This window comes from Zea mays, chromosome 5 (genome assembly GCF_902167145.1).
Source record: "Zea mays cultivar B73 chromosome 5, Zm-B73-REFERENCE-NAM-5.0, whole genome shotgun sequence".
NCBI classification, from domain to species: domain Eukaryota; kingdom Viridiplantae; phylum Streptophyta; class Magnoliopsida; order Poales; family Poaceae; genus Zea; species Zea mays.
Genome location: NC_050100.1, coordinates 82,824,956 through 82,969,134, shown reverse-complemented (window position 1 = coordinate 82,969,134; position 144,179 = coordinate 82,824,956). Strand labels below are relative to the sequence as shown.

Below are 144,179 nucleotides of genomic sequence, written 5' to 3'. Positions count from 1 at the left end.
CCTGCCAACTAGGTGGAACGGACGACGACAACCTCATCATCCGCAACCTTCCCCTGTTCCTCTCCGACACTGCTCACGCCTGGTTGGAGCACCTGCCTCCGGGGCAGATCTCCAACTGGGACGACTTGGTCCAAGCCTTCGCCGGCAATTTCCAGGGCACGTACGTGCGCCCCGGGAATTCCTGGGACCTCCGGAGCTGCCGGCAACAGCCGGGAGAGTCTCTCCGGGACTACATCCGGCGATTCTCGAAGCAGCGCACCGAGCTGCCCAACATCACCGACTCGGATGTCATCGGCGCGTTCCTTGCCGACACCACCTGCCGCGACCTGGTGAGTAAGTTGGGTCGCAAGACCCCCACCAGGGCGAGCGAGCTGATGGACATCGCCACCAAGTTCGCCTCTGGCCAGGAGGCGGTCGTGGCTATCTTCCGAAAGGACAAGCAGCCCCAGGGCCGCCCATCGGAAGAGGCTCCCGAGGCGTCTACTCCGCGCGGCGCCAAGAAGAAAGGCAAGAAGAAGTCGCAATCGAAACGCGACGCCGCCGACGCGGACCTTGTCGCCGCCGCCGAGTACAAGAACCCTCGGAAGCCCCCCGGAGGTGCTAACCTCTTCGACAAGATGCTCAAGGAGCCGTGCCCCTATCATCAGGGGCCCGTCAAGCACACCCTCGAGGAGTGCGTCATGCTTCGGCGCCACTTCCACAGGGCCGGGCCACCCGCGGAGGGTGGCAGGGCCCGCGACGACGACAAGAACGAAGATCACCAAGCAAGAGAGTTCCCCGAGGTCCGCGATTGCTTCATGATCTATGGTGGGGATACGGCGAATGCCTCGGCTCGGCATCGCAAGCAGGAGCGCCGGGAGGTCTGCTCGGTGAAGGTGGCGGCGCCAGTCTACCTAGACTGGTCCGACAAGCCCATCACCTTCGACCAAGCTGACCACCCCGACCACGTGCCGAGCCCGGGAAAGTACCCGCTCGTCGTCGACCCCGTCATCGGCGACGTCAGGCTCACCAAGGTCCTGATGGATGGGGGCAGCTGCCTCAACATCATCTACGCCGAGACCCTCAGGCTCCTGCGCGTCGATCTATCCTCCGTCCGGGCAGGCGCTGTGCCATTCCACGGGATCATCCCTGGGAAGCGCGCCTAGCCCCTCGGACGACTCGACCTCCCCGTCTGCTTCGGAACGCCCTCCAACTTCCGAAGGGAGACCTTGACGTTCGAGGTGGTCGGGTTCCGAGGGACCTACCACGCGGTACTGGGGAGGCCATGCTACGCGAAGTTCATGGCCGTCCCCAACTACACCTACCTGAAGCTCAAGATGTCGGGCCCCAACAGGGTCATCACCGTCGGCCCCACGTACAAACATGCGTTCGAATGCGACATGGAGTGCGTGGAGTACGCCGAGGCCCTCGCCGAGTCCGAGGCCCTCATCGCCGACCTGGAGAACCTCTCCAAAGATGTGCCAGACGTGAAGCGTCATGCCGGCAACTTCGTGCCAGCGGAGACGGTTAAGGCCGTCCCACTCGACCCCAGTGGCGACACCTCCAAGCAGATCCAGATTGGTTCCGGGCTCGACCCCAAATAGGAAGCAGTGCTCGTCGACTTTCTCCGCGCAAACGCCGACGTCTTTGCGTGGAGTCCCTCGGACATGCTCGGCATACCAAGGGATGTCGCCGAGCACTCGCTGGATATTCGGGCCGGAGCCCGACCCGTCAGGCAGCCTCTGCGCCGATTCGACGAGGAGAAGCGCAGAGTGATAGGCGAGGAGATCCACAAGCTAATGGCAGCAGGGTTCATCAAAGAGGTATTCCATCCCGAATGGCTTGCCAACCCTGTGCTTCTGAGGAAGAAAGGGGGGAAATGGCGGATGTGTGTTCGGTTTGAGGAATGCGGGCGCGACGTACCAGCGGTGCATGAACCATGTGTTCAGCGAACACATCGGTCGCACAGTCGAGGCCTACGTCGATGACATCGTAGTCAAGACAAGGAAGGCTTCCGACCTCCTCTCCGACCTTGAAGTGACATTCCGATGTCTCAAGGCGAAAGGAGTCAAGCTCAATCCCGAGAAGTGTGTCTTCGGGGTGCCCCGGGGCATGCTCCTGGGGTTCATCGTCTCCGAGCGAGGCATCGAAGCCAACCCAGAGAAGATCGCAGCCATCACCAGCATGGGGCCCATCAAGGACTTAAAAGGCGTACAGAGGGTCATGGGATGTCTTGCGGCCCTGAGCCGCTTCATTTCACGCCTCGGCGAAAGAGGTCTGCCTCTGTACCGCCTCTTAAGGAAGGCCGAGAGTTTCGCTTGGACCCCTGAGGCCGAGGAAGCTCTCGGGAACCTGAAGGCGCTCCTTACAAAGGCGCCTATCTTGGTACCCCCAGCTGATGGAGAAGCCCTCTTGGTCTACGTCGCCGCGACCACTTAGGTGGTTAGCGCCGCGATTGTGGTCGAGAGGCAAGAAGAAGGGCAGGCATTACCCGTTCAGAGGCCAGTCTACTTCGTCAGCGAGGTATTGTCCGAGACCAAGATCCGCTACCCACAAGTCCAGAAGCTGCTGTATGCAGTAATCCTGACGAGGCGAAAGTTGCGACATTACTTCGAGTCTCATCCGGTAACTGTGGTGTCATCCTTCCCCCTGGGGGAGATCATCCAGTGCCGAGAGGCCTCGGGCAGGATCGCAAAGTGGGCGGTGGAAATCATGGGCGAAACGATCTCGTTCGCCCCTCGGAAGGCCATCAAGTCCCAGGTGTTGGCGGACTTCGTAGCCGAATGGGTCGACACCCAGCTGCCGACGGCTCCGATCCAACCGGAGCTCTGGACCATGTTTTTCGACGGGTCGCTGATGAAGACGGGAGCCGGCGCGGGCCTGCTCTTCATCTCGCCCCTCGGGAAGCACCTACGCTACGCGCTACGCCTCCATTTCCCGGCGTCCAACAATGTGGCCGAGTACGAAGCTCTGGTCAACGGGTTGCGGATCGCCATCGAGCTAGGGGTCAGACGCCTCGACGCCCGCGGTGACTCGCAGCTCGTCATCGACCAAGTCATGAAGAACTCCCACTGCCGCGACCCGAAGATGGAGGCCTACTGCGATGAGGTTCGGCGCCTGGAAGACAAGTTCTACGGGCTCGAGCTCAACCACATCGCTCGGCGCTACAACGAGACTGCGGATGAGCTGGCTAAAATAGCCTCAGGGCGAACAACGGTTCCCCCGGACGTCTTCTCTCAGGATCTGCATCAACCCTCCGTCAAGATCGACAACGCGCCCGAGCCCGAGGCACCCTCGGCACAGCCCGAGGCACCCTCGGCTCAGCCCGAGGCGTCCTCGGTTCAGCCCGAGGTACCCTCGGCCCCCGAGGGCGAGGCACTGGCTGTCAAGGAGGAGCAGAGCGGGGCCACGCCTGATCGAAATTGGCAGACCCCGTACCTGCAGTATCTCCGCCGAGGAGAGCTACCCCTCGACCAAGCCGAGGCTCGGCGGGTAGCGCGACGCGCCAAGTCGTTCGTCTTGCTGGGCGATGAGGAGGAGCTCTACTACCGCAGCCCCTCGGGCATCGTCCAGCGAAGCATCTCCATCGCCGAAGGTCAGGAACTCCTGCAAGAAATACACTCGGGGGCTTGCGGCCATCATGCAGCGCCTCGAGCCCTTGTCGGGAATGCTTTCCGGCAAGGCTTCTACTGGCCAACGGCGGTGGCTGACGCCACTAGAATTGTCCGCACCTGCGAAGGGTGCCAATTCTATGTGAAGCAGACCCACCTGCCCGCTCAGGCTCTGCAGACGATACCCATCACCTGGCCCTTTGCTGTATGGGGTCTGGACCTCGTCGGTCCCTTGCAGAAGGCGCCCGGGGGCTACACGCACCTGCTGGTCGCCATCGACAAATTCTCCAAGTGGATCGAGGTCCGACCCCTGAACAGCATCAGGTCCGAGCAGGCGGTGGCGTTCTTCACCAACATCATCCATCGCTTCGGGGTCCCAAACTCCATCATCACTGACAACGGTACCCAGTTCACCGGCAAAAAATTCTTGGATTTTTGCGAGGATCACCACATCTGGGTGGACTGGGCCGCCGTGGCTCATCCCATGTCGAATGGGCAAGTAGAGCGTGCCAACGGCATGATTCTACAAGGGCTCAAGCCCAGGATTTACAACGACCTCAACAAGTTCGGCAAGCGGTGGATGAAGGAACTCCCCTCGGTGATCTGGAGCCTGAGGACAACGCCAAGCCGAGCCACGGGTTTCACGCCGTTCTTCCTGGTCTACGGGACCGAGGCCATCTTGCCCACTGACCTGGAATACGGCTCCCCGAGGACGAGGGCCTACAACGATCAAAGCAACCAAGCTAGCCGAGAAGACTCACTGGACCAGCTGGAAGAGGCTCGGGACAAGGCCTTACTACACTCGGCGCGGTACCAGCAGTCCCTGCGACGCTACCACGCCCGAGGGGTCCAGCCCCGAGACCTCCAGGTGGGCGACCTGGTGCTTCGGCTGTGGCAAGACGCCCGAGGGAGGCACAAGCTCACGCCCCCCTGGGAGGGGCCATTCGTCATCACCAAAGTTCTGAAGCCCGGAACATACAAGCTGGCCAACAATCAAGGCGAGATCTACGGCAATGCTTGGAACATCAAACAGCTACGTCGCTTCTACCCTTAAGATGTTTTCAAGTTGTTCATATACCTCGCGCCCACGCAAAAGTTTAGTCATCAAGGAAGGGTCGGCCTCGCCTCGGCAAAGCCCGACCCTCCCTCGGAGGCTAAAAGGGGGGAGACCCCCTCTGCGTCGAAATTTTCCTCGAAAAAAGATCTCCTTTTAGCAGAATTTCTTTCGTGCTTCTTGACTACTTCGAAAAGCGGATCCTGGAAACGACGGAGTACACGTAAGCAGCCAAGGTTGACCGAGCCGAGGGACTCCTACGCCTCCGGGATACGGATACCTCACTCATCACCTTCTGCGATAAGTAACTCGCGTTCGGATAAAGTGATTCCGCGGACCGAACAAGTCTTTACGTTCGGAAGCTCTTCTACCGAAGCGGATCCTTCGAGCCTTCTCGACTGAGTCGGAGACAGGGCCTCATGGACGGGTGAAAGTACGCGTAAGCGGCAAGGCCGACCGAGCCGAGGGACTCCCACGCCTCCGGGATACGGATACCTCACTCATCACCTTCCGCGAGAAGCAACTCTCGCCCACACAAACATCCCTGTTACCGACAAAAAGTCCAGATGCTCGAAATAAGAGGAAAGGAGACGCAGCTTTACAACACAGAGAGGGTGTGTTTTCTAGCCTCAGCGGCCGCAGAAGGCACACGCTACAAGGTGATCTGATCCTGCAGGCTCGGGTCTTCACGCTGGAAGGGGGCTAGCACCCTCGGCATCGACGACACCTTCAGCGAGATCCGACCAAGCCTCGGACGGCGACGCGGTCCAGAGACTCCTCCAGGAATCTGGCCCGAGCAGGCGGCTCGGTCGGTTACCCCTGGGGCCTCGGCCAACCATCTTCCATGGGCGCCAGCCCGACTCGAGGCCTCGGCTGATCGACTCTGGCGTCGGCCCCGCTGACGGACAACCCGGCTAGGCTCCGGCCAACCAGGTTCCCATTTTCGAGCCAACTCCGCCTCTGTTCGTACTGATATCGCTACCCCTGGCCTCGGCTCATCGAAGAGCGGCCAAGGGGTCTCCTTAACTAAGCTAGAGGAGCCTCAGACAACAAGGCCGATCGAGCCGAGTGACTCCTACGCCTCCGGGATACGGATACCTCACTCGTCACCTTGACACGGGGCGACTCATGCTTGGTGAAGCGGTTCAGATAATCAACAGGCGAGACTTAGTGCTCGAAAATGAGGAAAAAACACGGCTCCGTGCCGAAACTACATACATGTTCAGGCCTCGACAGCCACAATGAACAAAAACACACTGGCATTCAAGGTGCCATCACAAACGAAACTCCGGTTCCCCCTCCGCAGGTACGAACAACCCCACTCCATGGGGGAAGGCCTGCGGAGCAACGGAAGACCGACGAACGGCGCGCCGTCACCTGCCCCAGCAGCGGCGACGACGACAACTTCTGCTCCGGGGGGTCGAACAGCAGCAGCACTGACCTCAGGGCGGATGCTGCTGCCAGGAGGCCCCCGCCCATGCCAAAACTTGTGAGGCAAGGACGGACAGAAGGCCGCAAGGTTGAAGGTCGGTCCGTGGCCGGCCTTGGCCATCTCGCCGGCAGAAGAACCTCTTCAAGCTGCCGTGGCGAACGCCGGCGCCGCGAGCGGCTCCGAAGCCACTCGCGTCCGAGAGCCAGGCACGGTGCAGCTGCCAGCGCCACGGACGACGACCGCCCTTCCCTCCGATCACTGAGTGAAGGAGCGGGCCGCCGCCCACGCAGGGGCCAACCTCAACTCGGCACAGTCCCCTCCCCAGCCCTGGTGATGAAAATCCTTGAGGCTGAGGGAGGGGCAGAGGCCGCAGCCCGGCTCGCTTTTCCCCACCATCAAGCTGGAGGTCACCATCTTGGGTGACCACCGGCGGGGGGATACGACCGGGCTGCATGATGAAAATCCTTGAAGCCGAACGATGGCTGAAAGGTACCAACTCCCGCGGAGTTGCGTTCCTCCAACGATGAGGCGGAAAGACGGCGGGTACCCCCCATCCGGGGGCTTGGAAGATGGAAAGACACGACGCATAAGGGAGGAAGAAGACATAGTTGCCTTCCGAAAGGGGTCGCCCTCCTTTTAAAGGCAACTCTCCCTACGTGCGCCCCCAAACGCCACGGGCTGAGTCTTCTCCAACACGCTCCAAGGCCCTCCCCTGCGGCGCGGGGGCTGGGTCCCGCATGTCATGCAAACCGGCTCAGAGCAGAAGAAGCCAAAGCACCGCGCGTGGTGCACACAACCGCCCAGCGGTTACAAGCGACCCCCCACTTTTGCCCAGACCAACGGGCGGAAGGAGTGGGCAGCCATGCAGGCGGCATGCAACCGCGCCAAGTGGACACGCTTCTCCGACTCCCAGCGCGCCAGCACGGAGGCCCAGGCCCACACGTCGCGCAACCGGCGCGCCGGATGCTGCATGCAGGCAACTGCACCGCCACTTGCGCCACCGTCGCGCCTCTTCGGTTGCGGAACCAATGCCGCGACTCGAGGCGACCCAGCGCACGACCCAGCGGCGCCAGCCTGGCGCGACGGCCAATACGGCCGAAAGTGGGCCGGCAGTAATGACGGTGGTAGGCGGGCGGGAGCAGTGGTCACGTCGTCAGCCAGGCTCACGTCCCATCCAGGGGCAGCAAGAGAGCCTCCTCTCACGGCGTGAAGACGTCGCACCCGTGATCCGTCCCTCGAACGGCTCGCGCACGCGCAATGGCCGCCCCGCCAACCACTCGCCCCGTCGCATTAACTCCGCGGCGGGACAGGCGGCGCCTCTGGCAGGAGAAGCGGGCGACGCTCCGCCTTCGCCGTAATAACCGCGCCAAAAAAGGTACGCCACGTCGTTCGATTTCGTATCCTTTTCCTTTTTTCCTCTTTCTCTATCTCTTGCAACAGGGACCGGGAAAGGGGGATACCCCGAAAAGGATCCTTCCCTGTGAAGGAACCGGGCTCCGAGCCCCCCCCCCTACTGATCAGAGGTTCGAAGGCTGGCCCTCCGAGGGGTTCAACAGTCGCCTCAGATCGCGTGGGCCCTACACCCACTACTGGTCAGAGGTTCGAAGGCCGGCCCCCCGAAGGGCTGCACGTCCGCCTCAGGCTACTCGGGCTCCGCGCCCATTACTGATCAGGGGTTCGAAGGCTGGCCCCCGAAGGGTTCACAGTCGCCTCAGACGTCGAGCGAGGGATGACCAGGGGTACGTTCGATACATAACCAAGGCTCAGGCTGCGCTCCCGAGGTACCCTAGGACATTTCCGAGACCAGCGGGAGCGATCTTGTAACGGAATCCCATCGGAGGGAGGCATCGAGCCCTCGGACCCCGTCGCCAGGGGACCGGGTCCGGCAGATCACCCGCAGGTACTTTTGGGCGTGCCTCTGGGCCCCTAGCCGACCCCCAACGAACGGGGCACGGACGTCCACTCGGATTACCCGCTTGCAGCTCACCGGAGACACCATGTTCGGTGCCCATCGAGGGTAACATGGCGCTCTCCCCCCCTCCTCCTTGCGGAAAGGCGACGTAGGGGCGTATGTAAAAAAGCCGAGTCTGTCCCTGATCGCCCTCTCGCCCTGTGCGGAGGCTCGGGGGCTGCTCTCGCGAACCCTGTGTGGAGGCTCGGGGGCTACTGTCGGGGACCATAATTAGGGGTACCCTCAAGACGCCTAATTCTCAGCTGGTAACCCCCATCAGCATAAAGCTGCAAAGGCCTGATGGGTGCGATTAAGTCAGGGATCAGTCCATACGAGTGACTCGATCACGCCTCGCCCGAGCCTAGCCTCGGACAAGGGCAGCCGACCCCGAGGGATTTCCGTCTCGCCCGAGGCCCCCCTTTTTTACGGCGGACACATCTCCGGCTCGCCCGAGGCCTTGCCTTCGCTAAGAAGCAACCCTGACTAAATCGCCGCACCGACTGACCGAGTCGCAGGAGCATTTAACGCAAAGGTGGCCTGACACCTTTATCCTGACGCGCGCCCCCCGGCAGAGCCGAGGTGACCGCCGTCACTTCACTGCTCCACTGATCGGTCTGACAGAAGGACAGCGCCGCCTGCGCCACTCCGACTGCAGCGCCACTCGACAGAGCGAGTCTTACAGGCAGTCAGGTCTTGCCAAAGGCGCCATAGGAAACTCCGCTCCGCCCAACCCAGGGCTCGGACTCGGGCTAAGACCCGGAAGACGGCGAACTCCGCTCCGCCCGACCCAGGGCTCGGACTCGGGCTAAGACCCGGAAGACGGCGAACTCCGCTCCGCCCGACCCAGGGCTCGGACTCGGGCTAAGACCCGGAAGACGGCGAACTCCGCTCCGCCCGACCCAGGGCTCGGACTCGGGCTAAGACCCGGAAGACGGCGAACTCCGCACCGCCCGACCCAGGGCTCGGACTCGGGCTAAGCCCCGGAAGACGGCAAACTCCGCTCCGCCCGACCCCAGGGCTCGGACTCCGCCCTGGCCTCTGCCGAACGACCTCCGCCTCGCCCGACCCAGGGGCTCGGGCTCGACCTCGGCGACGGAAGACAGACTCGACCCCAGCTTCGGAGGAGCCCCCACGTCGCCCGGCCTCGGGCGCGGGCCCGCCACGTCAACAGGGAGCGCCATCATCACCCTACCCCGAGCCAACTCGGGCCGCAGAGAACAAGACCAGCGTCCCATCTGGCCAGCTCCGCCAGATAGGCAATGATGGCGCCCCACGTGCCCTGTGACGACGGCGGCTCTCAGCTCCCTTACGGAAGCAGGGGGACGTCAGCAAAGACTCGACCGCTCCGACAGCTGTCCCTCCGCCAAGCTCCGTTGCTCCTCCGATAGCCACGACATCACACCAGCAGGGTGCCAAGATCTCTCCGGCTGCCACATTGGCATGTACTTAGGGCGCTAGCTCTCCCTCCGCTAGACACGTAGCACTCTGCTACACCCCCCATTGTACACCTGGATCCTCTCCTTACGACTATAAAAGGAAGGACCAGGGCCTTCTTAGAGAAGGTTGGCCGCGCGGGACGAGGACGGGACAGGCGCTCTCTTGGGGCCGCTCGCTTCCCTCACCCGCGTGGACGCTTGTAACCCCCTACTGCAAGCGCACCCGACCTGGGCGCGGGACGAACACGAAGGCCACGGGATTTCCACCTCTCTCACGCCCGTCTCCGGCCACCTCGCTCTCCCCCCTTCGCACTCGCCCACGCGCTCGACCCATCTGGGCTGGGGCACGCGGAACACTCACTCGTCGGCTCAGGGACCCCCCGGTCTCGAAACGCCGACATGAGACTTCCTAGAATGAATTCTCCTAATTTTGCTCTCGGGATAACCGGCAGGGTATAAAATGTAACCCTCGTTATCCTGAGGCATGGGAGCCTTGCCCTTAACAAAATTAGACAACCTTTTAGGAGGGGCATTAAGTTTGACATTATCCCCCCTTTGGAAGCCAATGCCATCCTTGATGCCAGGGCGTCTCCCACTATAGAGCATACTACGAGCAAACTTAAATTTTTCATTTTCAAGTTCATGCTCGGCAATTTTAGCATCTAATTTTGCTATATGATCATTTTGTTGTTTAATCATGGAAAGGTGATCATGTATAGCATTAACATCAACATCTCTACATCTAGTGCAAATAGTGACATGCTCAGGGGTAGATGTAGAGGGTTTGCAAGAATTAAGTTCAACAATCTTAGCACGTATTATATCATTTTTATCTCTAAGATCGGAAATTGTAACATTGCAAACATCAAAATCTTTAGCCTTAGCAATCAATTTTTCATTTTCATTTCTAAGGCTAGCAAGAGAGACATTCAATTCTTCAATCTTATCAAGTAAGTTAACATTATCATTTCTAAGATCGGGAATTGAAATATCACAAGCATTTGAATCAACCTTGCAATTAAACTAGCATTTTCATTTCTAAGGTTGTTGATAACATCATGGCATGTGCTTAGCTCACTAGATAGTTTTTCACATTTTTCTACTTCTAGAGCGTAAGCATTTTTAACCTTAATATGCTTCTTGTTTTCTTTAATAAGGAAGTCCTCTTGGGAGTCCAAGAGATCATCCTTCTCATGAATAGCGCTAATTAATTCATTTAATTTTTCTTTTTGTTGCATGTTTAGGTTGGCAAAAAGGGTACGCAAATTATCCTCCTCATCACTAGCATTATCATCACTAGAGGACTCATATTTAGTGGAGGATTTGGATTTAACCTTCTTCTTTTTGCCGTCCTTTGCCATGAGGCACTTGTGGCCGATGTTGGGGAAGAGAAGTCCCTTGGTGACGACGATGTTTGCGGCGTCCTCGTCGGAGGAGTCGGTGGAGCTCTCGTCGGTGGAGCTCTCGTTGGAGTCCCACTCCCGGCAAACATGGGCATCGCCGCCCTTCTTCTTGTAGTACTTCTTCTTCTCCTTTCTTCTCCCCTTCTTGTCGTCGCCCCTGTCACTGTCACTAGAGATAGGACATTTTGCTATAAAGTGATCGGGCTTACCACACTTGTAGCAAACTTTCTTGGAGCGGGATTTGTAGTCCTTCCCCCTCCTTTGCTTGAGGATTTGGCGGAAGCCCTTGATGACGAGCGCCATCTCCTCATTGTCGAGCTTTGAGGCGTCGATTGGTTGTCTACTTGATGTAGACTCCTCCTTCTTCTCCTCCGTCGCTTTGAATGCGACCGGTTGTGCTTCGGACGTGGAGGGGCCGTCAAGCTCGTTGATCTTCCTTGAGCCTTTGATCATGAATTCAAAGCTCACAAAATTCCCGATTACTTCCTCGGGAGTCATTAGAGTATATCTAGGATTGCCACGAATTAATTGTACTTGAGTAGGGTTAAGGAAAACAAGTGATCTTAGAATAACCTTAACCATTTCGTGGTCATCCCATTTTTTGCTCCCGAGGTTGCGCACTTGATTCACCAAGGTTTTGAGCCGGTTGTACATGTCTTATGGCTCCTCGCCTTGGCGAAGATGGAAGCGACCGAGCTCCCCCTCGATCGTCTCCCACTTGGTGATCTTGGTTAGCTCATCTCCTTCGTGCACGGTCTTGAGCACGTCCCAAACTTCCTTGGCGCTCTTTAATCCTTGCACCTTGTTATACTCCTCTCGACTTAGAGAGGCGAGGAGTATAGTTGTGGCTTGGGAGTTGAAGTGCTCGATTTGGGCCACTTCGTCCTCATCATAATCTTCATCCCCTACGGATGGTACCTGTGCTCCAAACTCAACAACATTCCATATACTTTTGTGGAGTGAGGTTAGGTGAAATTTCATCAAATCACTCCACCTAGCATAATCTTCACCGTCAAAGGTTGGCGGTTTGCCTAATGGAACGGAAAGTAATGGAGTATGTTTAGGAATGCGAGGGTAGCGTAGGGGGATCTTACTAAACTTCTTGCGCTCATGGCGCTTAGAAGTAATGGAAGGCGCATCGGAGCCGGAGGTGGAAGGTGATGAAGTGTCGGTCTCGTAGTAGACCACCTTCCTCATCTTCTTTTTCTTGTCGCCACTCTCATGCGACTTGTGGGAAGAGGATTTCTTCTCCTTCCACTTCCCCTTGTTGCGGGACTCTTCCGATGAAGCTTTCCCGTGGCTTGTAGTGGGCTTGTCGCCGGTCTCCATTTCCTTCTTGGCGTGATCTCCCGACATCACTTCGAGCGGTTAGGCTCTAATGAAGCACCGAGCTCTGATACCAATTGAAAGTCGCCTAGAGGGGGGTGAATAGGGCGAATCTGAAATTTACAAACTTAATCACAACTACAAGCCGGGTTAGCGTTAGAAATATAAAACGAGTCCGAGAGAGGGTGCAAAACAAATCGCAAGCGAATAAAGAGTGTGACACAAGGATTTGTTTTACCGAGGTTCGGTTCTCTCAAACCTACTCCCCGTTGAGGTGGTCACAAAGACCGGGTCTCTTTCAACCCTTTCCCTCTCTCAAACGGTCCCTCGGACCGAGTGAGCTTCTCTTCTCAAATCAATTGGGAACCAAACTTCCCGCAAGGACCACCACACAATTGGTATCTCTTGCCTTGTTTACAATTGAGATGATCGCAAGAACGAATGAGAAAAAGAAGCAATCCAAGCGCAAGAGCTCAAAAGAACACAACAAATCTCTCTCACTAATCACTAAAGCCTTGTGTGGAGTTGGGAGATGATTTGATCACTTGGGTGTGTCTAGAATTGAATGCTAGAGCTCTTGTAAGTAGTTGGAAGGTGGAAAACTTGGATGTCTTGAATGTGGGGTGGTTGGGGGTATTTATAACCCCAACCACCAAACTAGCCGTTTGGTAGAGGCTGCTGTCGCATGGCGCACCGGACAGTCCGGTGCGCCACCGGATACTGTCCGGTGCGCCAGCCACGTCACCAGGCCGTTGGGTTCCGACCGTTGGAGCTCTGTCTTGAGGGCCCGCCTAGCTGTCCGGTGGTGCACCGGACAAGTCCTGTAGACTGTCCGGTGTGCCACCCGCGCGTGCTCTGCTCCTCTGCGCGCGCTGGCGCGCATTTAATGCGTTGCAGTCGACCGTTGGCGCGAAGTAGCCGTTGCTCCGCTGGCTCACCGGACAGTCCGGTGTGCACCGGACATGTCCGGTGAATTATAGCAGAGCAGAAATCCGAAGCTGGCGAGTTCAGAGTCGCTCTCCTCTAGGGCACCAGACACTGTTCGGTGGTGCACCGGACAGTCCGGTGAATTATAGCGAAGCGCCTCTGAAAATTCCCGAAGGTGAAGAGTTCAGCTTGGAGTCCCCTGGTGCACCGGACACTGTCCGGTGGCACACCGGATACTCCGGTGCGCCAGACCAGGGCACACTTCGGTTGTCCCTTGCTCTCTTTGTTGAACCCTTTTCTTGGTCTTTTTATTGGCTTAGTGTGAACCTTTGGCACCTGTATAACTTATAGACTAGAGCAAACTAGTTAGTCCAATTATTTGTGTTGGGCAATTCAACCACCAAAATTATTTAGGAAATAGGTGTAAGCCTAATTCCCTTTCAGAGGCGTCGATGGGGAGCCTACTTGACGTAGACTCTTCTTTCTTCTCCTCCGTCGCTTTGAATGCGACGGGTTGCACCTCGGGTGTGGAGGTGGCGCCTCGCTCGATGATTTGTTTGGAGCCTTTGATCATCAATTCAAAGCTCACAAACTTTCCTATAACCTCCTCGGGAGACATTAGCTTGTATCTAGGATCACCACGAATTAATTGTACTTGTGTAGGATTAAGAAAAACAAGTGATCTTAGAATAACCTTGACCATTTCATGGTCATCCCATTTTGTGCTCCCGAGGTTGCACACTTGGTTGACCAAGATCTTGAGCCAGTTGTACATAGCTTGTGGCTCCTCTCCTTGGTTGAGCATGAACCGACCGAACTCCCCCTCGATCGTTTCCCTCTTGGTGATCTTGGTCACCTCGTCTCCTTCGTGCGCGGTCTTTAGTACGTCCCAAATCTCTTTGGCACTCTTCAAGCCTTGCACCTTATTATACTCCTCTCGACTTAGAGAGGTGAGGAATATAGTAGTTGCTTGGGAATTGAAGTGCCGGATTTGGGCGACTTCATCCGCATCATAATCTTCATCCCCTACGGATGGTACCTGTGCTCCAAATTCAACAATGTCTCATATGCTTGTGTGGAGTGAGGTTAGGTGATACCTCATCATATCACTCCACCTACTATAATCTTCACCATTAAAGACTGGTGGTTTGCCTAATGGGACAGAAAGTAAAGGAGTATGTTTAGAAATGCGAGGGTAGCGTAGGGGGATCTTACTAAACTTCTTGCGCTCATGGCACTTAGAAGTGACGGACGGCGCGTCGGAGCCGGAGGTGGATGGTGACAAAGAGTCGGCCTCGTAGTAGACCACTTTCTTCATCTTCTTTTTCATCTCGCCGCTCCGATGCGACTTGTTGTGTGAAGGGGATCCCTTCATCTTGTTACCGGACTCCCCCGATAGAGCTTTCCCGTGGCTTGTGGCGGGCTTCTCGCCGGTCACCATCTCCTTCTTGGCGTGATCTCCCGACATCACTTCGAGAGGTTAGGCTCTAATGAAGTACCGGGCTTTGATACCAATTGAAATTCGCCTAGAGGGGGGTGAATAGGCAAATCTGAAATTTATAAACTTTAAGCACAATCTACAAGCCGGGTTAGTGTTAGGAATAAAAACGAGTCCAAAAGAGAGGGCGAAAACAAATCACAAGCAAATAAAGCGGATGACACGGTGATTTGTTTTACCGAGGTCCAGTTCTTGCAAACCTACTCCCCGTTGAGGTGGTCACAAAGACCGGGTCTCTTTCAACCCTTTCCCTCTCTCAAACGGTCACCTAGACCGAGTGAGCTTTCTCCTTAATCAAATGGGTCACTTAGACCCCACAAGGACCACCACAAAATTGGTGTATCTTGCTTTGATTACAAGTCTCTTGAAGAATAAGAATGAGGAAGAAGAAAGCACGATTGCAAACACCAAGCGACAAGAGCGACAAATAACACACGGATCACTCTCTCTCTCAAGTCAATAATCACTAATGATCACTTGTCTCAATTGTGTAACTTGGAGAGATTGGAGGCTTTGATTGTGTCTTTGAATGGAGTGCTAGCTCTTGTATTGAATGTAGAGGATTGGAATGCTTGGGTGTCTTTAATGGAGGTGGTTGGGGTTGTATTTATAGCCACCAACCACTTACTAGTCGTTGCTCCAATTTTGCCTACCGCGGATGGTCCGCGCTCCTGGTCGGGACGGTTCGCGCCTGCATATCAACGACTGAAATCCCAACGGTCAGCAGTAACGGCTATATCAACGGCTATAATGCATTTAATGCGTCGTCAGATGTCAGATAAAGGCAGTCGCGGACAGTTCGGTCGTGCACCCCGGACGGTCCGCGAGGACGCTAAAATTCATTTTACCGAACCCGTCACCTTCGGGTTTTTCGGTTCTTCACCGACCGGACGGTCCGCGCTTGAGGCCGAATGGTCCGCGCTCGGTCTCGAACGATGCTTGATTCTCCATGGGACGGTCCGCAGTGTAGAGTTGTGTTTTTGCAGTGGTTCTGTCCGAGGCTCACCCTGGTGTCGCGGACGGTCCGCCGCAAGGGCCTGGACGGTTCGCGCTTAGGTGATTTTCCAAAAAGCTTCTCCTGTCCGGAATATTCTAAGGTATTCAGGACAGTCAACTTTTAGAATAGTTGTAGATGAATTTATGTACCTGTGGATTGATCAACTAGGCAAACTGGTTAGTCCACAAGGTTTGTGATGGTCGTCAAACATCAAAAATCAATTATAGGAAATGCTGGGACTATTTCCCTTTCAATAATCTCGTTGAGCATAGCCATTCGGTATCACTTTTTGAGGGATCACCAACAAAGGGGGGATATCGAGATTGCTTATGTTAGCACCAAAGAACAATTATCCGATATCTTTACCAAACCACTAGATGAGAAAACCTTTACCAAACTTAGAAATGAGCTAAACATTCTTGATTCTAGGAACTTTGATTGATACTTTGCACACATAGCTCATTTATATACCTTTGATCATATCTCTTTCATGTGCTATGACTAATGTGGTTTTCAAGTGTATTTTATGCTAAGTCATAGATTGAAAGGGAAATGGAGTCTTCGGCGAAAACAAGGCTTCCACTCCACTCTACCGGTATTATTTACCCTTCGCCGTCACTCCGCATCGCTCTCCACTTTGGTATAATCCTTCACTCATATATTGTTTGCCAAATGGGGAGAGAATTTAATGAGGGCTCTAAAGACTCCGTTTTTGGCGATTAATGCCAAAGGGGGAGAGTATTAACCCAAAGCAAAAGGACCACACCACTATGCCAATTTCAAAAAAATCGAAACAAAGTTGTTTTCAATTGGTATCTTTGAAATTAGTATTCCTCTAAGAAATTCTATCTTATTTGATATCTATATTCTAAGGAGGAGTTTTTCAAAATTAGTATCTAAAATATTTGATCCTCTTTCAAATGGTAAAAACCCTCTTGAACACTAAGAGGAGAATTTTGTTAAGGGGGAGTTTTGTTTAGTCAAAGGAAAAGCAAATAGGGGGAGAAAATTTCAAATCTTGAAAATGTTTCTTTAAGGTCTTATTCATATACCCTTCACTATTTGTAAAAGGATTTTGAAAAGAATTTTCCAAAGAATTTATAAAAACAAAACTATTGGTGCAAGCGTGGTCTAAAATGTTAAAAGGAAGAAAGCAATCCATGCATATCTTATGAAAGTTTAAATTGGTTTAATTCCAAGCAACCTTTGCACTTGTCTTATGCAAACTAGTTCAATTCTGCACTTATATATTTGGTTTTGGTTTGTGTTGGCATCAATCACCAAAAAGGGGGAGATTGAAAGGGAAATAGGGTCAAACATTTTCCTAAATAATTTTGGTGGTTGAATTGCCCAACACAAATAATTGTACTAACTAGTTTGTTCTAGATTATAAGTTCTACAGGTGCCAAAGGTTCAACACAAACCAATAAAAAGTCTAAGATAGGGTTCAAAAAGAAAGGAGCAAAACCAACCGAAGGCTGCCCTGGTCTGGCACACCGGACTGTCCGGTGTGCCACCGGACAATGTCCGGTGCACCAGGGAGATCAACTCTGAACTGCTCAGCTTCGGGTTTCTGGAAATGCCACTCCGCTATAATTCACCAGACTATTCGGTGTGCCACCGGACTGTCCAGTGTGCCATGCGGAGCAACGGCTACTGCGCCAACGGTCGTCTGCAAAAGTGAACAGTGAACGCTACAGTGCGCGGACAGTTCGCGCAGAGTCTAAGTGACCCGTTGATTAAGGAGAAAAGCTCATTCGGTCTAGATGACCGTTTGAGAGAGGGAAAGGGTTGAAAGAGACCCGGTCTTTGTGACCACCTCAACGGGGAGTAGGTTTGCAAGAACCGAACCTCGGTAAAACAAATCACCGTGTCACACTCTTCATTTGCTTGTGATTTGTTTTCGCCCTCTCTTTTGGACTCGACTTTGTTTCTAACGCTAACCCCGGCTTGTAGTTGTGCTTAAAGTTTATAAAATCCAGATTTGCCTATTCATCCCCCTCTAGGCGACTTTCACCTATAGATCGGGAAAGATATCAGAGGGTAGTTGGTCGTTTGATATATCTTTGTCATACAAGACCGGACATTGCTTATGCAGTAAGTGTGGTGAGTAGGTATATCCATGATCCTAGAACTGGGCATATGAAGATAGTTTATCAAATCCTGAGATACCTGAAGGGAACCCTGGCAAGGGACTGTGGTTTAGACCAAATCAACATATGAATTTGGAGGGGTATTGTGATGCGGACTGGGCCAGCAGTAGGGATGATCGGAGATCCACTTCTGGATATTGTGTATTTGTGGGAGGTAATCTGGTTTCATGGAGAAGCAAGAAGCAAGCTGTGGTATCTCGGTCCACTGCAGAGGCTGAACGTAGAGCAATGGCTCTAGTAGTGTGTGAAATGATATGGTTGAAGGGTCTCTTGAAGGAGCTTCAAGTGTTGAAGAATGAGACAATGTTGCTCCATTGTGACAATGTGGCAGCAATCAACATAGCAAACAATCCAGTTCAGTTTGATCGCATGAAGCATGTGGAGATTGATAAGTTTTTTATCAAAGAGAAGATTGGTAGTGGGGCTTTGAAGTTAAAGTATGTCAAATCTCGTAATCAAGTAGCGGATAGTCTCACAAAAGGTTTAGGTCCTAAGAATAATGAGTTGGCATGTAACAAGATGAGAATGTTAAATATATTTAGCCCATTTTGAGGAGTGTTGGTGCAATTATAAATAAGTGTAAGGGTCTATATGTAAAGTGATGAAATATAATGGAAGTGAGGAGGTGCGGTGTGAGGGTAACACACCAAAAACCACAAAAACATGCCGTATTTTTTTCCCTGAGATATTTACTGAGTGTAGCCGACATATATTTGCACCAGGTCGTTGTCATCCACTGTCCACCAGAAACACACAGGCGCCGGTACAGTGGAAAGTTTCAATTGTCAAACGCGTACCACTGCCACAAACTATTTGAAGTGCCTCTCAATTCCATCCAACACCTAAAACTAGTCTATTCCTAACTAATGAAGCTGTTTAGTTGGCTTCTTTACAGCGCTCCTGCTGCTGAATTCTACTGTTACGTAAGGATATTTGTTTCTGTTACGTAACAATTTTATATGCGTGAATGAGAGAGCAGAAAGGTAAGGAGTCGACTTTCATACACAGGCTCTAAGACAACAGAGAAAACAAAAAAAAAACAAAAGATGTTAATCTAAGAGTTAAATTTTAAAGATTACTATGTTGTATAAGTGTTGTTATTGTTAACTCTAAATGACATAATAAGAATACAGAGTACATGGTGGCTCTATTATTACCTACCGCCTATGCACTTCCTATCACAGGCTGGAAGCTTTGCTGCTGGTTACGGATCTTCAATTATGTCCCGGTTGGTGAAACTTATCATGTAGATATGCAGAAAGCTACGGATCAGTTGCCTAGTATATTAGTATAGGAGGTAGGGGGGTCGAGCCCCGCTCGCCCCACCGACTGGCTTCGTCCCTAATCAGTTGTGCAGAAAAACCTAAGTAAAGACTGCTCACCACCTTTATTTGTGCAGAAGTTACAGATCAAATTGACCATACAGGTTTACAGAAAAGGAGAGGGGAAAAAAAGGAAAAGGTATGCAGATAAAACAAAAACAACAAAAGAATGTTATCTTCAGTATGGAAGACAAGTGAATACAAAAGAAAACCAATACGACCCCCAAATTGCCACCAACTCCGTGGAGAGGATCCGGTTTTGCAAACACAGCAATTCAAGCTTCCTCAAAATTTACATCATATACAACTGCCAATCACATGGCCCGCTATGCAAAAGAATGTATGATGGTCCAAATATACCAAACTGAGCTCTTATTATCTATTCTGATTCTGAACACGGCTCAGGAAGTTTGTAAGATTGCTTTGCCTCTGGCTTCTGGCTCTGGGAGCCACAGCTGTCTGGCAAGAAGAGGTACCGGAACTTGGAGTCGAAGGCGAGAACGGTGAAGCTTCGAGCTCCGAGTAGCCGCTGCTTCCACTGCGAGGAAGAGTCCCGGATGACCGTGGCTTGATCAGGTGCAAGGTGGTGGCAGATCCAGTCTGCGAGCAGAGAGTCCTCGACAGCTCCCTTGGCGTAGCTCTGCACTAGCTTCGGGATCAGCAGCTTCCCTTTGCCATTTGTACCGACAGTCGCCTGAATATAGTCTCTCAGAGATTCCTGGAGCTCCTGCCTAACATTTGCAGCGGAGAATATGCGTACCTGTGCGACAACAGGGTGACCCAGCAATAGCTTAGGTTTTAGCAATCTTATAACCGTCCAGCTCAAGCAACGGTAAATCAGACAAATAGAACTGAAGGATGACAGGCCTTAACAAGACTAAGATTAGGTAGGACAAGAATAGCAGAATGGGTGACAGCATGGCTCTAGTTTCTCCAGCAACTTATTAAGTGACGAATTTGCTGAAGCACATGCACAGCTTGACAGGGCTAAGATTAGCCGGCGTACTACTTACAGCAGGAGAAGAGAACATTCCACAGCTAAGTCCGAACAAAAGAAGGGGTTCGAATTCATCGATTGAGTACTTCTTGTGATCCTCAGTAATCTTGAACTTATTCAGAGTCAACATCAAAGACTGAAAGAAAGCAAAGGCAAAATAAGAGACAAGACAATAAATTATAAAACCCGAAGGTGAAGACTAGGACGGAGAAACAAGTTATACAAGTTGGGGCCGATGAACTGGAGTCTTCATCTTTAGAATCACAAACTCTATTTCTGCTGCGCTGAAGGACTGGCCGCCAACTGTGTAACAAGCCTGCACATTTCACAAAATTAACGGTCTGATGTGCGATCTTAGACTAACAGCAGAAGATGTGCTGCTCAAACCTTTTGCATCAGAGAAAAAAGCTTGATGTCATTTCGAGGTACTCCGTATGCCAAATACGCCTGATAGATTCCGATAAAAAAATGCAACGGTAAACAATTGGTGAGCGCATGACACTTGATGAAAGAAATTGAGGGCAGATGCGATGAATTGAAGTGAGCTCCTGTTTCCAATTATAGACAGAAATTTAATCATTGTCCTTGTCTGCGATGCCAGCATCTTAAGTAACCAGGTCATACTTACATGCATTATCAAAGCATTGTATAAGTTAATCCAAAAGGCTAGCCGCTGATCGCGATCCATACAGCTAGGATTAACCTTTGACAATTGTTCCACTAGAAATCTGCGAAACATTGAACAAAAAAATGTGTGCTCAAATATCAGTATATCACCTACATTCAAAATAACGAGCGAACACAGTACACATTGTCTAGAATGTAGGGCAGCAGCATCCACACCGAACAAATTTCAAAAAAGTGGAGTAAGAATATATTTGTTGTGAGATGTAGGGGATTTACTAATTCTTAAGTTCTTATTTGAGTAGGGAGGATTTGGATCAAAATCTCTCAATTCCAAGAGTGGCTCCTCATCCAAACACCGTCTAAGATATGTTAACTTTTATCGGCAGTTTTTAAGATCCAGGGTTAAAGAAATGTAACATAAACCACAAGGTGTGCCAAAATGGAGATAGAAAAGCTGTTCCCCAATGCATTCACATCCTAGCAAATTTCATGCTGACAGGAATTCTTTAACGGCTCAAAATGAGAGAAAAATATACGCAAACCAATTTTGAAACTGATTGCTTTACTGCAAGCGAACAAGAATAGAGCATCCATTTGTTCCCCCAATCCAAATCCCTAGACTGGTTCGATTGTCTGCATATTCTTTTAGAACATTAACAAGGCTGAACAAAATTTAAAAGTATACATCATATGCTAAAATTTTTGTATATATGCACTAAGGTTTGTACAGTTTGTAGACATGTGATATATCTATGAGGACTCATAGGTTTAGCCAAGGCTGTAGCAGCAAACCTGAACTTCTTTAAAGCTTCAGATGCATATTCTAGTTGATCCTTTCCAACAGACATCCAAGATACTTCAGCTGCTGAACGATAGTTTCCGATATCTCTTCGGGTTTCCTTTCCATTAACTTTATACGGATCAAAGTTCCTGACTTCCTTCATCGTCTCGTCATTGTGATTAGAATCAACTGAAGGACTCCGTAGCATTGAGGGCATTATGGATGAATCTGAGAAAGATGCTAACGTGGAGCCTGATAGACGCTCCACGGAGGAAGATGAACAATCAGAAGATGTCTTCGGCGATATCTTCAAGGATTCAGACAAGCGTAGGAAAATGTTTCTCATGCAGCGAACCATCTCCTCAGAGAGCTCATTTGGGTTGCTCCAAAGATTCCCTCCTTTTATGCTAGTTATCTTTAGAATAGACTGTTCAAAGGATAACGTGTCAGGCTGCTCATTTTCATTGCCTTCATTTTCCATGGAGCCAGATTCTTGCATCTGCTGAAAGATAAATAAATTCTTGATACTCTAATATGTTCCAAAGTTGGTTCTTAAAACTATAGAGGTAAGGTAAGCATGAAAGGGACCTCTTCATCTCGATGCTTTTCAAGAAGTCTATTCAAAGAAGAATCTCGGTGCTTTTCTAGCAGCCTGTTTAAAGAAACTATCTGTTGACCCTCAGGATCTTCTCCCATATCCTGGTCATCTTCAAGCTCGGGGAATAAGTCCTGTCTCATTGATCTCATTGATTCAGATCCCCCAAACTTCAAATCTCTCAACGATGATATGTGCTAAGATTGGTAATCAAGAAACTGTCAGTGAATCCCAAATCAGAAAGAAGTTGCTGAAATGTTTGCTCAGAGGGTACTTACCTCTTCCCACGTACACGTGCAAGTTGACAATGACTGGTGCTCATCGGAGGATGTAGATGGCAAGCATCCCTGATTATTTTCAGCAAGTAACCTTTCGTTCCTTTCGTGACAAAGCTGGTAGTACAGATCATTTAGCTTCTTTTCAAGGTTTGAAACGGTAATCTCCAAGGAGGCGATGTTAATCAGTAGCTCCTGTGCCTGCAGAACGAAAGGTTGAAAGAGCGTGGTCACTGGATGCCTTAGCCGTCTAGAACATGATATCGAATAAGCACAAAGAAACATGTGAAATTTAATCATCAGAGTTATCAAGCCCACACCTTGTGTGGAAGCTTCATAGAAGACTTCAGTATAGGCGCAACATTTTGTGTAACAGCATCCGCCAACGCCACGTGCAGATCAACCTCTTCTTCAAGCTGCCTCTGCAATTTCTTGACCTGCACGATTTTGACAGGGTTATTGAATCGCATCAGGTGACACAATTACAGCATAGCGAGAAACAAATCACAGGGCTTAAGAGGATCATCCACCTCCTGTTCGAGCTGCGACCTGTACTGCCGCATCCTGTGTCTATCATCTCTCTTCCCACCACCGTTGCTCTTACCTATCCCATCCTACAAACGAGTAAACAAAAAAAAACAATTGCTGCGACATTAATTCGCTGGAAAGAAACCAAATCGAAGAACCAATAAGCAACAAGATTGTTGGTTGACTAAACAGACTGTGGTACTCAATGGGAAGTAGGGACCAGGGAGGTTAGGGACAGTTCATCCAGGTCCCCCACATGAAGTGCGCAGCGCAGGGGAGCACGCGGTGTAGCTGAGGCCGACAGTGCCCTCCGCACCACGGCACAGCACCAGCGAAAGGACACCAACTTTGCTACGCTTGCCGTTAAAATCTCGCTTTTGTCCACCGAAAAAAATAATTTTTTAACTTTCTCTGAACAATGTTGTACCGAATCCAGACAGAAAAAATTGTGGATTTTGTGCAGGGTGAACGCTGCGCTAATTGGACGAATGAAAGTCAACCGAGAGCTTACCCCGGACCAGGAGCAACTGGCCTCCACCGCCGGCGCCGGAGCGTTGCCGTCCCCGGTGGCCAGATGTGCTGAGCGCTGCAGCGAGCGCGCCGAGCCTGCCGGTCTCCGCCCGCCGCCGGCAGCCACCTTCTGGATCAAGCCGCCCCTGGAACTGGAACCCAAGCAGAAACATGGCATTCGCACAGTCCGTGAAAGATTCAGCGAGAGTAACGAGACAAAGAAAACGCATCAGACGAAGGGGCCGGGAATCCCACTCACACCAGGGCAGCCGCCACGTCGTCGGCGGCGGCGGGCGAGACGGCGTCCTCGGCGCGCACACACGTCATGGGGGCCAAGGCGGCGCCGATCAGGCGAGGCCCTCTCGGTGGAAGCGGAGAAGAATGCGGGCAATGCGCCTCCTCCTCGATCGGCAGCTGTAGGAAATCGCGGGGCGGGATAAAATTGACGGCTCAACGGGTCAGGGAGGTGACTGTGCCTGCTCCCTGCCGCGGCCGTTGAGTTTGGAAAGGGAACCGATGGAAATGAAAACGGGCGTGTGGGCGCGCGACGGCTTTATGCTCACGGCGTGCGTGCGGGTTGGGGAGTAGTCGCTGCCAGGGAGGGAGGGAGAGACAGGAGGGGAGGTTGGAGGAGGAAGAGTAGTGGGGGGCGAGTCTTGCTGGTGACGGGGCTGACGGCTGCTCTTGACAAGAACAGTAAACAAACAAGAATGCGACTGCAAGCAAGTGGTTGGTTACCACGTAGGAGGATCTCGGCTAAATAAATATCGTTATTATCCGGCAAGAATCATTATGCAACCATTATCAAGTTAGGTCATATTTGAATGCACTACACATAATAATAGTTAGCTAGCTAAAAATTAGTAGTATAATTAGCTGACTAACAAATAATTAGCTAACTAGGGGAAATATCTTATGCAATCATTTATATTGGTGCAAACGTGCAATCAAACGATTTGGTGCATCTAATCTAGATCTAATGATGACTGTTATTTTACATTTAACCCCTTCCACCTGAAACATAGTACCTATTTTACTTTTAACCCCTTTCATATGAAATCGTTGGATCTAGATTGAATGCTCTGGATGGTTTGGTTGCACGCTTGCACCAAATGAGTGATTGCACAGGATATGTCCTCAGCTAACTATTAGCTATTTTTAGTTGGGTTGAACCAGCTAATAACTAATATGGATAATTGAGAGTGTAGCTAATTGTTAGCTGGGTTGAACCAGCTACTAGCTAATTTTTAGCTGGTGTGTTTGAGTGTCTATAGCTAAAAATAGCTAACAGATAAACTATTAGCTAGATTGTTTGAATGTTTTGGCTAAATTTAGCAGTTGAATGTATTAGAGCTAGCATTTAGCTACTAAAATTAGCTGAAGACATCCAAATAGTCTAGCTAATAGTTTAGATATTAACTAATAGTTGGATAGCTATTTGTTAGCTAGTTAATTCTACTAGTATTTTTAGCTAACTAACTATTAGCTCTAATATATTCAAACACCCAATAAGTCATATATATAAATATATATATGCGCCAGTGTGGACCAGAAGAGAAACTAGCTGAGCCGATATTCTGCTGAGAAGATCTTGGTACAGGGGTTGGCTGAGCAATGAGCTGGACCAGAAGGAAAACCGGCTGAGTCGGTCCAGAAACCGGTAGAGCTGATATTCTATAGAGAAGATCTCGGTCCAGGGGGCAACTGAGTAGGGGGTCGGACCAGGAGGAAAACGACTAAGCCGGTATTCTTTGTGTATATATATATATAAATATAAATGAAGGATGAAGGTATATATATAGGAAGGTATATTGGAAGTCCTGGGCTTCCAAATGGTAGAGGAAGCCCTGGCCGATCACTCCTGCGACCTGGTTGGACCGCAATGGCGCGCCCACCTACATCCCATGTATGTGTGCACCAGGTCAAACCTCTCCCCCGCGCGTCAGTCAAACCCCGGTCCAACATCCTACCCCCGTGTGGGACGCTGAAAGTTGCCTAGAGGGGGGTGAATAGGAGCGAAAATTTTTTCAATAAAAACTAGAAACGAACTGGGTAAAACCGGTTCAGCCGGTTTGCACAAGCTCAACTAAAAAATGAGATATAAACTGAATTGATCTCGAAATTCACCCAGTTAACTTTGGAAATGAGATGTTCTAGTTGATCCACAGGGTTCAAAGTAGTAAATCTGAGAAGGGCACTTCTCAAAATCCACACACCAAAAAGATATAAACAATTCTTCCGCGGAATTGTGAGAGAACGAAGAACACGAACAAACACAATGAGCAAGAACACGAGAGACACAAGATTTATCACGAGGTTCGGTCACACCACCAAGGTGCCCTACTTCCTCGTTGAGGCGCCCACCAAGAGCCGGGTCTCTTTCAACCCTAATCCTCCCTTTGCCGACCACAAAGGTCAAGCCCACACACTAATCTTTGCTCAAACGAGCGGGTAATACAAACTTTCTTGTGGTCTTCCACAAGATTTGGAGAGTCACAAGAGACATCTAGTCGTCTAGGAGCTAGAAGATCCAAGAGTAATGAATCCACAAAGAACTCGATGTAGTACCAAAGCTCGAATTAAAAAGAACAAGGGTTTGGAGATGAAGCACAAAAATCGTAGCTCTTCAATCTCACTCAAAGATTTCTCTCCAAAGATTTGAAATGAGAGAGGCAATAGGTGTGTGAGAGAGAGTGGGATGTGTTTCTCAGGTTAGAAATGGAGGTCCAGTCGTGCTCTTGTATGGGGGAGAGAGGTAGGAGTGAGTATATATAGGTGGGGCTCCAAAACTAGTCGTTTTTTACTTTTCTGCACAAAAATCGGCTGAGCCGGTTTCCACCAGACTGAATTCTGGTTCAGTCACCGGTTGAGCCCGTGGGTGAACCGGAGTCAAAACCGGCTGAGCTGGTCCAAAACCGGTTGAGCTGGTTTTTGAATACCAGCCTAAAACCAGTTGAGCCGATATTTGAATACCAGCTGAACCAGCCTAAAAACCAGCTGAACCAGTATTTTCCAGAGAGCAATTTTGGCCAAGATAAACTTAAAAAGGTTGTACTACATACTTTCACTATGGATTAACAAGGGGAAAATATAAGTTTTGGATCAAGGATTTTGAGCTCTAGTACCAACACCAACCTTTTTTGATCCCCCTTGATAGTACGACGATTCCTATACTCAAGTTAAATAAAATATAATTAAGTAAACTCCTTGAGTCATTGGTGTCTCATATGTGATTTCTCCATAGTGTTGCTTCATAAGGATCACAAACATCTTTGTCTCACCTTTTGAAGCAAACACAAATCGAGCATGTGACTTGTACCATTTCACCATATTTGAGTTCAAATCATGGCTTCAAGTCACCTTACTGATGCATCAACATATTATAACTCTTCATAGCTGATTAGTTCATCGACTTAGTGCAAGTACTCTCTTCTTCACCTTAGCCATGGTACCTCGGTCCACAAGCCGTCACTTGGCCTTCACCTTTGCTTAGTTCCTCGAAGCCCTTTCCTTGCTATCTTCACCCTATCAAGCCATTATTGAGTCACATCATACTGAGCATCCATTGAGAGAATCATTTCTTCGATATTGTGAACCTTGCTTGAATGTCATCTAGATATAAATGCTAAGATCAATCAAGCTCTAGTTTGATTCTCATAGAAGCATATATGGACTAATAGTAATATGGTCAAGCCAATTCATGATTCCTCATATCTCATTCACTTTGGCTTGACCAATCCTCTTAATCACTTCAACCTCTATTTTGATCATATTTATGCATAGTGATTTCTCAGGTCTTGTCGATATATTCAAACCAATATAGAGACCATATTATATCCATTTGCATTGTCTCACTAGTTATTTAACCTTGTGTTGAACCTTTGTTCACTGATCATTATACACTATTCAAGTATGTTCATCATACTGAATTTTCTGTTCAACACTTAGCAAACTTGTTAGACCTTTAAATGTGTTATTATCCAAATCACCAAAACTCACAAAAGGGATGAATGCACTTTCAATCTCCCCCTTTTTGGTGATTGATGACAACACATTTAAAGCTTACATAAGATTTGATAAATAAGATTTTGAATCATATGATATAGTTTCCTCCCCCTAAATATGTGCATTTCAGAAAATACCAATTTTGGCCTCAAATGCCAAAAGCAAATATTTGAGTCAAAGTATGGAGACAACTTATATCATACTATCCATGGGGTGCACTGTGTCATAAAATAAGCGTGATGCTCATGACATATTATGCACTCATCGATTTCCTTCATCTTATGTTTTACTTATGATTCTCCCCCTTTTGTCAAGTATTTCTCCCTCTTTTCAAAAGTCTTCTTACACTTAGTTACATAAGACTAAAGGTAAGCTTTAATGCACAATTTCTCCCCCTTTGTCATACATCTCCAAAAAGGATACAAAGAATATAAAGGGTAGAAATTATGATTAAGCAAGATTTGAACACACTATCATGAAAAGGGTCCTTAGATGACACAAAAGTAACGTAGAAGTGACATGAAGTGATGTACCTTTGCGTTTAACTTTTCAAGGGGTTTCCAGACTTGTGTTGGATTTAGAATTCATTTGCAAGCTCTTGTTGGCATAGTTGTGACATAGGTCCAAGATATCAAATGAATATTGTCATACTAACTGAAAGCTGAATCTTGATACCTGGAGTCTAGATGTCACCTGACATTTTTTATCATAATAAGAGGCAACATGAAAATTGCACAAGTATGGATTATACAACTAGTGATCATGTACGAAAAGTACCAATTGAAAAACACCAATTGGTACAATTTGATAGATAAACAGATCACTAATTGCATATTACACTAAGTTCTCCTCAAGATTTATTGCACACATATATATGAATTCAATTGATACTAGTTGAGAGTACTTATTTGTAATTTAAAGTACCATTGGCATAAAATGAGTATCAATTGAACATAATCATGCAACATAAGAAATTTGTGCGCTATTTAATCAATTAAGTTCTATACAGGAGAATTTATAAGCTATGCTACTTCAGATATTTGCAATCCAAAAGGATGTGATACATATTTACTAATTTTAGATGATGTTGGAGTAGCATATACAAGAGAAACTCATTCTCTTATGAAATGTATAAAAGATACATTTATAGGAGCAAATAATCTTTGATACCCATCAAAATTTGCAGTGGAAGCGATTGTCTTTGCCCGAAAATTCCTTTCTAATTTGAGACTACACACATAATAGACTTGAAAATGAAGTTAGTCTCAAAGATTCAAATTATAGACTATTCTCCCCCTAAATGTGTGCATACAAGTGATGAATACTTGTTTAACTTATGCACTTGGACTTGTGAGGTCAGGGGATTAAGTTCTACAATTTGAACATTGGTACAAATAAAGTATGAAAATGTGAAATTGTACCAATTGAAGGAATTACTCATAATCAAAAGGTATACTAATAGACATGATATGCAATATTTTAAGCCCAGATTCTTGAGAAATTAGCATGTTAGACTCATACTGCACAAAGATGACTTAAGACTAACTTATGACATCACCACAAGAGGTATTAATCAAATATCTAGAGATTCTTTAATCATCACCACAAGTGCAACCTTATGGTGTGACTTAAGATATTGCATATACATGCACACACTAGCATGTAAGAGCCTAGATACACAAATGTAATACAATAGTTCATGGAGTGACACACCTTTGTTCTACGCCACATGATGTCCATTATAATCATGAATTTCTATCTTAGCTTTTGATAGGCTTGACATTTCAAAGAGAAACTTATCATCTTCAAACGATCAAAACAAACTCATTTTCTTGTTAGGTTCAAGAGAAACTCATTTTCATTTCTATGGAACCATTCATCCTCATTTTATGTTCTCCAAGGTGTGAGACTACACAATGTTGGGGACTTGTTCTCAAATGCTATGAGTTAAGAACAAGGCAACACAAAATGTTAATGGTTAAAGACCTTCGTCCTTCGAAACATTATCTCCCTTAGGATATAATGATCGATCTTCAGACGAAGGTTATGAAAGGCATACCTTCATCATCTCAGTATATAATAATGAAAGTAGAAGCATATGAAACATGGAAAATAACATGAACAATCATATTGAATCATCAGATTATTTATATTCTTATTATTTCATTATTGTAGCATCCCAAAAATTCAAATCTTGAAATTTTCTCGAACTTGATCTAAATTCAAAATGAATTTCAAATTTCATTTCAAAATGTTTGTTTGCAAGTTGATATCAGCAAATAAAATATAGTGGTCTATATTCTCTCCAAAATCCTCCTCAAAATATCCTACAAATATTTCCCTAGTGACCCCCTCAAGTTCTTTCCAGAAATACTGCCCAGATATTTCCCCAGTGACCCCCCTCAAATTCTTTCCAGAAATATTGCCCAAATATTCCACCAATATATCTCCAAGTATTTTCTTCTTGAGAAATACCTTCAGAATCATTTTTCAAGTCCCTACAAATATTTTCTTCATAACTTTCCTCATGCTCATACGTATATGTATGCCTCCGGTGTCATACGTGAGCTCTACAAGCTAATCTCACTTACACAAGACAAATACATGCTAATCTCCCACTAATCCTCTCATCCCTCCCCCTAATCCCCCACCATGGCTATAAATAGAGGGGCAAGGGCCTCCTCTCATCCCACCCCAAGCCATTTCATGGCAACTCTCTTCCCCCCCCCCACACCCACTCCATGTTCCACACAAGCACACACTAGCACAAGGATCGTTCGGTCGTTCTTCGATCGTTCGTCCCCCTGTTCTTAGTTTGTTCGTTCGTTCGTCCGATCGTTCGATCGTTCATCCGTTCGTTCGTCCAAATAATCTTTTTCCGGTCGTTATGCTGCCGAAATTCCGATCGTTCGTTCGTTCGATCATTCGATCGTTCATCGTTCGTTCATAGTTCCTATTCATCGTTCATCGTTCGTTCATAGTCCCTATTCATCGTTCTTCCAGATAATCTTTGTACTACCGTTATACTACCGAAATTCCGATTGTTCGTTCGTCCGATCAATCGATCGTTCGTCCGTTCGTTCATGGTTCCTATTCATCGTTCATCGTTCGTTCATCATCACTATTCATCTTTCATCGTTCGTTCATACGACTATTCACCATCACTATTCAACATTACTATTCATCGATGATATCTATAATACCTTTTCTTTGTCACTATTCACCTTTACTATTCATCGATCATCCGATCGCCCCAAATTTCAACTACTCATCCGTCATGCTGTCCAGTCCACCTAAGACCAGCTAGACCAATATTTCAGTCATACGAACTCCGGTGACTGTGATTTTCCTTCCAGTGGGAACTTCCCATCTGGTCACCCATCCGAGGTTTCTCCAAGTTGTACACGCTTAACTTTGAGATTCCTTCGAACCAGGCTCCCAAACTCAGATTCCAATAATTCTCGTTTCTAAATTCTTATCAAACTATTCCCTATCCAACCATGTCATCCATTAAGCATGGTTCATATTCCAGAAAACTCCCAAAATACTCTTGTCCCACATTCTGCCTATAACTCTCCTGTTCATACTAAGTCAGGCGATTCATTCGTCACTATTCTCACCAACAGTGAACTTCACTGTGCTACACCACATACACCCAACTATAAATACACCCAGCTACCCTCTCCCTCTCCACACACACTCAACACCCTCAGCCAAGGGAAACACCCCACCCACTCAGTTACTCCGCTCTGCCGGCTACACGCATAGTGTCGCTTCGCCTCCAGTCCACCCTCATGGTAAGCACCTCCGCTCCACCACCAGTAATATCACAACACCACATGACACAGATTCTACTCAAGACTCTACCCATCCATATATCGCTATTCTGACCACTATACTAAATATTTGTTGGTATACTTGCTTGTTTGTATGTTTGCTTATTCATGTTGCATAGTTATCAGAGCGTTCGTGCCGTCTCGTGGAGGCCAGACCTGCAAGTCTACGCTAGGCAGTGGAGCCAGAAGCCAGTTCCGCGAGCTCTCCTTCCCCCTTCACCGGATAAGCACGGCAAGCTCACTGGATCCCTTTGATGCATAAATTACCTATGATTTTTCAACCACAACCCTCAGCCTGTTATTTTATGCATGATATGATTTTGAGACAAGTTATTATGGCCACCCAACCGCTTGCCGCAATCAATCCTTGATATATTTGTTCCAAATTATTTGAGAAAAGGTGTGAGTTTTCAAAAGAAAATGCTTTTCAAAAGAAAATGCTTTTCAAAATGTGTATGATGAAGGGTTTTCACCCTTATCACCTTTGAGTAGGGATGATTAGGGACTCCCTGGTTTAGGGGAGGGCCTAAGGTGATGGCTCAGCTGGTTTAGGCGTGAGCAGAAGGATTGTCCCCTCTTATAAGGACTGTTTGTCATCTTTCACTACCTGTACTCATGATAAGTACAACCACTCGAGACTGTGTCGGCAGTCACTCAATTTGAACTCGTACGGTCCAACCCAAGGGTTATGAAGGCTGGGGAGCACCAGGAGGATAAGGAGGGGGAATGTTTTGTCTGGTTTGGACATGGCAGTGGCCTGACTCCTTCGGGTATAACCGTTAAGGTTAGGACGTGTGAGGAAGGAAAGGGATTCGGATTCGGATCTCATTGATCATGAGATCGCAGAGCCGGACTAGTGGGTAAAGTGTACACCTCTGCACAGAGTTTGAAAACCTATTCGAATAGTCTGTGTCCACAGGAATGGACGAGTCTGGTGTGGTATGGCAATTAGTGTTTTGTTTTCAAAAAAAGAGGTGCTTTTGAGAAAAGTGGTTTTTAAAAGGTTCGACGGTTGAGCCGTGAGCTATGGTGGACGAGAAGTCCAGTAGCTGTTTTTGAAAATGTAAACCAGTGGGAAACTGCTAAGATACCTGGATGGTTTAGTCCAGGAGATTTTGTTCTAATATTGAAAAACTTCCTGCTCCTTTTAGAGAGGATGCGCTTTGCAAAAAATACAAAATGTTTTTCAAAACAACCCTGCATAAAATATTGTTGTTTCTGCAAAATATCCTGAGCTCCACATATTCCATGCATTATATCTGATTTCCCCATTCCGCGGGTGAAGGTGGGCTGCTGAGTACGTTTGTACTCACCCTTGTTTATTTGTTGTTTTTCAGAAAAAGGAGATCGGGTAAGAGTTACGACTGTTCCCAACCTTGCCTGTGGCTGTTGGACCGCTGATTTGCTTCGCTGCGTATATCGGGCTGCTTCAGCCCCACTCTGATGATATGTCCTGAGTTGTGGACCAACTCTTAAAGTTGTTCGCCACCTTTGTAGGTTTGTCTCGTTTAAGCAGATTTGGTATCATCTGATGTATAAATGTGTTTACTAGCCTCCTGGGACTAGTAATTGTATCACATTTGAGTCCCAGAGGATTGGGGACGCTTCAATCATGGACAAACATTAATGATAGTAAATTACATTTGTACCTTCGGCTTGACAGAAAGTATAAGCCCAAGAGTGACGTGCGAGTGAATACAAGTCAGTGTGAACAGTACGATGTTACTGTTCATCTATTTATAGGCACAGGACGCAGCCTGGATGAAATTACATTCATGTCCTTGACATTTCCTGTTGACCATAAGGCAAGATGTCGAGGACTAAGCAGTCTTTTCCCCATTAAGTCAGTTTCTCCTTTCACCATCATCAACGTGCTGAGCGCTGAGCCAAAGCTCCTTCAGCCACATCTTTGGAGCTAGCTTGTCCTTCGTTCAGACTGCACCTTCATACCACGCACACCTTCATCTCAAAGCCGAAGCCTCCTGTAACAGTCTATGTTATACTGAAAACATGTTAGTTAAGTTTTTGAGGACCTTCGGAAGAGGAAGGCCCCCAACAGTAGCCCTCGCGGTATTAATTTGTTTTTGCATTTAACAAATTCAGACTGCAACGTGAACGAATGCCTTAAGCCGAAGGTCCGAAAAAACACCTTCCCTTTGCTAGAATAGTGAAAGTCAATGACAAACGGGGCCCGCCAAGTTGCAAAGCGCTAGGAGTATAAATAGGAACCCACAACGACAACATTTGATACACCATTCCTGTTGTTTGCGCTATTTTCTCAAATTTTTAACTCTTGCTTATCAGCCCTTGCCTGATTTTCGAACTTCGGTTTAAAGACGTGCTTGCGCCATGTCTGAGAAGAAGATGACTGAGGAGAAGAAGATAACTGAGAAGAAAAAGATAACTGAGGAGAAGAAGCTGTATGAAGAGAAGAAAATTGTGGATCCTTTTATTGCTGTTTTTATGAATCTATGGCAAAGACGAATACAGAGAAAATTACCAAGGAGATAATGGAGGATTTATCTGAAGATTCTGATGACAGTGATGATTATGATGTGGAAAGTGGAGATGAAGATTCTAAGGACCGGCCCTGGCGGCCAAGTCATACCATCTTCGGAAAATCGACCATAAAACAAAGTCATATTGACACCATGAGAGGAAGATACTTTCGCGACATGTCTATTGTGAGGGTTGGAGGAGATAGCACCGCCCCTGCTCCTGAGGAAAATGAAGTTGTTGTTTACCGAAGTTTTTTGAAGGTAGGCCTTCGGTTCCCGTTGAGCAAATTTGTGGTTGAAGTGCTGAAGATATTCCAGATCTTTCTTCATCAGCTTACCCCCGAAGCTATAATTAGGATGGGCTTGTTTGTTTGGGCTGTAAGAAGCCAAGTGCTGGAACCGAGCGCGAAGTGTTTTTGCAGTATGCATGAACTTTTGTACGAGACGAAGGCCACCGACAAAGAACAGTAGCACAACAACTTCGGTTGTTACGAATTCATTGCCTGCTCTAATGCAAGCTATCCGGTGTCAACATACCGGAAAAGATGGCCCGGGGCCTGGATGGAGGAATGGTTTTATGTTAAAATGATCTGATTAAAAGGGAGGACAACAATGAAATTATCCAGTGCCCCATCTGGTCTCGCTTCGGCCTCCGAAGGCCGAAGGTGGCTATTGAAAGTGACATTGAAGCATGCCAGAAGGCCTTTAGCAATGTTTGTGCTTTCATTGGCACAAGATATATAATCCAAGAGCACATAGCCTATAGGGTGTGGCCACTTGTGGATAGCTGGGAAATGCCGAAGGAGACTACTGCTGAATCCAATGAAGGTGGCCTAGTTCGATTGAAATATACCTTCAGATACAGAGAGAAGTTTGACAAACCAAATGATGACTGGTTGAAATGCATTGAAGCTACCAGCGACGAGCTCCTTGGGACATATTCCAAGGCCGAAGATGATGCCTTGTCCGCAGCCTTCGGGGTCGGGGCAAGAAAAGATTAAACAAGGTTTTTGATGCAATTGGCTTCATATATCCTGATTACTGCTACCCCTTGAGGAAAGGAAAAAAGAGGAAAACTGCCGCTTCGGCCGCCACCGCTGTGCCGAAGGGCAAGAAAATGAAGGTTCTGACGCACCGGCCTCGATATATTGAAACGACCGTAGTGCCTGAATTTGGTGAGGGGACCTCCTCCACTGCCGAAGCAGAACAAGCCGCTTCTGCCACTCGGAGCGCTGAAGGGTCTATTGTAGTGCCGAAGGTGCCTATAGTCAAGCCAACCGAAGCCAAATATGATGCGGCCAAAGAGCCAAAATTGGAAAAAACAGTGATAGTGCCAGAAATTCTGAGCCCACCAGCAGAGGCACAATTGCCAAAAGTGCCAAAGGCTCCTACAGCAACTCCCAAGAGGAGGATGGCCAGCGTGCTAGATGCTGTCATGGAGACCACAAAAGCCTTGTCCCCTGCTCCTTCTAAGAAAGTTGCCGAAGCTATCAAAGTCCAGGCCGAAGCTGGGCCTTTAGTGCCCATTGAGACGAAGGCTGCCGCGTCTGAGGATAAAGCTGAGCAACAAACTCCAGATACTGGCATGGTAGCGGGGCAAGGTATGATAGAAAAAGCTAAATCTCCTGCCCCCGAAGCTCCGGCCGAAGATGTTGATTACATTATTCGACATGCTTCGAGGAAAAAATATCCAAAGAAGAAATTTTAGAAGCCAGACACTACACTCAGAAACTAAAATATCCGAAGGGGGCCTTAGTGTTCAATGGCACTGACGGAGATGATTTCCTACACAGTCTCCCGGACAACAAAGAAATATCTGTTTGCCGGGAGATAGCCAAAAGTATGGGATTTCCGAAGCTTAAGGAAAGCCTTTCGGCCATGTCGAAGAATGATCTTGCTGATAGCCTTGCATACAACAGTATAAAGGCACATAAACTATTAACTTTAAAGTTGGAAATGAAGTATTTCATTGTCATGCTTAACTCTTTCTTTTTCTTGCAAGGCTTAATTCTTAGCAATGCCTTGAGGGCACAAAAGAACGCCAAAGACGAAAGCTGCACAATAGCTCTCAGCAACCTTCGCTCAGAGGTAATTGAGCTGAGAAATGAAGGTTTGGAGAAAGATAAGATTTTAATTTCATTGGTGAGCAAGGTGGAGGCGGATGAGGTGAAATACAATGCCCAGGCCGAAGCTCATAAAGCTGAGGTTGAAGACCTTCGGAGACAACTTGCCGAAGCCAAAGAAAATTGTGAGGTCACAAAGGCCAGCGAAGAAATCAGCGAATGGTGGAAGGCCAGGCTAGAGAAAAATATTGAGGAGCTTTTCGAATCCAAGGAAAGATGTTTTGAAAAATCCTTGGATTGCGTGAAGAAACTAAAAACTAGCTTTTCCAAAGTGGGTGCGTATTCCTCTGAAGAAAATTTTATCCGAGGCGACCCCGAGGGCGTTATTGAGTGGATAAGCGAGGAAGACGAAGCTTTTGAGGAAATTTTGAACGATCACGGAGATATCTGCGCTTTCTCCGGCGCTCGGGGGATTGTGGCTATTCTGGAGAAGGCTGGATGCGATCACATCAAAACTACAACCCAAGCCGAAGCTGCCTTCTCCATAGACGATACAAAAGATCTTTCAGCCGAAGCAACTTTGATGGGCGAAAATTTTTATTATGATGTCTGGGTGAATGGTGGCCCAGAATTGGCCAACAAAATTATAAAAAAGAATGAAAAAGACACCCATGACGCCTGAGAAGAAGCTAGGCGAACTGAAGAGGCTGTTGAACGAGAAAGGTGTATAGGTATTGTTTTTTGAATTTTAACTTCGGTACTTACTTTGTGGATTCGAACTAAAAATTTACCTACTACAGCTGAGCTATCACCGCTGCCAGAGCCGTACAATCCTTTGGCTGATCCGAAGATGAAGGAAGCACTGGATGTCATAAGCATTGCAAACTCTATTATCGACGAAGTTGTCGACAAGTTATTAAACGAAGCCGCAGAAAAGATCCTTAGAGAAGAGTAGACTTTGTTGTAATAATACTTTGTAACTTTATTGTAAGAATACTTTGTAACATTTGATGTATGGAACAATTGATGGGACATGTAAATTACTGTAATATATTTCTTTATGATGCGTGAAATTTGCACACATACCGTTTTTGAGTCTTTAAGCTCTGCATCCCCTTAGGAACGACTTTTGAGATTCTTCACCTTCTATTTCGGTGGCATTTAAGCTCTGCATCCCCTTAGGAATGACTTTTGAGCTTCTTCACCTTATATTTCGATGGTATTTGGCTCTGCATTCCCTTAGGAACGACTTTTGAGTAGAAAACTTACGCTGTGCTCCCTTAGGAACGACTTTTTTGCAGCTTCGGATCATAATTTTTGGCTCTGCATTCATTTAGGAATGACTTTTGAGCAGAAAACTTACGCTGCGCTCCCTTAGGAACGACTTTTTTGCAGCTTCGGATCATAATTTTTGGCTTTGCATTCCTTTAGGAACGACTTTTGAGCTTCGGAACTTTACTCCGCTTTCTTAGACACGTCTTTCGAGCTTCATAAATCCATGAGGAAGATATTTTTCACTCTGGTGCAGGCACAATTATTACAAGAAATTGAAATTAAGTTCTTCATTACTTGTTTCTCTCATAAAAAATAAAATGGCATAAAAGATAAAAGTACACCAAAAGTAGGATATTCCTCAGTATATATGCTTCGATTATGGTACAATGCTATTGACTGTACGAGCTTCGGACTCCTCTCTGAAGTCGCGCTGCTGTTGGGCGTGCTGGTGCCCTTCTGTGTAACGCCTTGAATTTGGGGGTAGAATTTTTTCCTTCTTTTCACTCATCAAATTCAGGCGTTACTCTCTTTTCTCTTCCCGTTTCGCTCCTTCATCCCAATTTCAAAGCAGTATAGCGACTAGTGTTCATATCATGTGTAAACAAAATCTAAGTTGACTTGGGTGTTGCATCATGCTGAATCATATTTTTCTTTTGTCTGATGTCGTGTTTAGTCCCGTGTGTGGCTTAGTTTCATTTCAGATTTTGCTTCGCGAATTGAATTCCGATCTGTGGTTGTGCGTGTCGTGGGTTTTGACCCGCGGTGCAGTCCAGCCTAGCTCGGCCCGCGCGCCCCTGGCGCCCGTGCCCTCCCCATGCGTGCCCCCCTCCCCTGGTCTTTTCCCCTCATTCAATTCTCCCGCACAGCAACCTCCTCTCCCACCTCTCTCTCTCTCTCCCCGTGGTGCCCTAGGTCTTGGAGACGGTGATCGCCGGAATTTGGATCCCTGAGGTGAGCTCCCCTCCCCTCTCCCTCTCTCTCTTCCCCTCCCCCTCCCATGTCTTCTCCCCTATGGCCCTGCTCCCATTGCGTGCCCCTCCCCGGCAGCCCCCTGCCCCCGTCGCGCCCTCCCCGGCGACCCTACCCCGTCGCTCGCCCCTCCCCGGCGGCCCCTGCCCCGTCGCACGCCCCTCCCCGGTGGCCCTGCCCCCATCGCGCGCCCTCCCCAGCGGCCCCTGCCCCGCCCTCGTGCCCCCCCTGGCGGCTCGCGCCCCCCCGGTGGCTCGCTCGCGCCGGCGGCCCCGTTCGCCGGCGGCCCCGCGCCCGCGCCCCTCCGGCGGCTCGCCCGCGCCCCGGTGGCCCCGCTCGCCCGTGGTCCTGCGCGCCCCCTGCGGCTCACCCCGCACCCGCGTCCCGCGCGCCCGACCCCGCGGCCCCGTGCCCCGACGTCCCGTGCCCCTCGGTGGCTCGGCCCCACGCACCCCCGTGCCTCGCGTCCCGGCGGCCGTGCGCCCTGGCGGCCCTGTCGCGTGCCCCGGCGAGGCCTCGCGTGCCCCCAGCGCGCGCGCACGCAACTGTAGTTGCGCGGCGTTCGACTTTCAACTTTATCCTTTTTTCAATTTTAGTTTAGTCGATGTGCCGCGTCGCGCGCTTCATCGCGCGACGATTCAGTTTAAGTTCATCTTTGTTAATGATCTGTGTCGCGCGCTTCGTCGCGCGACATTTCGTTTTAAATTCAGTTCAGTTGATGTATGTCGTCGTGCGTTTCATCGCGCGACGCTTAACGTCTCTTTATAATTAATGCAAGAGTCTCGTTGTGCGCCCCGTCGCGCGACGAGTCGTTTATTTCTTAATTCAATTTAAGTGTTGTGTCGTGCGTCTCGCCGCGCGACAATCCTTTTAATCTATCTTAATTTGTTCATAATAATTAAATATGGAACATGACTTTACCTTATGCTTAACACGATGGCTAAATTAATACCGTTCTGTATAAACGAGTACTTTGATTTTATAATCGTGTAACGTGACCGTGTCTCGACCGTGGCCTCGACTGTTACTTTCTCTTTCTCGCTTAGTCGTAGGTGTGAGCCCTGCGTCGAACGTCTGTTTATTTATTGCATTCTAATGTATGGTGTACTATTCCCTTGTATTAAATGTGTGGAATGTATGTTTGAACTCGTATAGATAACGGTCAGTTGGTGGAGTCCGAAGGAGTTGCAGGTGAAGACCCTGAGCAACAGTCGGTTGGTGAAGGCAAGTGTCCCTTGACCCATCTATGTCCTAATCATTCTTATAATTCATCTCTCGCATTTACACACTTTATACCTAAGATTGACTAGCTTTTGTCTATCTTGTCCTTGTTTACCTATTTTGGTTGGGTTATTTCAGTTTAGCTTTATGCTAGCGCTTCACATTAATCAATGAACGTGATGAGATTATCTATGATACGTTGTTTTCTCTTTTTATTATGATGATGGTACTTGTGGCCCTTAAGGGGACTCGAGCTGTTTCTCGAGTGCCTCTTCGTAAGGACCTGTTCGTTGGATGACCGCCCAGAAAAACAGTGCAACCATGAGGGTGGAATGGGATGCCCTTAGCTGAATAATTAGAGGAACTGGGATGTAGTTCGCTTCGCCGTTGTGCCGTTAATGGGGCTCGGTGTATGCGGCTCGCTCTGCCAAGGTTGGTTCGCCCCTTGGGGAGGAGTGCGGTGCATTTAGGAAACCTAACGGGCAGCTACATCCTCAGGGAATCTTTGTAAAGGCTTCATAGTGAATCCCTGGCCATTCACCTTGGGAGTGAATATGGGTCTTGCAAGCCCGGGCTAGAGAGGGAATCACGACTTGTGGGTAAAGTGCGCAACCTCTGCAGAGTGTTATGAAACTGATATATCAGCTGTGCTCGCGGTTATGAGCGGCCAAGGGAGCTCCATTGATTAGAGATACTTGATCAGATATGTATGGTTTACAGGTGGTGACGAGGATGATGGTTTTGGTAATGACTATGATACCGGTAAGTGGTATTCTTTCCGTTTGGAAAGGGTACATCGGGTTAATAACTTGGGTTAATGCTAAAACCTGGATTTCTACTAGTAAATAATAACCTGACCAACTAAAAGCAATCGCTTGACTTAACTCCACATAAAGCTAGTCCACTACAGCCAAAACAGGACATTTGCTGAGTATGTTGATGTGTACTCACCCTTGCTTTACACACCAACCCCCCTAGGTTGTCAGCGTTGCAACCACTGCTCAGGTGAAGATGAAGTCGTGGAGGAGGACTTCCAGGAGTTCCAAGAGTATGATGAGTTCTAGGCGTGGGTTAGCGGCAAACCCCCAGTCGGCTGCCTGTGCAGGCCGTGTGTATCTACGTTTCTTTTCCGCACTTTGATTATTGTTAAAGACTATGTGGATGTCTCAGACATCATGATGTAATCGAATATTATACCTTTTTATGCTATTATTTGAGCACTGTGTGATGATGTCCAGTTATGTAACTGTTGTGTAAGTGAATTGCTGATCCTGGCACGTACATGGTTCGCATTCGGTTTGCCTTCTAAAATCGGTGTGACATTCTGGCTGCTGGCTTCGGGTATGAGTAGGTGGAAATGGTGCTGGTAGTGGGAGCTGGGGCCAGGAAGCTTGTGAATGACTTGCCGAAGCATCAGAAGCTGCGGGTTGATTACCCACGTATTCTGGTATATAGGGAGAGTAGCACGAAGCAGTATGTAAAACCTGCTTCGACTCATTCTGTCGCGCTTCTGCTTCGGCAATCTCTTTTTGCTTCTGAATGGTGACCTAACATGTTCTTGTAGTGTGGCCCTTGTTTTCACCACAGAATAAGCAATAGAGTTTCCTGGGCTGATCCCCATATCTTCCTCCGAAGCCTTTGCCGCCTCTGCCCCTTGGAGCTGGTGGCCTGAAAGAGCTTTGGTGTTGCCCTGAAAATTGTGAGCTATGTTGTGGCCTCTGGAACTGGCTTCCTCTATCATCATTCTAACTGGAGTTGTGGATTGATCTGACATGCCTAGGGTGGATTCTTCCTCCGAAGCCCCTAGTCATCTCAGAAAACCTATAAGCTTCTTTACTTCTCTGGCGAAAATCATTATCGGCCTGGATGTACTCATCCATCTTCTGAAGCAGCTTCTCCAGGGTCTGAGGGGGATTCTTGGCGAAGTACTGAGCCGTAGGTCCTAGCCGAAGCCCTTTGATCATGGCCTCAATGACAATTTCATTGGGCACTATGGGCGCTTGTGCTCTCAGACGCAAGAACCTTCGGACATACGCCTGGAGGTATTATTCGTGGTCTTGCGTGCACTAGAACAAAGCTTGAGCAGTAACCGGCTTCGTCTGGAACCCTTGGAAACTGGTGATCAGCATGTCCTTCAGCTTCTGCCATGATGTGATTGTTCCTGGCCGAAGAGAGGAGTACCAGGTTTGTGCAACATTCTTGACTGCCATAACGAAGGATTTTGCCATGACTACAATATTTCCCCCATATGAAGATATGGTTGCTTTGTAGCTCATCAGAAACTGCTTCAGATCTGAGTGCCCATCATACATGGGGAGCTAGGGTGGCTTGTATGATGGGGGCCATAGGGTAGCCTGCAGTTCTGCTGACAGAGGAGAAGAATCATCAAAAGCAAAATTTCCATGATGGAAATCATCATACCATTCATCATCATTGTAGGAATTGTCCTGACGAAGCTCTCTGCGTTGAGGTCTTCGGTCCTAGTCATCTTGAGTGAGATGATGCATTTCCTCAGCAGCCTCATCGATCTTCTTCTGTAGATCGGAGAGACGGAGCATCTTCTCCTTCTTCCTCTGGACCTGTTAATGGATGGCTTCGAGGTCCCTTATTTCTTGGTCCAACTCCTCCTGAGGCGTTGGACTTGTAGCCTTCCTTTTTTGGCTTCTGGCTTCTCGTAGTGTTTCTTGGTTGACGTCTAGTGGCTGGAGTGTAGCCCCTAGCCCTGAAGACTTCTTTGGCGGTATGACGAAGGTCACAGCTTTGCCGAAGGTGGTCGAATGAGTTCACCGGAGGTGGGCGCCAATGTTGGGGACTTGTTCTCAAATGCTATGAGTTAAGAACAAGGCAACACAAATGTTAATGGTTAAAGACCTTCGTCCTTCGAAACATTATCTCCCTTAGGATATAATGATCTTTAGACGAAGGTTATGAAAGACATACCTTCATCATCTCAGTATATAATAATGAAATTAGAAGCATATGAAACATGGAAAATAACATGAACAATCATATTGAATCGTCAGACTATTTATATTCTTATTATTTCATCATGGACAAACATTAATGATAGTAAATTACATTTGTACCTTCGGCTTGACAGAAAGTATAAGCCCAAGAGTGACGTGCGAGTGAATACAAGTCAGCGTGAACAGTACGGTGTTACTGTTCATCTATTTATAGGCACATGACACAGACTGGATGAAATTACATTCATGTTCTTAACATTTCCTGTTGACCATAAGGCAAGCTGTCGAGGACTAAGCAGTCTTTTCCCCTTTAAGTCAGTTTCTCCTTTCACCATCGTCAACGTGCTGAGCCGAAGCTCCTTCAGCCACATCTTCGGAGCTAGCTTGTCCTTCGTTCAGACTGCACCTTCATACCACGCACACCTTCATCTCAAAGTCGAAGCCTCCTGTAACAGTCTATGTTATACTGAAAACATGTTAGTTAAGTTTTTGAGGACCTTCGGAAGAGGAAGGCCCCCAACACACAACATGAACTTGAAATAAATCATTAGTCTCACAAGATATAGGCTAAACTCTCCCTCAATTTGTGCATGCAAGAGTACACAAAGTACACTTATGCACATCAACAATACAAGGTTAAAGGAGATGTTTGCACCATATCTTGATTTAACATAACATGCTTTACATATATGATGAAAATTAAACCAATTGAAAGTTTAAGAACTAAAAGTATATCAATTAAAACCCTGAAGGGTAAAGCATGCTAATATGAACCCCAAACCTCATAATGAAGGATATTATATGATTATGTCACAACTTCTTCATTATTTGGTTTACAAGATAGTTCAACTTCCTTCTTGATTCACTATGATTTCTTTTATCTTTATGATTTCATCCAACCAAGCGATCTTGAACTTCATTCATCTTTGCTTGGTGTGATCATACTTGATATGAGACCCATTGAAATTCGATGATTGAAAGAACCAAGACTCTTATATTTGTAGATTTTGAATCCATCTTCAAAGAACTTGGAAGGACCTTGTTGAAACACTTAGAAAAGAGAGCATTAAAAACACAAGAGAGGGTTTCACAAATGAATACCTTATATGTGGATGGCAAATGAATCATCATTCTTGAAACCCATAAGGATAGATTAAATTCCTTTAAATTAGTGCACACATATGGTTGATGTCAAAGTTATATGCACTATTGAACATTTTATATTGCAAGGAAATTAACCTATACTATGGTACATACTACTAAGGATAGAATACTAAAACAACTGAAGGAGAGCAAGTTTTCATACCTTGGCCTCTTATCAATTTCATCTTACCTTAGTTTAATAGTAACCTTTAAGCTTGTGATTTATCCAATTTAAGCACAATCTCTTTAACATAGATTTTCTATGGATAAGCTCAACACAAGAGATGACATTAGTAACACAAGCACTAGTTTCTTATTTAGCAACCCTTTTTTATGTGGAAGGCAGGTGAGTTGCTAAAAATAAAGAAACCTCATAATATGGACTAAATTTCCCTTAATCCCTTATGCACAATACATTATTGAATGACATAGATTTAGATATGCATGGTTATTCGATAAAGTCCAAAGGTCTAATTTAAGCCATATTATGGTGAGTGTCTAATATGGAAGAATCAAATCCAAATTAATTAGAGAGAGATAATACATCACATAGTTTTGAATTATTGACCATATGATAAGATTCATTTTTCTTCCAATTGGACCTTTATTTTATAATCAACAACTTATTTATTTCCTCAAGTGGTTCTTATTCCCTAGTGGCTACACAAGTCACAAAGAGATAAGATTTGAAAATAATATGCACTTGAGATTCAATTGTTACCACCCTTACTACTAACTCCAAATATGATTCATACATCCATTATCGAGCACCCATCTTGATCCATTTAAGAAGTGATCCTGCAAAACAAGTTTAAGCTTCATATTTTGGTACCCAATTTGAATTGGGTCCTTTGAGATTAGTAGTAAGAGCCTTGGGTACACATTCCTTATTGTGGCCTTTTTCTTTGTGTAGTCACCCATGAAAAGGAATTAGGCTTACACCTTTTTCCTAATTGATTTTGGTGGTTGAATTGCCCAACACAAATAATTGGACTAACTAGTTTGCTCTAGTCTATAAGTTCTACAGGTGCCAAAGGTTCACAATAAGCCAATAAAAAGACCAAGAAAGGGTTCAAACAAAGAGAGCAAAAGACATCCCAAAAGGCACCCTGGTCTGGCGCACCGGACTGTCCGGTGTGCCACCAGACAGTGTCCGGTGCACCAGGGCACTCGATGCTGAACTCACCACCTTCGGGAAATCAGGAGGTCGCTCCGCTATAATTCACCGGACTGTCCGGTGAAGCACCGGACAGTGTCTGGTGTCCCACCGGACTGTCCAGTGTGCCAACAGAGCAACGACTACTTCGCGCGCAACGGTCGACTGCAACGCATTTAATGCGCGCCTGCGTGCGCAGAGGACAGAGCACGCGCAGTTGGCGCACCGGACAGTCTACAGGACCTGTCCGGTGCACCACCGGACAGCCCAGAGGCCCCACCAGTCAGAGCTCCAACGATCGAACCCCAACAGTCTGCTGACGTGGCTGGCGCACCGGACAGTGTCCGGTGGCGCACCGGACTGTCCAGTGCGCCATGCAACAGCAGCCTTCCAACGACCATTTTTGGTGGTTGGGGCTATAAATACCCTAACCACCCCACATTAAATGGCATCCAAGTTTCCAACCTTCAACACATTACAAGAGCTATAGCATTCAATTCTAGACACTCCAAAGAGATCAAATCCTCTCCCAAGTCTGGAATCACTCCAAATCAAATAGTGACTAGAGAGAGCGACATTTGTGTTCTTTTGAGCTCTTGCGCTTGGATCGCTTCTTTTCTTTCTCATTCTTCTTGTGATCAAACTCAATTGTAACCAAGGCAAGAGACACCAATTGTGTGGTGGTCCTTGTGGGAACTTTGTGTTCCGTTTGATTGAGAAAAGAAGCTCACTCGGTCTAAGTGACCGTTTGAGAGAGGGAAAGGGTTGAAAGAGACCCGGTCTTCGTGACCACCTCAACGGGGAGTAGGTTTGCAAGAACCGAACCTCGGTAAAACAAATCATCGTGTCTCACTCTTTATTTGCTCACGATTTGTTTTGCGCCCTCTCTCTCGGACTTGTTTATATTTCTAATGCTAACCCGGCTTGTAGTTGTGCTCAAGTTTATAAATTTCAGATTCGCCCTATTCACCCCCCTCTAGGCGACTTTTAATTGGTATCAGAGCCCGGTGCTTCATTAGAGCCTAACCGCTCGAAGTGATGTCGGGAGCATCCGCCAAGAGGGAGACCGGGATCGGCGAGAAACCCGCCACAAGCCATGGGAAGGCTCCATCCGGGGAGTCCGCCAACAAGGTGAAGGGATCCCCTTCACACAACAAGTCGGGTCGGAGCGGTGACAAGAAGAAGAAGATGAGGAAGGTGGTCTACTACGAGACCGACTCCTCGTCACCATCCACCTCCGGCTCCGACACGCCGTCCGTAACTTCTAAGCGCCATGAGCGCAAGAAGTTTAGTAAGATTCCCCTACGTTACCCTCGCATTTCCAAACGTACTCCTTTACTTTCCGTCCCATTAGGCAAACCACCTATGTTTGATGGTGAAGATTATAATATGTGGAGTGATAAAATGAGGCATCACCTAACCTCACTCCACACAAGCATTTGGGATGTTGTTGAAATTGGAGTACAGGTACCATCACCGGGGGATGAAGACTATGATTCGGACGAGGTCGCCCAAATCCGACACTTCAACTCCCAAGCCACCACTATACTCCTCGCCTCTCTAAGTCGAGAGGAGTATAACAAGGTGCAAGGATTAAAGAGCGCAAAGGAGATTTGGGACGTACTCAAGACCGCGCACGAAGGAGATGAGGTAACCAAAATCACCAAGCGGGAGACAATCGAGGGGGAGCTCGGTCGGTTCCGACTCAACCAAGGCGAGGACCCTCAAGCCATGTACAACCGCTTGAAGACCTTGGTGAATCAAGTGAGCAACCTCGGGAGCACCAAATGGGATGACCATGAAATGGTCAAGGTTATTCTAAGATCCCTCGTTTTTCTTAATCCTACGCAAGTTCAATTAATTCGAGGTAATCCTAGATATACACTAATGTCTCCCGAGGAAGTGATAGGAAATTTTGTGAGCTTTGAGTTGATGATCAAAGGCTTAAAGAAAATCATCGAGCTAGATGGCCCCTCCATGCCCGAAGCACAACCGGTCGCATTCAAGGCGACGGAGGAAAAGAAGGAGGAGTCTACATCAAGTAGACAACCCATCGACGCCTCTAAGCTCGACAATGAGGAAATGGCGCTCATCATCAAGAGCTTCCGCCAAATCCTCAAGCAAAGGAAGGGGAAAGATTACAAGCCCCGTTCCAGGAAGGTGTGCTACAAATGTGGTAAGCCCGGTCATTTCATTGCTAAATGTCTGTTATCTAGTGATAGTGACAGGGGCGACGACAAGAAGGGCAAGAGGAGAGAAAAGAAGAGGTACCACAAGAAGAGGGGCGGCGATGCCCATGTGTGCCGCGAGTGGGACTCCGAGGAGAGCTCCTCCGACTCCTCCTCCGACGAGGACGCCGCCAACATCGCCGTCACCAAGGGCCTCCTCTTCCCCAACGTCGGCCACAAGTGCCTCATGGCAAAAGACGGCAAAAGGAAGAAGGTAAAATCAAAATCCTCCACTAAATATGAAACCTCTAGTGATGAGGATAATGCTAGTGATGAGGAGGATAATTTGCGCATCCTTTTTGCCAACCTAAACATGCAACAAAAAGAAAAATTAAATGAACTGATTAGTGCTATTCATGAGAAGGATGAACTCTTGGACTCCCAAGAGGACTTCCTAATTAAGGAAAATAAGAAGCATGTTAAAGTTAAGAATGCTTATGCTCTAGAAGTAGAAAAATGTGAAAAAATATCTAGTGAGCTAAGCACATGCCATGCTGTTATCACCAACCTTAGAAATGAGAATGCTAGTTTAAATGCTAAGGTTGATTCAAATGTTTGTGATGCTTCAATTCCCAATCTTAGAGATAATAATGTTGAATTACTTGCTAAGATTGAAGAATTAAATGTTTCTCTTGCTAGCCTTAGAAGTGATAATGAAAAATTACTTGCTAAGGCTAAAGATTTAGATGTTTGCAATGTTACAATTTCCAATCTTAGAAGTGAGAATGACATTTTACATGCTAAGATTGTTGAACTAAAATCTTGCAAACCCTCTACATCTACCGTTGAACATGTTTCCATTTGCACTAGATGTAGAGACATTAATGTTGATGCTATCCATGACCACTTAGCTTTAATTAAGAAACAAAATGATCACATAGCTCAACTTAATGTTAAGATTAATGAGCATGACTTAGAAAATGAAAAAATTAAATCTGCTAGAAGCATGCTCTATAGTGGGAGACGCCCTGGCATCAAGGATGGCATTGGCTTCCAAAAGGGGGACAATGTCAAACTTAATGCCCCTCCTAAAAGATTGTATAATTTTGTTAAGGGCAAGGCTCCCAAGCCTCAGGATAACGAGGGTTACATTTTGTACCATGCCGGTTATCCCGAGAGAAAAATTAGGAGAATTCATTCTAGGAAGTCTCACTCTGGCCCTAATCATGCTTTTATGTATAAGGGTGAGACATCTAGTTCTAGGCAATCAACCCGTGCAAAATTGCCTAAGAAGAAAACTCCTATTGCATCAAATTATTCTAAAATTTCATTTAAAACTTTTGATGCATCTTATATTTTAACTAACAAATCCGGCAAGGTAGTTGCCAAGTATGTTGGGGGCAAGCACAAGGGGTCAAAGACTTGTGTTTGGGTACCCAAACTTCTTGTATCTAATGTCAAAGGACCCAAAACCATTTGGGTACCTAAAATCAAGAACTAAACTTGTTTTGTAGGTTTATGCATCCGGGGGCTCAAGTTGGATCATCGATAGCGAGAGCACAAACCATATGACAGGGGAGAAGATGTTCTCCTCCTATGAGAAAAACCAAGATCCCCAACGAGCTATCACATTCAGGGATGGAAATCAAGGTTTGGTCAAAGGATTGGGTAAAATTGCTATATCTCCTGACCACTCCATTTCTAATGTTTTTCTTGTAGATTCTTTAGATTACAACTTGCTTTCAGTTTCACAATTGTGTAAAATGGGCTACAACTGTCTTTTTACGAATACAGATGTTACTGTCTTTAGAAGAAGTGATGATTCAATAGAATTTAAGGTAGTGTTAGAGGGTCAGCTATACTTAGTAGATTTTGATAGAGCTGAACTCGACACTTGCTTAATTGCTAAGACTAACATGGGCTGGCTCTGGCATCGCCGACTAGCACATGTTGGAATGAAGAATCTTCACAAACTTCTAAAGAGAGAACACATTTTGGGACTAACAGATGTTTATTTTGAGAAAGACAAGGTTTGTAGCGCATGTCAGGCAGGGAAGCAAGTTGGTGTTCATCATCCACACAAGAACATCATGATGACTGACAGACCTCTCGAGCTCCTACACATGGATCTATTCGACCCGATTGCTTACATAAGCATCGGCGGGAGTAAGTATTGTCTAGTTATTGTGGATGACTATTCTCGCTTCACTTGGGTGTTCTTTTTGCAGGAAAAATCTCATACCCAAGAGACCCTAAAGGGATTCTTGAGACAGGCTCAAAACGAGTTCGGCTTAAGGATCAAGAAAATAAGAAGCGAGAACGGGACGGAGTTCAAGAACTCATAAATCGAAGGCTTCCTTGAGGAGGAGGGCATCAAGCATGAGTTCTCTTCTCCCTACACCCCACAACAAAATGGTGTAGTGGAGAGGAAGAATAGAACTCTATTGGACATGGCAAGAACCATGCTTGATGAGTACAAGACTTCGGATCGGTTTTGGGCCGAGGCGGTCAACACCGCTTGCTACGCCATCAACCGGTTATATCTACACCGAATCCTCAAGAAGACATCGTATGAACTCCTAACCGGTAAAAAGCCAAATGTTTCATATTTTAGAGTCTTTGGTAGCAAATGCTTTATTCTTGTTAAAAGAGGTAGAAAATCCAAATTTGCTCCTAAGACTGTAGAAGGCTTTTTACTAGGATATGATTCAAACACAAGGGCATATAGAGTCTTTAACAAGTCCTCTGGACAAGTTGAAGTTTCTTGTGACATTGTGTTTGATGAGACTAACGGCTCTCAAGTAGAGCAAGTTGATCTTGATGAGATAGGTGATGAAGAGGCTCCGTGCGTCGCACTAAGGAACATGTCCATTGGGGATGTGTGTCCTAAGGAATCCGAAGAGCCACCAAATGCACAAGATCAACCATCTTCCTCCACATAAGCATCTCCACCAACTCAAGATGAGGATAAGGCTCAAAATGATGAAGGAGAAGATCAAGAAGTTGAGCCACCTCAAGAGGAAAGCAATGATCAAGGGGGAGATGCCCATGATCAAGATGAGGAAGATGAACAAGTTCCAAGACCGCCACACCCATCAAGCAATCCAACGAGATCACCTCGTGAACACCATCCTCGGCGATATTCAAAAGGGGGTAACTACTAGATCTCGTGTTGCACATTTTTGTGAGCATTACTCTTTTGTTTCCTCTATTGAGCCACACAGGGTAGAGGAAGCACTACAAGATTCGGATTGGGTGGTGGCGATGCAAGAGGAGCTCAACAACTTCACTAGGAATGAGGTATGGCATTTAGTTCCACGTCCTAATCAAAATGTTATAGGAACCAAGTGGGTCTTCCGCAACAAGCAAGATGAGCATGGTGTGGTGACAAGGAACAAAGCCCGACTTGTGGCCAAGGGATATTCACAAGTCAAAGGTTTGGATTTTGGTGAAACCTATGCACCCGTAGCTAGGCTAGAATCAATTCGCATTTTACTTGCCTATGCTACTTACCATGGCTTCAAGCTTTATCAAATGGACGTGAAAAGTGCCTTCCTCAATGGACCAATCAAGGAAGAGGTCTATGTTGAGCAACCTCCCGACTTTGAAGATAGTGAGTACCCTAATCATGTATATAAACTCTCTAAGGCGCTTTATGGGCTCAAGCAAGCCCCAAGAGCATGATATGAATGCCTAAGAGATTTTCTTATCACTAATGGCTTCAAAGTTGGAAAGGCCGATCCTACTCTATTCACTAAAACTCTTGACAATGATTTGTTTGTATGCCAAATTTATGTTGATGATATCATATTTGGGTCTACTAACGAATCTACATGTGAAGAATTTAGTAGGATCATGACACAGAAATTCGAGATGTCTATGATGGGGGAGTTGAAGTACTTCTTAGGATTTCAAGTGAAGCAACTCCAAGAGGGCACCTTCATTAGCCAAACGAAGTATATTCAAGACATTCTAAACAAGTTTGGAATGAAGGATGCCAAGCCCATCAAGACACCCATGGGGACCAATGGGCATCTCGACCTCGACACGGGAGGTAAATCCATCGATCAAAAGGTATATACCGGTCAATGATAGGCTCTTTACTCTATTTATGTGCATCTCGACCGGACATTATGCTTTCCGTATGCATGTGTGCAAGATTCCAAGCCGACCCTAAGGAAGCTCACCTTACGGCCGTAAAACGAACCTTGAGATATTTAGTTCATACTCCTAAGTTTGGGCTTTGGTACCCTCGGGGATCCACATTTGATTTAATTGGTTATTCGGATGCCGACTGGGCGGTGTGTAAAATTAATAGAAAGAGCACATCAGGGACTTGCCAGTTCTTGGGAAGATCTTTGGTGTCTTGGGCTTCAAAGAAGCAAAAATTTGTAGCTCTTTCTACCGCCGAAGCCGAGTATATTGCCGCAGGTCATTGTTGCGCACAATTACTTTGGATGAGGCAAACCCTTAGGGACTATGGTTACAAATTAACCAAAGTTCCTCTTCTATGTGATAATGAGAGTGCGATCCGCATGGCGGATAATCCCGTTGAGCATAGCCGCACTAAACACATAGTCATTCGATATCATTTTCTAAGGGATCACCAACAAAAGGGGGATATCGAGATTGCATATATTAACACCAAGGAACAATTAGCCGATATCTTTACCAAGCCACTAGATGAACAAACCTTTAACAAACTTAGGCATGAGCTAAATATTCTTGATTCTAGGAATTTCTTTTGATGTTTTGCACACATAGCTCTTTAATATACCTTTGATCATATCTCTTTTATATGCTATGACTAATGTGTTTTCAAGTAAATTTCAAATCAAGTCATAGATTGAAAGGGATTTGGAGTCTTCGGCGAAGACAAAGGCTTCCACTCCACTCCATCGAATCACTCATCCTTCGTCGTCACTCTGAGCAAACTCTCCGTCTTTGGTATAATCTTCACTCATATTTTGTTTGCCAAAGGGGGGAAAGTAGTTAAGAAGGGCTTATATTTCACTCAAGTATCCGTTTTTGGCGATTCATGCCAAAGGGGGAGAAAGTATTAGCCCAAAGCAAAAGGACAGCACCACCACCAATTTTCAAAATTTAAAAGGTCTTGAAGTGATGAAGTTTTCAACACCCTCTTCAAAAACTAATATCTAAAACCCTCTTGATCACTAAGAGGAGGATTTTATTGAGGGGGAGTTTTGTTTAGTCAAAGGAAAAGCATTTGAAACAGGGGGAGAAAATTTCAAATCTTGAAAATGCTTCTCAAAATCTTATTCATTTACCTTTGACTATTTGCAAAAGGACTTTGAAAAGAATTTACAAAAGAATTTGCAAAAACAAAACATGTAGTGCAAGCGTGGTCCAAAATGTTAAAATTATAAAGAAACAATCCATGCATATCTTATGAGAATATTGGTTTCATTCCAAGCAACCTTTGCACTTACAATTATGCTAACTAGTTCAATTATGCACTTCTATACTTGCTTGGTTTGTGTTGGCATCAATCACCAAAAAGGGGGAGATTGAAAGGGAATTAGGCTTACACCTTTTTCCTAATTGATTTTGGTGGTTGAATTGCCCAACACAAATAATTGGACTAACTAGTTTGCTCTAGTCTATAAGTTCTACAGGTGCCAAAGGTTCACAATAAGCCAATAAAAAGACCAAGAAAGGGTTCAAACAAAAAGAGCAAAAGACATCCCAAAAGGCACCCTGGTCTGGCGCACCGGACTGTCCGGTGCACCACCGGACAGTGTCCGGTGCACCAGGGCACTCGATGCTGAACTCACCACCTTCGGGAAATCAGGAGGCCGCTCCGCTATAATTCAACGGACTGTCCGGTGAAGCACCGGACAGTGTCCGGTGTGCCAGCAGAGCAACGACTACTTCGCGTGCAATGGTCGACTGCAACGCATTTAATGCGCGCCTGCGCGCGCAGAGGACAGAGCACGCGCAGTTGGCGCACCGGACAGTCTACAGGACCTGTCCGGTGCACCACCGGACAGCCCAGAGGCCCCACGTGTCAGAGCTCCAACGTTCGAACCCCAACGGTCTGCTGAAGTGGCTGGCGCACCGGACAGTGTCCGGTGGCGCACCGGACTGTCCGGTGCGCCATGCGACAGCAGCCTTCCAACGGCCATTTTTGGTGGTTGGGGCTATAAATACCCCAACCACCCCACATTCAATGGCATCCAAGTTTCCAACCTTAAACACATTACAAGAGATATAGTATTCAATTCTAGACACTCCAAAGAGATCAAATCCTCTCCCAAGTCCGGAATCACTCCAAATCAAATAGTGACTAGAGAGAGCGACATTTGTGTTCTTTTGAGCTCTTGCGCTTGGATCGCTTCTTTTCTTTCTCATTCTTCTTGTGATCAAACTCAATTGTAACCAAGGCAAGAGACACCAATTGTGTGGTGGTCCTTGCGGGAACTTTGTGTTCCGTTTGATTGAGAAGAGAAGCTCACTCGGTCTAAGTGACCGTTTGAGAGAGGGAAAGGGTTGAAAGAGACCCGGTCTTCGTGACCACCTCAACGGGGAGTAGGTTTGCAAGAACCGAACCTCGGTAAAACAAATCATCGTGTCTCACTCTTTATTTTCTCACGATTTGTTTTGCGCCCTCTCTCTCGGACTTGTTTATATTTCTAACGCTAACCTGGCTTGTAGTTGTGCTCAAGTTTATAAATTTCAGATTCGCCCTATTCACCCCCCCTCTAGGCGACTTTCAACCCACATATACTTGACAACCATCTTACCCGGTTTCAAGTCAATATGTAATCACCCAGATAAGAGCTAGAGTTAAGAATAGGAGCATTTTCTCCTTTTGTTACATTTCACTTAACTTGCTCTTCAAACAACCCATGTTGATCATGTTATATGCTTAGATGGGTTGTAGCCAAGTGCCCTTCTTCCATGGTTGTTTCTTAGGGACTTATTCTTGGCTTCAACTATTGTTGATACATCATCATTGGTGAACGTCTTCTTGATAATGTACCTAGCTTGACCTTGAGTGCACTTAGCTTATCAAGGTTAGTCACACAAACATTCATATCATATTTTAACCAATGAGGACAAGTTATGCATGGAATTTACAACTTAGTGATCCAATTCAATGTGAAGCATATGGATATCGATTGAAGTAGATTTCGAAGATATCAAAATATGGGTTTCCAAAATTTAGAGAGTATGGATCACTAATTGTACCTTTTACAGTTTAAAAATCATATCCATTTTAGTGCATATGTATGTGATGAATATCAACAAAAAGGATTCTTATGCACTTTTAGATTTAACGATAAAGAAATTTTAAACTGCATCAAGAGTAGCTATTTAGAAAACAAAGATTACAATCCATATGAATGAGATTCAAATCTTACCATTATGGATTGAGTTAGTATAGCTTACTCAAGAGAAACTTATTCTCTAAGACACAAGATACCTAATGTGCTCCCCCCAAATATGTGCATCAAGTATTTGAATGACTTGTCAAATGCACTTTCAATTCAATTAAGAGTCGCATAAGGAGTACATTAGATATATTGGTCAAGGCATGACAAATTTGCAACGAATAAACTTATGCCTAAGAATACTTACCACCATATAGAATGTACCATTTGTCATATCAATTGAAAGATCTTACTATATGAGATGGTGTCATCTAAGTATTCTTCTTTTCTTCATTTGTGGAGACTTCCTTCTTTTAGCTTGTTATCTCTTTTCCTTTTAGAACTAGTCGAAAAAGCACTTTGAAAAGAGATATTAGTGGTACAAGGAAGTATTTAATGAATGATGATGTTGGGGACTTGTTCTCAAATGCTATGAGTTAAGAACAAGGCAACACAGAAAATGTTAAACGATAAAGTCCTTCGTCCTTTGAAGCATTATTTCCCTTAGGATATAACGATCTCCGGACGAAGGTCATGAAGGACGAACCTTCATCATCACAGTATACAAAAGACGAAGCATATAAAACATAAAAAATAACATGAATATTTATATAATATTATTCATTTAACTTTGTTATATTATCATAGAGAAATAGAAACAATATTGTATTATAAATGTACCTTCGGCTTGGAAGGAGATGAAAGTACAAGTGTGACGCAAAAAGCGAATGCCAAGTCCGCGCGAACAGTACGGGGGTACTGTTCACCTATTTATAGGCACGGGATACAACCCATACAAAATTACATACATGCCCTTTACATTTGGTGATAATTCCATAGCAATCTATCGAGGTCTAAATGGCCTTTTCATCTTTAAGTCGGTTCCCTTTTCTGCGAACATGCCGAAGCTTTCCTGCTTCACAGCTTCGGCACTGCCAACCTTCGTATCTTTTGAGGTTCTCCCTCTTTGATATAAGTCCGAAGGTACCTGTTCACACATTACACTCTAGAAACACTGTTAAATCATGTTTTTGAGGACCTTCGGAAGCCGAAGGCCCCCAACAGTAGCCCCTCGCAATATTAATTTGTTTGAAATAATAAATTCAGATTGCGATATGAACGAAGGCTTTATGCCGAAGGTCCGAAAAAACACCTTCCCTTTGCTAGAATAGCAACATTCAATGACAAGTGGGGTCTTTCAACTTTCAACGCATCAAGCGTATAAATACGGCCATACCGCAAACTTATTTTGCACGCTTTCTGGCCAACCACTCCTGCTCACTCATTTTTTAGCTCTTGTGCACTGTGATCTGCTAAGTTTTTAGCTTTGAAGCTTCGGCTTTTAAAAACAGTTTTTTAGTGTTTCCGAAGATGTCTGAAGCTGCTAAGAAGGCTGCTGCTGAGATGAAGCTGAGTCTTGATGAAGAGAAAAACTTAGGGTTTCTTATAGCAATGTCGAAGACCAACACAGAAAAGATCACCAGGGAAATTCTGGAAGGGCTGTCTGAAGATACTGGTGACAGTGAAAGTTATGATGTGGACAGCGGTGGCGAAGACTCCGAAGATCGCCCCTGGCGACCAAGCCATTCAGTTTATGGTAAATCAACTATCAAAGAGAATCATCTTGTTAATATGAGAGGAAGGTATTTCCGGGACCTGTCCATTGTGAGGGCGGACGAAGGGGAAAAAACTTGTCCACACCCTGAAGAAAATGAAGTTGTGGTGTATCGAAGCTTTTTGAAAGCTGGATTGCGATTCCCCTTGAGCAGCTTCGTCGTGGAGGTGTTGAAAATCTTCGAAGTCTATCTTCATCAACTTACTCCCGAGGCAATTATAAGGCTAAATATCTTCGTGTGGGCCGCGAGAAGCCAAGGTCTGAAGCCTGACGCAAGAAGCTTCTGTAATGTTCATGAATTATTATATGAAACAAAGCCTTGGGGCAAAGAACAGTACCATAACAACTTTGGCTGCTACAGCTTCGTCTCTCGGTCCGGGGCAAGCTGTCCCGTACCAACCTTTCGGAAGAGATGGCCCGGGGATTGGATGACAGAATGGTTTTATGTGAAGAATGACTTATCAGCACGAGAAGACATCAAAGGTATAATTATGCGTCCTATTTGGCAAAGCTTCGGCCTTCGGAGGCCGAAGGTTGAAATGAACGAAGCCGCCGAAGAGTGCCAAAGAGCCTTCGGCGTTGTCTGCTCTTTTATAGGAACAAGGGACTTAGTACAAGAGCATATTGCCTTCAGGGTGTGGCCGCTTGCGGAGAAATGGGAAATGCCACAAGAAACCATTAAAGAGGCCGACGAAGGTGGACTTGTCAGGTTTAAGTACACTTTTAAATTTGGAGATAAATTTATTGAGCCAGATGATGAGTGGTTGAAAAGCATTGACAATTTAAGTGATGAGCTGCTTGGGACATACTCGAAGGCCGAAGATACTGCAATGTCAGCAGCCTTCGGAGGCCGAAAAAAGAAAAGGCTGAATCGGGTATTTGATGCCATCGGGTTTGTCTACCCTGACTATTGCTACCCCATTCGAAGGCAGAAGAGAAAAAATACAACCTCTGCAAAAGAAGAAACTGCAGCTGCTCCTAGCGAGCCAGAACCGAAAAGGAAGAAGATAAAGGTTCTTTCTTATCGACCGCGTTATATTGAACCAGCTTCGGTGCCTGAGTTTACCGGAGAGACTTCTTCGGCCACCGAAGCTGAAAAACCAGCCGAGCCAACTTTGCTGCCAGAAGTCACAGAAACAGCCGAAATACCAACGAAGACAAAATTGGAGCAATCAAAAATTTTGTTACCAGAAACGAAAGAGAAGGCCGAAGCGCCATTCACAGAAAAAATGGAAGAGGTAAAGGAAGCAAGCGAGGACTCCAAAACATCAGAAGTTTTGAGTCCTGTGGCAAACATTGAAACAGTAAGAAATCAAAAAGTGCCAGCAGTGACTCCGAAAAGAAGGAGAATGGCTAATGTGCTAGATGTGCTGGAAACGATCAAATCTTCAAGCACCCCTCCGAAGAAGGCTGCCGTCACTCCTGAAACAACAGTCGAAGCTTCGGGTTCTAAAGCTCCAGAGCAAGATACTGAAGCCGAAGCTGGGCCCTCAGAGCCCTCAAAGGCAAAAACCTTGGAAAGTGAGGCAGAAAAAATAACAAAGCCAACTTTTGCTGAAGGAACTGGTGTTGTTACCCCCGAAGCATCCAAAATTCGTGATTATATTTTTCGTCATGCTTCGGGGAAAAAATTAACAGAAAAAGAAGAACAAGAGGCCCAACACTATGCCCAAAAGTTGAAATATCCAAAGGGGGCGTTGATATTTAATGGCAGTGGAGAAGAAGATTTCTTGTATTGCCTCCCCGACAGCAAGGAAATTTCTGTCTGTCGGGAGATGAGCAGAAGCTTCGGATTTCCAACTTTAGAAGACGGACTTTCGGTGCTGTCAAAGAACGATCTGGCTGACAGCCTAGCTTACAACAGTTTAAAGGTGCGACAAATGGAATTCTTATATTTTTGTTGAATTCAAAATTTTTCGTTTGTTTAAAACCATTGACACAGACATATTCCTGTCTGCAGGGCCTGATACTCAGCAATGCCCTCAGAGCACAGAAAGATGCTGAGGACGAAGGATGTACTATAGCCTTGAGCAACCTTCGTTCCGAAGTAATTGAACTGAGGAACGAAGGTCTCGAAAAAGACAAAATATTATACTCATTGATAGATAAAATAAAGGAGGACGAAGCTACTTTCAAAAGTCAAGCTGAAGCTCAGAAACGCGAAATTGAAGACCTTCGGAAACAACTGGCCAGAGCCAAAGAAGAACGTATACTTGAAGAAACAAAGCGTGAACTCAGCGATCAATGGGCAGATCATCTAGAAGTGACTGTTGAAGAGCTTCGTTCGTCCAAAAAGAAATGCTACAATAAATCTGTAGATTGTGTTAAAAAATTAAAGGCTAGCTTCGCCAAGGTCGGCGCATTCTCAAGTGAAGAAAATTTTTTGAGGGGCAATCCCGAAAGTGTCATTGAATGGATTGACCACGAAGCTGAAGCCTTCGAAGAAATTTTAAATAGCCGAGGAGATATATGTGCCTTCTCTGGCGCCAGAGGGATTGCCACCATTTTAGAGAAGAAGGGCTGTGAGCATGTGAAAATTTTAGCACAGTCCGAAGCTGCTTTGTCCTTTGAAGATACAAAAGATCCTTCGGCCGAAGCTAGCATAATTGGTGGAAAGTTTTTTACTGATATCTGGGATAACGGTGGCCGAGAAATGGCAAGAGAAATTATTCAGAGAAGTGAAAAGGGCATCCATGATGCTAGAGAAGTGGCTAAGGCTGCTGAAAAGAGCACAGAGCCCGAAGGTCAATTAGGTACTAAATAATAGTTTTTACCGTGTTGTAATCTTTAGGCTTTTAAGATCTGTTTGCGATTTGTAATAGTAATGTAGTCGTGTCCTGCTTCAGATCCTACTAAAGCGCCTTCGGGCCCTCAGCCGAAGGGGGACGACGAAATTAAAAAGATGGCCAAAGATATTATGGACGAAGTCGTCAATCGGCTTCTGAATGAAGCTGCAGAAGTCGTTTTGAGAGAGGATTAAACATTTTTGTAAAAAACCTCGGAAATGTAATATAATGTAACACTTTGTAACCCCGAATGTAATATATCTATTTTTGCTACTCAATTCTTTACGATGCATGAAACTTTACACACGTACCGTTTTTGAGTCTGGCGAAAAAACACCTTCCCTTCTTTTCATGCTTCGTGAAGAATATCCAAGCTTCGTAAAAAAAATTCTCCGAAGCTATACTTCGAAGATGAAGATCGTGTCTCCTTGTGACCACGATTTTCACTCTTTCAAATCATACTTCCGAAGATCAATATTGTGTCCCCTTCTTATGACCCCGATTTTCACTCTTTCAAATCATACTTCCGAAGATCAATATTGTGTCCCCTTCTTGTGCCATATGCAACATGATGTATGATGCTTATGCTATGCAAAATGATGTGATGATGTTATGCTACGTAGATGACATTTGTTCCGAAAGATACACACATATCCCCACACAATATTTTTGTATCAGCACTGATTCTTCGCTGTAAGCTCTGCATTCCCTTAGGAACGTCTTTGGAGCTTCTTCGCCTTTTACTTAGGCGGTATAAGCTCTGCATTCCCTTAGGAACGTCTTTGGAGCTTCTTCGCCTTTTACTTAGGCGGTATAAGCTCTGCATTCCCTTAGGAACGTCTTTGGAGCTTCTTCGCCTTTTACTTAGGCGGTATCAGCGTTGACTTTTCGCTGTATGCTCTGCATTCCTTTTGGAACGACTTTGGAGCAGAAAACTTACACTGCGCTCCCTTCGGAACGACTTTTTGTGACTTCGTCAGGCTTACTCTGCGTTCCTTAGAACGACTTTTTGTTGCTTCGAAGGATTTTCGGTAGTCCGAAGGTCCTTTTTATTATCACAAACCTGTGAAGAAAACATATTTTTCTTGTAGGAATCAACGAAACTAATTACATGAAAACCTGAACAATGTCCTTTATTGCAGAAAATAAAACTGAATGAAAAAGATTGCTATTAAGGTAGGATATTTGTCAATAGATGTGCTTTGATTCTGGCACGGTGCTGTTGACCGTGCGAGCTTCGGACTGTTCTCTGAAGTCCCTTTGATGTGGAGCATATTGGCTCCCTTCTGGCTGCTGACCTTGTTGCAACGGAGGTGGAGGCGGAGGCTGTTGCCAGGAAGCTGAAGGCTGACTTGCCGAAGCAGCAGAGACTGCAGGATGGTTGCCCACATATTCTGGGATATAGGGCGAATGATACGAAGCTGTATGCATGACCTGCTTCGGCTGGGCTTGTTGTGCTGCTGCTTCAGCTATTTCCTTTTGCTTCTGTATAGTAACATGGCACATCCTGGTAGTATGGCCTTTGTTCTCACCGCAGAATAAGCAAAAGATTCTTCTTGGTTGATCGCCAAATCTTCCTCCGAAGCCCCTGGCGCCTCTGCCTCTTGGAGCTGGTGGCCGGAAGGAGCTTTGCTGTTGTCCAGAAGCCTGCGAGGAGCATTGTGGCCTTTGCTGTTGGCTTCCTCTGTCATCATTTTGCGTAGAATTGTGAATTGATCTCACATGCCTCGGGTAAAACCTCCCTCCGAAGCCCCTGGTCATTTCAGAAAATCTGAAAGCCTCCTCCCTTCTTTGGCGAAAGTCATTGTCGGCCCGAATGTATTCATCCATTTTCTGGAGAAGCTTCTCCAAAGTTTGAGGAGGCTTTCTGGCGAAGTACTGAGCTGACGGACCTGGCCGAAGCCCCTTGATCATGGCCTCAATGACAATTTCATTGGGCACCGTTGGTGCCTGTGCCCTCAAACGCAAGAACCTTCGGACATATGCCTGAAGGTATTCTTCGTGGTCCTGAGTGCACTGGAACAGAGCCTGAGCAGTGACCGGCTTCGTCTGAAATCCTTGAAAGCTGGTTAACAACAAATCCTTCAGCTTCTGCCATGAAGTGATCGTTCCTGGTCGAAGGGAGGAATACCAGGTTTGAGCAACACTTCTGACAGCCAAAACGAAAGATTTGGCCATGACTGAAGCATTGCCACCGTACGAAGACACTGTTGCTTCGTAGCTCATCAAGAACTGCTTCGGGTCTGAATGGCCATCAAATACGGGGAGCTGAGGCGGCTTGTAGGACGGAGGCCAAGGTGTAGCCTGTAACTCAGCGGACAGGGGAGAAGCATCATCAAAAACAAAATTCCCACGATGGAAATTGTCATACCAGTCGTCTTCGTTGTGAAAGCCCTCCTGATGAAGGTCTTGATGCTGAGGCCTTCGGTGTTGCTCATCCTGAGCAAGATGACGAACTTCTTCAGAGGCTTCATCTATCTGCCTCTGCAGTTCAGCTAGCCTGGCCATCTTCTCCTTCCTGCGTTGAACCTGCTGCTGAAGGATTTCCAGATTCTGAATCTCCTGATCTAGATCATCCTCCGGATGTGTTGGACTGGTAGCCTTCCTCTTCTGGCTTCGTGCCTCTCTGAGAGAAAGGACGTCTTGATTGGGGTCCAGCGGCTGCAGCGTGCCAGCCCCTGGTGCTGAAGCCTTCTTCGGCGGCATGACGAAGCTGATGCTTGCCGAAGGTGTCGAAAAGCTCAGGAAATGGAAGTGAGTTCACCGGGGGTGGGCGCCAATGTTGGGGACTTGTTCTCAAATGCTATGAGTTAAGAACAAGGCAACACAGAAAATGTTAAACGATAAAGTCCTTCGTCCTTTGAAGCATTATTTCCCTTAGGATATAACGATCTCCGGACGAAGGTCATGAAGGACGAACCTTCATCATCACAGTATACAAAAGACGAAGCATATAAAACATAAAAAATAACATGAATATTTATATAATATTATTCATTTAACTTTGTTATATTATCATAGAGAAATAGAAACAATATTGTATTATAAATGTACCTTCGGCTTGGAAGGAGATGAAAGTACAAGTGTGACGCAAAAAGCGAATGCCAAGTCCGCGCGAACAGTACGGGGGTACTGTTCACCTATTTATAGGCACGGGATACAACCCATACAAAATTACATACATGCCCTTTACATTTGGTGATAATTCCATAGCAATCTATCGAGGTCTAAATGGCCTTTTCATCTTTAAGTCGGTTCCCTTTTCTGCGAACATGCCGAAGCTTTCCTGCTTCACAGCTTCGGCACTGCCAACCTTCGTATCTTTTGAGGTTCTCCCTCTTTGATATAAGTCCGAAGGTACCTGTTCACACATTACACTCTAGAAACACTGTTAAATCATCATTTATGAGGCATAAAGGCATAAATTAAATTCCTTTTAAGTTAATGCACATGGAGGAGTGAATTAACAATATGCACCAATTTACAAATTTAATCCAAAAGGAATTTAACCTTCATATTGATATTTCTTTCCATAGAATAGATTATTACTAATTGAAATAATGCCACTTGAAAGGAACTACAATTGATCAACTACCAATTGAAGCAATTAGTTCCATACATTTGCCTTGAGCATTCCTAATCTTTCTTTTAGGTGAAGATTAACCTTTAATGCTTGTGATTTTACCAATTGAAAGAGTACAATCACTACTTATGAATTTGCATGAAATGGCTTAAAAGAGATTGCATTTGAAACACAAGCAATAGTCTCCTATTTAGCAACCTCCAGTATATAAATGATAAAAAGGTTACTAAAATAAGGAAACCTCATGATATGAACTAAATTACCCTTACAAGCATCATGCATGACACTTATTTAAACATGGTGAAAATAGCATGATTATTTAATTAAGTTTACATGGCAAGTTTAATTCATAGCATGGTAAGTGATTAATGTAGAAGACTCAAAACAAACTTAAACAAGAATGAATACATCACATAGTATTGGTTCAATCTTCTTTGAATGTTGAATGGCACACTCCATTTGGGAAACACATTCTCATGTTGTGAAACTACATAAATCACTTAGATAAAAAACATTAGTATCATAACTCTAGGCATATAGAGAATTCCCCTTTTGGTAAGTGCTTTAAGAATTTGAATTTCTTACTTAGAACTCTATTCATTTAAGAACATGGGATAATCTTCTTTATGTCTAGGTCATGGCAATAATACGATAATTCATTTGAAATATGCCACGAATTAATTATCATCAATTAAAGTATGTAGATTGCCACAATATTAAAAATATAAACTTGCGATCTACCATCTAATTGGATCTTTTCAAAGGCAAGATAAAATCTTTTAAGTTCATTCTCAAGTGCTTCATTTTTCCTATGTGGCTACAAAAGACACAAAGGAATATACTAATTAAAAGCAATGTGCACTTAAGAATTAATTATGACCATCCTTTGGATATCCCTTAGTTGTAGGCCTTTTGCTTGATTCCCACAAAGGTTAATCCTTATTCCCTACAACACAAGTTCTTGCTAGAGATGAATATGAAGTTAGTGATATAACAACTCAATTCATCTTTGGGCCAATCTTAAAAGAATAGTCAATGTAAGATTGATAGCTTGAGATAAGAATTGAGTTAAACTGCTCAAGCACCTCAAAGCTTCATATCATCTTCGGGTACCTGCAAAACTTATTAAGTACATTTTGGTACACATCTCATGATGGGACCATCAAGGTTAGCCAATAAGGACTTAAGGCACCCAAATAGCCTTAGTCCTAGAATGTGGTGAACTCATCACCTTTCTAGCACAAGAGTCAAATTTGGGTCTCTTAAGCATATTTGAATGTATTGATAAGTTAGGCTTAGGAGTTTTACCCTTTGGACAAATCTTGAATAGATGACCTTTTTCACGGCAATTGTAGCAGATGTGGTGCTTGTCCTTGCAATGCATTTGCCTTTTGCTTTCATCTTTCTTGATGGTCATCTTTCTTGATCGTGCAAGGTCTTGGTTCTTCATGTGGGGGCATGAACCAATTTCATGACCCTTCTCCTTGCATCCATAGCACCTCTTATCGCTTCTCTTTGATCTTTCTTCGTTGAAGCACATAGGTACATTGTTAGAGCAAAAAATATGAGCATTAATTTTCTCATCTTGAGTCTTGCTCATGTCCTTCTTGGAAAGCTTGGTATTCTTTTGAAGGGGTTTTGTGCATGCTACTGTTGTCCCCTTCTCAACCTTTTCACTATATTATCATGGTTATCTTGAGAAGGTTGAGAATGCCACTTTCCCTTCAATTGAGTTAAGCTCCTTTTTAGCCTTTCATTTTCTTCCTTGAGCTCATTGTTTTCTTTTGCATAGGAAACATTACTTGTTCCTGAAAATTCTAGCTCAATGGAAGATTGGCTTTCTTGAGAGCAACATTTATTAGCACATGATAATATACTTTCTATTTGAGTACATGTGCATATGTGAGGTTGGTATGATTTCAAATTAGTTAACACAACCTCATGAGCCATTTCTAACATGATATGTGAATCCATAAATTTATTATGAGAGGACACAAGCATATCATGTTTTTCTTGCAAAGCTAGATTTTCAATATTTAGTTTTTCTATCATGTTCTTGAGCATAGCATTTTTATTTTCTAATTGAGCAATATATGACGAATGATTAACAACTTTAATTTGCTCAATTGAAATGTCTTCATACCTTTGGACCAAATCATCATGAGAGCACTTTAGCTTCTCATGCTCTTTGGTCAAGTTCTCAAAATCTTCAATTTTTCTGATGAGGAAATCATCTTGCTTATGAAGCATTTCTTTTTGTTCTTCTACTCTTTTCATGAGTTTGAGCAAGCTCATCCAATTTTTCTTGCTTAGTTGAGCGAAGAATTGTTGAAGATCATCCTCATCTTCACTATCACTTTCATGCTCCTCCTCATCCTCACTTTCGCTTTCACTGTCACTCCCATTAGCGACAAAGCACATATGAGAAGTGGATTTGAAAGACGAACCTTGTGAAGAGGTGGATTCGTCGTTTGGTCTCCATCGATCATTTTCTTCTTCTTCAATCTTGTTCTTCGCCTCATCTCCCTTCATTTTGAGGAACATCCTTTCGACGATTCTCATGGCAAGATCTATTGCCCTAGGATCAACATCTGCACCAAAAGATGAAGTCGAGACAACCTCAACTTTTTCGAGCTTAGAAGCACTTTCGTTTCCTAGTCCCCCCTGACATGATCTTTTCCTCACGTGGTTAAGCGTTAGAACGAGGATTAGGCTCTGATACCAATTAAAAGTTGCCTAGAGGGGGGTGAATACGAAGGCAGAAACTTTTTCAACAAAAACTAGAAACAAACTAGGTAAAACCGGTTCAGCCGGTGTCAAAATGGGTCCAGCCGGTTTGCACGAGCTCAACTAAAAACGAGATATAAACAGAATTGATCTCAAAATTCACCCAGTTAACTTTGGAAATGAGATGTTCTAGTTGATCCACAGGGTTCAAAGTAGTAGATCTGAGAAGGGCACTTCTCAAAATCCACACACAAAAAAGATATAAACAATTCTTCCGCGGAATGGTGATAGAACGAAGAACACGAACAAACATAATGAGCAAGAACACAAGAGACACAAGATTTATCCCGAGGTTCGGTCACACCACCAAGGTGCCCTACTTCCTCGTTGAGGCGCCCACCAAGAGCCGGGTCTCTTTCAACCCTAATCCTCCCTTTGCCGACCACAAAGGTCAAGCCCACACACTAATCTTTGTTCAAACGAGCGGGTAATACAAACTTTCTTGTGGTCTTCCACAAGTATTGGAGACTCACAAGAGACACCTAGTCGTCTAGGAGCTAGAAGCTCAAAGAGTAATGAATCCACAAAGAACTCGATGTAGTACCAAAGCTCGAATCAAAAAGAACAAGAAGGATTTGGAGATGAAGCACAAAAATTGCAGCTCTTCAATCTCACTCAAAGATTTCTCCCCAAAGATTTGAATTGGGAGAGGCAAGATGTGTGTGAGAGAGAGAGTGGGAGGTGTTTCTCAGGTTAGAAATGGAGGTCCAGTCGTGCTCTTGTATGGGGGAGAGAGGTAGGAGTGAGTATATATAGGTGGGGCTCCAAAACTAGCCGTTTTGACTTTTCTGCACAAAAACCGGCTGAACCGGTTTCCACGAGACTGAATTCCGGTTCAGTCACCGGCTGAGCCGGTGGGTGGACCGGAGTCAAAACCGGCTGAGCTGGTTTTTTAATACCAGTTGAACCAGCTTGAAACCAACCGAGCCAGTATTTGAATACCAGTTGAACGAGCCTGAAAACCACCTGAACCAGTATTTTCCAGAGAGCAATTTTGGCCAAGATAAACTTAAAAAGGTTGTACTACATACTTTCACTAAGGATTAACAAGGGTAAAATGGAAGCTTTGGATCAAGGATTTTGAGCTTTAGTACCAACACCAACCTTTTTTTTGGATCCCCCTTGATAGTACGACGATTCCTATACTCAAGTTAAATAAAATATAATTAAGTAAACTCCTTCAGTCATTGGTGTCTCATGTGTGATTTCTCCATAGTGTTGTTTCATAAGGATCACAAACATCTTTGTCTCACCTTTTTAAGCAAACACAAATCAAGCCTGTGACTTGTACCATTTCACCATATATGAGTTCAAATCATGGCTTCAAGTCACCTTACTGATCCATCAACATATTATAACTCTTCATAGCTGATTAGTTCATCGACTTAGTGCAAGTACTCTCTTCTTCACCTTAGCCATGGTACCTCGGTCCACAAGCCGTCGCTTGGCCTTCACTTTCGCTTAGTTCCTCGAAGCCCTTTCCTTGCTATCTTCACCCTATCAAGCCATTCTTGAGTCACATCATTTTGAGCATACATTGAGAGAATCATTTCTTCGATATTGTGAACCTTGCTTGAATGTCATCTAGATATAAATGCTAAGATCAATCAAGCTCTAGTTTGATTCTCATAGAAGCATATATGGACTAATAGTAATATGGTCAAGCCAATTCATGATTCCTCATATCTCATTCACTTTGGCTTGATCAATCCTCTTAATCACTTCAACCTCTATTATGATCATATTTATGCATAGTGATTTCTTATGTCTTGTCCATATATTCTAACTAATATAGAGACCATATTATATCCATTTGCATTGTCACACTAGTTATTTAAACTTGTGTTGAACCTTTGTTCACTGATCATTATACACTATTCAAGTATGTTCATCATACTGAATTTACTGTTCAACACTTAGCAAACTTGTTAGACCTTTAAATGTGTTGTTATCCAAATCACCAAAACTCACAAAAGGGATGAATGCACTTTCAGACGCATGCCATAAATTGCGGCTCTATTATTTTTTTGCGCAAATAGCATAAATACTTCACGGAAATAGCATAAATAGTTCATGGAGATAGCATAAAAATCTTGCTCAGCCACTAGACCACGTGATCACGCGCAGGCGCATGCATGTAGGTCCTATTTTTATGGTAGATCCGATAAATATGGCAGATCGTGTGGGTTTCCATTGTATGTGTGAAAATTTTGGAAGATATTTTCGTTTCCACTGCATGCGCGTACAAATTGGATGATTCTATAAATATAGGATCGCTCCAACAACCATGCACTAGGCTCGTTATAACCAGTTTATGATATATATATAGTGGTACTAATTATGATATATGATGTAGGTATTTATGCAACTTGGTACACTACGTAAAAATCTGTCATGCGGTTCATTGGTGAACGCATCTACATGTTCGAGCGAAAAAACCTTCAATTTGAGTGTAAAAACTCTCAGTTATGATCGTAAAAACTGACCCAAAGTGAGAGGTGTTGGTAACTCTGATGCCTTGTATTACTGATCATAAAAATCCTCAAGTTGGAGCATAGATAGTGATAGATAGCAGTGTAAATGTTGATTCACTCTCACCCAACAACTCCCATGTCCATGTGACCACCATAAATCAAGGGATTTGATTAAGGAGTTGATTAGGAGATTTGATTAGAGGAGTTAATTAAGGGATTTGATTTTAATGGCAGTTACAAACACCATAAATTAAGGGATTCCCTTTTTACTGTGCATGAGAAAATATGCATGCAAGACATTAGTGGGCGCGTCCACATGTTTGAGCGTAAACATCCTTAATTTTAAGCATAAATATTGACAGTGTTAAGCATAAAAATCTGCAATGTTATTACAATGTTTAGCGTGATATCACGTTTGACATCCCCATAACAAATGTGCGTGAATCCAAGTGATTACCATAAAAAACCGAAGCCACGTGAGAGACGTCGTATTCATCATCATAAAAATCTTAATAGAATGCATAAATAATGTAAGTAGTAGACATAAAACATAATCATATAAGGCATAAACACGGATCGGTGGGAGGGCATCGCTGGAGGATGACCCTATGGCCACCAGATCAGTCAACGCCTATGAAGCCATCAGATCAGAGGTAGTCTTCGTCGAAGGACGCCTAAGACGCGCCGGATCGGAAGAGATCATCGTCTTTGGATTTCGTCGCTCGACGTCGGGCGGTTTCCGCCGCAGACGCTCGCGTCGCCGCTTGTGCCTTGTGCAGTCATGACCGTCGCGACGCTTGCGTCTTGGGGCGCCGCTCGTCGACTTCGCCAAGGGCAACCGCTCGCCGACGTCGCCTCGGGCCGTCGCTCGCGTCTCGCGTCGCATGAAGTCGTCGTCGATGTCCGACCACTGCTCACCACCGCTCGCGCCTCAAGCAGTTACAGCCACCGCCAGGCCCCGAAAACCCTAATTCCTAGGGGTCTAGGTTGCTTTTATAGATGCCTTGACCTTGTTCGGCTCAACCATATGGCACCACCGGGCCTAGGATTCCTGTATTTGTTGGAAGCCCATGGCCTTAGATATATAAACTATATATAAAGGTAAGACCATGTTAAAATGCACTAGAGCTAAAAATAGTTAACTGTCAAAATTAGCTGAAAACATCCCAACATTCTAGCTAATAGTTCAACTATCGGTTACTTCTTTTAGCTAGAGATATCCAAACACCCTCAGTGTTGGTGTCTTCTTGGGCCAAACATCAAACGAACCTTATGGCCTACACGTGGCGTGCAAAACCATAGGGTCATCTCTATAGGTGCGCAGACTAGAGCGGCCGGATAGTCCGTGACTACGCAGAGATGTGCTCCTCCTCTGCAGGTGTGTAGACCGTCCATGTGTGTTGGCTCACTTTTGGGGCTAATCATGTCACACCCGGATTTAAGGGGCAAATCCGGGCGCGAATTAAATGTGTGATATGATCAAGTCTCACACATATGATGACTCATGGTACATAACGAATGTCACATCTTTACTATATAATAGAGTTCTGTATAAAATAGTTAAATAATTACATCATAAGAAGACAACGATCCAGCAATCATAGTTGACTGGAAGACGACAGCCTAGACCTCTCACGAACTCATCACGGCATGCTTCATGTTCCTCATTTTGTAGTACCTGTCCTTGACCTGGGGATGTGAGTACAGCAAGGGTGAGCTGGCATACGTTCATCACTCAACAAGTTGTGGAGAATAATGTGCACGAGCTCACTTACGGTGGGGCTCGTTTGAAGTGTACGGCTTACCAAAGGAGATGGTTAAAGTTGAGCATTGCTTTTAAAGTTGGTCAAAATTTTATTAGCAGTACTACCAAGCATCACTTGCCAAAGTCTTCTAGCTACCAGTTGTCAAACAGTTTGCCAGCACTTTTTTTTGTACTCGCACACCTTCATTTATATTTATATATGTTTGTTAATTTCTAACTTGCAATCTCGTATGCAGCATAAATTCTCGTCTTGTGCGTCGACGGTTGCGGCATATTGCTGTTAGGTGAATGCTTGATGCCCTTAAATGCACACATTGTGCATTGTCTAGTTTAATTAGTATATTTTCTGACCCTTTTGCTTGTGCTTGTTTCTGAAAACCAGGGGTGCGTCAGTTCACAAGAAATTTCTGTATGGCTCAGTTTGTTTGCTTCTAGTTACTAGTGTTTTCATGGTAGGTTTACATTCATTTCTTTGGGGTGGTGGTTTCAACTAGTAATTCAAAACAATTCTGTCAGTTGGAGGATTTAATTTTCTCTTCAGATATTATCATTTTAGATTTATTGCTAATTTTACTGTGCCAAGTTTAACCTAAGGTTCAAAGGATGTGACTATTCTTCACAATTGCACAGTTCTCATTTTACATACTTGTACAGGTGGTGTTAACTCTATGTGCTATAACATGATGCAACTGTTTCCTACTTGATTTTTTTCTGATTGCAGGTACTACCGTTACCAAACATACCATTCTTTTGGGTGCTATTTCGTGCTTATTCTCATTGGAGAGCTCTACATGTTTGTGAAATTTGGCTCCACTTAGCTTGTAAATAATTTCTGCGTTCATTGTTTTCCATTGTCATTGTTAAGGTACTTGTTAGAACTTGCTCTCAGTTGCAAGGGGAACCAACAAGGGTGAACAAAGACGTTAACAGGGTTCTCACGCAAGCTGGCAATAGCTCTGTTAATCCGGCCTCTCACGGGCACTGTGCGGGGGTATTTATAGGTATCTGAGCGCCCAGCGCCTTGTGTTAAGGACGCATGTGCCCTCAGACACATAGGTTATCCCCAGAATATTCCCATAAAGCAGGGTTACAGGCTGTAATTACAGGAATGCCTTTACAAATTAGGCTCGTAACACGCAGCGGCCACCGAATTTTTTGCATTTTGGTCCTTCATCGAAAAAAAATTTACGTTTGGACCCTAAAAAATTTTAATGTCATTTTTGGACCCTTTACTCGGCGCCGTAGCCTGTGGCGCCGAGGTAACACAGCTCGGCGCCATAGGCTATGGCGCCGAGGTACGTGCTGCGTTCGCACAAACGGACGTCGTGGCGCCGACGTGGTACCGAGCTCGGCGCCATAGATCATGGCGCCGAGCTCTGTTTTGTACAGAAAACTTGTCTAGCTCAGTTGGTAAAATATAAGACTCTTAACCCTAAGGTTATGGATTCAAGCCCCACGGTGGGCATTTTTTAATACTTTTTGTATTTGTCACTTATTTATTTTTTTGTTGTCCATATTTTTCGTTTATGTCGCTGATTTATTTGTCCTGATTTATTTCCCATCCAGTTTTATTTTTGTGACTGATTTGTTTATTCGTTCAGATTTTTTTATCCGGCGAGCACAGCAGCTGTGTGCCACAGTGCTCACAAGCCGTCAACTTCTCCCCTTGTTTGCTCAGCTAACCACAATAAAAATCAAATGAGAACACTCTTACTTCAATCGTGATCAAATAAAAATATTATATTTTCATTGAGTTCTTTTGAACATAAATTTTAAATACATAATAACATATTCCCACTAAAAAGAAGCACACATATTCATCTTTTTTTCTTCTGCACTAAATAAAAGTATACTCCATTATATACTTGTCTCATAGATGATATATTTTAGAATTTACTGCATATACAGCTGTTGTGCTCGCCGGATAAAAAAATCTGGACGAATAAACAAATCAGTCACAAAAATAAAATTGGATGAGAAATAAATCATGACGGACAAATCAACGACATAAACGAAAAATATGGACAACAAAAAAAAATAAGTGACAAAGACAAAAAGTATTAAAAAAACGCCCACCGTGGGACTCGAACCCACGACCACAGGGTTAAGAGTCATGTATTTTACCAACTGAGCTAGACAAGTTTTTTGTACAGAACGGAGATCGGCGCCATGATTTATGGCGCCGAGCTCGGTACCACGTCGGTGCCACGACGTCCGTTTGTGCCAACGCAGCACGTACCTTGGCGCCATAGCCTATGGCGCCGAGCTGTGTTATCTCGGCGCCACAGGCTACGGCGCCGAGTAAAGGGTCCAAAAATGACATTAAAATTTTTTAGGGTCCAAACGTGAATTTTTTTCCGTTGAAGGACCAAAATGCAAAAAATTCGGCAGCGGCCACGCAGGGCCCATTACAATGGGCCGGATCACACGTGGGCCTCTGAGCTAGACGAGGCCGCACGGTGGGATGACCTCGTCGCAGGCCTTCGTCTGATGTCGTATCGAGCGAAGGGTGTCCCTGCCCGTTTTGTCTCCGTCGGACCCGCGACTGAAGCGAATGCCTCGAGCGAAGGGTGGCGTCTTTGCCTTCGCCCTAACATTTGCCCTCCGAGGGACCAGTTCGACAAAGTCACCTGGTGCCGAAGACGTCGCCAGATGGCGGAGACGCTGCCCTCGCTCGAAGTGGTTCCGCGGGGTTTTTGACATGACCGTTGATTGACACCGTACTGTTGGATTGCGGGTTTCCCGAAGCGCCGCGCCCTGTTGGATTGTGGGTTTCCCGAAGAGCCGCGCCCTGTCTATAAAAGGGGGCGGAGGTCGGCGCTTTTTGAACTTCACTTTCCGCGCTCCGTGAAAACCCTAGCCGCCTTTTCCACCGTCTTGCTGCTCGTCTGCCCGCCTTGCTCTTGTTCGCCGGAGATCTGGCTCGAGTGAAGCAGACCGCCCGCCGCCGCCGACGGTACGTAGCGATGCCGACCTCCTCTTCTTCTGCTGCCGCTACGCCGCCGGCCGACGCCTCGTCTGAGGAGACGCTGAGTACTTTGGTGGCGGAGGATTTGCGCGCTGGCGATTCGGTGGATTTTGGCGTGTCGCGGATGTCGTCGGTCCGCGTGCAAGATATGCAGCGGCTGGGTTACTTTGGCGGCGGAGTTGCTCGTGTCCCGGGGACGGAGGAAGTCCCCGAGCCGGAGGGCGAGTTGGTTGTGTTCGAGGCGTTCTTCGCCGCCAGTCTCCGCCTGCCTGCGCACCGATTTATTGGCGAAGTCCTGCGCAGGTTTAACGTTCAGATACATCAGCTGACTCCGAATGTCGTGGTGGCTCTGTCGAAGTATGTCTGGGCGACGACTTCGTACGGCGGACAGCCATCAGTCGAAGTCTTTGCGAAGTACTATTGCCTGCACTGGCAGAAGAGGATGATTGGAGATGAAGTTGCCCAGTTTGTTTCATGTACGTTTACGCCGAAGACCGGCAAGACCACGATGCAGGTAGTCGAGTTGGTCCCTTGCGCCCGCAACAAGTGGGGCAACTGGAATGAGTTTTGGTTTTACGTCGCGGAGGGTACCGTCGAAGACCACGAGGGGCTCCCCGTGTCCGAGATGTGTTCGCATTTTTACTCAGCATACCCGCCCTTTGAGGTGGCGGAGGAGGATGCGGACGAAGGGGCCCTTCGGTGCGCCGCCGGCCTGAGCAGTGGGCGCGATTTGGTTGAAGAATTTGTGGCGTACGGGGTATGGCCCTTGGCGCATGGCTGGGCGTTGGGCGAAGTGTGCCCTCGCCAGATGCCTTCCCATGGTGGGAAGATGGTGCGAAGTCCTGCCTTCGCGCTGAATCTGCAAAGCCGCGATCCGGCCGCCTTTGTGCGTGAGGCGGAGGATGGGGCGGTGCGGCTCGTTGGTCGGTACGTGCCGAGGACAGAGGGCCAGCGTAGCTGGGATATCCGCGGGTCGAATGACCGTTTGAACAGGGTTTTTGAATTGAATCAACTGCCGTATGACGGCTATCCCGGCCAAGACGATGTGGACCGCCGTGGGAAGAAGCCGGTGGTGGAGACTGGAGACGACCCTGCGCCGGCGGCCGCCCCATCCTCTAAGAAGAGGAAATTAGGTACTGCTATGGGAGGACTTGGGGTTTCCGATGGTTTTGCTAGAGAATTGATGAGGACATGCGCGGCCCCGGGGGGAAGGATGTCTTCGCCCGAGCTCCGGGAGTCTTCGACGTGGATGCTGAGGGTTACCGGGGGTTGGTGGCCTAGGAATGTTCCTATCCCCCTCGTGGCCGGCGAAGACTTTTTTACATCTCGCATGGTTCGTGAATGGAAAGTGTTTCCTTACGGGCGGCGCGTGGCGAGAGGGTGGATGACTTCAGGGCGTTGAACAGCGCGCTGCCTGACCCGGAGCCGATCCCGGCGGAGGCCGTGTCCGGGTCCGCCATGGAGCCTCCCCCGGAGACTACGAAAGGCGCTCTAGATGCTCCCGCAGCCGCTGCGGCCGGCGGAGACCCGCCCCCAGAGACCGCCGAAGGCGCTCCTGATGCCCCCGCAGCCGCTGCGCCGAGGGCTGAAGATCCTGCGACGGTGGCGGCGGAGGCGACAGCGGAGGCAACGGCGGAGGCTCCCGCGACGGCTGGGTCTTCGCAGGTGGCGTAGTGGGTGTGGATAGTTAGGGAATTTTGGATATGTTGCTGAATTTTGGTTGCTGCACAGGTTCAAGGTTTTGGGCCTGCGCACGCAACCGCCACTACTAATTTTTTGGCGGCTTCGACCGTGGATGGTGGTAATAAATATGATGGGTTTGCATCTGAGTTTTCTGATTTTGCTGACTCTGGGAGCTCGGTTGAGTGGACTGAGGAGTCGTCGGAGGAGGACTTGGACTACTTTGCGGCCTTGGATGTGGCAGTGGCGGAGGCTTCACCGCACGCTGCGGACACAGAAGATGTGCCTGGTCCAAGTACTGGGCGCAGGCGGCAAAGGGCGGTGGCGAAGCGTAGGGTGAGCGGGGCGGAGGGAGGTTGGCTTCGTGTGAGTAGGGCTGGCCGGCAGGAACTGTTGTCCTTGCCTGCTGCCGCGAGTACAGGTGAAGGGGAATTGCGAAGTCTTTTTGCGGGTGAGGAGCTTAGGATAATGTTATTTAACTATAGGGAGATGGGAATTATTCCTAAGGTTGAGCCGATGTAGAGTGTGGTGCCCTCGCTTGTATATGTGTAAAGGCTTGTATGATGAGGTTGTGTGCCCCCGCACACTTGCTATGCTTGCGAAGGCGTTATGTACTTGGTCTGGTGTATTTTGTTATGCTGTGCTGGTGCGCATATAGTCGGTCTTGGCGTGGACAGTTTGGTGTGGCCGTTTTTGCTTTTGTTGTGCTAGTCCGGCTGCACCCTTAGGCGACTTCTGCACGGATAGTCGTCGCGGTAGACTTCGGTTTTTCGCACTTGTTGTGCTAGTCCGGCTGCACCCTTAGGCGACTTCTGCACGGATAGTCTTCGTGGTAGACTTCGGTTTTTCGCACTTGTTGTGCTAGTCCGGCTGCACCCTTAGGCGACTTCTGCACGGATAGTCTTCGCGGTAGACTTCGGTTTTTCGCACTTGTTGTGCTAGTCCGGCTGCACCCTTAGGCGACTTCTGCACGGATAGTCTTCGCGGTAGACTTAGGTTTTTCGCACTTGTTGTGCTAGTCCGGCTGCACCCTTAGGCGACTTCTGCACGGATTTGTCGCACGCGAGGGTGGCTAGCGCTGAGCCTCGCGGTGACCTCGTATTGGTCGAATGTCGAAGACCGTCGTCGCGGTCTTTTTTCGACGCATGTTTTTGCGGGGGATTTTTCACACATATATTACATGGCTCCGCCTCGTTAAAAACCTCACCCCCCGGGAGGAAAAGAGTGCGGGCCATAATAAGATTGTTTTTGCGAATTACAAGGGTGAATTAGCCCTGATGAGTCAAACAAAGGGCCAATTCCCTGTATGCCACTGGAAAATATACTCATTCCTTGTATGCCACTGGCCCCACATGTCATAGACACCAAAAATTATACATATATGCCACTTAGTGGCACACAAGGGATGAGTATAAAATCTGATGGCATACCAGGAATTTTCTCTCAAACAAAAAATTTGCGGAGGTTGTCGATGTTCCAGGAGTGCTCCAGGTCTTCGCTGTTTGGCGTAGTGAGCCTATAAGCGCTGGGGGAAGCTTTCGTCTTGACTATGAATGGGCCCTCCCACCTGGGCTCCAGCTTGCCCCTGGACTCTGTCCGAGCTGTTCGGACGAGTACGAGGTCCCCTTCGCTGAATTCCCTCGGGATGACTGCGTGGTCGCGCCATGCTTTTGTCTGGGCTTGGTATTTGTTTAGGGCCTGTAGGGCGAAGACTCGGTCTCCGTCAATGAGATCCTTTGAAGTTGGCTCGTCCACGTCGGGGACGGCTGACGGAACTGTTCGTGGGGACCCGTGTTTTATTTCTTGTGGGGTCATGGCCTCCGATCCGTATAGAAGGCGGAAAGGGGTGAACCCGGTCGCCCTGCACTCAGTCGTGTTTAGTGCCCAGACCGCCTCGGGTAACAAATCGGTCCATCTGCCCTTTTTTCATCGAGGAGCATCTTTTTGACAGCTGTGAAGATTTTTCCATTGGCGCGTTCCACAACTCCGTTGGACTACGGGTGATAGACTGAGGCGAAGGCAAGCTTGGTGCCAATGGAGAAGCAAAAATCCTTGAAGTCTTGGCTGTCAAACTGCTTGCCGTTGTCAACTGTTAGTTCGGACGGTACTCCGAAGCGGCAAACAATGTTTTGCCAAAAGAATTTTTGGGTAGTTTTTGATGTTATTGTGGAAACAGCCCTTGCCTCGATCCATTTGGTAAAGTACTCAACAGCGACGAAGGCGAACTTAAGGTTCCCCTGAGCGGTGGGCAGGGGCCCGACAATGTCCAGGCCCCAGCGCTGGAGAGGCCATGTGTGGGCGATCAGCTTTGTATACTGCGAGGGGCTGCCTGACCGAGGAGAAAACTTCTGGCAGGCTTCACAGGACCTTGTGACCCGATTTGCGGCGCAGATCATTGCGGGCCAGTAAAAGCCTTGGCGGATCACCTTAGCAGCTAGGGCCCTTGGCCCTGCATGAGAGCCGCAGGTACCACTGTGGACTTCGCGTAGGATCTGGACACCTTCGGTTTCGGTGACGCATTTGAGCATTGGCTGACTGACCCCCTTCTTGTAGAGTTGGCCCTCAATCAGTGCAAAGTCCCGGCTTCGATGCTTGAGGCGCTTGGCCTCGTTGATGTCGGTTGGGTGATAATACCCCTGTAGGAACAGAGTTATTGGTGCCCGCCAGTCTTCGGTCATGATAAGGTTGACTATGCGGTGGCCCTCGCTGTCATTGGTTATTTGGAGCCCTTCGGGGCTCCGGACGGCTGGTGTGCCGATGACATGGTAGAACACGTCGGAGGGCAAGGACTCGCCTCTGGCGGCGGCCTTGGCCAATGCGTCGGCCTCTTCATTCTTGGCCCGGTCCACATGCTGCAAGGTGAATCCTTTGAATTGTCTCTCGAGACTTCGGATGGCCGCGAGGTATTGCATAAGTGCGGGGTCCTTTGCTGCATAGTCTTTCTCGACTTGGCCGACAACTACCTTGGAGTCTGTTTTGATGATGCAGGTGGTGACTCCGAGGGCCCTCAGCTTGCGGAGGCCGAGGATGACTGCTTCGTATTCTGCTATATTATTTGTGCATCTGTCAGATTCTAGAGCGAAGCTGAGGCGTGCTGCATATCTGTGCTTGACCCCGGCTGGTGAGGTGATGACTGCAGCGGCGCCTGCCCCCGCATGGCACCATGCGCCATCGCAATGGATCGTCCAAACCTTCTTTGCGGACGGATCCGGCTGTGTTATTGGCCTAGTCCAGTCGACGACGAAGTCTGCCAGGACTTGTGACTTGATGGCTGTCCTGGGCTCGAAGTTGATGTGGTAGCCGGAGAGTTCGGTCGCCCACTTGGCAATTCTCACCGATGCCTCCGGGTTTCTGAACAATTCGCCGAGTCCCCTGTCTGAAGTGACTCGGACCTTGAATGCTTCGAAATAATGGCGCAATTTGCGCGAAGACATAACGACTGCGTAGGCAATCTTCTCAAGCTGTGTCATGTTACACTTGGACGGTGTCAGCACTTCGGAGACGTAATAAACTGGGCACTGCCTGACCACGCCCTCAACTGTCTGCTCCTGCACTAGTGTCGCGCTGACCGCGTGCGGCGAAGCCGCAACATAGAGCAACAGGGGGAGCGAGGAGTCGGGGCTTGTGAGGACGGCCAACTCCGACAGGTACTGCTTTAATGAGGCGAAGGCCGCTGCCTGCTCTGGTCCCCAGGCGAAGTCTTTTGCACCATGAAGTGTTTTGAGGAAGGGGAGACTTCGCTCAGCGGACCTGGAGATGAATCTGTTGAGAGCGGCCATTCTGCCTGTCAGGCGCTGGACGTCTCTGGCGGACTGCGGAGGCGTCATGTTCATGATGGCCTGAATCTTGGTTGGGTTGGCCTCGATGCCGCGGTGTGATACCAGGTAGCCCAATATTTTGCCTTGGCGAACGCCGAAGACGCACTTTTCCGGGTTTAGGCGAAGTCGTGCGTCTCGCATGTTCGCGAATGTCTCGGCGAGGTCGGCGAGATGGTCCTCCTTGCTCTTGCTGGCGACGACGATGTCGTCCACATATGTGAATATATTTCTGCCAACTTACCCTTCGAGCACTGTTTTGGTAAGCCTGGAGAAGGTGGACCCGGCGTTCTTGAGTCCCTCTGGCATTCTGATGAAGCAACATGTGCCGAAGGGTGTTATAAAGATGGTGCTAGCCTTGTATTCCTCCTTCATGTATATCTGGTGGTAACCGGAGAAGCAGTCGAGGAGTGACATGACCTCGCATCCGGCCGCGCTATCGACTATTTTGTCGATCCGCGGCAATGGGAAATTGTCCTTTGGGCAGGCCTTGTTGAGACTGGTGAAGTCTATGCACATTCGCCACTTCCCGCTTTTTTTCTGTACCATTACAACATTGGAGAGCCACGTGGGGTAAGCCACCGGCTCGATGAATTTGGCCTCCAGGAGGCGGTGCACCTCCGCCTTGGCGGCCTCTGTTTTCTCGTCGGACATTTTGCGAAGCCTCTGCTTTTTTGGTTGCACCAAAGGGTCAATTCCCAAGCTGTGCTCAATTATGGATTGGCTGACTCCGACCAGGTCGAGGGCAGACCAGGCGAAGACATCTTTATTCTTGGACAGGCAGCAGAGGAGTTTCTCCTCTTCATGCGAGGTGAGGTCTTCGCTGATAGTGACTCTCTGCTTGGGCGTGGCCTGATCGAGGGGTACAGTCTTGGTCCCGTCGTTGCTCTACAGCTGTGCCTTGTCGTGCTGTTTATCGGTTGGGTTGGCGGGTGCGGGGACCTCGCGCTGGGCCGTGAGGCAGTGCACGTTTCTCTGACCGGGCACGAAGTCCCGCTCTATGTTGCGCACAGTCTGTTGGTTGCCGTAGACCGTAATAACGCCTAACGGACCTGGTATCTTCATACATAGGTACAGTCCGTGAATGGCTGCTTCGAACTTATTGATGGAGCCCCGGCCCATGATGGCATTGTATGGATATACCATATCCACAATATCAAAGGTCACTTGCTCACTTCGGGCATTGGGTGCTACACCGAAGGAGAGGGGCAGCTCTATTTTGCCGACAGGAAAGGTGCCCTTGCCGCCGAAACCGTACAACGGGTTGTCCGAAGGCTTGAGCAGGCTGTGGCTTATGCCCATGCGATCGAAGGCGTGGAGGAAGATGATGTCCGCCTGACTGCCATTGTCGACTAGGACTTTGTGTAGGTCCCAGCCTGCCACGCTGCAATTGATAACCATGGCGTCGATGTGGGGGACGCTGCGCAGGTCGACGTCTCGTGCGTCGAAGGTTAGCGGAATGTGGGACCACTTTGTCTGCACGACTGGGCCAGTGACGGCGACATGGTTGATGCTGCGGTAGTGGTCCCGCTTCTGCCGCTTGGTGTCGAAGTCAGTGCTGGACCCCCCGGTTATCATGTGAATGACTCCGCGATACGGCTGATCGGCGAAGTCTTCCTGCTTTGGGGCATGGGGGATGTTTTGATGTTGCTGGTGTGGTGGTGGGGGTGGGGGAGGTACGATTTGTACTTCCTGATGGTGTTGGTATGCGTGGTGCGGTGGATGCGGGGCGGGGGCGTGGATATATGGTGGAGGGGGTTGCTGGTAAGTGTGTGCGACAACTCTGGGGTTGTCGGCTGGCTGCGCCCGTGCCATTCTGTCTCTGGTGGCCTTCGTTTCGGGGCAGTCTTTGGTTTGGTGGGCGCAGTCTTCGCCATGGAAGAGGCAGTAGAATCGGTGCGGCGGCTGCGCACGCCCCCGACCCCTACCGCGAGTTCCATTTCCGCGACCCTGGGGGGGATATTCCTGGCGACGAGGGGCGTCAGCAGCGGGGCGCTAGTTGGCGATGTTGTGCACTTGCTGTTGATTGTGGTCGTCTCGACCAGAGTCTGGCTGCGGAGTCCTCGTCCACGTGCGGCTGGACCGTGGAGCATCTTTGGGCTTCCTTTGGGACTCAACCTTGCGCTGGTGGAGCTCTTCGGATTTGGCGTATTTTTCAAACAGCTGATATAGTTCCTAGAGGTTCTTGGGCGGATCTCTGATGCAGTGGCTGTAAAGGACGCCGGCGCGAAGGCCACTGATAGCGTAGTGAATAGCGATCTGATCATCGACTGAGGGCAGTTGTGACTTGAGTGTTAAAAATTTGCGGTAATACTCCCACAGAGTCTCCTTTTCCAGCTGCTTGCAGAGCGAGAGTTCGGCCAAGGCGTCGGTGTCTGGGCGGTACCCTTGGAAGTTGAGCAGGAACTTGTCCCGGAGGCTTCTCCAGGAATCAATGGACAGCGGAGGCAACCTGGTGAACCAGGTGAGAGCTGGGCCCTCTAGGGCGATGATGAAAGACTTCGCCATTGTGGCGTCGTCCCCTCCGGAAGATGCAACGGCGACCTGATAACTCATTATGTATTGTGCTGGGCCGGTGCTGCCGTTGTACTTGGGATAGGTCCTTGCCCGGAAGTTAGCTGGCCAAGGCGTCACTTGCAGGTGTGGCGCCAGGGGACTTCGCTCGTCGAGGTAGTTGACCCCTTGGAATGGCGCGGCGTGCGGGAAGGTGTGGTCGCGCTGGGGGAAACGCGGGCCTTCCAGTTGTGCGCGATGTTGCAGGGGTGGCCCATGCTGTAGGCCGAGGTGGCCTTCGCGCGTGTCTTCCAGTTGCGCGCGTTGTTGGAGGGGTGGCTCATGCTGCAGGCCAAGGTGGCCTTCGCGCTGCATCAGCGCGATCTCCCGCTCGAGGTCCTGGGCCTTCTGCTCTTCGTCGCGTATCATTTGCCGCACTTTGGCTAGTGCGGACACGTGCTGGCGCTTGGCCTCCAGTATCTCTTTCTGCCTCTGGAGATTGCGGTTCTTGAGGCGCAGGGCGCGCAGCTGTAGCTGTTCTTCCGCTGAGACGCCGAGGACTTCACCGTCCTCGGTGAGGTCCGTGCCCTCCAGTGGGGCAAAGCCTAGGGGTGGCTGCGATTGTCCTTCAGGGCCGCAGGTGCGGAGGGTGTCGTCTTCGCGGGTGCGGAGAACGTTGTCTTCAGTGGCCTCTTGGTGGGTGGATTGGGTGAGGGCGAGGGCGTTGCCCTTTCTTGCAGCAAGTAGTGCTGCCTTCACAGCCTCGTCAGCCTTTGGGTTAGCTTTCTTGGGTGCCATCGCGGGTGGTTTTCTCGTAGCACGAACGGTGGGCGCCAAATGTTGGAACTTGCTCTCAGTTGCAAGGGGAACCAACAAGGGTGAACAAAGACGTTAACAGGGTTCTCACGCAAGCTGGCAATAGCTCTGTTAATCCGGCCTCTCACGGGCACTGTGCGGGGGTATTTATAGGTATCTGAGCGCCCAGCGCCTTGTGTTAAGGACGCATGTGCCCTCAGACACCTAGGTTATCCCCAGAATATTCCCATAAAGCAGGGTTACAGGCTGTAATTACAGGAATACCTTTACAAATTAGGCCCGTAACACACAGCGGCCACGCAGGGCCCGTTACAATGGGCCGGATTACACGTGGGCCTCTGAGCTGGACGAGGGCGCATGGTGGGATGACCTCGTCGCAGGCCTTCGTCTGATGTTGTATCGAGCGAAGGGTGTCCCTGCCCGTTTTGTCTCTGTCGGACCCGCGACTGCAGTGAAGGCCTCGAGCGAAGGGTGGCGTCTTTGCCTTCGCCCCAACAATACTCATTGATGTGTTAACTAATAAATATGTACCATGCTTTCTTAATTTCTGTTTTTGACCATACAGTTTATATGCTCAGTGCGAAGTGAAAGACTCCCTAATTTGCACTTTTTTTTCTGTTTGATACAATTTCTTCAATTTACTAGTCTAATATATTAGGTACTATATAGATGCCCAGATGATGACACAATTGGTATTTGTTTATTGTTTCTTCTTAGGTTTTCCTGACGTTTATTTTGGTATAGGGAAGTGAGAGGCTCCAGTTACTGATTTCTGACTGCTCAGATCAGTGGGAAGTCCTTGAGAAGGAGAATATTAATTCAGTTAAGGATGGTAAATCCAGTGAAAATGCACGGTATTCTCCTTGGGTATGATGGTTTAACTTTACATATGAGTAAGACTTTCATTTTGCTGCATCTTTGGGGCAGCTTTACAATGAGGTAGTGTAATGGGCAACTGGAATTTTGATCATCTTTGGAACTTCACCTGCTAATTGAACTAACATGGTTTCTGCCCCCCTACACATCTTATTCAGCGTTTTCTTAATGGTGTCATTTCCGATCAAATATAAAATCTCGCATTATATACGGAACATAGTAACCATATAAATCAGATACTTCAACACCTGCCAATCTTCTAATTTAGGGTTTCCTTTGGATTAGCGGACTACAAAGCTAGGGTAGTTCCAATCAGAAGCTAGGGAGCTAGCTCAGCTTAAAGAAAGCAGGAACCCACACAGAGTGGAGTAAAGAAAAGGGAATTCGATTTGGGGAATGGAAGGGAATGAAAACAAGTGGGAAATTTATATACAATTTCCAAAGGGTGGTGATGTAGTTGGAGTGCTAGTAGATGAAAAAAGTTGGTGAGTCTGAGTCTGTCTTGTGAAAAAGCACTATTGGTATGACAAGTCTCAGCCAGTAGCGGCGGGGGAGCAAATATAGGGCGACAACCTAGTAGTAGTAAACACAATTTTCTGAACTGTAGGAACATTGGCATGTTTTAGGAGATAGGGTAAGTTGTCTTTTAAGACAACTAGAGAAGGGAGCCTGTTTCTATTAATCTGCGTATGGCTAGTGACATGAAGAAGTTGTGGTTTTATCAAGGAGAGCTTTGCGGAAAGAGTTTGTTGTGATGTTAAGTTCTGTACTAGGTGTGTGCCCGTGCGTTGCAACGGAACCGTATAATAACACGATAATTTATGTACATATGTGTGTTATATTGTTATAAGAAAATGTTTCAAAATCCATTTATGATCCTACTCATACATAAATTTTGTTATTTTAATCTAGCTATTTCACCATTATATTGCAACAATCAGTACCATATAGACTTCTATATATGATTTTAATAATGTCATTGAGTTATAATGACAACACGATTAGGGAAGTGTTACTTACAACTCAAATCTCAGAAAAAGGGTACTAAGAAAGCACGTAAATAAGGTAATTAACTCTGTCACATGAACCAAGTGAACAATGAAATATCTCCATTCCAGCAAACAACATGACAGCCTAAAACTCGGAAAAAGATCAATACAATATTGACCATATATCATGGCCATCACCATTGTCATCATTTATCAAGCATGGATAATATCGATCACACTCTGCAAATGCATGGGCAATCAAATTTTGTCAATGTGCCAAAGTCCAAACTACAGCAGAACAAGAGGACTGACTATGATCAACAAATTAATAGAATGAGAAGGCAAATTCAATGAGAAGGAGGACTCAAGTTGAAGTATTCAGTTTTAAAACACATGTATGTTATGCAGGGCAATAATCATACCTCCTCGGTAACCCCAAATAATGGAGACAGAACGGCTAGCCACATAGTGCTTATCCCCTCGGAAGATCACTGTTTCGTCTTCGCCCGTGTTATTATTGGAAAGGAAAGAGAGGCATAGCTTTTCTTCAGGCAACTCAAAGATGTGTGCCTACAATATAGAAAAATAATCACAACACCAAAGAAGATTCATTTGAAGGTCGGAGAACACTGTCAAATAATAATATAAGTTTCCAGAAACCAAAATGATTGAAGAAGTTGTTCCCAACCTCATACCAATGACCCAATATCTCAGACGAATGTTGCCCCCAGAGGAATGCTTTTTGATATGACCATATTATGTTGTGCAAGTCCCTGAGATGCCCAAATTTGGGCTCCTTGTACATACCTATGAAAATTCATGGACTACATTAGGTGCTTCTTATGTCAATAGGAGCATACATGATTAAGATAAAAAACAGAAATATCATGGTCAACTGAGTCGATCTGACCATATTCATCCATGGGAGCTTCATCATAGTATCCAATCAGCACATAAGAAGCGCCAGTCCTTCCAAAATTTGTTCCTCCGTGGTACTTGAAAGGGAATTAGGCTTACACCTATTTTCCTAATTAATTTTGGTGGTTGAATTGCCCAACACAAATAATTGGACTAACTAGTTCGCTCTAGTGTATAAGTTATACAGGTGTCAAAGGTTCACACTTAGCCAATAAAAAGACCAAGAATCGAGTTCAACAAAGAGAGCAAAGGGATAACCGAAGGCACCCTGGTCTGGCGCACCGGACTATCCGGTGCACCACCGGACGTGTCCGGTGCACCAGGGGACTTCACGCTGAACTCCTCACCTTCGGGAAAATCCAGAGGCGCTCCGCTATAATTCACCGGACAGTGTCCGGTGCCCCAGGGAAGAGCGACTCTGGAACTCGCCAGCTTCGGGAATTCGCTCCGCTATAATTCACCGGACATGTACGGTGTACACTGGACTGTCCGGTGAGCCAGTGGAGCAACGACTATTCAGCGCCAACGGTCACCTGCAGAAGGATTAAATGCGCACCAGAGCGCGCAGAAGTCAGGCACGCGCGAAGTGGCGCACCGGACACTCTACAGTGCATGTCCGGTGTGCCACCGGACATCCAGGCGGGCCCAGCAGTCAGAGCTCCAACGGTCGGAACCCAACGGCCTGGTGACGTGGCTAGCGCACCGGACACTGTCCGGTGTGCACCGGACTGTCCGGTGCACCATGCGACAGACAGCCTCCACCAAACGGCTAGTTTGGTGGTTGGGGTTATAAATACCCCCAACCACCCCTCATTCAAGACATCCAAGTTTTCCACCTTCCAACTACTTACAAGAGCTAGGCATTCAATACAAGACACACCCAAGTGATCAAATCCTCTCTCAATTCCACAAAAGCTTTAGTGTTAAGCGAGAGAGATTTGTTGTGTTTTTTTGAGCTCTTGCGCTTGGATTGCTTTCTTCTTTCTCATTCTTTCTTGTGATCGATACTCATTTGTAACCAAGGCAAGAGACACCAATTGTGTGGTGGTCCTTGCGGGGAAGTTTTGTTCCCGGTTGATTTGAGAAGAGAAAGCTCACTCGGTCCAAGGGACCGTTTGAGAGAGGGAAGGGGTTGAAAAAGACCCAGCCTTTGTGGCCTCCACAACGGGGAGTAGGTTCGCGAGAATCGAACCTCGGTAAAACAAATCTGCGCGTCACACTTCGTATTTGCTTGCGATTTGTTTTTTCACCCTCTCTCGAGGACTCGATTATATTTCTAACGCTAACCCGACTTGTAGTTGTGATTAACTTTGTAAATTTCAGTTTCGCCCTATTCACCCCCCTCTAGGCGACTTTCAATTGGTATCAGAGCCCGGTGCTTCATTAGAGCCTAACCGCTCGAAGTGATGTCGGGAGAACACGCCAAGAAGGAGATGGAGACTGGCGACAAGCCCGCTATAAGCCACGGGAAAGCTTCATCGAAAGAGTCCTGCAAAAAGGGAAAGGGGAAGGAGAAGAAAGCCTCTTCCCACAAGTCGCATCGGATTGGGGACAAGAAAAAGAAGATGAGGAAGGTGGTCTACTACGAGACCGACACCTCATCGCCATCTACCTCCGGCTCCGACGCGCCCTCTGTAACTTCTAAGCGCCATGAGCGCAAGAAGTTTAGTAAGATTCCCTTACACTACCCTCGCACCTCTAGACATACTTCATTGCTTTCTGTTCCATTAGGCAAACCGCCAACCTTTGACGGTGAAGATTATGCTAGGTGGAGTGATTTAATGAAATTTCATCTAACCTCACTCCACAAAAGTATATGGAATGTTGTTGAGTTTGGAGCACAGGTACCATCCGTAGGGGATGAGGATTATGACGAGGACGAAGTGGCCCAAATCGAGCACTTCAACTTCCAAGCCACAACCATACTCCTCGCCTCTCTAAATAGGGAGGAGTACAACAAGGTGCAAGGATTAAAGAGCGCCAAGGAAGTTTGGGACGTGCTCAAGACCACACACGAGGGTGATGAACTAACCAAGATCACCAAGCGGGAAACGATCGAGGGGGAGCTCGGTCGCTTCCGTCTTCGCCAAGGGGAGGAGCCACAAGACATGTACAACCGGCTCAAAACCTTGGTGAATCAAGTGCGCAACCTCGGGAGCAAAAAGTGGGATGACCACGAGGTGGTTAAGGTTATTCTAAGATCTCTTATTTTCCTTAACCCTATTCAAGTACAATTAATTTGTGGCAACCCTAGATATACACTAATGACTCCCGAGGAAGTAATCGGGAATTTTGTGAGCTTTGAGTTTATGATCAAGGGCTCACGAAAGATCAACGAGCTTGACGGTCCCTCCACGTCCGAAGCACAACCGGTCGCATTTAAGGCGACGGAGGAGAAGAAGGAGTCTACACCAAGTAGAACACCCATCGACGCCTCCAAGCTCGACAACGAGGAAAAGGCGCTTGTCATCAAAAGCTTTCGCCAAATCCTCAAGCAAAGGAGGGGGAAAGATTACAAGCCCCGCTCTAAGAAGGTTTGCTACAAATGTGGTAAGCCCGGTCACTTTATAGCAAAATGTCCTATCTCTAGTGACAGTGACAGGGGCGACGACAAGAAGGGAAGAAGAAAGGAGAAGAAGAGGTACTACAAGAAGAAGGGCGACGATGCCCATGTTTGTCGCGAGTGGGACTCCGACGAAAGCTCCAGCGACTCCTCCGACGACGAGGACGCCGCCAACATCGCCGTCACCAAGGGACTTCTCTTCCCCAACGTCGGCCACAAGTGCCTCATGGCAAAGGACGGCAAAAAGAAGAAGGTTAAATCCAAATCCTCCACTAGATATGAGTCTTCTAGCGATGATAATGCTAGTGATGAGGAAGATAATTTACGTACCCTTTTTGCCAACCTAAACATGCAACAAAAAGAAAAATTGAATGAATTAACTAGTGCCATCCATGAGAAGGATGACCTCTTGGACACTCAAGAGGACTTTCTAATCAAGGAAAACAAAAAGCATGTTAAAATTAAAAATGCTTATGCTCTAGAAGTTGAAAAATATGAAAAATTATCTAGTGAGCTAAGAACTTGCCATGAGACTATAGACAACCTTAGAAATGAGAATACTAATTTGTTAGCTAAGGTTGATTCTATTGCTTGTAATGCTTCAATTCCAAATCTTAGAAATGATAATGATGATTTGCTTGCTAAGATTGAAGAATTGAACATTTCTCTTGCTAGCCTTAGAGATGAAAATGAAAAATTGCTTGCTAAGGCTAAAGATTTTGATGTTTGCAATACTACCCTTTCCAACCTTAAAGGTAAAAATGATATATTGCATGCTAAGGTTGTAGAATTAAAATCTTGCAAACCATCTACATCTACCGTTGAGCACACTACTATTTGCACTAGATGTAGAGATGTTGATATTAATGCTATACATGATCACATGGTTTTAATTAAACAACAAAATGATCATATAGCTAAACTAGATGCTAAAATTGCCAAGCATGAACTTGAAAATGAAAAGTTTAAATTTGCTAGAAGCATGCTCTATAGTGGGAGACGCCCTGACATTAAGGATGGCATTGGCTTCCAATAGGGAGGCAATGTCAAACTTAATGACCCTCCTAAGAAATTGTCTAATTTTGTTAAGGGCAAGGCTCCCATGCCTCAGGATAACGAGGGTTACATTTTGTACCCTGCCGGTTATCCTGAGAGCAAAATTAGGAGAATTCATTCTAGGAAGTCTCACTCTGGCCCTAATCATGCTTTTATGTATAAGGGTGAGACATCTAGTTCTAGGCAACCAACCCGCGCTAAGTTGCCTAAGAAGAAAACTCCTAGTGCATCAAATGATCATAACATTTCATTTAAAACTTTTGATGCATCCTATGTTTTAACTAACAAATCCGGCAAGGTAGTTGCCAAGTATGTTGGGGGCAAGCACAAGGGGTCAAAGACTTGTGTTTGGGTACCCAAAATTCTTGTATCTAACGCCAAAGGACCCAAAACCATTTGGGTACCTAAAGTCAAGAACTAAACATGTTTTGTAGGTTTATGCATCCGGGGGCTCAAGCTGAGTAATCGACAGCGGGTGCACAAACCACATGACAGGGGAGAAGAAGATGTTCTCCTCCTATGAGAAAAACCAAGATCCGCAACGAGCTATCACATTCGGGGATGGAAATCAAGGTTTGGTCAAAGGATTGGGTAAAATTGCTATATCACCTGACCATTCTATTTCCAATGTTTTTCTTGTAGATTCATTAGATTACAATTTGCTTTCCGTTTCTCAATTATGCAAAATGGGCTACAACTGTCTATTTACTGATGTAGGTGTCACTGTCTTTAGAAGAAGTGATGATTCAATAGCATTTAAGGGAGTGTTAGAGGGTCAGCTATACTTGGTAGATTTTGATAGAGCTGAACTCAACACTTGCTTAATTGCTAAGACTAACATGGGTTGGCTATGGCACCGCCGACTAGCCCATGTTGGGATGAAGAATCTTCACAAGCTTCTAAAGGGAGAACACATTTTAGGATTAACAAATGTTCATTTTGAGAAAGACAAGATTTGTAGCGCATGCCAAGCGGGGAAGCAAGTTGGTGCTCACCATCCACACAAGAACATCATGACGACCGACAGGCCATTGGAGCTCCTACACATGGATCTATTCGGCCCGATAGCTTACATAAGCATCGGCGGGAGTAACTACTGTCTAGTTATTGTGGATAATTACTCTCGCTTCACTTGGGTGTTCTTTTTGCAGGAAAAATCTCACACCCAAGAGACCTTAAAGGGATTCTTGAGACGGGCTCAAAATGAGTTCGGCTTAAGGATCAAGAAAATTAGAAGCGACAACGGGACGGAGTTCAAGAACTCTCAAATTGAAGGCTTCCTTGAGGAGGAGGGCATCAAGCATGAATTCTCTTCTCCCTACACCCCACAACAAAATGGTGTAGTGGAGAGGAAGAATAGAACTCTATTGGACATGGCAAGAACCATGCTTGATGAGTACAAGACTTTGGATCGGTTTTGGGCTGAGGCGGTCAACACCGCCTGCTACGCCATCAACCGGTTATATCTACACCGAATCCTCAAGAAGACATCATACGAACTCCTAACTGGTAAAAAGCCAAATATTTCATATTTTAGAGTCTTTGGTAGCAAATGCTTTATACTTGTTAAAAGAGGTAGAAAATCTAAATTTGCTCCTAAGACTGTAGAAGGCTTTTTACTAGGATATGATTCAAAGACAAGGGCATATAGAGTCTTTAACAAGTCCTCTGGACAAGTTGAAGTTTCTTGTGATGTTGTGTTTGATGAGACTAACGGCTCTCAAGTAGAGCAAGTTGATCTTGATGAGATAGGTGATGAAGAGACTCCGTGCATCGCGCTAAGGAACATGTCCATTGGGGATGTGTGTCCTAAAGAATCCGAAGAGCCTCTAAATACACAAGATCAACCATCCTCCTTCACACAAGCATCTCCACCGACTCAAAATGAGGATGAGGCTCGAGTTGATGAAGAAGAAGATCAAGCAAATGAGCCACCTCAAGATGACGGCAATAATCAAGGGGGAGATGCAAATGAGCCAGACAAGGAGGATGAAGAACAAAGGCCGCCACACCCAAGAGTCCACCAAGCAATCTAACGAGATCACCCCGCCGACACCATCCTCGGCGACATTCATAAGGGGGTAACAACTAGATCTCGTGTTGCACATTTTTGTGAACATTACTCTTTTGTTTCCTCTATTGAGCCACACAGGGTAGAGGAAGCACTACAAGATTCGGATTGGGTGGTGGCGATGCAAGAGGAGCTCAACAACTTCACTAGGAATGAGGTATGGCATTTAGTTCCACGTCCTAATCAAAATGTTGTAGGAACCAAATGGGTCTTCCGCAACAAGCAAGACGAGCATGGTGTGGTGACAAGGAACAAAGCTCGACTTGTGGTCAAAGGATACTCCCAAGTCGAAGGTTTGGATTTCGGTGAAACCTATGCACCCATAGCTAGGCTTGAGTCAATTCGTATTTTATTGGCCTATGCTACTTACCACGGCTTCAAGCTTTATCAAATGGACGTGAAGAGTGCCTTCCTCAATGGACCAATCAAGGAAGAGGTCTATGTTGAGCAACCTCCCGACTTTGAAGATAGTGAGTACCCTAACCATGTTTATAAACTCTCTAAGGCGCTTTATGGGCTTAAGCAAGCCCCACGAGCATGGTATGAATGCCTTTGAGATTTCCTTATCACTAATGGATTCAAAGTCGGAAAGGCCGATCCTACACTCTTTACCAAAACATTAGAAAATGACTTGTTTGTATGCCAAATTTATGTTGATGATATTATATTTGGGTCTACTAACGAGTCTACATGTGAAGAGTTTAGTAGGATCATGACACAAAAAATTCGAGATGTCTATGATGGCGGAGTTGAAGTACTTCTTAGGATTTCAAGTGAAGCAACTCCAAGAGGGCACCTTCCTAAGCCAAACGAAGTATACTCAAGATATTCTAACCAAGTTTGGGATGAAGGATGCCAAACCCATCAAGACATCCATGGGAACCAATGGGCATCTCGACCTCGACAAGGGAGGTAAATCCATCGATCAAAAGGTATATCGGTAGATGATAGGCTCTTTGCTATATTTTTGTGCATCTCGACCGGATATTATGCTTTCCGTATGCATGTGTGCAAGATTCCAAGCCGACCCTAAGAAAGCTCACCTTACAGCCGTAAAACGAATCTTGAGATATTTAGTTTATACTCCTAAGTTTGGGCTTTGGTATCCTAGGGGATCCACTTTTGATTTAATTGGTTATTCGGATGTCGATTGGGCGGGGTGTAAAATTAATAGAAAGAGCACATCGGGGACTTGCCAGTTCTTGGGAAGATCCTTGGTGTCTTGGGCTTCAAAGAAGCAAAATTCCGTAGCTCTTTCTACCGCCGAAGCCGAGTACATTGCCGCAGGCCATTGTTGCGTGCAACTACTTTGGATGAGGCAAACCCTTAGGGACTATGTTTACAAACTAACCAAAGTTCCTCTTCTATGTGATAATGAGAGTGCAATCCGCATGGCGGATAATCCCGTTGAGCATAGCCGCACTAAACACATAGCCATTCGGTATCATTTTCTAAGGGATCACCAACAAAAGGGAGATATCGAGATTTCATATATCAACACTAAAGATCAATTAGCCGATATCTTTACCAAGCCTCTTGATGAACAAACCTTTAACAAACTTAGGCATGAGCTAAATATTCTTGATTCTAGGAACTTCTTTTGTTGAATTGCACACATAGCTCATTCATATACCTTTGATCATGTCTCTTTCATATGCTATGACTAATGTCTTTTCAAGTCTATTTCAAATCAAGTCATAGGTGTATTGAAAGGAAATTGGAGTCTTCGGCGAAGACAAAGGCTTCCACTTCGTAACTCATCCTTCGCCGTCGCTCCGGGCAACTCTCCATCTTTGGGGGCGAGAGCCTGAGTCCAAAGCAAAAGGACTCTGTCTTTGGTATAATCTTCACTCATACTTTATTTACCAAAGGGTAGAAAGTAGTTAAAAGGGTTCTAATGACTCCGTTTTTGGCGATTCATGCCAAAGGGGGAGAGAGTATTAGCCCAAAGCAAAAGGACCGCACCACCACCCTAATTTTAAAAATGATTTTCAATTGGAAATTTCAAATTGGTATCTTATTGTGTTCAAAAGGGAGAGAAAGTAGTATTTCAAAATTGATATATCAAAACCCTCTTGAACACTAAGAGGAGGATTTCATTAAGGGGGAGTTTTGTTTAGTCAAAGGAAAAGCATTTTGAAATAGGGGGAGAAAATTTCAAATCTTGAAAATGCTTTGCAAAATCTCATTCATCTACCTTTGACTATTTGCAAAAGGACTTTGAAAAGGATTTACAAAAGAATTTGCAAAAACAAAACATGTGGTGCAAGCGTGGTCCAAAATGTCAAAAATTGAAGAAACAATCCATGCATATCTTATAAGTATTTATATTGGCTCAAATTTCAAGCAACCTTTGCACTTACATTATGCAAACTAGTTCAATTATGCACCTTCATATTTGCTTTGATTTGTGTTGGCATCAATCACCAAAAAGGGGAGATTGAAAGGGAATTAGGCTTACACCTATTTTCCTAATTAATTTTGGTGGTTGAATTGCCCAACACAAATAATTGGACTAACTAGTTCGCTCTAGTGTATAAGTTATACAGGTGTCAAAGGTTCACACTTAGCCAATAAAAAGACCAAGAATCGGGTTCAACAAAGAGAGCAAAGGGATAACCGAAGGCACCCTGGTCTGGCGCACCGGACGTGTCCGGTGCACCAGGGGACTTCACGCTGAACTCCTCACCTTCGGGTAAATCCAGAGGCGCTCCGCTATAATTCACCGGACTGTCCGGTGTACACCGGACAGTGTCCGGTGCCCCAAGGAAGAGCGACTCTGGAACTCGCCAGCTTCGGAAATTCGCTCCGCTATAATTCACCGGACATGTCCGCTGTACACCGGACTGTCCGGTGAGCCAGTGGAGCAACGGCTATTCGGCGCCAACGGTCACCTACAGAAGCATTAAATGCGCGCCAGAGCACGCAGAAGTCAGGCACGCGCGAAGTTCGAAAGACTCCCTAATTTGCACTTTTTTCTGTTCGATACAATTTCTTCAATTTACTAGTCTAATATATTAGGTACTATATAGATGCCCAGATGATGACACAATTGGTATTTGTTTATTGTTTCTTCTTAGGTTTTCCTGACGTTTATTTTGGTATAGGGAAGTGAGAGGCTCCAGTAACTGATTTCTGACTGCTCAGATCAGTGGGAAGTCCTTGAGAAGGAGAATATTAATTCAGTTAAGGATGGTAAATCCAGTGAAAATGCACGGTATTCACCTTGGGTATGTTGGTTTAACTTTACATATGAGTAAGACTTTCATTTTGCTGCATCTTTGGGGCAGCTTTGCAATGAGGCAGTGTAATGGGCAACTGGAATTTTGATCATCTTTGGAACTTCACCTGCTAATTGAACTAACATGGTTTCTGCCCCCCTACACATCTTATTCAGCGTTTTCTTAATGGTGTCATTTCCGATCAAATATAAAATCTCGCATTATATACGGAACATAGTAACCATATAAATCAGATACTTCAACACCTGCCAATCTTCTAATTTAGGGTTTCCTTTGGATTAGCGGACTACAAAGCTAGGGTAGTTCCAATCAGAAGCTAGGGAGCTAGCTCAGCTTAAAGAAAGCAGGAACCCACACAAAGTGGAGTAAAGAAAAGGGAATTCGATTTGGGGAATGGAAGGGAATGAAAACAAGTGGGAAATTTATATACAATTTCCAAAGGGTGGTGATGTAGTTGGAGTGCTAGTAGATGAAAAAAGTTGGTGAGTCTGAGTCTGTCTTGTGAAAAAGCACTATTGGTATGACAAGTCTCAGCCAGTAGCGGTGGGGGAGCAAATATAGGGCGACAACCTAGTAGTAGTAAACACAATTTTCTGAACTGTAGGAACATTGGCATGTTTTAGGAGATAGGGTAAGTTGTCTTTTAAGACAACTAGAGAAGGGAGCCTGTTTCTATTAATCTGCGTATGGCTAGTGACATGAAGAAGTTGTGGTTTTATCAAGGAGAGCTTTGCGGAAAGAGTTTGTTGTGATGTTAAGTTCTGTACTAGGTGTGTGCCCGTGCGTTGCAACGGAACCGTATAATAACACGATAATTTATGTACATATGTGTGTTATATTGTTATAAGAAAATGTTTCAAAATCCATTTATGATCCTACTCATACATAAATTTTGTTATTTTAATCTAGCTATTTCACCATTACATTGCAACAATCAGTACCATATAGACTTCTATATATGATTTTAATAATGTCATTGAGTTATAATGACAACACGATTAGGGAAGTGTTACTTACAACTCAAATCTCAGATAAAGGGTACTAAGAAAGCACGTAAATAAGGTAATTAACTCTGTCACATGAACCAAGTGAACAATGAAATATCTCCATTCCAGCAAACAACATGACAGCCTAAAACTCGGAAAAAGATCAATACAATATTGACCATATATCATGGCCATCACCATTGTCATCATTTATCAAGCATGGATAATATCGATCACACTCTGCAAATGCATGGGCAATCAAATTTTGTCAATGTGCCAAAGTCCAAACTACAGCAGAACAAGAGGACTGACTATGATCAACAAATTAATAGAATGAGAAGGCAAATTCAATGAGAAGGAGGACTCAAGTTGAAGTATTCAGTTTTAAAACACATGTATGTTATGCAGGGCAATAATCATACCTCCTCGGTAACCCCAAATAATGGAGACAGAACGGCTAGCCACATAGTGCTTATCCCCTCGGAAGATCACTGTTTCGTCTTCGCCCGTGTTATTATTGGAAAGGAAAGAGAGGCATAGCTTTTCTTCAGGCAACTCAAAGATGTGTGCCTACAATATAGAAAAATAATCACAACACCAAAGAAGATTCATTTGAAGGTCGGAGAACACTGTCAAATAATAATATAAGTTTCCAGAAACCAAAATGATTGAAGAAGTTGTTCCCAACCTCATACCAATGACCCAATATCTCAGACGAATGTTGCCCCCAGAGGAATGCTTTTTGATATGACCTTATTACGTTGTGCAAGTCCCTGAGATGCCCAAATTTGGGCTCCTTGTACATACCTATGAAAATTCATGGACTACATTAGGTGCTTCTTATGTCAATAGGAGCATACATGATTAAGATAAAAAACAGAAATATCATGGTCAACTGAGTCGATGTGACCATATTCATCCATGGGAGCTTCATCATAGTATCCAATCAGCACATAAGAAGCGCCAGTCCTTCCAAAATTTGTTCCTCCGTGGTACTTGAAAGGGAATTAGGCTTACACCTATTTTCCTAATTAATTTTGGTGGTTGAATTGCCCAACACAAATAATTGGACTAACTAGTTCGCTCTAGTGTATAAGTTATACAGGTGTCAAAGGTTCACACTTAGCCAATAAAAAGACCAAGAATCGAGTTCAACAAAGAGAGCAAAGGGATAACCGAAGGCACCCTGGTCTGGCGCACCGGACTATCCGGTGCACCACCGGACGTGTCCGGTGCACCAGGGGACTTCACGCTGAACTCCTCACCTTCGGGAAAATCCAGAGGCGCTCCGCTATAATTCACCGGACAGTGTCCGGTGCCCCAGGGAAGAGCGACTCTGGAACTCGCCAGCTTCGGGAATTCGCTCCGCTATAATTCACCGGACATGTCTGGTGTACACTGGACTGTCCGGTGAGCCAGTGGAGCAACGACTATTCAGCGCCAACGGTCACCTGCAAAAGCATTAAATGCGCGCCAGAGCGCGCAGAAGTCAGGCACGCGCGAAGTGGCGCACCAGACACTCTACAGTGCATGTCTGGTGTGCCACCGGACATCCAGGCGGGCCCAGCAGTCAGAGCTCCAACGGTCGGAACCCAACGGCCTGGTGACGTGGCTGGCGCACCGGACACTGTCCGGTGTGCATCGGACTGTCCGGTGCACCATGCGACAGACAGCCTCCACCAAACGACTAGTTTGGTGGTTGGGGTTATAAATACCCCTAACCACCCCTCATTCAAGACATCCAAGTTTTCCACCTTCCAACTACTTACAAGAGCTAGGCATTCAATACAAGACACACCCAAGTGATCAAATCCTCTCCCAATTCCACAAAAGCTTTAGTGTTAAGCGAGAGAGATTTGTTGTGTTCTTTTGAGCTCTTGCGCTTGGATTGCTTTCTTCTTTCTCATTCTTTCTTGTGATCAATACTCATTTGTAACCAAGGCAAGAGACACCAATTGTGTGGTGGTCCTTGCGGGGAAGTTTTGTTCCCGGTTGATTTGAGAAGAGAAAGCTCACTCGGTCCAAGGGACCGTTTGAGAGAGGGAAGGGGTTGAAAAAGACCTGGCCTTTGTGGCCTCCTCAACGGGGAGTAGGTTCGTGAGAATCGAACCTCGGTAAAACAAATCCGCGCGTCACACTTCGTATTTGCTTGCGATTTGTTTTTTCACCCTCTCTCGAGGACTCGATTATATTTCTAACGCTAACCCGTCTTGTAGTTGTGATTAACTTTGTAAATTTTAGTTTCGCCCTATTCACCCCCCCTCTAGGCGACTTTCAGTATTGTTGATAAGTTAAAGTGAAATTCCACAAATCTCCACATTTCCCATGTAAATGTTTGCAGACATATTCATTGCAGGAACAAAAAGTAAATCCATACCACCGTTGTTGCTTGTTTAGCTATTTTTTCACTCATTCCAAATAGATAACTGCCAAAGCCACCGCTGAAGGAGATGTCGTAGGCAGAGACAACGCAGGTCTGGATGACAGTGTTCTCCTGCCTGGTGAAGGGCTGGCGGAGGAAGCCCATCCTCTCGGCGGCGGCAGTCCACATGCAGACGAAGAAGAAGCCGAGCAGCCCAACAGAGACATTGAGGGAGGGGATGATCCCCGTGGTAAGGTTGAGCTTCATGACTATGACGCTGAACATGACGGCCAGCAGCGCGTTGATGACGAATGCCCGCAGCGTGAGCTGCTCCCGCCACGACGGCACCGCCTTGTCCGCGAACACCCGCTCCACACCCGCTCCACAGATGCCACGATGGCAAATGAAAAGACCTTTTGTTGTCAAGCTTGTTGGCCAAGAACAGTATACGACCTGCCTCAATAAGGTTAACTCCACAGACTTACACTCCTTGAGAAGGAGTTCCAGCAAGAGTTCGGTATGAGACCTAGTATCTACCCACTCCTTCGCCATTCACAAAAATCATTCCCTTGCTCATTGAGCTCATGTCAAGTACAACGGGATCATCTCCATCTGGCTCATCAAAGTAACTCTAGCATGGCAGTGAACATAGTGACACCGAGGGTGAGGGTTGCAACCAAAACTGAACAAAATCTATAGTGCTCGTATTCGTGGTTCAACTTACCTTATACCAAGTGGCTGCCCGGTCGTTCTCGGCCGGTTTCCACTGAACTTTGCCCAAACCTTTTCTGAGTAGATCTCCTTGTACTCACCTTCTAGTGCAGCCTATTTGTAAAGAAGCGTAGAGGTGATCAGGTCCCACACGATGACATTCGTGCTTGCGAGGAAATGGCTTTACTTTTGGAGTTAAAGATAACAGCCTTACTTTATGGCCCCAGCCATTGACTTGTAAATCCAACGTCCCAGTGTTGAGACCTTGGATTAGGCACTCCTGAATGCCGCCCTTTACTTCAGCAAGTTCACCACCACTATCCTGCAGAAGATAGTGAAACATGCAAATTTAGAGCTGATGGGCAGGATTATTGCATTATCTGAGAGCATGGGCCACCCTTCTATTTATGATATAAACTATATATGTCTGCCTTTCAAAAATGAAGTGTTTGTCTATTGCAATAATACAACCACAATTTTTTCACCTGGCTATCGGACAGGACAGTATAATCAGCCATCTTACATTCCAAACACATTCCACAATTCCGACAAAATTTTACCTTCATTCCCATAGTTGATGACAGCAATACGACATGGTTCACACCTACTTTCAGATCAACCGGTTTTTCAAACATGAAACCCTTCACCTGCTTGTTTCTGCGTGCACATCCTACATGGAGAGGGATTTTGATTTGTACAATAGTTTTACTTGCATTCATGCAACAAGCGAGTGTCTTTGGAGGAACAAGATTGTTACAGAGTTGGTCCAAGTTACCTACGAAAGCATCATTAGCAAATCCCATCATTGCGTGTGCACTACTTTTGACCTGAAGCACAGGCCGGATGTCATTTCTAAAGGGCAAATCATCCGACTCCAAGCGAAAGCTGAAGATGGTAACAAATAAAAATATAATCAAGTGAATTTTATGATCGAGAAAGAATAAAGAGTGACATGGAGCTGAAACTGTAAGATGTGACAGATAAGAGTGATACCTTGTGGTGTACCATAAGTAGTCAGTATCGTCCTTGGTTTGGTTATATTGCTCCAGGGGTTCCTTTGTCCTGACTTTAGTATCACGATACTTTGGGACCGTTTCTGAGTACATCTCCCACTGGTTATTCTTGCTTGTTACATCTGAGGTATGGAATGACCTTTCACTGTGTTGTACAAACACCTGTCGTAACAAACAAAATAAAGATTAGGGCCCAATGCCTATGTTCCTAATTCAGTTGTCGTTAAGTGCAAACAAACGTACTCTCTTGGTATTGTAAACTACGTTCTTGCACCCAGCAAGAATGGAGACAGAACGCTAGGCACATAGTGCTTATCCCCTCGGAAGATCACTGTTCCGTCTTCGCCCGTGTTATTGTTGGAAAGGAAAGAGAGGCATAGCTTTTCTTCAGGCAACTCAAAGATGTGTGCCTACAATATAGAAAAATAACACGGGCGAAGATCACTGTTCCGTCTTCGCCTGGTCGTTCTTGTTTGAAGATGCTACACCTGTGTAACTGAAAGGGAAATAGGCTCAAACCTTTTCCTAAATGATTTTGGTGGTTGAATTGCCCAACACAAATAATTGGACTAACTAGTTTGCTCTAGATTATATGCTCTACAGGTGCCAAAGGTTCATCTACAACTGTACTAAATCGACTGTCCGGAATACCGTAGATTATTCCGGACAGGAGAAGCTTTTTGGAAAATCAGGCCAAGCGCGGACCGTCCGGGTCTTTGCGGCAGACCGTCCGCGACACCTAAATAAACCTCGGACAGAACCAATGCAAAAACATGTGTCTCTACTGCGGATCGTCCGATGGAAGAGCAAGCACCGTCCGAGACCACGCGCGGACCGTCCGGGCCCTTGCGGCGGATCGTCCGCGTCACCGCTTTGACTTCGACCAGGAACTATAAATCAGGGACAGTCCGAATAAACCACGGACCGTCCAGCTACAACGCGCGGACCGTCCGGCTATAATTTGCGGACAGTCCGCAGGTGAAGACCTGGTTCAGCCCGAAGGTGACAAGTTGAGCAAAAGGAATTATATAGCTGGCGCGGACCGTCCGGGACCAAGGGCGGACCGTCCGCGTGGTGTCACCGAGGCAGATAGCCGTTGATCTAACCGTTGATCTGTCAGAAGTATCCGTTGAAGATGTCAGAATCGACCGTTGGAGGGTCGCGGACCGTCCGGGCCCTAGCCGCGGACCGTCCGCCAGTGCAATTTCTGGCAGATGCGCCCCAACGGCTATATGGGTGGTTGAGGGCTATAAATACCACCCCAACCGGCCACTTCAAAGTGTGGGAGTCCAAGCAACATTCCAAGTCATCTAGTTGACATACTCAAGCCCTCCCAACCACATATATTCATTGATCCATCCTATACACAAGATTTAGTCCACTACAACCAACACAAGTGCCACAAAAGAGAGAGCAAGCAATTGAGAGCTACTCAATTGAGTTTAGCCCTAGCGCCTTGTGAGATTCATTGAGAGATAGTGTGTGCTACAATCTTTGTGTTCATTTGCGCGTGGAGTTTTTGACTCCCATTCGAACTTCCTCCAAAGTGTTGGAGGCTTGTAAAAGCTAGCAAGAGACACCAAAGATTGTGGTGGTCCTTGTGGGATCGAGAGTGATCCTTGAGAAGAAGAAGAGCTCGCCGATCCTTGTGTGATCGGGAGAGAGGGAAAGGGTTGAAAAAGACCCGTCCTCAAGTGGACTCCTCAACGGGGACTAGGCCTTCGAGGGCCGAACCTCGGTAAAACAAATCACCCGTGTTCATTGTGCTTTTGCTTGTGATTTGTTTGTTTTCCCTTAAGTTCTCTTGCACTATTCTTTGCTCATATCATTTGGTGTTTGCTTCAAGTTAAAATCTCATTTAAGTGAAGCAACACTCCGCAAGAAAAGAACTTGAGTTAGTGCTCTTTTTCATCTAAGCTTTCTTGCTTTGTTATCATAGAATTATTAGTTGTATTGATTTATCACTTCCGCATTATTTGAAAGCTATACTCTTTACTAGCAAGAACTTAGTTTTTACACTCCGATAATTGTTCATCTTGTTCTAACCACTAATCAAAGGATCTAGTTGGGGGATAAAGTTTTAATTTTCAGGTTTCGCCTATCCACCCCCCCCCCTCTAGGCGACTTTCAATTGGTATCGGAGCTAGGCACTTCATCTTGAGTCTAACAACTCGAAGTGATGGCTCGTAGAAGATCCCAAAAGAACAAGAAGACCCAGGAGAACCCAACTCGGAAGGAGGTAACTCTTGAGATATTATGTGATGATTGTTCTAATTATGATTCATGGTGTACTAGTGTGATAAATGCCTTTAGAACCATACATCCTCAATTAGAACAAATTATTGACAAGAGTATTTTTCCCTCTAGCTTTAATGGAAAAATTAATTCCGAGGAAGATCAAAGATGTTATCGCTTAAACTACCTAGCTTTTGACATCTTAAACAATTCTCTTAGCAAAGAAGATTATCATGCCTTCATATCAAACTATGACGAATCCATTCCCGATGCGCATGATATTTGGACTAGAATTAAAATCAAGTTTGATGAGTCCAAACATAATAGTTCATTTGATGCCTCTACTTCCTTTAGTTTTTGTGATACTAACCCTTGCAAGGAAGAAGGAGAAAATGAACGATGGAGACCAAACGATGAATCCACCTCTCCAAAAGGTTTGTCTTCCCATTTCGATTCCCACATGTGTTGTGTGGCTAATGAAAATGATAGCGGAAGCACAAATGAGGATGAGGAGGAAGAAAGAAGCTTTGTGCATCTCTACGCTCGCCTAAGCCAAGAAGATAAGGCGGTCATGCTCAAACTTCTAGAAAGAGCGAGAGAGCAAAGCGAAGCTCGTCAAAGGCTAGAAGATATTCTCTCCATAAAGATGCAACACCTTGACGAGTTGACTAAAGAACATGAGGAGCTAAAGTGCTCTCATGTTGATTTGGTCCAAAGGTATGAAACTATTTCAATTGAGCAAGATAACGCTTCACATTGTATCGCTCAATTAGTAAATAGGAATACCTTGCTCAAAGACCAAGTAGAAAAGCTAAAAGTTGAAAATCTAGCTTTTCAAAATAAATATGATATGCTTCTATGTTCTCATGAAAATCTTATAGATGATCATATCATATTAAACATTGCTCATGAGGTTGTGATAGAAAATTTAAAATCCCAACAACCTCACTCATGCACATGTATTCAAATTGATACTATATTACCATGTGCTAATGCTTGTTGTTCGTCGACAAGCAAATCTTCTTTTGAGCTAGAATCTGCAGGAACAAATGATGATTCATATCAAAAGCTCAAAGAAGAAAATGAGAGGCTAAAGAAGAGCTTGACACAACTTAAAGGGAAATGCATTGCCCAACCTTCTCAAGATAACCGTGATCACATGGTGAAGAAGCTTGAGACGGGAACAACCGTGGCATGCACTACATCCCTTGAAGAAAATGTCAAGGATTTGAGGATTGCCAAGAGGAATAAACAAAAGAAGAAATTCAACACCTCCTCCAAAAGCCTCAACCACGTCTCCACAAAAGGTAACATCCAAGGTAATGATCAAGCCACACTTCACATTAAGAGGTGTAGTGAATGCTTTGAAATGGGGCACTTGATTAGGTCATGTCCCTATATTAATGGCTTGATTATTAACAAGGATGATAGACTTTGTTTTAAATGCTCTAAGAAGGGACACTTGCTTAGATCTTGTCCCCATTTAAAACAAAAAGGCATAGGGTTAGAAAAGAAAATTTTTACTAACCATGTAGCAGGCAACAAGCAAGGAAAGAAGAAAACTTCAAAACTTGAAAAACGCCTATGCTACACATGCCGAAGAAAGGGACATCAATGCAAGGATTGTCCCATTGGTAACAATTCCACTCCTAGCTTGTCAATTAATTTTCATGTAACTAGGCAACCCAAAATTGCAACTTGTGCTAGAAAGGTAACAAGTTTACCAAGCGCTAGCACAAAGGACACTTGGGTTCCTAGATCTTTGTTCACTAACCTTAACAGACCCATCAAGCGATGGGTACCAAAATGTGCTTGACAAGCTTTGTAGGAGAAGGAGATGGTATGAACCTTTGGGGTGCATGAGGGAGTTAATTCAATTCTTATCAACTCAAGCTATCAATCTTCAAATGATCTACATATTCAAGATTGACCCAAGGTTACTTCAATTTATTGTATTCAAAACTCATATCATCTCGGGAAGATATTAATGTTGTAGGAAATAAAGAATCATCATGTGCGGAATAACAAAGCCTACAACATGGAGGAAAATCAAAGGATGGTAACATTTATATTCTTAAGTACAATTATCTTAAATTGTCATGTGTCTTGTGTAGTCACATAGAAATAGAAAGCACTTAAGCATGTTTTAAAATTATGTCATCATTCTTTGAAGAAATTCCTCTCATATGGTAGATTGTGTATTTATCAATTCTATATTATGACAATCTACATGCTTTAAATTGTTGCAAGTTCCCATGGCATATTTTACTTTAATTATCCTATTATTGCCATAGATATTTCATGTTCTTAAAAGAATAAGGTGTCATGTAAGAAATTCAAATACTTAGGACACTTATAAAAGGAAAAATTCTCTCTATAGCTAGAAAAGTGAGACTAATGTTTTTATCTAAGTAATTTAAGTAGTCTCACTTGTAGAGATAAATTTCTCTATGGAAATGCGTAATCCATCATGACAAGTAAAATCATTCCAATAATTTATGTATGTATGTTTTATTGCTTAAATTGGAGATGATTCTTCTTCATTTATCGCTCTCCATGTTATGGATTAGATTTATTCCCATAGTATCAAGAATTTAACCATGCTTGTTTTATGAGTTAAAACTTAGCATGCTTATTGGAATAATCTAGTTCATATTATAAAGTTTCCATGCTTTAATAATCCACTTTTCATTCCTTATCAAAATGATTACAAAAAGGGAAACTAGTGCTTGTGTTGTTCTTAACATCTCTCTTGAGCTTACTTATGAAAAACTACAAGAGAGTAAGTGCAAGTTTAATGCCACAAGCCTCATGGGTTGCTCCTCACCCAAAGGAAGAGAGGTAAAAGCAAAGGTATGGGAACTCATCATCCTAGTTGAATTTAGTTCCCATCTCAATGTCTATTTAATCTATTCTACCCTTGTGAGAAATAGATTCTTTATTGGACTCATTTCAACTAAACGTGCATTCAACCTCAATCTCTTTAATGCATTTGTCCATTAAAATCTATTTCATACCTTTGCTATAAATGCTCTCATATTGACTTGTTTTTTAAAATAATGATTAATAAACTCAATATGAAGAAGTAAATTCCTATGATTGATCAAATGGTTAAATAGTGCATATTCCTCTTTTCCTATGATGTGCACTAATGCTAGGGATTTTACTTCATGTCTGTGTGACTTGTGGATGATGAATCTTGTATGCTAATTATCTAAAGTAATCATCCTTCACCATAGACTCCCTTGCGCTATTAACATGTCTCTTGAGTATTTTCAATAAGTTTGGAAGGTAAAAGAGACAAATATAAAGGGAGGACACTCAAATGAAAAAGAAAGAACATCAAGGACAACAACATCTACCTGGACAATAAGGTCTTCACAACAATCAATGATGTGGTTGTAAGCATTCTAAATCCTTTTTCATTATGAGATTACCAGGCTCAAGTTGTTTATTGCTAAATTTATGAGCCTTGATCAAAATATATAATGCTTCTCCCTTTATGTTCTTAAAAGTGAATGCATCGAAATCAATTCTTTAAATTATTTGATGCATATCTGTAGGGGGAGTCCATTATTATATTTTGATTATGTTGAGACTATTGCTTTGTCTTAGAAATTTCATATAGTCTCTTGCATGAGAATAATGTTTCTCATATTGTATGCTACTACACATCAATCCAGCTTGTTAAAATAATGTCGCTTTTATCAAGGATTGTTGCTTTCATTTCTAAAGTAGCATGCTTATTGGATTCTCCTATTTTTAAGCTTGATTGAAAATTTAATGCCTTTGTTGTTTTCTTGATCTCATATTGGTTGATCATTGAACAACTTCAATTATCACTTATGCTCCTTAGTGCCTTATGAAATTTGAATTTGATTTCAATTGTAATATTAACTGACATCTATCTTGATATGCACTAAGTTAAAAGGAGAATTCATGATACATTTATGCAATTTGTGATCCATTTTGATAAATGCTAAACAATGACTTAGAAAAGGATCACTAGTTGTAGAACTCTCTATTGTGCAAAATATTTCCATACATTGTCTTGAGTACAGGTCTTAGGCAGATTCAATAAGACTAAGGACAAAGCACAATGAAGAGAGCATCACTATGTAAAGGTAGAAAAGGGTAAAACTTCTCAATCTCATTCATACATGTACCTAAATTTTCCTACATTCCTTGCATATCTTGTATAAAAGGAAGAAAAAGCATGTTCATGCATTAACCCTGCTTCATACCTAGTTTAACTTCTCAAACATTCATTTTTACATCTTTGTTTAAACTGGGTGAAGTAATTTTATTGTCAAGGAGCTTAAAGCTTAACCTTGTAACGAGGATAAGCTGCCTTTTGTTCCAAAAGGTGGATGGTCCTTAAGTCTCCTTGAAATCCTTAAAGGTAAATGTTTGAGATATTTATAACATGCTTTCATAAGTGCATAAAATGTCATTAGCATCACACTTATACTATGACACAATGCACTTTACACTCTTTATGATATAGACATGGTCTCATTAACCTAATTATGTGCACTTGGCATTTTTAGACCAAAAATTTGTTTTCTTCTCTATGCACATATTTAGGGGGAGCAATCTATATTGTATATAATTGTTTAAGCTTAATTGATATATCCTTTTAATCATGTCTCTTTCCTTTGGTACATTTGCATATTTCTTATCTTCATTGTGTGCCAAGGCTAAGACTAATATGTTTTCATGAGCATCTCATGTATTAAGTCTTAGATTGAAAGGGAAATGGAGTATTCGGCAAAGACATCGCTTCCACTCAACTCCATTGGTATTATCCACTCTTTGCCGGTATCCCGCCGTCTCTCCGTATTTGGTATAATCTTCACTCATGTTTTATTTGCCAAAGAGGAGAAAGTAGTTATTTGAGGGCCTACATTTCACTCTGAGTATCCGTTTTTGGCGATTCATGCCAAAGGGGGAGAAAGTATTAGGCCCAAAGCAAAATGACCGCACCACCACCTCCTAATTTCAAATTGGTAAAACTAATGATTTTCAATTGGTAAATTTCAAATTGGTATCTTATTACGTTCAAAAGGGGGAGAAAGTAGTATTTTCAAAATTGATATCTTAAAACCCTCTTGAACACTAAGAGGAGGATTTCATTGAGGGGGAGTTTTGTTTAGTCAAAGGAAAAGCATTTGAAACAGGGGGAGAAAATTTCAAATCTTGAAAATGCTTCTCAAAATCTTATTTATTTATCCTTTGACTATTTTGCAAAACATTTTGAAAAGAATTTCCAAAAGAGTTTGCAAAAACAAAACAATTGGTGCAAGCATGGTCTAAAACATTAAATGTAAATTGGTCTAATTTCAAAGTAACCTTTGCACTTACCTTATGCAAACTAGTTCAATTCTGCACTTATTTATTTGCTTTGGTTTGTGTTGGCATCAATCACCAAAAAGGGGGAGATTGAAAGGGAAATAGGCTCAAACCTTTTCCTAAATGATTTTGGTGGTTGAATTGCCCAACACAAATAATTGGACTAACTAGTTTGCTCTAGATTATATGCTCTACAGGTGCCAAAGGTTCATCTACAACTGTACTAAATCGACTGTCCGGAATACCGTAGATTATTCCGGACAGGAGAAGCTTTTTGGAAAATCAGGCCAAGCGCGGACCGTCCGGGTCTTTGCGGCAGACCGTCCGCGACACCTAAATAAACCTCGGACAGAACCAATGCAAAAACATGTGTCTCTACTGCGGATCGTCCGATGGAAGAGCAAGCACCGTCCGAGACCACGCGCGGACCGTCCGGGCCCTTGCGGCGGATCGTCCGCGTCACCGCTTTGACTTCGACCAGGAACTATAAATCAGGGACAGTCCGAATAAACCACGGACCGTCCAGCTACAACGCGCGGACCGTCCGGCTATAATTTGCGGACAGTCCGCAGGTGAAGACCTGGTTCAGCCCGAAGGTGACAAGTTGAGCAAAAGGAATTATATAGCTGGCGCGGACCGTCCGGGACCAAGGGCGGACCGTCCGCGTGGTGTCACCGAGGCAGATAGCCGTTGATCTAACCGTTGATCTGTCAGAAGTATCCGTTGAAGATGTCAGAATCGACCGTTGGAGGGTCGCGGACCGTCCGGGCCCTAGCCGCGGACCGTCCGCCAGTGCAATTTCTGGCAGATGCGCCCCAACGGCTATATGGGTGGTTGAGGGCTATAAATACCACCCCAACCGGCCACTTCAAAGTGTGGGAGTCCAAGCAACATTCCAAGTCATCTAGTTGACATACTCAAGCCCTCCCAACCACATATATTCATTGATCCATCCTATACACAAGATTTAGTCCACTACAACCAACACAAGTGCCACAAAAGAGAGAGCAAGCAATTGAGAGCTACTCAATTGAGTTTAGCCCTAGCGCCTTGTGAGATTCATTGAGAGATAGTGTGTGCTACAATCTTTGTGTTCATTTGCGCGTGGAGTTTTTGACTCCCATTCGAACTTCCTCCAAAGTGTTGGAGGCTTGTAAAAGCTAGCAAGAGACACCAAAGATTGTGGTGGTCCTTGTGGGATCGAGAGTGATCCTTGAGAAGAAGAAGAGCTCGCCGATCCTTGTGTGATCGGGAGAGAGGGAAAGGGTTGAAAAAGACCCGTCCTCAAGTGGACTCCTCAACGGGGACTAGGCCTTCGAGGGCCGAACCTCGGTAAAACAAATCACCCGTGTTCATTGTGCTTTTGCTTGTGATTTGTTTGTTTTCCCTTAAGTTCTCTTGCACTATTCTTTGCTCATATCATTTGGTGTTTGCTTCAAGTTAAAATCTCATTTAAGTGAAGCAACACTCCGCAAGAAAAGAACTTGAGTTAGTGCTCTTTTTCATCTAAGCTTTCTTGCTTTGTTATCATAGAATTATTAGTTGTATTGATTTATCACTTCCGCATTATTTGAAAGCTATACTCTTTACTAGCAAGAACTTAGTTTTTACACTCCGATAATTGTTCATCTTGTTCTAACCACTAATCAAAGGATCTAGTTGGGGGATAAAGTTTTAATTTTCAGGTTTCGCCTATCCACCCCCCCCCTCTAGGCGACTTTCAGTAACAGAAAGAAAGGGTAAGAACTGCATTGTCCCTTTATACTAAATAGACAAGGTGATGCACTCTGGACATGTTCAGAGTTAGAAACATGAGAAATGTGCAAGAATTATCTCAGCAGTATCCTAGAAGCGGTGATGAACATAAGAGAACTATCAAGATAACACATCCAGAGACACACGAAGAACTGATGCTAGATAGACATGGGCATTCCTTTATAAATGTTCCTGCTTCTGGGCAGATGCCTTTAAACAATATAAACCAGCTACCTCACTCTATTCAAACATTTTTTCCACTTCAGAAAGTGTATTATCCTAGACCAGGAACGTACAATTCAGCACATGTCTATCTTCCCAACTTTACTGATGTTCCTCTTGCAAGTAGGCAATTTTCCACCAAAATTCAACCTTCGATGCATGGTTTTGATTCCACTAAAAGCAACCAGCCATTTACTTCCATCAGACCTCCTATGCCGATATCTCGGCTTGATGCTACTTTCGAGCCATTAACAAATTTCCATACTGCTTCCGAAATATCAAATTTCAAAGGGATGTTTCCATCAAGCCTACCTGCTCCAGTTCATGTTGAGCTAAAGCCGCCTATTACACTCCCTGCTGAAAAGAATAGTGAATCTACCATATCAAATCAACAAAAATATTGCAAAATTGGGCTAGAAATGTCTCTTGAACCTGTAAATTTAGTTTATGAAGGAAAGAACCATGTTTTTGGCAAACTGTCTATCAGGAACCAATGATAAAAATTTCTAAGGAATACAGTCATCAAAATGCTGCATCGCATCCCATGGTCCATCACCCACTCCAACCATTACTATTGAAAGAGGATAGTAGCTGATAACCAAATAGGCTTCAGTAATACCACAAGACCAAAGTTCTAAGGAATGATGAACTGAATTTTACCTAGCATCAACAATTGCTTGTATAGTTGCTTGTTCCTGTGGACTTAATCTTCCATCAATTATATTCGCGGCAGTCACCTACAACTTTTTATCAGGTCAAATATGTTCATAATTCCAGTGAAGTATTTTGATGCTATTATGAACATGTTACCTGCCCATCAGCTATGATCACGAGGACATGGTACTGCCAATTACTGTTTTCAACAACATAAATCGCTGCATAAATAAGAGGTGCAAAAGAAGTTGGTCCTGCACACAGTTGAACCAAAGAATAAGCAACACATAACCACAGACCAGTACTGCAGTGATGCTACTGGCCACTAATATTTCGCTACGAGTTTAAAGACTGCACAAATAGGCTATGGTACAGTAGTTTTTTCAGGAGCTTAGCACTTTTTTCCCTACAGAAACTTGTAACAATAACAAAGCATACCACAGACCGAGGTAGCGCGGATGCGCAGAGGGGAAGGCAAGTCGGGGTCACATGGCAGACTTTGAGGGGAGACGAGACGGGGGCATTGGCCGCGTGAGGCGCGCCCAGTTTGCTGTCTTAATCGTAGTATGGATTTGTTTGTTACCAATCAATTCAGCTCTAGGAGGTAATTCTGAAGATCCATGCTGAGATTTGTTATCTGAAGTCACATCTTTGTCTCCACTGGTATTTGGATGAGAAACAACTAAGTTTATTTGCCTTGCGCTTTGCCTTTGCCCGAATGACTGCAATAGGATCTAAATATTCACCTGCTAGCAAACGTGGACTTGCCCAGATTATTCAAAATAGATGTCGTAGCCCAGGAACCTGGTCGTGGCCGCCGCGAACGTGGACTTGCCTGTGCCCGGCGGGCCGTAGAGGAGGTAGCTGCGGCGCCAGACAAGGCCGAGGCATTAGAAGGCCTGATTTGTTTGGTCTGCACTCTGCACTCTGTGCCCTAACCAACAATTCACGAGGCTTTGCACAATGCCTGATATAAGCAAAGGCTGAAACCCAAACTTGATTTCATCAGACATTTGGACATTTGTACCATGGAGGCACAGAAGGGGACAATTGAATCTATAGTTCTTCAGGTTGAGTGTCCACGATAGGCTCTGCGGAGGAAAGCAAGTCATCACTGCCACCTACAGGCACCAGCACCTTTCCAGGAGCAGCAACGCAGCTCAGAACGGTGCATGCAAATTCCAAAGCCAGCTCCACTGATAAGAACCAAGAAACCACCAATTTGCAGGCTGCAACGACGAGGAAACAAAATAAGAAGAAAACGAGGAAACCTATCGGCATAGAAATTGGAAGTATCGCTGCAGCAATTGATAACACTAACGCATATCGCCGCAACAAAATGCAGGATCCGAGTTTAGGAACCGCGGTCGATGGCTTCCACTGGTCGAAATGCAGAATAGGAATAAGAAAAAAATATGTGTGCGCGTATGAGAAGCAGAACCACTCAGGATCCAGGCCAGCACAAACGCCACACAAGCGCAGAGGGAGAAAAGCGAGGAGAGCCAGCGACCAGCCGACTAAGAATAGAGGGGGAGGGGGAAGCGAGCGAGCAGTACGAGAGAAGGCGTCCTTCCTCCTGAAGAGCACCGACGGCAAGTCCATCGCACTCCTCCGCTCCCCGCCAGATCACGCCGAGCCGCCGGGCCGCACGACCCCGAGCCTCACGCCGGACACAACGAACGACGCCATCCCGCGCCCCACCCAGCAGCAGATCCAAGTCCAACCACCCGCACGTACGCACGCGCGCGCTCCTTCACCCGCGTAGCCCACAGGAAGCGAGTGTGGGGAGTGGCGGCCGCGGGCGGATTACCTTGAGGTCTATGGATCTGCTGCCCACAGGAAGCCCACAGGAAGCGGTGCGCGCCGCGGGGATGGAAGGTGCGCGCCACCTCCATCCGCCACCTTCCATCTGCGGGATTTGACAACAGACCTTCCATTGGCGCAGGGGCGGGCGTGGCGTTGCGGGCATCCATCCTCAACCTCCTCCTCTCGACCAATGTCGTACGGTGACCTTCCATTCTCCGCTCAATCAAGGAGGAGTTGCTCCACGGACCTTCCATTCTACGCAAGTCGTGGCACGAGCAGGGGTTGCGCCAGCCGTCGGGGCGCGTCCAAGGAGGATTTGGCGCAGGGGCGGGCGTTGCGGGCGCAGGGGTGTGGCGGCGGATTTGGCGCGGTGGATTGCGGTCGCGGATGGAAATGATTGCGGCCGCGGATGGAAAGGCGGCAGATTGCGGGGGCTGCGGGTGGAGAAATCGCGGCGGGCGGGCGTTTTTGGGCGCAGGGTTGTGGCGGCGGATTTGGCGCGGCGGATTGCGGGGGCTGCGCGTGGAGAAATCACGGCGTGCTCGCGGGGGGCACAACAGGGCCTGTGGACGCCTACGCTAAGAACATTTTCTATATTACAAAGTCGATACAAAACGGCAAAGGTCACGGTATCCACGTCGGCAAGAATTTCTGGACGGCACGATTTTGAATCTACGCTGCATGTGTGGTGTTGCAACAGTTGAGGAGCGGTAAAATACAGAGAACATGACAGCTGCCTCCAGAGAGTTCCACAGATATTTCTCTCCATCCGTCGGGTGTCGCTTCCTCTCCCAGTTCTTTCTGGCTTTTCCTCCTCTCTGCTTTCTCGCTTTTCCTCCTCTCTGCCTTTCTTTGCTACCGTCGGCGTCAGGCGTCAGGAACTCCGCTTCCACACGAATATTTCGTCTATTGTCAGCTTGCTCAGTGGCTCCGTTTGTTTGGTGAGATGTGTTTTCCCCTTTATCCTTCGTCGTGCGTTTCCATTCGGTGGATATCTTTTTCCATATTCCTTTGTGGATTAGATCCAGGCTTCTCTAGTCGAGATCCTCTTGCTTTTTACCGAGATGAAAATTGGGACCGAAAAGGCAAGTATTTTTCTTTGATAGCTTTGGCATGTGCAGACATATAAGGAAGTGTTCTACCTCATTGAACTCTATTTTGGAGATTGAGACTGAAAAGGCAATTATTTCTTTTTGGTAAAGTCTTTCGCATGTGGACATCTGGTTCCAATTCCAATCTATTGTTTTTTGTCGTATCCTCTTGCTTTGGTACATTTAGATCTGCAAGTAAATGTTTTTTATTTCATTGAACTTCAATAAGGGCAGGTTATGTTCTGTTTGTACTTTATTGAACTTCATTATACTATTTTCTTTTGGTAAAGTTGTTCGCATCAAGTGCATATTGCATTCTTTTTAGTTTTTTAACGGTTTTGCTGTCATCTTATTTTTTGGCTGTGTTTCCATTCTTCCAACTGTGTTTCCATTCTTCCTTTGTCAACTATTTCAATTTCGTTAACAACTAATTTCCTTTGGGTAAAATAATCTACTCGAAGTTGAGATTTCGCTTTCTTTTGTTTATGAACGCACCAAGATTCCAACACGCCACTATTTTTCTTCTCTGGTTTAGTAGTGAGGAAATCCCTTTTTACGGCCTAATTTTGGGTTTAGGGTTTTAACTGATATTTTGAAGGAAAAAAAAAGTTGTTCCTCTCTGTCCCGACTCTTCCATCTACTCTCTGATTGTTCTGCTCCAGACTATGGTGTGTAAATCTGCCGCATCATTTTTTTGTTCTGGAAAGCTCTAAAAACAAGGAAATTATTTGCATCGTTTTCTTAAATAAAGATAGCATCTTGCACAGTTGCTTTTTGGAGAAAGAAAAGTAACCCGGTTTGATTTTGTTTGTCCAAATTAGTTTCAATTTAATACCTTCTCGAGTTTTGCTTCCTGTTTTTATCCTTTGGGTTTACTAAATTGCTTAGACTATTTGTGGATCTGTACATATTAACTTAACACCTGCAAGCACACTGTTGCTAAATGTTGATATATGGTGGTCGAATGCTACTTAGGCCCCGTTTCAATCTCATGGGATAAAGTTTAGCTTCCTGCTAAACTTTAGTTATATGAATTGAAGTGCTAAAGTTTAGCTTCAATTACCACCATTAGCTCTCCTGTTTAGATTACAAATGGCTAAAAGTAGCTAAAAAATAGCTGCTAAAGTTTATCTCGCGAGATTGAAACAGGGCCTTAGTACGCATTGTAGTCTAAATTCACTCTATAACTGGTATCAGCTATTACATGTTGCAAAGTGTTGATATATGGTGGTTGAATGCTACTTAGAATGTTTTGTAGTCTAAATTCACTATGCAACTGGTATCAACTATATTACATAAAAATAACGTTATATGCTTACATTTTGTTTCCTGCCTACATATTATATAATCATATTATATTTAAATTTGTTTTACATGGCTGGGTACTTACACCAAACTCTTAAGACATATGTGCTCACGCGCGCTGGGCGCGCGCTAAACACTAGTATAGAGTAGTAGAGATTGAATGGCTGTTCAGGGCAGTGTGTTGCTACAGTTCCTCGTTTATACCATTACTGGTCTTCCTATCTCTGTCATTGCTGGCACTAATAGCAGATCATATCTGCATGTACTTTTATAGACTGTATCAATTAGGCTAGATTAGAGGACATTAGGAGGATAGCTTTGATTCTTTCCTTTGCATGTACAGTCCTTCGCATAAATCCAGCCTTTGCATGTATAAGTACAGCCTACACAATAGAGAATTCGTTCCACCTAATCGCCTATCTTCTTTCACTGAGGTCCTATCACTTGACGGAATGCAATCGTGTTGGGCAGGTCTGGATGAGATTTCATCGAAACATTTGTCAAATTATGCCATGGGAGCATCTTAGGCTGTTGCATTGATTTGGCTGATGGCTGTAGTTCTGTATTCAAATGTTCCCAATGAGCCACCTTTTTAAATGTGTTCAGTGCCTCTTAGAATATGCACAGATGAGTAACATACTACCGTGCTGTAGTGCTGGACTCGAACTACTATAAATTTGCCTTTCTGGTTATCTGGTATAAGTTAAGATTAAATGAGCCACACCAGCAGCTCCCAATCTTTATGAAATGAATGCAAAGCCAATGGCAAGCGAACCTGCATGGATCCATGTTTTGTATTGTGGAGTAAATCATATTTGTTTGTGCAATACATGTTGTCTGAGAGAGGTCGCGGAACAAGGGCTGTTCGGGTGTGAGTATCCAAAAAAATAAATGAATTTGTTAGGTTTCAATTACTTCTTTTCCCTGCATTTTACTTAGTTATACTGGTAGCAGCGGTGGCCTGTATGTTGTCCTGGACCCGTAGAATACCAGATCTAAGAATAAAAAACGTCTGCAGCGGTATCCAGTACCTCGTCCTGTATTATCCAGGGGGGCGGCTCCATCCCGTAGATATGGGGGACAAGAGAGCGTCCGGCAAGTCCTCCAGCTCCCGGCTCCTCCTCTCATTCGCGTGATTGGGCATGGACCCGTAGGACATAGAGGATATGCCTTATAGGATACCGTTGCGGATAAAATTTATTTACGGGAAGAAATCTTTTGGAGGAATCTTTAAATTAGTATTTAGGGGATGCAATATACAGGCTACCGTTGCTACCAGTCTTAGGGCTAGTTTGAGAACCCTTTTTTCCCAAAAGATTTTCATTTTTCAAAGAAAAATTAGTTCATTTTTCCTTGAGAAAATAGGAATCCCTTAAAAAAATAGTGTTTTCAAACTAGCCCTTAATGTTTTTTTTCATGAACAGAAGCTGCGGCCGTCAGAAAAGCTTGACAGGTTTCTTGAGGGTAGAAACTTATATGAAGGTTTGGACTGTCATACCATTTCGAGTATATGCCAGGAGTATGATTTGGACAAGACTGATGTTCTCAAGTACAGGGATCTTCCGTAACCACATCCAGATTGTTTCATTGAGGCTTATACGGTAAAAATTCTTCTGCTAGTGAGATCAAGATTAAGGGTACAGGAGTTGCATGGACCCACTAGAAATTGGTGGCCAAAGTACCAAACGAGTTCTTTGAAACAGCTTCAGTTTTTCTTGTTATGTACCAAATCGGTCTGCCACTAGTGCAATGACCACAGAAACAAAACCAGGGCAGGTTCCCACTTCCCACCGTGTAAATAGAGATGCAGTCGTCATTTTTCTAGCTGTCATTTTTCTAGCTGGGTTCTAGTCTTTGGACGACAAATACAAGAGTAGGGTTGAGATTGACCATCCGTACGTGCTTTTCTTTTTTTTCATGGCTCCCAATCTATCTTTGGTTGTATTTGAATCTTGTGCTGGGGTCCAATGCGTAATCTTCTCGTTTTGTGAGGGATTCTAAAGCTTTGATCTCTGAAGTGACTTTTCTGCACAAATGTATGATTAGCTTTACATCTGGACTGATCACTGATGAAGCTGCCGATTGATTTCTACTGGCATCACAAAGTCGTATCATATATGTTTGTTATATCGACTTGATTTGTAGTACGATGATTTCGGTGAGATTGGATCTAATTCAGGATGGGGTTAACAACTGGAGCTGGAAACAAGCCGAGCTCGGCTCGGCTCGCCCATTTCACGGTTCGGCTCGCGAGCCACACAATGATATATATAATTGAATTATTTAGTGAATTATTAGTATATAAATATAAAATATATAGATATTATTCATTATTATGAGTAATCTAAATTATGAATTGACATATATCTATCATGAAACGCTAAGAAACAAACAGGCTCTCTATAAAATTATTCAATATCTATTATTATTATTCATATTAAATAATTTTGCATAGCTCGCTCGAGCTTATTTTTCAGCCCTACTAACCACCATCTCCTGCCAAGGTTGTCCACGTTATCCCGAAATTACGAGAGAGACTGAAAGGATCACGATGCCCAAGAGAGGGGGTGAATTGGGCTTTTCTAAAAATCAACACTAATTAAAACCTAAGCAAGAGCCCAACTTCACCCCGACAACTAGCAATAAGAGAATAATACTAGAAGTACAACAATGCTAAGACAATACTTCAAATACTTGCTAAACAAAAATACAATGTAAAATGCTTGAATTAAGTGTGGAATTTAAAGCAAGGTTTAGAATCCTCCTCCAATTTTTTCCGAGGTATCGAAGAGTCGGCACTCTCCCTTAGTCCTCGTTGGAGCACCCGCGCAAGGGTATCGCTCCCCCTTGGTCCTCGCAAGAACCAAGTGCTCAATACGAGATGATCCTTTGCCACTCCGACGCGGTGGATCCCTCACGACCGCTTACAAACTTGAGTCGGGTCACCAACAAGATCTCCACGGTGATCACCGAGCTCCCAACGCCACCAAGCCGTCTAGGTGATGCCGATCACCAAGAGTAACAAAGCCGTAGACTTTCACTTGACCAAGAGAAGCCTAATGCATGCGGTGTGTGCTCTAGGTGACTCTCGCTAGCGCTAATGAGGTCCAAATGCGGGGTTAAGATTCTCTAATCACCTCACTAGGCTTTGTGGTGCTTGCAATGCTCTTACCAAAGTATATGAGTAAATGTGGACAGCAAGACAATCAATATGGTGGGTGGAGGGGGTATAAATAGCCCTCACCGACCAACTAGCTGTTACCAGGAATCTGCTGCGCATGGGCGCACCGGACAGTCCGGTGCGCCACCGGTGCGCCAACGGTCGACTCCAACTGCTAGTTCTGATAGCTAGCCGTTGGGCAGATGGCACACCAGACAGTGAACAGTCACTGTCCGGTGCGCACCGGACAGTCCGGTGCGCTGTCCGGTGTGCCACTAAAATTCAACTCGCGAACAGCGCGCTCTCAGGTTTCTGCGCGCAGGGAACCTCTTCCCTGGGCCAGGCTGGCCCCACTGGCAGAGGGTGCACCGGACAGTCCAGTGCCCCAAAGCCAGAAACCCTAGTTTCTGTTTTGTGCTGTTTTTCAATTCAGTTTTCGTTCTAACTCGTGAGTATGTTCTAGAGTGACACCTAGCACTATATGTGAGTGTGAATATGCACCAACACTACACTAGAACTCTTTTGGTCAAACTACTCATCGACAACCCCTCTTTATAGTACGGCTAAAACAAAATAAAAGACCTAACTATACCACGAGTGTCTGCAACTCCTTAACACTCGGAATACGAAGACCTTCACTTTGTGTTTCGTCGCTTTAGTCGTCGCTTCAAGTTCTTATCTCCGGGATTGTTTTCACCGTTGTAGTACATCTACCTGTAATGCGACCTAACTTACCATTTGCCTCTACAAAACACACATTAGTCACATATAATATTATGTTGTCATTAATCATTAAAACCAACCAGGGGCCTAGATGCTTTCAATCTCCCCCTTTTTGGTGATTAGTGACAACCCTACAAGATTGTGAGAGTAGTTTGTTTTGAAATTTCTGTCAAATAGAGAAGATGGTTAGTTATACTCAATAATTTTTGACAGAAGAAGTGTGTAACATAATAATAAGAGTGAGCGCATACACATCGTAAGTTTCTTGTTCATATAAAAGTGAAATCAAATCGATGAACAAGAACTAGAAGACTGGTGATAACATATAAGGTGAAAACACAATACACACACAGTCAACATAAGCATCAAGAGTATATAATAGAGTTTGTGAGCCAAAATCGACATACAAAAGTGGGGCTAGTACAGAGAGTATCAAGCACATATATTACATCAAAATGAATCTCTACTAACTCCCTAACTCCCCCTAGCTCTCACAACTCTCATATCTCTCCCCCTTTGGCGTCAAACACCAAAAGGGAAACCGAACCTACAGACCAGAAGAGGAAGGAGGAGGCGGGGGTGCATCTGGTCGCGGTCGTGGCAGAAGAGCAAACGCTAGCTGAGGGTCAGAGTCAGTCTCAGATCCAGGATCTATCGTAGAAGCTGGAGCTGGTACTGACTCGGACTGAGGCTGCGCTGCAGGAGCTATCGGAGCTGAAGAGGTCACAGACACCGCCACAGCAGCAGTGGTAACAGCAAGAGCTGGTGGCACTGGTGGCTGAGCGCTGACGGAGCTGATGATCGACGATGAGAAGTCCAGGGTGACCGGCCGGATCGGAGAGGTAGACGGACCAACTAAAGGAAGAGGGGGTCATGCCTGAATGGCTGGCACAATCGCTGCCTGAAGAGCTGGAAGGGGTGCTGACTGAACAGGAGGAATCTGAACACCGATATGCTGAAGAATGTGAGTCATGAATGCCGGTGCTCAACCCTGTCTGCAAGAAACTGCTGCTGTAGAGTGTCCTTCCTGTCCTGAATAGTATGAAATAGAGAAAGCATCCTCTCGGACATCTGCTGCTGGACCGCTGCCTGACGAGCCTGCTCAGCTACCTGTCGAGCCTGCTCGGATGCCAGTCGAGCCTACAAGGATGCCAAAAGAGCCTGCTGCTGTGTAAGAGCCTGAAGGATCGCAGCCAGAGCAGGGTCAACCGTAGGAGGGGCAGCAGGAACAGCACTGGAACTCCCAGTCTCATGATCATGTGAGCGTGGAGGCACAGGAGGCGGAGGCGGAATCCCAAAATCATCATCATCGTCGTCGTCGTCGTCAGGAACTGATGCGCCCTAAGTCTCAAACTGATGGAAAGTTGTATCCTCTGCCTGAATGTCTATCACTGGATCAGGTGCTGGCACTGGATCCTCAGGGGCTGGACGGTAGGAGCCAAAGTGGAGGCGTGAGGCCTCAAGGGTACCCTGGAATTGCGGTGGCCGGATCAGCTGTGCGAAGATGTGGCAGAGATAGTGAGCATATGGCAGCTGTCGCCGGGCACGAAGTCCATCCAATACCATGTCCTCTATCTCACATATAAGAAAGTCAACAGCATCAAACTCTGAGTGAGAGATCAGGGCACCAAGAAGCCAGAGCTGGATATGAGTGGTAGCCTCCCTATAACCCATCCGCGGCAGTAGCGTCCGTCTCATGAGATGATATAAGTACTTGGACACTGTAGTGAAATCTGCCGGAGAACGTTGCGACCCATCTGAGAAGGGTGGTCGGAACAAAGCCGCGACGTGAGTTGTAGCTGGAGCAACTCCGCTGTGAGGGTGACGAGGAGGATCAGAGGTACCGTAGCACAAGATGTGAAAATGAGTCGATGACTCGTTGAATCCAAACAGCTGGTGAATCTAGCTAGCATGAAGGGTAACATCCTCTCGCTCAAAGCGGAACCTCATCCACTGGTGATCGGGGTTGATCCATACAGAAGCATAGAAAACTCGGACCTACTCCTCAACATATCTTCCATTGGTAGTCAGAAGAGTGAGAAGTCCAGGTAGATATGAGAGGTGTACCTCAGAGTCCGCACCGGTAGCTAGCAGAAACGCAGGGAGATCCAATAGCCGGTGCGCTCGCAGAGCAATCTGGGCTGACATCTGTGCTCTAAAGAAAGACTCCTGGATCCTGGTGCTGAAAAGATCTGCCGCTGCAGGGTCTCTCTGTGTAGGTATCCATGTCTCCACGTGTATGTGTCTGAACCGACGTACCCGGGCCGCTGTAGCATGCTGAAGATCAATTAATCGAGGATCGACAGCCAGTGGTCGTACTTCGGTCTCATCTCGCACCCGGAAGCGGGCAGGTGGGATGGGTGGAGCGGAAAAGGGAGCGGGAGGAGGAGCAGTGGAAGCAGGAGTGGTGGAGGTGGTAGGTATGGTTGTAGTGGTGGATGGCGCAGGAGTGACTAGAGCGAGCGAAGTGGGAGGTGGAGTGGTAGCAGTGGCGGGAGTGGTAGGTGCGGAGTAGCGAGGCCGAGAGGTGAGTCGACGAACTCTGTAAGCAATCTGATCTGATGATATCTGGAGCTGGCCACCTCTCTCTGCCTGCTCAGCTGCTGCTGCTACTAGAGCTGCTCGGGCTGCTCTGTCCAAACGCCGCTTCTTGCGGCCTTCCTGCTGCTCCAAGTAGACAGTCTTTTCCTTGACCTGCCTGAAGGGGCGAGGAGGATCCTCGTCGTCTCCTCCTGAACACTAAAGAGGAGGATTTTATTGAGGAGAAGTTTTGTTTAGTCAAAGGAAAAGCATTTGAAACTGGGGAAGAAAATTTCAAATCTTGAAAATGCTTCTCAAAATCTTACTCATTTACCCTTGACTATTTGCATAAGAACTTTGAAAATAATTTACAAAAGTACTTGCAAAAACAAAACATGTGGTGCAAGCGTGGTCCAAAATGTTAAGAATATAAAGAAACAATCCATGCATATCTTATGAAAATATTTATTGGTTCAATTCTAAGTAATCTTTGCACTTACATTATGCAAACTAGTTCAATTTTGCACTTCTATATTTGCTTTGGTTTGTGTTGGCATCAATCACCAAAAAGGGGGAGATTGAAAGGGGATTAGGCTCACACCTCTTTCCTAATTGATTTTGGTGGTTGAATTGCCCAACACAAATAATTGGACTAACTAGTTTGCTCTAGTCTATAAGTTCTAACAGGTGCCAAAGGTTCACAATAAGCCAATAAAAAGACCAAGAAAGGGTTCAAACAAAAAGAGCAAAAGGACATCCCAAAGGCACCCTGATCTGGCGTACCGGACTGTCCGGTGTGCCACCGGACAGTGTCCGGTGCACCAGGGCACTCGAGGATGAACTCCTCACCTTCGGGAAAATGGAAGGGCGCTCCGCTATAATTCACTGGACTGTCCGGTGAAGCACCGGACAGTGTCCGGTGTCACACCGGATTGTCCGGTGTGCCAGCGGAGCAACGGCTACTTCGCGCGCAACGGTCGACTGCAACGCATTTAATGCGCGCCTGCGCGCGCAGAGGTCAGAGCACGCGTAGTTGGCGCACTGGACAGTCTACAGGACCTGTCCGGTGCACCACCGGACAGCCCAGAGGCCCCACCTGTCAGAGCTTCAACGGTCGAACCCCAACGGTCTGCTGACGTGGCTGGCGCACCGGACAGTGTCCGGTGGCGCACCGGACTGTCCGGTGCGCCATGCGACAGCAGCCTTCCAACGACCATTTTTGGTGGTTGGGGCTATAAATACCCCAACCACCCCACATTCAATGGCTTCCAAGTTTCCAACCTTCAACACATTACAAGAGCTATAGCATTCAATTCTAGACACCCCAAAGAGATCAAATCCTCTCCCAAGTCCGGAATCACTCCAAATCAAATAGTGACTAGAGAGAGTGTCATTTGTGTTCATTTGAGCTCTTGCGCTTGGATCGCTTCTTTTCTTTCTCATTCTTCTTGTGATCAAACTCAATTGTAATCAGGGCAAGAGACACCAATTGTGTGGTGGTCCTTGTGGGAACTTTGTGTTCCAATTGATTGAGAAGAGAAGCTCACTCGGTCTAAGTGACCGTTTGAGAGAGGGAAGGGTTGTAAGAGACCCGGTCTTTGTGACCACCTCAACGGGGAGTAGGTTTGCGAGAACCGAACCTCGGTAAAACAAATCCTTGTGTCACACTTCTTATTTGCTTGGGATTTGTTTTTGCCCTCTCTCTCGGACTCGTTTATATTTCTAACGCTAACCCGGCTTGTAGTTGTGCTTAAGTTTATAAAATTCAGATTCGCCCTATTCACCCCCCCCCCTCTAGGCGACTTTCAATTGGTATCAGAGCCCGGTGCTTCATTAGAGCTTAACCGCTCGAAGTGATGTCGGGGGATCACGCCAAGAAGGAGATGATGACCGGCGAGAAGCCTGCTACAAGCCATGGGAAGGCTCCATCCGGGGAGTCCGCCAACAAGGTGAAGGGATCCCCTTCACACAACAAGTCGGGTCAGAGCGGTGACAAGAAGAAGAAGATGAGGAAGGTGGTCTACTACGAGACCGACTCTTCGTCGTCATCCACCTCCGGCTCCGACACGCCGTCCGTAACTTCTAAGCGCCATGAGCGCAAGAAGTTTAGTAAGATTCCCCTATGCTATCCTCGCATTTCCAAACGTACTCCATTACTTTCCGTCCCATTAGGCAAACCACCCATGTTTGATGGTGAAGATTATAATATGTGGAGTGATAAAATGAGGCATCATCTAACCTCACTCCACACTAGCATTTGGGATGTTGTTGAGATTGGAGTACATGTACCATCACCGGGGGATGAAGACTATGATTCGGATGAGGTCGCCCAAATCCGGCACTTTAACTCCCAAGCCACCACTATACTCCTCGCCTCTCTAAGTCGAGAGGAGTATAACAAGGTGCAAGGATTAAAGAGCGCCAAGGAAATTTGGGACGTACTCAAGACCGCGCACGAAGGAGATGAGGTGACCAAAATCACCAAACGAGAGACGATCGAAGGGGAGCTCGGTCGGTTCTGACTCAACCAAGGCGAGGACCCTCAAGCCATGTACAACCGCTTGAAGACCTTGGTAAACCAAGTGCGCAACCTCAGGAGCACAAAATGGGATGACCATGAGATGGTCAAGGTTATTCTAAGATCCCTCGTTTTTCTTAATCCTACACAAGTTCAATTAATTCGAGGAAATCATAGATATACACTAATGTCTCCCGAGGAAGTAATAGGAAATTTTGTGAGCTTTGAGTTGATGATCAAAGGCTCAAAGAAAATCATCGAGCTAGATGGCCCCTCCACGTCCGAAGCACAACCGGTCGCATTCAAGGCGACGGAGGAGAAGAAGGAGGAGTCTACATCAAGTAGACAACCCATCGACGCCTCTAAGCTCGATAATGAGGAGATGGCGCTCATCATCAAGAGCTTCCGCCAAATCCTCAAGCAAAGGAAGGGGAAAGATTACAAGCCTCGTTCCAAGAAGGTGTGCTACAAATGTGGTAAGCCCGGTCATTTCATTGCTAAATGTCCATTATCTAGTGATAGTGACAGGGGCGACGACAAGAAGGGCAAGAGGAGAGAAAAGAAGAGATACCACAAGAAGAGGGGCGGCGATGCCCATGTGTGCCGTGAGTGGGAATCGGAGGAGAACTCCTCCGACTCCTCCTCCGACGAGGACGCCGCCAACATCACCGTCACCAAGGGCCTCCTCTTCCCCAACGTCGGCCACAAGTGCCTCATGGCAAAGGACGGCAAAAGGAAGAAGGTAAAATCAAAATCCTCCACTAAATATGAAACCTCTAGTGATGAGGATAATGCTAGTGATGAGGAGGACAATTTGCGCATCCTTTTTGCCAACCTAAACATGCAACAAAAGGAAAAACTAAATGAACTAATTAGTGCTATTCATGAGAAGGATGATCTCTTGGACTCTCAAGAGGACTTCCTAATTAAAGAAAATAAGAAGCATGTTAAGGTTAAGAATGCTTATGCTTTAGAAGTTGAAAAATGTGAAAAATTATCTAGTGAGCTAAGCACATGCCATGATATCATTACCAACCTTAGAAATGAGAATGCTAGTTTAATTGCTAAGGTTGATCCTAATGTTAGTGATGATTCAATTACCAATCTTAGAGATGATAATTTTAATTTACTTGCTAAGATTGAAGAATTGAATGTTGCTCTTGCTAGCCTTAGAAATGAAAATGAAAATTTGATTGCTAAGGCTAAGGATTTAGATGTTTGCAATGCTTCCATTTCCGATCTTAGAGATAAGAATGATATTTTACGTGCTAAGATTGTTGAACTTAATTCTTGCAAACCCTCTACATCTACCATTGAGCATGTTTCCATCTGTACTAGATGTAGAGACATTAATATTGATGCTATTCATGATCACCTAGCCTTAATTAAGAAACAAAATGATCACATAGCTCAACTTAATGCAAAAATTCATGAGCATGACTTGGAAAATGAAAAATTTAAATTTGCTAGAAGCATGCTCTATAGTGGGAGACGCCCTGGCATCAAGGATGGCATTGGCTTCCAAAAGGGGGACAATGTCAAACTTAATGCCTCTCCTAAAAGATTATCTAACTTTGTTAAGGGCAAGGCTCCCATGCCTCAGGATAACGAGGGTTACATTTTGTACCCTGTCGGTTATCCCGAGAGCAAAATTAGGAGAATTCATTCTAGGAAGTCTCACTCTGGCCCTAATCATGCTTTTATGTATAAGGGTGAGACATCTAGCTCTAGGCAATCAACCCGTGCTAAATTGCCTAGAAAGAAAACTCCTATTGCATCAAATGATCATAATATTTCATTTAAAACTTTTGATGCATCCTATGTTTTAACTAACAAATCCGGCAAGGTAGTTGCCAAATATGTTGGGGACAGATACATGGGCTCCAAGACTTGTGTTTGGGTACCCAAAGTTCTTGTATCTAATGCCAAAGCACCCAAAACAATTTGGTACCTAAAATCAAGAACTAAACTTGTTTTGTAGGTTTATGCATCCGGGGGCTCAAGTTGGATCATTGATAGCGGGTGCACAAACCATATGACAGCGGAGAAGAAGATGTTCTCCTCCTACGAGAAAAACCAAGATCCCCAACGAGCCATCACATTCGGATATGGGAATCAAGGTTTGGTCAAAGGATTGGGTAAAATTGCTATATCACCTGACCATTCCATTTCTAATGTTTTTCTTGTAGATTCTTTAGATTACAACTTGCTTTCAGTTTCGCAATTATGTAAAATGGGCTACAACTGTCTTTTTACTGATATAGGTGTTACTGTCTTTAGAAGATGTGATGATTCAATAGCATTTAAGGGAGTGTTAGAGGGTCAGCTATACTTAGTAGATTTTGATAGAGCTGAACTCGACACTTGCTTAATTGCTAAGACTAACATGGGATGGCTCTGGCATCGCCAACTAGCACATGTTGGAATGAAGAATCTTCACAAGCTTCTAAAGGGAGAACACATTTTGGGACTAACAGATGTTCATTTTGAGAAAGACAGGATTTGTAGCGCATGTCAGGCAGGGAAGCAAGTTGGTATTCATCATCCACATAAGAACATCATGACGACTGACAGGCCACTCGAGCTCCTACATATGGACCTATTCGGCCCGATTGCTTACATAAGCATCGGCGGGAGTAAGTACTGTCTAGTTATTGTGGATGACTATTCTCGCTTCACTTGGGTGTTCTTTTTGCAGGAAAAATCTCATACCCAAGAGACCTTAAAAGGATTCTTGAGACGGGCTCAAAACGAGTTCGGCTTAAGGATCAAGAAAATAAGAAGCGACAACGGGACGGAGTTCAAGAACTCTCAAATTGAAGGCTTCCTTGAGGAGGAGGGCATCAAGCATGAGTTCTCTTCTCCCTACACCCCACAACAAAATGGTGTAGTGGAGAGGAAGAATAGAACTCTATTGGACATGGAAAGAACCATGCTTGATGAGTACAAGACTTCGGATCGGTTTTGGGCCGAGGCGGTCAACACCGCTTGTTACGCCATCAACCGGTTATATCTACACCGAATCCTCAAGAAGACATCATATGAACTCCTAACCGGTAAAAAGCCCAATGTTTCATATTTTAGAGTCTTTGGTAGCAAATGCTTTATTCTTGTTAAAAGAGGTAGAAAATCTAAATTTGCTACTAAGGCTGTAGAAGGCATTTTACTAGGATATGATTCAAACACAAGGGCATATAGAGTCTTTAACAAGTCCACTGGACTAGTTGAAGTTTCTTGTGACATTGTGTTTGATGAGACTAACGGATCTCAAGTAGAGCAAGTTGATCTTGATGACATAGGTGATGAAGAGGCTCCGTGCGTCGCACTAAGGAACATGTCCATTGGGGATGTGTGTCCTAAGGAATCGGAAGAGTCACCTCAAGCACAAGATCAACCATCTTCCTCCATGCAAGCATCTCCACCAACTCAAGAAGAGGATGAGGCTCAAAATGATGAAGGAGAAGATCAAGAAGTTGAGCCACCTCAAGAGGAGAGCAATGATCAAGGGGGAGATGCCCATGATCAAGATGAGGAAGATGAACAAGCTCCAAGGCCGCCACACCCAAGAGTCCACCAAGCAATCCAACGAGATCACCCCATGAACACCATCCTCGGCGATATTCAAAAGGGGGTAACTACTCGATCTCATGTTGCTCATTTTTGTGAACATTATTCTTTTGTTTCCTCTATTGAGCCACACAGGGTAGAGGAAGCACTACAAGATTCTGATTGGGTGGTGGCAATGCAAGAGGAGCTCAACAACTTCACTAGGAATGAGGTATGGCATTTAGTTCCATGTCCTAATCAAAATGTTGTAGGAACCAAGTGGATCTTCCGCAACAAGCAAGATGAGCATGGTGTGGTGACAAGGAACAAAGCCCGACTTGTGGCCAAGGGGTATTCACAAGTCGAAGGTTTGGATTTCGGTGAAACCTATGCACCCGTAGCTAGGATTGTGTCAATACGCATTTTACTTGCCTATGCTACTTACCATGGCTTTAAGCTTTATCAAATGGACGTGAAAAGTGCCTTCCTCAATGGACCGATCAAGGAAGAGGTCTATGTTGAGCAACCTCCTAGCTTTGAAGATAGTGAGTATCCTAACCATGTGTATAAACTCTTTAAGGCGCTTTATGGGCTCAAGCAAGCCCCAAGAGCTTGGTATGAATGCCTAAGAGATTTCCTTATCACTAATGGCTTCAAAGTCGGAAAGGTCGATCCTACTTTATTTACTAAAACTCTTGACAATGATTTGTTCGTATGCCAAATTTATGTTGATGATATTATATTTGGGTCTACTAACGAATCTACATGTGAGGAATTTAGTAGGATCATGACACAAAAAATCGAGATGTCGATGATGGGGGAGTTGAAGTACTTCTTAGGATTTCAAGTGAAGCAACTGCAAGAGGGCACCTTCATTAGCCAAACAAAGTATATTCAAGATATTCTAAATAAGTTTTGGATGAAGGATGCCAAGCCCATCAAGACACCCATGGGAACCAATGGGCATCTCGACCTCGACACGGGAGGTAAATCCGTCAATCAAAAGGTATACCGGTCGATGATAGGCTCTTTACTCTATTTATGTGCATCTCGACCGGACATTATGCTTTCCGTATGCATGTGTGCAAGATTCCAAGCCGATCCTAAGGAAGCTCACCTTACGGCTGTAAAACGAATCTTGAGATATTTAGTTCATACTCCTAAGTTTGGGCTTTGGTACCCTCGGGGATCCACATTTGATTTAATTGGTTATTCGGATGCCGATTGAGCGGGGTGTAAGATTAATAGAAAGAGCACATCGGGGACTTGCCAGTTCTTGGGAAGATCCCTGGTGTCTTGGGCTTCAAAGAAGCAAAATTCCGTAGCTCTTTCTACCGCTGAAGCCGAGTATATTGCTGCAGGCCATTGTTGCGTGCAATTACTTTGGATGAGGCAACCCCTTAGGGATTATGGTTACAAATTAACCAAAGTTCCTCTTCTATGTGATAATGAGAGTGCAATCCGCATGGCGGATAATCCCGTTGAGCATAGCCGCACTAAACACATAGCCATTCGGTATCATTTCTTAAGGGATCACCAACAAAAGGGAGATATCGAGATTGCTTATATTAACACTAAGGAACAATTAGCCGATATCTTTACCAAGCCACTAGATGAACAAACTTTAAACAAACTTAGGCATGAGCTAAATATTCTTGATTCTCGGAATTTCTTTTGATGTTTTGCACACATAGCTCATAAGTATACCTTTGATCATGTCTCTTTTGTATGCTATGACTAATATGATTTCAAGTATATTTCAAACCAAGTCATAGGTGTATTGAAAGGGAATTAGAGTCTTCGGCGAAGACAACGGCTTCCACTCCACTCCATAACTCATCCTTCGCCGTCGCTCCGAGCAACTCTCCAACTTTGGTATAATCTTCGCTCATATTGTGTTCACCAAAAGAGGAAAAAGTAGTTATAAGGGCTTATATTTCACTCAAGTATCCGTTTTTGGCGATTAATGCCAAAGGGGGAGAAAGTATTAGCCCAAAGCAAAAGGACCGCACCACCACCAATTTTCAAAATTTTGAGTTAAGAAAAAGTTCTTGAAATGATGAATTTTTCAATTGATATCTTATTATATTCAAAGGGGGAGAAAGTAGTATTTTCAAAATTGGTATCTTAAACCCCTCTTGAACACTAAAGAGGAGGATTTTATTGAGGAGGAGTTTTGTTTAGTCAAAGGAAAAGCATTTGAAACCGGGGAAGAAAATTTCAAATCTTGAAAATGCTTCTCAAAATCTTACTCATTTACCCTTGACTATTTGCATAAGAACTTTGAAAATAATTTACAAAAGTACTTGCAAAAAACAAAACATGTGGTGCAAGCGTGGTCCAAAATGTTAAGAATATAAAGAAACAATCCATGCATATCTTATGAAAATATTTATTGGTTCAATTCTAAGTAATCTTTGCACTTACATTATGCAAACTAGTTCAATTTTGCACTTCTATATTTGCTTTGGTTTGTGTTGGCATCAATCACCAAAAAGGGGAGATTGAAAGGGGATTAGGCTCACACCTCTTTCCTAATTGATTTTGGTGGTTGAATTGCCCAACACAAATAATTGGACTAACTAGTTTGCTCTAGTCTATAAGTTCTAACAGGTGCCAAAGGTTCACAATAAGCCAATAAAAAGACCAAGAAAGGGTTCAAACAAAAAGAGCAAAAGGACATCCCAAAGACACCCTGATCTGGCGTACCGGACTGTCCGGTGTGCCACCGGACAGTGTCCGGTGCACCAGGGCACTCGAGGCTGAACTCCTCACCTTCGGGAAAATGGAAGGGCGCTCCGCTATAATTCACCGGACTGTCCGGTGAAGCACCGGACAGTGTCCGGTGTCACACCGGATTGTCCGGTGTGCCAGCGGAGCAACGGCTACTTCGCGCGCAACGGTCGACTGCAACACATTTAATGTGCGCCTGCGCGCGTAGAGGTCAGAGCACGCGCAGTTGGCGCACTGGACAGTCTACAGGACCTGTCCGGTGCACCACCGGACAGCCCAGAGGCCCCACCTGTCAGAGCTTCAACGGTCGAACCCCAACGGTCTGCTGACGTGGCTGGCGCACCGGACAGTGTCCGGTGGCGCACCGGACTGTCTGGTGCGCCATGCGACAGCAGCCTTCCAACGACCATTTTTGGTGGTTGGGGCTATAAATACCCCAACCACCCCACATTCAATGGCTTCCAAGTTTCCAACCTTCAACACATTACAAGAGCTATAGCATTCAATTCTAGACACCCCAAAGAGATCAAATCCTCTCCCAAGTCCGGAATCACTCCAAATCAAATAGTGACTAGAGAGAGTGTCATTTGTGTTCATTTGAGCTCTTGCGCTTGGATCGCTTCTTTTCTTTCTCATTCTTCTTGTGATCAAACTCAATTGTAATCAGGGCAAGAGACACCAATTGTGTGGTGGTCCTTGTGGGAACTTTGTGTTCCAATTGATTGAGAAGAGAAGCTCACTCGGTCTAAGTGACCGTTTGAGAGAGGGAAGGGTTGTAAGAGACCCGGTCTTTGTGACCACCTCAACGGGGAGTAGGTTTGCGAGAACCGAACCTCGGTAAAACAAATCCTTGTGTCACACTTCTTATTTGCTTGGGATTTGTTTTTGCCCTCTCTCTCGGACTCGTTTATATTTCTAACGCTAACCCGGCTTGTAGTTGTGCTTAAGTTTATAAATTTCAGATTCGCCCTATTCACCCCCCCCCCCCCTCTAGGCGACTTTCACCTCCCCCTAGTGCGGACACATTCTTTGTGCGCACCATTCTGACCTAAAGACAGAGAGAAATTGAGCACGAGAAGAGAGCATAGGAAATGATAATGACTGCGGTGACAAATACCTAGAAACCTCACGAGAGAGGAAGAATCTAGGCAGGACAGGAGATGAGCTCACGGGCAGGCGAGGTCACTGAAATGACAGAAGAGGTGAGCACATATTAGTCACATAGTCATAAGTATATGAATGTTAATAAATACATGCACAGAGAATTATGACACAGAAAACGAGTGATTTGGCGATATAGAGATCAAACGACGCGAAAACGACGTTTGAACGAGGAATAGTGCCATAGGAGGTTTGAAATTGGAATTGAGGTATGAAATGACTGGGAATGGAGCTGATACTTCACGAATAGGTTTATATGAGTAAATATGAGTGAAGTGTGCGCTTGGATTGAAGTTTTGCGGAGAAAAAGATTTTTTGGCACTTGGCTCAGAAATGATCACTATAAATGTGAAACAGTGGTGTAATCGGTGTCTGGGATATCGGATTGGCGTGAAAATTGGCGGAAGTGTTACTAGTGGTGGCATGAAGGTGCTGAAGAAAGCTGGGGGTCAATTCGAGCAAATTTGAGTGGTTGGTGCATTTCATCGAACATGTGATGTGCGGGGATTTAGGTTTTGAATGAAATGGCCATTTGAGAGTTTGAAACCTCCCAGAGGGAGAGATGAACCTACAGGGAAACTCTAGGGAGTACTAGGGACACACACATCCACTTGGTTCATAAATTTTGACAGGAATTTGAGAATATGCGCAAAGGGGTGGTGAGAGGCACGGCTGCACAGAGAGATAGGGAGACAGAGAGGGAAAAGCAGAGGGGGGAGGAGCTCACCGAGAGGGAAAGGAGCCGAGCACAGTCACTGGAGGTCGCCGGAGCACGGTGGTCGCCGGTGAGGGAGAGGGAAGATCGCCAGGAGGGAGTTGAGCCAGAGAGCAGAGAGGGAAGTGGGCCTCTGGCTCAGGTTCGGGCTAGAGGTCGTTTTATAAAACGCGTTATGGGCGCACCGGACAATCTATAGTGCATGTCCGGTGCACACCAGACAGCGCACAATAGTTGTCTGGTGAACCACCGGACAGCACACAGCAGAAAGGGGATCTGCGCGCGCACAGCCGGTGCACCGGACAGTGCACAGTGCAGTGTCCGATGCACACCGGACTGTCCGTTGAGCCGAGACAGAGGGGTTTTTGAAAATTTTCAAATTTTCTTTCTAAACTTTTAACCAAACAAATCCCAACTTTTTATCACACAAAAGAACACCGGTTGGGACAGATATTGGCACCCTCCTATATTTTCTCATAATTTTCAAAATATTTTGCCATAGGCCATATAATTTTTAGAGAAAATAGGCAAATGGTGAGATTTGCATTTTGGCTTTGCACTAGGGTTTTTCATGAATGATTTGAGTTTTGAATACTCCCCCTAAGTGTAGTGCCTCATGCATATCTCAAGAACCAACAATTGCATAGTAAGTAGGAATTTAAGTACTAAAAGCTTAAAACTAAGACTTGTCAAGTTTGAGCCCGAGTTAAGCTTTTTCACTCACTTTATTGGCGGTTATCTTAACTAGGTTAGACAAGCCCTAGATGCAATACAAGTGAAAGGGAATTAGGCTTACACCTATTTCCTAATTGATTTTGGTGGTTGAATTGTCCAACACAAATAATTGGACTAACTAGTTTGCTCTAGTCTATAAGTTCTACAGGTGCCAAAGGTTCACAATAAGCCAATAAAAAGAGAAGAAAAGGGTTCAAACAAAAGAGCAAAAGACAACCCGGAAGGCACCCTGGTCTGGCGCACCGGACTGTCCGGTGTGCCACCGGACAGTGTCCGGTGCACCAGGGCACTCGAAGCCAAACTCGCTACCTTCGGGAATTTCCAAGGGCACTCCGCTATAATTCGCCGGACTGTCCGGTGAGCCACCGGACAGTGTCCGGTGCATACCGGACTGTCCGGTGCACACCGGACTGTCCGGTGTGCCAGCAGAAGCAACGGCTACTACGGCGCCAACGGTCACCTGTAGAGGCATTTAATGCACTACAGTGCGCGCTAGAGTCAGAGCACGCGCGGGAGGCGCACCGGACAGTCTACAGTACCTGTCCGGTGCACCACCGGACAGCCAGGCGACCCCACCAGTCAGAGCTCCAACGGTCGAACCCTAACGGCCGGGTGACGTGGTTGGCGCACCGGACACTGTCCGGTGCGCCCGTCAACAGCAGCCTCCACCAACGGTCAAGTTTGGTGGTTGGGGCTATAAATACCCCAACCACCCCCACATTCAAGTCATCCAAGTTTTCCACCTTCCAACTACTTACAAGAGCTAGCATTCAATACAAGACACATCAAAGAGATCAAATCCTCTCCCAACTTCACACAAGGCTTTAGTGATTAGTGAGAGAGACTTGTTGTGTTCATTTGAGCTCTTGCGCTTGGATTGCTTCTTTTTCTCATTCTTTCTTGCGATCATCTCAATTGTAATCAAGGCAAGAGATACCAATCGTGTGGTGGTCCTTGCGGGAAGTTTGGTTCCCGTTTGATTGAGAAGAGAAGCTCACTCGGTCCGAGGGACCGTTTGAGAGAGGGAAAGGGTTGAAAGAGACCCGGTCTTTGTGACCACCTCAACGGGGAGTAGGTTTGCAAGAACCGAACCTCGGTAAAACAAATCATCGTGTCTCGCTTCTTATTCGCTCACGATTTGTTTTGCGCCCTCTCTCTCGGACTCGTTTCTATTTCTAACACTAACCCGGCTTGTAGTTGTGATTAAGTTTGTAAATTTCAGATTCGCCCTATTCACCCCCCTCTAGGCGACTTTCAATTGGTATCAGAGTCGGTGCTTCATTAGAGTCTAACCGCTCGAAGTGATGTCAGGAGATCACGCCAAGAGGGAGATGGAGACCGGCGACAAGCCCGCTACAAGCCACGGGAAGGCTTCATCGGAAGAGTCCCGCAACAAAGGGAAAGGGAAGGAGAAGAAATCCCCTTCACACAAGTCGCGTCGGAGCGGTGACAAGAAGAAGAAGATGAGGAAGGTGGTCTACTAAGAGACCGACACCTCATCGCCATCCACCTCCGGCTCCGACACGCCATCCATAACTTCTAAGCGCCATGAGCGCAAGAAGTTTAGTAAGACCCCCCTACGCTATCCTCGCATTCCTAAGCATACGCCTTTACTTTCCGTCCCATTAGGCAAACCACCAACTTCTGATGGTGAAGATTATGCTAGGTGGAGTGATATGATGCGATATCACCTAACCTCACTCCACAAAAGTATATGGGATGTTGTTGAGTTTGGTGTACAGGTACCATCCGTAGGGGATGAAGATTATGATGAGGACGAAGTGGCCCAAATCCAACACTTCAACTCCCAAGCCACAACTATACTCCTCGCCTCTCTAAGTCGAGAGGAGTATAATAAGGTGCAAGGGTTGAAGAGTGCTAAGGAGATTTGGGACGTGCTAAAGACCGCGCACGAAGGAGACGAGGTGACCAAGATCACCAAGCGGGAAACGATCGAGGGGGAGCTTGGTCGCTTCCGTCTTCGCCAAGGGGAGGAGCCACAAGACATGTACAACCGGCTCAAAACCTTGGTGAACCAAGTGTGCAACCTCGGGAGCAAAAAATGGGATGACCACGAAGTGGTTAAGGTTATTCTTAGATCACTTGTTTTCCTTAAACCTACTCAAGTTCAATTAATTCGTGGTAATCCTAGATATACACTAATGACCCCTGAGGAAGCGATAGGAAATTTTGTGAGCTTTGAATTGATGATCAAAGGCTCAAAGAAAATTAACGAGCTAGATGGCCCCTCCACGCCCGAAGCACAACCGGTCGCATTCAAGGCAATGGAGGAAAAGAAGGAGGAGTCTACGTCAAGTAGACAACCAATCGACGCCTCAAAGCTCGACAACGAGGAGATGGCGCTCATCATCAAGAGCTTCTGCCAAATCCTCAAGCAAAGGAGGGGGAAGGACTACAAATCCCGCTCCAAGAAAGTTTGCTACAAATGTGGTAAGCCCGGTCATTTCATTGCTAAATGTCCGTTATCTAGTGATAGTGACAGGGGCGACGACAAGAAAGGGAGAAGAAAGGAGAAGAAGATATACTACAAGAAGAAGGGCGGCGATGCCCATGTTTGCCGGGAATGGGACTCCGACGAGAGCTCCTCCGACGAGGACGCCGCAAACATCGCCGTCACCAAGGGTCTTCTCTTCCCCAACGTCGGCCACAAGTGCCTCATGGCAAAGGACGGCAAAAAGAAGAAGGTTAAATCCAAATCCTCCACTAAATATGAGTCCTCTAGTGATGATAATGCTAGTGATGAGGAGGATAATTTATGTACTCTTTTTGCCAACCTCAACATACAACAAAAAGAAAAACTAAATGAACTAATTAGTGCCATCCATGAGAAGGATGAACTCTTGGACACCCAAGAGGACTTCCTAATCAAGGAAAACAAAAAGCATGTTAAGGTTAAAAATGCTTATGCTCTAGAAGTTGAAAAATTTGAGAAATTAACTAGTGAGCTAAGCACATGCCATGATTTAATTGTCAACCTTAGAAATGAAAATGCAAGATTAATTGCTAAGGTTGATTCTAATGTTTGTGATGATTCGATTTCCAATCTTAGAAATGATAATGATAATTTGCTTGCTAAGATTGAAAAATTGAATAATTCTCTTGCTAGCCTTAGAAATGAAAATGAAAAATTGATTGCTAAGGCTAAAGACTTTGATGTTTGCAATGTTACTATTTCTAACCTTAGAAGTGAAAATGATATTTTACATGCTAAGGTTGTTGAATTAAAATCTTGCAAACCCTCTACCGTTGAGCATACTTCCATTTGTACTAGATGTAGAGACATTAACATTGATGTTATTCATGATCACATGGCTTTAATTAAACAACAAAATGATCATATAGCACAATTAAATGCTAAAATTGCCAAGCATAACTTAGAAAATGAGAAGTTTAAATTTGCTAGAAGCATGCTCTATAGTGGGAGACACCCTGGCATTAAGGATGGAATTGGCTTCCAAAAGGAAGACAATGTCAAACTCAATGCCCCTCCTAAAAGATTGTCTAATTTTGTTAAGGGCAAGGCTCCCATGCCTCAGGATAACGAGGGTTACATTTTGTATCCTGCCGGTTATCCCGAGCATAAGATTAGGAGAATTCATTCTAGGAAGTCTCACTCTGGCCCTAATCATGCTTTTATGTATAAGGGTGAGACATCTAGCTCTAGGCAATCAACTCATGCTAAATTGCCGAGAAAGAAAACTCCTAGTGCATCAAAAGAACCTAGCATCTCATTTAAGACTTTTGATGCTTCTTATGTTTTGACTAACAAATCTGGCAAGGTAGTTGCCAAATATGTTGGGGGCAAGCACAAGGGGTCAAAAACTTGTGTTTGGGTGCCCAAAGTTCTTGTGTCTAATGTCAAAGGACCCAAAACCATTTGGGTGCCTAAAATCAAGAACTAAACTTGTTTTGTAGGTTTATGCATCCGGGGGCTCAAGTTGGATCATCGATAGCGGGTGCACAAACCATATGACTGGGGAGAAGAAGATGTTCTCCTCCTACGAGAAAAACCAAGATCCCCAAAGAGCGATCACATTCGGGGATGGAAACCAAGGTTTGGTCAAAGGATTGGGTAAAATCGCTATATCAACTGACCATTCCATTTCCAATGTTTATCTTGTAGACTCTTTAGATTACAATTTGCTTTCCGTATCTCAATTATGTCAAATGGGCTACAACTGTCTTTTTACTGATATAGGTGTCACTGTCTTTAGAAGAAGTGATGATTCAATAGCATTTAAGGGAGTGTTAGAGGGTCAGCTATACTTGGTAGATTTTGATAGAGCTGAACTCGACACTTGCTTAATTGCTAAGACTAACATGGGTTGGCTCTGGCACCGCCGACTAGCCCATGTTGGGATGAACAATCTTCATAAGCTTCTAAAGGGAGAGCACATTTTAGGATTAACAAACGTTCATTTTGAGAAAGACAAGATTTGTAGCGCATGCCAAGCAGGGAAGCAAGTTGGTGTTCATCATACACATAAGAACATCATGACGACTGACAGGCCACTCGAGCTTCTACACATGGACCTATTCGGCCTAATAGCTTACATAAGCATCGACGGGAGTAAGTACTGTCTAGTTATTGTGGATGACTATTCTCGCTTCACTTGGGTGTTCTTTTTGCAGGAAAAATCTCATACCCAAGAGACCTTAAAGGGATTCTTGAGACAGGCTCAAAATGAGTTCGGCCTGAGGATCAAAAAGATTAGAAGCGACAACGGGACGGAGTTCAAGAACTCACAAATTGAAGGTTTCCTTGAGGAGGAGGGGATCAAGCATGAGTTCTCTTCTCCCTACACCCCACAACAAAATGGTGTAGTGGAGAGGAAGAATCGAACTCTATTGGACATGGCAAGAACCATGCTTGATGAGTACAAGACTTCGGATCGGTTTTGGGCCGAGGCGGTCAACACCGCCTACTACGCCATCAACCGGTTATATCTACACCGAATCCTCAAGAAGACATCATATGAACTCCAAACCGGTAAAAAGCCCAATATTTCATATTTTAGAGTCTTTGGTAGCAAATGCTTTATTCTTGTTAAAAGAGGTAGAAAATCTAAATTTGCTCCTAAGATTGTAGAAGGTGTTTTACTAGGATATGACTCAAACACAAGGGATATAGAGTCTTTAACAAGTCCTCGGGACTAGTTGAAGTTTCTTGTGACGTTGTGTTTGATGAGACTAACGGCTCTCAAGTAGAGCAAGTTGATCTTGATGAGATAGGTGATGAAGAGGCTCCGTGCATCGCGCTAAGGAACATGTCCATTGGGGATGTGTGTCCTAAAGAATCCAAAGAGCCTCCCAAGGCACAAGATCAACCATCCTCCTCCACGCAAGCATCTCCACCAACTCAAAATGAGGATGAGGCTCAAGTTGATGAAGGAGAAGATCAACAAGATGAGACACCTCAAGATGACGAAAATGATCAAGGGGGAGATGCAAATGATCAAGACAAGGAGGATGAAGAAACAAGACCGCCACACCCAAGAGTCCACCAAGCAATCCAACAAGATCACCCCGTCGACACCATCCTCGGCGACATTCATAAGGGGGTAACCACTAGATCTCGTGTTGCACATTTTTGTGAGCATTACTCTTTTGTTTCCTCTATTGAGCCACACAGGGTAGAGGAAGCACTACAAGATTCGGATTGGGTGGTGGCAATGCAAGAGGAGCTCAACAACTTCACTAGAAATGAGGTATGACATTTGGTTCCACGTACTGATCAAAATGTTGTAGGAACCAAGTGGGTCTTCCGCAACAAGCAAGACGAGCATGGTGTGGTGACAAGGAACAAAGCCCAACTTGTGGCCAAGGGATATTCACAAGTCGAAGGTTTGGATTTCGGTGAAACCTATGCACCCGTAGCTAGGCTTGAATCAATTCGTATATTACTTGCCTATGCTACTTACCATGGCTTTAAGCTTTACCAAATGGACATGAAAAGTGCCTTCCTCAATGGACCAATCAAGGAAGAGGTCTATGTTGAGCAACCTCCCGGCTTTAAAGATAGTGAGTACCCTAATCATGTGTATAAACTCTCTAAGGCGCTTTATGGGCTCAAGCAAGCCCCAAGAGCATGGTATGAATGCGTTAGAGATTTCCTTATCACTAATGGATTCAAAGTCGGAAAAGCTGATCCTACTTTATTTACTAAAACTCTTGACAATGATTTGTTTGTATGCCAAATTTATGTTGATGATATTATATTTGGGTCTACTAACGAATCTACATGTGAAGAATTTAGTAGGATCATGACACAAAAATTCGAGATGTCTATGATGGGGGAGTTGAAGTACTTCTTAGGATTTCAAGTGAAGCAACTCCAAGAGGGCACCTTCATTAGCCAAACGAAGTATATTCAAGACATTCTAAACAAGTTTGGGATGAAGGCTACCAAGCCCATCAAGACTCCCATGGGAACCAATGGGCATCTCGACCTCGACACGGGAGGTAAATCCGTAGATCAAAAGGTATACCGGTCGATGATAGCCTCTTTACTCTATTTATGTGCATCTCGACCGGACATTATGCTTTTCGTATGCATGTGTGCAAGATTCCAAGCCGACCCTAAGGAAGCTCACCTTACGGCCGTAAAACGAATCTTGAGATATTTAGTTCATACTCCTAAGTTTGGGCTTTGGTACCCTAGGGGATCCACATTTGATTTAATTGGTTATTCGGATGCCGATTGGGCGGGGTGTAAAATTAATAGAAAAAGCACATCGGGGACTTGCCAGTTCTTGGGAAGATCCTTGGTGTCTTGGGCTTCAAAGAAGCAAAACTCTGTCGCTCTTTCTACCGCCGAAGCCGAGTATATTGCCGCAGGCCATTGTTACGCGCAATTACTTTGGATGAGGCAAACCCTTAGGGACTACGGTTACAAATTAACCAAAGTTCCTCTTCTATGTGATAATGAGAGTGCAATCCGCATGGCGGATAATCCCGTTGAGCATAGCCGCACTAAACACATAGCCATTCGGTATCATTTTCTAAGGGATCACCAACAAAAGGGAGATATCGAGATTGCTTATATTAACACTAAAGATCAATTAGCTGATATCTTTACCAAGCCACTAGATGAACACACTTTTAACAAACTTAGGCATGAGCTAAATATTCTTGATTCCAGGAATTTCTTTTGATGTCTTGCACTCATAGCTCATAAATATACCTTTGATCATGTATCTTTTATATATGCTATGACTAAAATGTTTTGAAGTGAATTTCAAACAAAGTCATAGGTGTATTGAAAGGGAATTAGAGTCTTCTGCGAATACAAAGGCTTCCACTCCATCAACTCATACTTCGCCGTCGCTCCGAGCAACTCTCCGTATTTGGTTTAATCTTCACTCCTATTTTGTTTACCGAAGGGCAGAAAGTAGTTTCAAGGGCTTATATTTCACTCAAAGTATCTGTTTTTGGCGATTCATGCCAAAGGGGGAGAAAGTATTAGCCCAAAGCAAAAGGACCGCACCACCACCCAAAAGGACCGCACCACCACCTATTTTTAAAACTAATGATTTTCAAATTGGTATCTTATTGTGTTCAAAAGGGGGAGAAAGTAGTATTTTCAAAATTAATATCTTAAAACCCTCTTGAACACTAAGAGGATGAATTTATTGAGGGGGAGTTTTGTTTAGTCAAAGGAAAAGCATTTGAAACAAGGGGAGAAAATTTCAAATCTTGAAAATGCTTCGCAAAATCTTATTCATTTACCTTTGACTATTTGCAAAAGGACTTTGGAAAGGATTTACAAAAAGAATTTGCAAAAACAAAACATGTGGTGCAAGCGTGGTCGAAAATGTTAATAATAAAGAAACAATCCATGCATATCTTATGAGAATTTATATTGGCTCAATTCTAAGTAACCTTTGCACTTACTTTATGCAAACCAGTTCAATTATGCACTTCTATATTTGCTTTGGCTTGTGTTGGCATCAATCACCAAAAAGGGGGAGATTGAAAGGGAATTAGGCTTACACCTATTTCCTAATTGATTTTGGTGGTTGAATTGCCCAACACAAATAATTGGACTAACTAGTTTTCTCTAGTCTATAAGTTCTACAGGTGCCAAAGGTTCACAATAAGCCAATAAAAAGAGAAGAAAAGGGTTCAAACAAAAGAGCAAAAGACAACCCGGAAGGCACCCTGGTCTGGCGCACCGGACTGTTCGGTGTGCCACTGGACAGTGTCCGGTGCACCAGGGCACTCGAAGCCAAACTCGCTACCTTCGGGAATTTTCAAGGGCACTCCGCTATAATTCACCGGACTGTCCGGTGTGCCAGCGGAAGCAACGGCTACTACGGCGCCAACGGTCACCTGCAGAGGCATTTAATGCGCTACAGTGCGCGCCAGAGTCAGAGCACGCACGGGAGGCGCACCGGACAGTCTACAGTACCTGTCCGGTGCACCACTGGACAGCCAGGCGACCCCACCAGTCAGAGCTCCAACGGTCGAACCCTAACGGCCGGGTGACGTGGCTGGCGCACCGGACACTGTCCGGTGGCGCACCGGACTGTCCGGTGCGCTCGTCGACAGCAGCCTCCACCAACGGTCAAGTTTGGTGGTTGGGGCTATAAATACCCCAACCACCCCCACATTCAAGTCATCCAAGTTTTCCACCTTCCAACTACTTACAAGAGCTAGCATTCAATACAAGACACATCAAAGAGATCAAATCCTCTCCCAACTCCACACAAGGCTTTAGTGATTAGTGAGAGAGATTTGTTGTGTTCATTTGAGCTCTTGCGCTTGGATTGCTTCTTTTTCTCATTCTTTCTTGCGATCATCTCAATTGTAATCAAGGCAAGAGACACCAATCGTGTGGTGGTCCTTGCGGGAAGTTTGGTTCCCGTTTGATTGAGAAGAGAAGCTCACTCGGTCCGAGGGACCGTTTGAGAGAGGGAAAGGGTTGAAAGAGACCTGGTCTTTGTGACCACCTCAACGGGGAGTAGGTTTACAAGAACCGAACCTCGGTAAAACAAATCATTGTGTCTCGCTTCTTATTCGCTCACGATTTGTTTTGCGCCCTCTCTCTCGGACTCGTTTCTATTTCTAACGCTAACCTGACTTGTAGTTGTGATTAAGTTTGTAAATTTCAGATTCGCCCTATTCACCCCCCCTCTAGGCGACTTTCAACAAGAAATTTAAATATGCAATGCAGGCTTGACAACACCATTTTGAGATATTTAAATAAAATTTCTGAGATCAAGTATGTTTAATTCATTCCTCAACATGCAAAAGCGGGTTTTATCAAGTGGCTTAGTGAAAATTTCCACTAATTGATCTTCCGACCTCACTCATTCTAAAATGATGTCTCCTTTAGCAACATTGAAAGGGAAATGTGCCCTTGGGCAATTTCTATAATGTTTTGGTGATTAAATGCCCAACATGTTTAATTAAGTTATTATGTGCCAAGTAAAGTCAAGTACAAATCAAAGAAAAAGGTACGTTTCTAGACTTAGTACATTGTTTTGAGTACTAATGTATTTTGTCTAAGTGCTAGAAATACGGAGAAAAGAATTGGAAAAAGACTTGGCTCTGTGCAGCCAACTCCAGCTCGGCTTGGCACTGTCATCTTCTTTCTTGCCCTTGAACTTGTTCTTCTTGGGCTTGTTACATTGATGAGCAAGATGACCAAGCTCTCCACAGTTGTAGCAATCCATTTCATAAACGGGCTTTCTTTTACTGGAAAAGAATTTCTTCTTTCTTGAGTCAAACTTGATGCCTTCTCTGTTGAGCTTCTTTAACATCTTGGTGGTCTTCCTCACCATCAAGGCAATGTTAGCATCAAGATCATCATCACTTGAGGATTCCTCCTCAATTTGCACTTTAGGTTGTCCTTTTCTTTCTTGATTTGCTTTGAGAGCCAAATCCTTTCTCTTGGAGGATGACTCATCCTTGTCATTGATATGCATGTACATCTCATGAGCATTGATCTTTCCCAAAATCTGTGTAGAGCAACTGAAAGATCCATTTGATGCAGCACAGTGACAATGTGTCCATATTTGTCAATTGGGAGGACACTGAGAATCTTCCTCACAACATTCGGTTGTGAAATTTGTGTAAGCCCCAAGTCATTTACTTCCTCTATAAGAATATTGAGACGTGAGTACATAGCATTGGCATTTTCATTAGCAAGCATCTCAAAAGAATTCAATTTTCTCATAGCAATGTGATATCTCTCCTCACGCTCACTTCTAGTTCCTTCATGTAGAGCACATATGTCCATCCACAAATCATGAGCATTTTTATGGTTTCTAACTCTATTAAACACATCTTTGCAAAGGCCTCTAAAAAGGGTGTTTTTGGCCTTAGCATTCCATTTCTCATAGTTAAACTCTTCACCTACAAGATTTGTGGGATCTCTAGGTTGGGGGAAACCTTGTGTGGTGGCTTTGTAGACACCAATGTCTATAGCCTCTAAGTAAGCTTCCATACGAATTTTCCAAAATGGAAAATCGTCACCATAAAAATGGGAGGAGGTCCATCCCCACCGGACATCGTTACTCTACCGGTTAAGCTAATCTAAGAGCAACAAGGCTCCGATACCAATTGAAAGGATCACGATGCCCAAGAGGCGGGGTGAAGTTGGGCTCTTGCTTAGGTTTTAATTAGTGTTGTTTTTTAGAAAAGCCCAATTCACCCCCCCCTCTTGGGCATCGTGATCCTTTCAGAGACCACGCCATCGATGTAGAATCAGTAAAATTCCTTCATGCTAGCAACAAAGCGCGGCAAAAATCATGAAGTTAGCTGACTATCATTGATATTGAGTCAGTGTATTTGAAGCCATGTTTGTTTATGTAACACCCTGAATTTGGGGGTATAAAATTTTTCTCTAATATCCATCAAATTCATGTGTTACTTTCTTGTTTCTATTTCTTTTCGCTCCTTTATTCATTTCTTTCCAAGTAATAGGAAATTTTACCCCAATTATAGATGTTAATAAAACCCTAAGGGAATAATGATTGATGCATCATGCTGAAATGTATTTGTTTGTGTCTGATGATTTGCTTTGGTGTGTATCCATTTAATATGTGGTTCAATATTGTAAATAAATTTGATAGCAGAAATAGAAAATAAAATAAAAGGAAAAGACATAGCTCCTCTTCTTCTCAGCCCAGCTCGGCCTCGTGGCCCACTCCCGCATTTTCCCCTCGCCGTGCCCTGCATCAGCGCCCCGCGCGCGGCCCGCTTGGCAGCACTGCGCTGCAGCCCAGCTGCTCCGCCCAGCACATGCTCCCAGCCCCCTTCGCGTGCGCACTGCAACCCAGCTGCTCACATGCTCACCCAGCGCTAGCAGCCGCCGTCAAGCCACGTTCAGCACCCTCCCTCTTCTCTAACCTCTTCTCCACGACGCATGCTATAGGTCCCTAGAACTCAAAAACTGCCCCTGCTTGTTTTCATCGCTGTGTAGTCTCTCTCCTTCTCCTCGAGGCCATACTGCTTGGCAGGTGACCCCCCGGCGTGGCTCTTACCGGCGAGGTCGGCCGCCGGCGAGCTTGCTCAGCCACATGGCCCGCGCTCGCTTCCCCTGCACGCAGACCGCCATCGCTGCGCCCCTCCAAACTCTGGTGCGGCTCACCGTGTCTGTCCACGTCGTCGTCTGACGTCGCGTCACCAAGGTAAGGCACGTTCTCTCCTTCTCTATCGCGTAGCGTCGTAGCCTCGTTAGCCATGGACACCGCTGCAAGCTTCTCTGCGCACTGGACGAGTAGGCAGTGATGACCGAGCGGCCAGCAGCATCTTCGCCCGCACCCTGCCGAGGTTGCACGACCTTGGCTAGCTGCTCGCCCGCATAGCCATGGTGGCGGCCAGCTCCACCCCTGTAGACGCAGCCCCTGTGGCCGAGTCCCTCTCCAGCGCGTGTAGCAAGCCGAGTGGCAAGTCCCTCTCCGGCGAGCCGCCGACGAGGCCTCCCTGGACATGCATGCACCGTGAGCAAAAGAATTAACCGTCCGAGCAGTTGCAGTCGTGAAGAAGGGAGAGAAAAATTGAGCGGCATGTGCATGCGTGAGATTAGGAAAAGGAGAAGGCAACTGCTTTCGTCTTATCATGGGTGTTGTGCGGCTCAACAAAAGAAAACTGCATGCAGGAAACGTTCTCCGTTACCACACCAAATCCCAATCATTTGATTTTCTATGGCATCTCCTCATGTGGCCCTTTGCTTAGCTTTGTTTCTGACCAATAAATTTGCACCATGTCGCTTAAGTTCATGAATTATGAAGTAATTAATATATTTTGCATCCTAAATTAGGTTCAACTCGTTTTAGTTGCGTTAAGTTTGCAATAGTGTCGATTACGTGTTAATAACATTATTTTATCGCGACATAAGTTTAATTAATTATTTTGTCTGTTGATTATTAAAATAAGCAATTTAGTGAAAGCTAATTTATAGTGTTTAACTCGCGCTTTTACAAATAAATGTTAATATAAATAATGTCAACTTAAATGCATTTTATTTATCGCTTAAGTGTAAACACGTATATGTTAGTGATCCTCGCGTGTCGCTCGCGCTGTTCGCGCTTGACGTCGTGTTGTCCGCGCGCTATTCATGCATGTGTGCTCATGGTCACGTGCTGATTCGCGCGTCATTCGCACTGGTCGCACACACTGTTCCATGTGTCGTCAGCGTGCTATGTCACGTGTGTCCGCGCGTCGTTCCGCACGCTGTCGTGCTATTTCGCGCATTGTAAATTCGCCTCGCTTAGAATCTCTCGCTTTAATTAAATTACTGTTTTTAACTGATAGTTGGTAGTGTAACAGGTTAAGCGAAACTAAATATTAGATATAATTAATATTTTATAATGTCGAATTAAATGTCCTGGCTATTACTTGCGTAGCGTAAACGTTATACCTTCTCGACCGTAGCTTCGACTATCGCGGCTCTTTTCCTCGCATAACTGTAGAAGTGTTCTCTATTTTATATTGCTCGCTTTTATAATATTTTATCTTGTATGGTGTAATGTTCTTATGCAAGTTTATGTTTGCTTGTGCCTGTTTGCATTCGTTGTGCGTCGCGAATAGATCGCAATTCATTTCCGGGCTTCGAGAAATCGACGGTCAAGTTTCGGCGACTAAGAGATCAAACTCTTCGAGTTCTACGAGGCTGAAGACCCTGAGCATCTGTTTGGTGAAGGCAAGTGTCATCTGACCTATTATGTCACATTTACTTTATAATTCATCAACCCGCATACCATGATCAACCTAAGGATTGACTAGCTTTTTATTTACCTTGTCCTTAATTACCTTTTGGGTTACTATGGTTAGATTCATGCTATTGCTTTACTTTAATCAATGAACATGATGTGAACACTTATGATACGATGTTGTCATTATTATTATGATGTTGGACTGGTGATAATTTAAGGGGACTCGAGCTGTTTCTCGAGTGCCTCTCCGTAAGGACTGGTTCATTGGATGACCACCCGGGAAAATAGTGCAACCATGAGGGTGGAATGGGACACCCTTAGCTGAATAATTAAAGGAACTGTGGTGTAGTTCGCTTCGCCGTCGTGCTGTTAATAGGGCTCGGTGTATGCGGCTCGCTCTGCCAAGGTTGGTTCACCCCTTGGGAGGAGTGCAGTACATTTAGGAAACCTAACGGGCGGCTACAGCCTTAGAGAATCTTTGTAAAGGCTTCGTAGTGAATCCCTGGTCATTCACCTTGGGAGTGAATAAGGGTCTTGCAAGCCTGGGCTAGAGAGGGAATCACGACTTGTGGGTAAAGTGCGCAATCTCTGCAGAGTGTTATGAAACTGATATATCAGCCGTGCTCGCGGTTATGAGCGGCCAAGGGAGCTCCATTGATTAGAGATACATTGATCAGAGATGTTTTGGTTCACAGGTGATGATGAGGATAATGCTGGTTTCTATTGTGATTATGATTATGATTATGATTATGATTTCAGGTATTCTTTCCGTTTGGAAGGAGTACTTTTGGGTTAACAATTTGGGTTAATGTTAAAATATGGCTCTCTACTAGTAATAATTATCTGACCAACTAAAAGCAACTGCTTGACCCTAACCCCACATAAAGCTAGTCCACTTCAGCCAAATGGGACATTTGCTGAGTACGTTGATGTGTACTCACCCTTGCTTTCACAAAACACCAGGTTGCCTTTGGTGCAATCTATGCTCAGGTAAATAAGAAGGTGTCGAGGCGGATCTCCAGGAGTTCCAGGACTTCGACGAGTTCGAGGATTACGCTAGCAACCTCCCCTAGCCAGCTGCCTGTGGTGGGTTTGTTTA

General features: G+C 45.5%; 2 protein-coding genes and 1 long non-coding RNA gene across 7 annotated transcripts; 1 reads left to right on the top strand and 2 right to left on the bottom strand.

Moving 5' to 3' along the window:
* Positions 1–19,161: 19,161 nt before the first annotated feature.
* LOC100277484 (Ternary complex factor MIP1-like) lies at positions 19,162–24,108 on the bottom strand. Of its 5 annotated transcripts, none has more exons than XM_035967928.1 (13): positions 23,662–23,814; positions 23,404–23,554; positions 23,087–23,266; positions 22,895–22,978; positions 22,685–22,801; positions 22,368–22,565; positions 22,083–22,286; positions 21,506–21,993; positions 20,715–20,814; positions 20,474–20,533; positions 20,310–20,402; positions 20,103–20,222; positions 19,208–19,849 (listed from the first exon to the last, which is right to left on the bottom strand). In XM_035967928.1, exons 4-13 carry the CDS (start codon positions 22,925–22,927, stop codon positions 19,469–19,471), a joined length of 1,794 nt encoding a protein of 597 aa, XP_035823821.1. In that variant the 5' UTR covers positions 22,928–22,978; positions 23,087–23,266; positions 23,404–23,554; positions 23,662–23,814; the 3' UTR covers positions 19,208–19,468. The 5 variants fall into 5 exon arrangements, with proteins under 5 accessions (NP_001300610.1, XP_035823821.1, XP_035823820.1 ...); XM_035967927.1 differs by having other exon boundaries at positions 21,506–21,996; positions 23,662–23,755; NM_001313681.1 differs by lacking the exon at positions 23,087–23,266 and having other exon boundaries at positions 19,162–19,849; positions 23,662–24,091.
* Positions 24,109–33,592: 9,484 nt separating this feature from the next.
* LOC103628310 (uncharacterized) lies at positions 33,593–114,151 on the top strand. The gene is made up of 6 exons (XM_020538037.1): positions 33,593–33,717; positions 69,343–69,390; positions 69,489–69,558; positions 69,828–69,899; positions 81,623–81,745; positions 113,510–114,151. Exons 1-6 carry the CDS (start codon positions 33,593–33,595, stop codon positions 113,651–113,653), a joined length of 582 nt encoding a protein of 193 aa, XP_020393626.1. The 3' UTR covers positions 113,654–114,151.
* LOC103626631 (uncharacterized) lies at positions 97,387–98,085 on the bottom strand. Its single transcript, XR_553046.3, has 3 exons — positions 97,909–98,085; positions 97,646–97,827; positions 97,387–97,537 (listed from the first exon to the last, which is right to left on the bottom strand). It is a non-coding gene; the product is annotated as an uncharacterized lncRNA (long non-coding RNA).
* Positions 114,152–144,179: the final 30,028 nt, after the last annotated feature.

Bases quoted from the DNA above. Each gene is read 5' to 3' on its own strand.
- LOC100277484 (XM_008645162.3), bottom strand. From the start codon at position 23,729: ATGACGTGTGTGCGCGCCGAGGACGCCGTCTCGCCCGCCGCCGCCGAC. The intron at 22,979-23,403 runs GTAAGCTCTCGG...ACTCGTTTGTAG, and splicing joins CCAGTTGCTCCTGGTCCGGG to GATGGGATAGGTAAGAGCAA. The intron at 20,815-21,505 runs GTTTGCTGCTAC...AATGTTTCGCAG, and splicing joins GAAGCTTTAAAGAAGTTCAG to ATTTCTAGTGGAACAATTGT.
- LOC103628310 (XM_020538037.1), top strand. From the start codon at position 33,593: ATGTCTGAGAAGAAGATGACTGAGGAGAAGAAGATAACTGAGAAGAAA. The intron at 69,391-69,488 runs GTGAATGCTTGA...TCTGAAAACCAG, and splicing joins TTGCGGCATATTGCTGTTAG to GGGTGCGTCAGTTCACAAGA. The intron at 81,746-113,509 runs GTATGATGGTTT...TTTCATGAACAG, and splicing joins ATGCACGGTATTCTCCTTGG to AAGCTGCGGCCGTCAGAAAA.